This window comes from Barbus barbus, assembly GCF_936440315.1.
Source record: "Barbus barbus genome assembly, chromosome: 37".
Lineage (NCBI taxonomy): Eukaryota > Metazoa > Chordata > Actinopteri > Cypriniformes > Cyprinidae > Barbus > Barbus barbus.
Genome location: NC_136715.1, coordinates 7,504,788 through 7,648,966, shown reverse-complemented (window position 1 = coordinate 7,648,966; position 144,179 = coordinate 7,504,788). Strand labels below are relative to the sequence as shown.

Below are 144,179 nucleotides of genomic sequence, written 5' to 3'. Positions count from 1 at the left end.
AAGTCCTGATTTATTTAGCTCGTTTAACAAATCGTTATCCTTCATATTAAAAAGATGGATGGCCTGTAATAAAGGCATATATCACTATGCTCATTCTCTCTTTCAGACCCACTGTCGGCAGAATGCCAGCGGGCTCATGCGCTCTCTGAGAGCAGTGCAATGTGGGAAGCTATTAGTGCTTTCTTCAAAATGCTTTTGATAAAGACACGTGAACACAACAGAGAACAAAGAGCAAGTTTATTCACACACCAGCATCAGGTTGCAAAATAAATATTATATATATATATATATATATATATATATATATATATATATATACACTGCCACTCAAAAGTTTGGGATCAGTCATTTTTTCTTTCTTTTTTTTGAAGACATTAATACTTTTATTCAGCGGGGATGTGATAAATGAATAAATGTCATAGTAAAGACTTATATTGTTAGAAAAGATTTCTATTTTGAACAAATGCTGTTCTTTTTAACATTGTATTCATCAAAGAATCAAAGAAAAGAGTATCGCAGGTTCCAAAAAAACAATATGAAGCAGTAAAACAGCTTCAACACTCATAATAAATCAGCATATTAGAATGATTTCTGAAGGATCATGTGACGCTAAAGATGGGATTTAATGATGCTGAAAATTCAGCGCTGCATCACAAAAATTTAATTCTAGCTTAAAGTATATTAAAATAGAAAACCAATATTAGAAAGTGCAATAATATTTCACAATATTACTGCTTTTTATGTATTTTTGATTGAATAAATACAGCCTTGATGAGCAGACGATACTCCCTTAAAAAAAAACATAAAAAATCATATACTCATATACAGTAAGCACAAAGACTACAATACCTCTGCCTAGCAACTGAGAAGACAAACAAACCCTCTAGCCAATAGAGAGAGTCTGCTGGCATAATGAGAATGCAAAGAGTGTCTCTTGCACTAGACTTGCATCAGACTCAGCACCAGTCTTACTCTGAAAAGAAAAACAACTGTTGAACTGGCACGCCATTATAAACAAGTGATAGGTTTTGACATATGAATAATCCTGACAGCATACAGGTGTTGTGAACAGCACATCTTCACTGGTGTCAGACTCACGGTACTGCCAGGGGAGTTTCTCAAGGTTAATGTCATTTAGTCTGCCTCAAAATAAGAGCCGACAGAACTGAACTTCAGTGATGCTGTCTTACTGAGATGAGGGCTTTGAAAACTCTTAATCAAGATAGATTGTGCTATGAATATGTTAAAAAGATAAATAAACTATTATATAAAAATAATATATATATATTACATATAAAAAACTATATTGTATGTATTCATATGTGTATATATAGGCCTAGTATATAGTAAAAATTAATACTGAATACTATTATTACAGTTTTGAAATAACTGACTTCCATTACTTTTTTCAATTTATATGTATATATACAGTATATATACATATATATATATATATATATATATATATATTTTTTTTTTTTTTTTTTATCTTGACACAAGGATGAGTATCTAATTGCAGACTTTTTATTTATATATTTCTATAATTTATATATTTCTAGTAGAAACAGAACTCCAGAATCCGTCTGAATCATCACATTAAACGACATAAGTTAATAACTATAACTGATATCAGATCAGATAAAATTTAGATAAAACAAAGTTTAGATATCATGTGGTTTTCAATTATAAGATCTGTAAGATTGTGTCTTGGATTAAACAGATTCAGCTGGGTTTCTTTTCATACTTGGACAGTAATAGCCTTTCCTTTTAACAACTTTTAGCATAGTAGCTGCTTGTGAAGCACTGCACCCCTGTAAATAGCTTGGCGTTAATGCATTAATAACAACTCCTTGAATAGTTTACAAAGTACTGCACAAGTGTCAGTACAACTAAAATGCAATGGGACACCTTGTCCTTTGAGCAATTACAAAGGAGCACTTCTAAAAAGAGCACAGGAGTATTAAAGGACCTTTAAATAAAGCTGAACTCCGGCCACAGTTACTGGGTGAGACTGAAGGGTTTATTTATAGACAGCAGAGGAAGATCTAACTAACCGTAACAGGAAGAGTCCTCTCAGGAACTCCGGGTCAATGCCGCTATCAGCCAGTAATGCAATGTGCGGGTCTCCTGTTTTTTTTGTTGTTTTTTTAAAACAACAATCGCCCATGGTAAAAACAACATTAAAGTGTATTAAAAAAGAAATGGATGGATACTTAATGGATTTGTGAAAAGAGGCCATTTCAAATGTTTGACGCATGAAAACAGGTACAAAGCTTTTATGTGTTCTTTAGCCATAAAAGCAGACCAATTCAGGACAAATTCCATTAGGCATTCACATTTTTATGCAATTCTGCTGCTTGGTTTTTCTATTTGAATCTACATTTAAAAAAAAAAAACTTTTAAAAAACTATAAAAAAAAAAACAACTGGTGGAATAAAAACATTTTCTCACATTCTCACATTTACCTTTTACCTGTCTGATAGAAGGCAACAGAGGGTGTTTTCACACTAGTTGAAGCAAGTTTGGGCAAGTAGGATGAAAATTATTCATTGCATGAGAATAATCAACACTTATGCACAGTTGTAAAATCATGCTAGCTGTTCTTAAACCTTCAAACATACAAATGTATTTAACATGGATTATAAAACCGCTTCCAATTTATCAAAACAACGTCCCAACCTAAAATACACAATATAGTATGATATGATGCCAAACAAACACTAGCACTTGGGTACAACCCAAAAAGAGCAGCTTTTGCTTAGTTACTATAATTTGCATATTAATCAGGGATAAAAGAAAACGTTTAAACATGGAAAATAATCACCTTTAACTTAATTTAAACCTTAAAAAGGTCTCTAGATGATTACAGATCAGTGATTGGATTATACACATTTAGCCAGTCATGTTTTATTGCAAAGGTCTGTTACTTGCTTTGCTATTTCAGTAGAGTTTTTGAACAAATCTTAGTTAAAATAAGGAATAACAAAGACTGGTTAAATCATGCTATGCCATGCCTCTGTGTCTTTTATATGTAGTCCAGTCTTATGAAATATTGTAGCTAGTCCTGAGCTGTTAAGGCTAGCTAAGCCGGCTCTAGCTTGGTTATGTTGTCAGTATGTGTCTCCTGTTGATGTGTTAGATGGTGACAAACAGAGCAGGATGATCTTCTAATGTCAGACGCAAAGGTCTTGCCACACAAACATAAGAAAGCACTGGGAACACATTGCATTGCACTAATGGCCAACAGCAGAGCGGCTTAAAGACAAACACACACACACACACACACTGCCTCTACATGGATAATGTTGACTGTTCAATTAGGAAAAGCGAAGGATGTGTTGTCACATATGAAATGAAGTAATCTTGTCAAAAGAGTATAAAATGCTAGTCAAGTCAAGTCACATTATTTGTATAGCGCTGTTAACCATGCAAATTGTGTCAAAGCAGCTTTACATCAGCTTGATATAAAGCTGGGTGGCTTTACATCAGTTTTACAGTATTTAGACGGGGAAATAGTGTGTCGAAATAGTGTCATTCTCCTCTAGCCAGACAAAATCAGCAGTTTAAATCTAGGCTGCAGCAGAGTCAGATTGTGCAAAGGACTCATCTGGTTCCTACAAATAGAGTCATTCTATTGAAAAGTAGAATCTCACAGTCTAATACTCTCAATACAGCAGGAGTGCACTAATGAAAATGTTTTGGCACTTTTCTAATTAAACAGAACTCATTTGAATATAACTTGTATTTTCAGTATTATAAATAGAGTTGAACTGAAAAACATTGGAATATTATTATCATATGGAAATAATTGGAATATCATTTTAAGCAAAGAGTTTGTGTTCAATGCATTAATTAACTTGTAATAATTTGATTCATATTCTAACCTCAAAAATGGAAAATATAAATACCAAAAATTTCATAATATTCTATTTTATGTTTTGCTAAGTCTCTTTGATTGTGCATATTCTAATGGTGTCATTTGGAAATTACCATTCATGATTTAATTTCCTTGTGCCAGAGTGATTAGTCACATGGCTTTTATGGCACAGGCCATCAATGGGAATGTTAAGCTTGCATTTTTAATCCTAGCTTTTCTGTCAGAAGAATCAAAGCTCATTGGCTAGGACATGGTGTAAGTCTTAAACTCCAAAAAAAAAAAAAAGATGACGACTGTTACCTGGCTGTGATGATACAGCAATACCAAGACACCAAAGACACCTTGCTCACATGCTCTTGGCAGCACTCCCATGTAGCTCCTGTTTCTCAGGAACTGTGAACGTCTCCAAACTGGGGAGTTTCGTTGTTGGGCTACAGCCGTCTCTATGTCTGAAAACCTCCAGGACATAAGCTCCTCACACTCTCAACTTGAGCATGTGCCACTGAAAACAAAGAGTAGGTTGCCAAGGAAGTCAGACTTACAGACTTTAGGAGAGAGTGAGAGAGAGATAGACAAAATAGACATGATATAAATAGCAGACCTTGCTTGCTAAGGCGTATCTATTTGGATGACCAATGAGTGTTTTTAGAAAGAAGACAATGAGGTCCCTGGTTTGTGTGGAAAATCCTTGGAAAGGCTCCATCCAGTGAATGCTACTAATTTATGAACAAAAAGATGTTGCAACACGTGTTTATGTCATGTTATCACAATGGTTTGTACATTGTGATCTCTCTATTCAATGCACATCATGTACTGTATTTTTAAACGTTAAATTTTGCCTGCCACCAGAGGAAATTTCAACAGTAATTGCAAAGGCAAATAGACTTAAAGTGACAGTTCAGACAAAAATGAAGGTTCTGTAATTGTTTACTCAAATAAATAAATAAATAAAATACAGTATATACAGTACCATTCAAACATTTGGGGTTCGTAAGAAGTATGTTATTTGTGAATATTGCAAGGCTATTCGAATAGAAACTTTTGAGAAAAAAGAAGTCTGTTATGCTCACCAAGGCTGAATTTATTTGATCAAAAATACAGTAAAAACAGTATTGTAAAATAAAATATTTCAAAATGATATTATTTAAAATGACTATAATCGTGATACTTCAGAAATCATGCTAATATGCTGATTTGCTGCTCAATAAACATTTATTTTTATTATCACTGCTGAAAACAGTTGTGCTCTTTGAAGAATAGAAAGTTCAGACATTCCTGTCACGTCTGAAAAATTACATCCTTGCTGAATAAAAGTATTAATTTTTTTTTTTTAAATGCTGAATGGTATAGTGTGTATATTTTGTAAAAAACAGTTGAAACATTAAGAATGAAAGAAAGAATTAAGTCAGGTGACTGATGATGACCAAATAAAACATTTTTAGGTTGAGCTATTCCTTTAAATACAGCGCAGACCTATAAATGGTGAGGATAAACAGAACCAGAAAAATGGTTCTCAGCATGTCTCATTTTGACTTGTACAATAAAAGGTCCTCACCAGACTGGGCTTATAAGATATTCTACAGTCAATAAATAAAGTGGAGAGAGTATAGAGAGCCATCTGGAGGAAACAGGCTGAGGTGAAGGATAGACAACCAGGAGGTCAAAGGGTAATGGGCTCAAGGCCCTATAGTATTACAGTAAATCTCATTGTGTGAACTCACTAAGAGAATATAAGAAGATGTATATTGCTGCGAATATAAGTGTTCTTTTTGTGTTTGTAAAACCTAAGCTAATTCAGAGGACCAATTCTGTTGGTTATTTGTCCCTGTAGGCTGGATTCAAAAGGTTTTTATGTCCTTTTTGTTTACATGTTTGAGTAGAATTGAGCTGCATAACACCACAGTGTGCAAAAGGAACATCGTTATCTGATTCTTTCATTTTTTTAAGGGTCTGAGAGGAATTCCACTGAAGCAAAGTATCTTAATTAGTAGACCACCTCTGACCTGTCTCTGTTATTCTGAATAAAAGCAAACACAAGGGTTTCCTCTTTGCACAGCCCGACGCCTGACCTCAGAAAGACCCCTCAGAGAGTTTATTTGTTAATTCTGGAGCACTGGCTAATATGAGGTGCTTTGTTTATGAACATTAGGGGGTCTACTAAAAATGGCATGGTGTAGTTATGATGCATGATGGGAGTGGTGTCGTCTGAGGCCGCTGTTCTTGACTCAATACGGCCACATGTCTGCTCATGAGAACTGTATGCTGGTCTGCCACTACCTTAAAATAAAAGCACAGCCTCATATAAAGTTTCCTCAAGCAACTGGTCTGATGAACGACAAGCAATAAAGGGATACTTCACTCAGAAATTAAGTTTCATGTCAATTTCAAACCTGTATGGATTTCCTTATTCTTTGGCTTCCATTGTATGAAAAAAAAAGAAAAGATATTTCCCAAAATATCTTCCACATAAGAAAAAAGAAAGTAACATAGATAAAACAACATGAGATAAAAACGACTAATTGATGGTAGAATTTTCATTTTGGGGTGAACTATCCCTTTAAGAATCTGATGGTGAGGGTGTAATCATGTTAAACAATTGTTGTTGGAATAATATTACAAGCTAGCTACAGACACATTGTAATGGGGCATCAAAATATGAATTAGATGTACAGTACAGCAAAAGTTGCACAAGAGGTGTGCAATACATTGTCAGGGCAAACCAAAAGGAACTGTACAATTCAATAATCAGAGCTCAGCCTGTTACTGTTGAAGTTGGATTAATGCCAAAGACACCAACCTATCACAGCAGAGCTCTGCTTATCACTATAGGGATCAGCCTATAAAAACAGAGCTTGGCCTATAGCTATAAAATTCAGCCTATTACAGCATATCTTTGTCTATCACTACAGAGATCAACCAATCACAGCAGAGCTCTGTCTTTCGCTATAAAGATTAGAACAGACAGGTTAAATCAGGCTATACTGTATCTCTGTGCCTTTTATATTTATCCCAGGCTTGTGAGACATCTAGACCTGACCTGTCTAAGCTGGTTGAGCCGTGGATATGTTGTTGTCAGGTGTGTCTCCTCTTGGGGTGTTAGAACACTTGCAAACATAGCAGGATGATCTTCTGATTTTGGCTCAGACTTATACTAATAAAACAGTTTTATATAAAAATAAAAATTTACTAATACATTTTTCTGTTTCTATTGTATTTCCAGTACCACTGATTTCTCATGTTAGACCCCTTATCCTTTTTTATCTTTCCATCCATTAGAGTAACTCAAATGCAAAATTGAATCTTCAGATAAATTGTAATTCCCCTTGGCCTCATGGCAAGACACAGCGGCAATAAAAAAAACAAATAAGAAAAGAGTGTATTCTTTTTCACTTTAAGAAGATTCAAAAGGATCAGTTTCTGTTTCAAGCTACTCAGTTGTTGTAGAGCAAACCAAATGACTATATTAAAATGTATTTAATATAAATAAAATTATAAATATTTAATAAAAATATATTTAATATAAATAAAATGTATTTTAAAATTCAAGATTGTTTACCTCAAATTTTATAATTTCAATTGTTTTACTGAACTCAGCTAGTGAACATCAACAGATCAACAGAAATTTGATATCCTATTCCAAACAGCATCAATTATGTGGAAGTATGTTAATGGAGACTTTTCCCAGGCCAAAGAGGCTTTGCAGATTAAAAAAAAAAAATGATACTCAGAAAAGGAACTCAGTTTCATGCAATACCATGGATCTCTCCCATCTGTCTTTAGATGCTATTAATACTACATGCTTATATCCTTTTATTGCAAATATTACAGGATACACAACATCACTGACAAAACCTGAATCAGAAGATACTTTGCAAATCTGATCATCATCATAGTGTTTATTTGCAAAAGGCTGGATTTGTTTGTTTGATTTTGGCACATATATAACTCAAAATAAACTTAACATATCACTGGTAGTAAAAAGGTGAATGATACATATCTCAGAGAGCACTGGCTTTGCCTACAACTAAAACAGCGACACCTAGCTGTGAAAACTGAAAGTGCTTGTTTTGCTATGGCTGATCAGGTACAATGTTGTTTTAAACTTCTGATATTATTCATAAATTCTGATTATTAATCTGTTATACATTGGCTTTAAGTTAGATCAAGTTTTAAAACATGTTACTTGAATCTGTCTCACACAGTGACCTATTTGTCAATAAGAACGGAACAGACTGTGAAGAATGCTCCTTTGGCTCAAGTATTCTTTCTATTCATAAGATATTTCCTCATAAATATTTGATGAGTACACAGTACACCGCACCAGTCTGGGCTACATGAATCAGGGCAGGTACATATTTGCACAGATATATGCATTGCTAATACGTTGACATAGGTATGTTGGCTTACAATATACTGTACTCATTAATAATAAATAGTCATAAACTGTTCTTCCTCTGAAACCCAATGCATAATTAGCCACATAATAAAACCGTGTCATAATTCCAATCTGAACAGTTTTCAGTGTCAAACGTGCACATTCAAGCAAAAAGCAGGTCAATCTACAACAGCATGTACTGATCATTAAGAGGGAAAATGGATCGATACACTCATCTTTCTAAGGAATTCAAAACATTCACAAAGTATGTGAAAGCATACTCTCGTGTGACAGTGTGTGTGTGTGTGTGTGTGGGGTGGGGGGGTTGACCAGAATGGCCTTTAGGCTTTTGAATGATGAAATGTTCTGGTTCTGAATTGTTTAAAATTGTTAAATTAAAATTCCAAAAAGGTTTAGAAGTCTGTATCACTGAGCAATGGGGAGATTACTCAGCTTTCAGAAGAAACAAGCAGAGTTCACATGATGCATGACTCAACGCTCTCTTTGTATAATTCAGGCAGAGTAATGCCTGCTCTCAAGAGTGTGAGAAACAGCATGCCTCCAGCTTCCAAAGCTGTTTTAGTTTTTGTTTTAGCCGCTTGAAATGTGCCACTGTAACAGCAGCAGGCTGTATTCATTGAAAGCTTTTTTCAAATGGTTCCTCTTGTTTGTCTGCCATTCTCACTGCGCTCTTCATTGCATCTTATCAAAAGCAAATGACACAATCCATTCTGCCTGAGAATGAAAGGCTTTCTGTTTAGAGGTAAGACAGTGAGGGGAAATGTCTTCTTTCTGCTAGTAAACGCTTGTGTAGCAGGTCTTCGTGCCCATTCTTTTTCTTTAGCAATTGTTGGTTTAGAACAGACAAAAAAAAGTCTCTGTGTGACAATGTGTGTTCACACCAGTAGGCCTGTTTTATGCGTGACAAACATCAACAATAAAATATGCTTTTTCAAAAACAAATACATGTTCTTACAAATCCACGCATGCTGCCTAGCCTGTTATTTTTAATATTAATTGCACGTTACACTAAAACTACTATAATTCATAACAAACATGTTTTATGTAGGATTTTATTTCAAATAAATAGATTTCCTTTTAGCTTTATTTTCATCAAATAATCCCATATTGTTTCACAAAATGATTAAGCAGCAAACTGTTTTCAATAAGAAATGTTTGAACTTCGGTTCAGCATAATAGAATGATTTCTTAATGATCATACGACACTGAAAACTGAAGTAATGGCTGCTTAAAATTCAGCTTTTCCATGAATAAATGACATTTAAAATATATTTAAATAGAAAACTGCTCTTTCAAATTGTAATATTTCACATTACGGTTTTTATGGTATTTTTGATCAAACAAATGCAGCCTTGGCGAGCATTTTCTGCTCTACTTAGATGCTGTTACCATATTTACGATCATGCATACTGCATACATAATCTGCAAAAAAAATAAAATAATACATTTTAGACCTTTACAATTCTTAATAAAAAATGTCACCATAAGAACCTCATTAATTCTATCACAGATCATTATCGATACCAAACTACCATAACTACTTGTATAGCTAGCCAAGTAGGCCAGTAAGGTAACTAACTGTGACTTGTGAAGATGGAAGGTAGGCGTTCACAACCAAACTGAACTGACGTCAACAGCAAGCCACTCTTGTGGATAGTTTATGGCTGTGTTATTCACGTCTTTCGGCCAATGACAGTATTGTTTACACAGTGTGTCTTCTGAGCTCCTTCTAATGTAATCTCAGAGGCTTAAAGCGAAGTGGGAGGTAAGTTAATAAATGCTTTGTGAGAGTGTGTATGAAGAACAAAAGTTCACAACAGGGCAAACTGAGGACAAATAACCAACACACCCTCGGTTCACCTGTTGCCAGCGTTATGACTGTCTGTACATGATACATAACGTGTAATCTACACAGTATAAATGGTGAACAGAATGGTGCGTCTGTACATTTATCCCATCCCGGAGATCAGCTTCAAACCATTGCATTTTCTTCCCAACAGGTTGGATTTATCAGCACTAAGCTCTGAGTTTATAAGGCCACAGGGAAAAGCATATCCATCAGTTTACTGCTGTGATTTAACATGTTTTACTTTAGAAGTTTTTTTTTACAAATTATTCCTATTGATTATTCGTATTACATTCTCATTACAGTATTACAGTACAAATGACTCTATTAAAATGTTTTGTTTTATTTAGTTCAGTACAACATATGTGTGTGTGAAACACACACACAAACTATATCATTTAAAATATTTTTTATTGCATTAAGCAAAAATTCCTTAAATAGTTCCTTTAGTGGGAAGTTAAAAAACATTATCTTAATGTCCTATTTTGTACCTGTGAATCGGGTTGAAATATGACCTGGATATATATTTTCTGAGCAGACCAACCCTCCTAATCCTTTCAAAGGCTCAGACAGGCAGCAAAATCCATTTATTTAGCCATCCATCCATCGATTGATTGTAGTCTGAATGGTCAGATTGGATTTCATGATGCAATATTTTTTTCCCCAAAGGTCAAAATCATCTAAAAAATATTAAATTACATTCAATTATATAATATCATAAAAAGTGTGCAATATTATCTTGAGTTCTGTCCAAATACACTCATACAATACAATTCATACAGTTTTGTTTACTCCTTCCTCATATACTGAACTATGTGACATTCGCTATGTTGTGAATGGTGAAGGACTGACTGAGTCAGCAGTTTTGGACACAGCACAATATGTGCATGAATGCATAAAATATCGTCATCGCTCTCATGACAGACACAAGGAAAAGCTAAATTTCTACACTTTCACTATGCAAAGTGACAGTGCAGACAGTGCAGATCAGATTTGTATGTTGTGTGAAAAGAGCCACAATGCAACTTTTGTTTACCATTGATATTTTTCTTTTCCAAAATGATTAAATTTAGGCCTCCTAATCCAGTTAATCTGGTAAATCCAGTTGGTTTGGAGATGAGACCACTTTGCATGATTGGTGAGAACTGAGCCTTGGGTGTAATCCCACTGTCAGAAAAGAGCTAAAGAGAGCGAGATGAAGCGAGAGACAGCGTTTGACAGGCTATGCTACAGTCCATCTGATTCAAGCAGATGCACCATTTTCCATCCACCATCGACAGTTAAGAAAACCTGCTTCTTCTGCATTTGTACGCTGTGATGTTTCTGTTTTAACAGGCAGAGCAGAGATTTAAGTGGGATTAGGCACATCCTGATGTCCTCAAGTATAGATAAACTGTCAGTCATAGTAGCACCAAAGCTCATTGAAATTCCCATTGTACAGTGTTACGACTATCTGCACATGTATCGTACTTGTGCTTTGTTCTCAAAGTCTCAGTGCAATGCTCAGCTATGCAAACTAATTCAAGCCACAATAAAGCAAAACTCTTTCCAAGAGGTGTCACAGCAGCAATGCTAACTTGTCATTCAGTGTAACTGATAATACAGAAATGTATACAAGCCACTTTGGGATTTTAGTTTGAGGGTGAGGAGAGGCAGAAACAACTGACAGCTTTGGAAAACATCCAAGGCCGTGATAAATTTCCACCTCGTCTGAAGAGCTTCAGGGAGGCAGAAATATATTAAATGGCAGCGTAGAGAGACGCCTCTGGGAAAGGGCAGTCAGTGTGGGAGGTAGGAAGGGATATTTCACCACACCGGAGAGCAGATCAGCATGACTGTCACGTCTCCTGGAGAGCTTCGGTATCTTCTCACGCTGCTTTCTTAAGTCACTGCAACCGTATACAGCACACATACAGCGGCTCAGCCCAGAGGAGCACACAAATGGCACACCGGCTAATAAACAGCACAATACAGATTAGCCTAAAGCATAATGCCAGACAAAACACAATATAAAGCACCACATCAATCCATAACTGATGGATTCGTGATAAGATCAGAGATGAAATATTAAATATGCATGCATTTTATATAGTCAAAGAAACTTTCAGCATCTGAGAAAATGTCAGTTACTGCTAAAACTGCTTAACATCTTTTCAGTCTAGTTTTTATCTTTATTTTTTGTAGAATATTTCAAGGATAGTTCACCCAAAAATTTAAATTTGATCAACATTCAAATAAAAACTGAGTTGTAAAAACATTTCAATAGACCCTTCGCAAAGACCCACCCCCCTTAGTTACTGTTACAGTCACTGACAAGCCATGGTGCTCTCACACAGTGAAAAAAAACATCAAGAGGACACTGACAACACGCTGACAGTCTTAGCTTTCAAATTTTGTCACCTTTCTTAACTTTCAAATTTTACAACCAAGCTCTTTAATGTGTTTTGACAGATCACTGTATCGCCTAAGTTCAAACCTAAGTTCAAACACGTGTTTGAGCCGATCATCTCTTCCTCTTTACTAGTTATAGCATGAAATAAACATCAATGAACATCAGAAGGTATCTTGTTTCAACCGCAGAGAGTACACTACAATACACACCATTTTTCAAGTTCAAGTCCACTAACGTCAATACTATCCTGTCTGGTTTATTTGACGGACAAAATGGCAGTTTCGGTGTTGTGATTAGTCAGATCGCCTGTCAATCAAAATTCCTGTTTCTACTCCAATTTGTTGTTGAAACCATGAAACTGTGGCTGTAATAAAAATTCATGACACACATACACATCTTGAGTAAGAAATATGTAATACAGTGCATATATTTACCAAAATGCTCTTCTCTAGAATTACTTTTTTCTATTTAACTAACACTGAACTGCTTTCCTGAGGTAAATGTAACAATAAGTGACATTGTTTGCAAGCTGTTTTACTGATGTCTTTCCACAGTTGAAGTAGCATGAGACATAATACAGTTCAGTAAAATGTATCGATTAAAATCGGCAAGTCAGTATTGTTAATCCAGTTCTAGCACCCACAAGCTAACATGTTTACCTGTTGTATAGTTTAACCAAGTTATGTGCATAAATAGACACTGACAGTCAAAATGCATCATTGGAGAATTGCTAATTTAATGTCACTGTTTTGGATTTCAGATTTAATATTTAAATAAATAAATAAATAGGCTGCCAAAAATTCAGTGTATCACTAGATTGAGAATGTAAATATGCAAATAAGAACGTTAACCCAAGGTGTGAAACATAGAACTAGATTACATTAACTCAAGATTTTCAGGGTTTCATAGAATTTTGTCAGTAGCCTATCTGGTGTTGTTGTATATACTGTAATAGGGCAAACAAAACCAAAAAAAAGCTTGAGGATAAAGGCTTGCTGTTTGTCTGAAGACACAGAGCCACTAGGCTGAACTCACCATGAAGGTCTTCCATTATGCTCATTCACAAAAACACGAAGGTATGTCGACGTCTCAAACGTGACCGTAATGACATTACATCCACAGTTCACCAGGAAAAGGTCTTTCCTTAGATTGGCCGCACACTAGACGATTTTAAGGCCAATTTTAAGCCATTGTTGATTGTCCTCTATTTGTTTTTCTTGTCAAGTCACATTTGATCTCACAAGTGTCCGTGAGTGTTTCGCATTCAGAGGATTATAAGGCTAAAAGTCTTCATGTCTGTGGTCTCCCATGGTTTTAAAATCGTTTAACATTTGAAAATCGTCTAGTGTGTGGCCAGCCTTAACCTACTTTTTCATCTGCCTTTGTATTTTAAAACCTTTAGATAGTGCAAGTAAGCACACACCTGGGTCTCACATCATTCTGAAAGCCTGATGGGATGATTCAAGATATAGCCCTTTGAAGCTGCACTGAAACTGTAATTTTGACCTTCAACCGTTTGGGGTCCATTGAAACTAACTATATGGAGAAAATTCCTGGAATGTTTTCGTCAAAAACCTTGATTTCTTTTTGACTGAAGAAAGAAAGAAATAAACATCTTGGATGACATGGGGGTGAGTAAATTATCAGGAAATTTTGATTTGAAAGTGAACTAATCCTTTAAAAATCTTAGCTCATATGTAGTCATGTTTAAAGCTATTGATTCTAAAATGTATTTATATTGCATATTATCTGTTTATATTAATAAAAAAAGCTTAATAATTATTATTAAACTAAGCTGGGTTGTGTAATGGATTAAGGGTATAATAATTCTATAAATAATATAAAATCATTATAAAAATAATCATCTCTAAAAATCAGATGATTTTATCTTTAAAAATGTTTTACTATGTAGCGTCCTTTAGAGTCTTGTAGAGTAAAAGAAACTGGGGGAGTGGCTTAATTGCATCAGAGATGTGTCACTTTGCTTGAAGCTGATTGGTCAAATTTTGGTTTGAGATCTCTAAACCAGAACATAGCCTGCCCCAGAACAGGTTAGCTGTGCCTGTGGAGCATAAGTTACTATGGCGATGAACGCAGCTAAAAGCCAAACCACTTTCATGGTACCTAAAACCCAGAGTTGGTGCAAACTAAACTCAAACTTACCTGGCTAGCCAGCTAAACCGGCTTCATGGTACAGGCCCCAGGATAAGGATAACACAGGGCTTAAATGATGGGAGACCAACGAGAAAATGAACCAAATACAGGTGAACAGGATAACATAATCAGGCAACACAGGAAAACTAGGTCAAGGGAAGAAAGCAATAAAGACACAACTCAAAACACAATGAACACGTGACCGATATAACAAATCAAAGACATGAACCTTTCTCAGAAAACATGTCATAATTAACACATGCTAGTAGGTAAAAAAAAAAAATCTAACCTTAAAGGGGTCACAGTTAATCACCTATGTATTATGTATATGCTAAAAATACTCCTTGCAATACTTATTAATTACATTGCAACATAATGAATATTCAGTGCAAATCAATCAGAAAGCGTCATCTGATTACAGACAAATAACTCTTATGACTCATCATGGATGGAGTCAGGGTGAATTCATTTTCAGCAAATTTTCATTTTTGGTCAACTATTCTTTTTTCTTTTTTTTTGTGGCCAAAAACAGCATATATTACTTTTACATGACCATTTTCTATAAATTCAATCATTAGTTCATGTCAGTTTCTGAGGTTCAGTTTCTTATTTCAACAGATGGACTTTTTAGACATAAAGAGAAGGTCTTTGAGCTTTTGTAATAGAACATCAACTCTTTAATATCAAAATATTAAGAAAATTTGATTCTTTTTCGATAAGACTCCTGTAGGACATGCTAAAATTATCTCCACCAGATACACAAAACGATGATTTCCCTTGACACCAGTTATCAGAGAATATGCTGTTCAGCATTTAAATTGGAATGACACACCATTTATGAACTTTAGAGAATAACATTATGTCCAATAAGGCCTATCAAGGTTTCAGGCTGTAGAGTAGGACGGTCTGTTCAAAATGATTTCTGGAATCCTGGGGTTTCAAATCTGCCTGATGGATCTGATCTGTTTGAGCAGCAATTTCCTGCTTCTCTGATCAGAGATGCACGCTGCAGAAATTCAGAGCATTGGGGAATTACTAAAACACATGAGTGAGGACATATCTGGTACGATTTTTCTAGCAAGTACAGCTTACATACTAATAAATTCAACTGCCATAAAACTTCAGGTACACAGCTCTTGGGGCAACTGGACTCAAAATTTGTCATTATTTACTCTCTCTCATATCATTTTAAACCTGCATGAATGTTTTTGTGGACTGGGGCTCATATGTTTATGTAATTTTAGACATATTTTTGTGATGAACAGACCAGAGCACAACCAGAGGCCCTATGACTTATGACCAAAGACCAGAATTTAGTATAAAATCAAATCTAATGTCACTTAATGTTCATTCATTTATGATTTCAAATCAAGAAGAAGAAAACAACACGAATGAAGCACATTTTGCCTTTGAAAAATTATAATATCAAAATTAAAGTTTTGAAAATATAATTACCTGCTAACATTATCAACATCTCGAAATGTGTTTAAATGTTTCATGACTCTTTAAGATAAGCTAATGACTGCTTAAACATTTTCCTTGCCAATTTGGACAATCTGTGAAATGAACATGAATTACATTTCTAAAATAAATAAATCAATAAAAATAATCCTATATTGTCACAACTTGACTCGCAGCTACATTTACAGACTAACACTTCTTTTTTATATATATATTGTTAGTAGAACTGTATCAAAAATGTGCATACCAGTGGTTCTAAACCATTTTGAAAGTCCAGCTTTCCAACACAAAATATTAAAAAAACAATATTAACAGTACTATAATATAAACATTAACAATTTTATCGACACAAACTCTGTCTCCCCTATAGTTGAGAATCACTGGCTCATGCTAACACTTTGTGGCTTCATTTTGGCTTCCTGCGAAATTCATCACAAACAAAACATATGAACTTATTTGTGTATTATGCCTTTAGCAGGAATGCAACTGTTAGAGCATGAACTAAATATAAATGTAAAGCTATAAATATGCATTTGAACAATGGCAGTGGGCCAAAACAAACTACCGGAGTCAGAAAGGTTTAAGACTCGCGCTTTCAACACACACAGCACAGCCAGATGATAATGGGGTTATTGCACCAAGATAACCTACAAATGCCATTGTTGCACTAGAGTTCAAGAGGCTGGCTTGAATTATGGAATGTAATGGAGCTTATTGAGGCTTCACACACTTCAGTACCAACAGCACCGACCTGACTGTATATGCATTCTCAAGTATCTTGAACTAATGTTGCCAGCCAATATATCTAGACCATCCTGTTATGTTAGCTAATTAATAATTATGTAATAAGTCTTCATCTTGCTTATAGTTTATATATAAATTATCATTCCACATTTTTACATCAGATATTTTTCCGTATTAAATAATAAATAATCCAGACGGAGTGTGTGGTAGGCCTTTGAGATGTCAAAAGTAAAATGTCAACAAATTAACATGAAACCAGAATTGGAAAAATAATGTAAAAATCAGATAAGTAGGTTTGATTTCATGATCAGCAAGTCTGACTCACCTCATTAACAGACTCTGTCAGACATAATTCAAAATTTAGCACATCAATGTTTCACATAAACTAGTCTCAGCCTCAGACGTCACGCCCACAGAATGTTGGCTTCAGCCGTCAGTCTAGGTACGCGAGACTACACATAAACTGACTTCATACAGCAATTTTGGAATTCAATACCATGAATTATGAGCAAGAAAAGTTAATGTATTAATGTCCCAATCAAACTTCATATCAGTGCATATAGTGTATGTGCTTTGTAAGGCTGAATATGCAAAACAAGGCAATAATTTGCCAATATTGATGTGCATCATGTATTAATGTATTCTGAGTCTGTCTCTGACACAATCTAATATGAAAATATTCATTCACATTTTAAATATTAAAGTAATAAATTCATATCGCCTTATATCTTAAATTGAAAGTGAATGCATTATAATAATTGTGGATATTATTTATCAGAAGTCCTTCTAATGCATTCAAGTGTTACTGTTTATCCCTCTATCATTCAGTCTCACGCACAGTTATTCATCCTATAGAGTTTCATTAAATAAAGCATGAATAAGAGCATCATGTATTTACAGAGTCACTCAGCTAGAGAAGCCACAGCGCAGACAAAAACACACATACAAGCACACAGTTGAGTGAGTCTTTGACTGTTCCTGAGACTGTATTGATCTGACCGCTGCAGAGTAATCAACTGTCTGTGGAAACATCGATGCAGGCATCAGGCCTAATGCATTTTAAATAAAGTTCTAATGTTGCCAGCTCCACCAGGATGAATACAAATAGGCCATTACGAACTACAAAAAGTGCACAGTTTAAGAAATGACATCAAAACTGTCAACATAAATCTATGAAAATGTCCAAAGTATGAGACAAAAAGGCATAAATGCTTTAATTTTCACTGACATTTTTAACAGGATTTGACATCTACGCAATAAACTCAAGGCTGCAGGAACCAGTTATAAATGGCTAAATCTAATGAACTCCATGAGATTAATCATGACACTACATTAGTTTTTAAACTCATTAAACATTTTATACAATCACAAAGCCCTATAGTGAAAAAGTTAGGCCTTTACTTTTCAGATCACATGAGAACAAGATTCTCAGTAGAAAAACCCTTGTCCAGATAGATGGTGCATGGGATTCTGCATGACAGAGCAGGCAGTGTTATCATGGTGTGATATCCTTGAGAGGTTAGAGCTCTAATTCTCAGCAGGTACTATCACTTGGATTTCAGGAAGAGCTTATGATGAAATATCGACCCCTGCCATAAAGGGGGAAAAAATCCTATGCAAAAATCCTATGCCATAATTTATTTAAAATACATTAAGTATAATACTTCAAAGCCATTAACATATCTATTGACATATCACTTAAGATGCAAGGTCTCTGCACACCGAGTCTGAAATTTTCATCCGAGATTTTCGCACGTTAAAAAATAAATACGACCTCACGTTGTGTCAATCACGTTTGCACACTGTCTCCGAAACTTTCGTCCATCAAAAAAATTCGGATCAGGTTCGATTTTCTGCGTTTTCGCATCCATAGCATGCATTTTGATAGGAAAGGAAGGAGAATATGAAAAAAAAAAAAATGGAAAAACGCATACGAAAATTTCTGACTCAGTGTGCAATGACTTTTACTTATATGAAATTATAATTAAAATTTATTTGGGAGTATTGGAGCACAGTGCACATTTCTTAATATTATGCCTAAAATGTGTTTTAATATCACTGTTAATAAGGATTTTATGATCTCTGAATAATATAAGTCTTAAATACAAGATATCTATTTTTTAAGAGTACTTGAAGTATGCTTGCAATAGTTCTACTGGAGCACAATCAAATATACTTTTAGTTGGACCTCAGCACTACTTCTACACAATTAAAGTACATTAAGCACAAAATTAGATATTCCATTGACTAAGTATACCAGCTAATACAATCACAGGGTATTTTAATTAAGCACTTTTGTAAATGTATTTTTAGTATACTTATCACAAAATAAATACAGAGTTCTGGCATGAAAATCTAGATGGCGCAGTCCAATAGGTCTAATTCAGTCTGACCTATTGACATCATTACATGGCCCAGATGATTGGTTCTCTCCTGTATCGGTAGCCAATGAGCTCTCTGCTCAACATTCAAATGACTAGTGCTTACTGTAGCAGTTTGCAGGATGCTTCAGAAACCCTCCACCTTCCCCAGCTCCACCTGTATAGATCTGCTACAAGGTGATTCATGTATGTTATTTGCAGCAGCAGTATTTCTTACATGCTCACAGCAGCATGTTGTGGATCTATTGGCAGTAGCAAGTTTCGGTACTTACTGCAGTGTAGCAGATCTATTCCGACCAAGACCAAATACATTAACATTGTCATGTACATTACCATGCCAATCCCTCCAAGAGTTGTCATGACAGAAATGTATTTCAAATAAATTTTAGTATATTTTTTTCACTAGGGAATACCTTACAATCACCTAACAATGATATTACAGGATTTCCTAACCATTTGACCAAGAAATAGGGGTGTGCAATATGACGATTTTTGATCGTGAACGATAAAAATGTCTCCACAATCTGCTTTTGGAGAAATATTGTAGTATCGTGATACAGCGCATATTCTATCAGTTACAGTTCTGGCTCCTCTGTCATATGCTGTACAACGGCACATGCATTCACTTCAGTGTTAACTCACCTGTAGAGTTACTCTCACAGGAGTTACTCTCTCATTATTTGTATGTGCTTTTAAATGTTTTGTTCGCGCGCTGGTCTGACGTGTGCTTTTTCTTCGCTGCATACACCTTAAATGCGCGCGCTAAAGCCTGTCAAACAGCGCCTGATTACTGAACTAAGTTATCTTTTGCGCTAATACTGTCAAAACACACAAGGTTTACATATAGACTCAGTTTGTTATGTCTACAATGAAAGTAAACAGTTGAGAGAAAAACGTATAGGTGCCTGTATATTAGATGTGTGCAGGTCTTAAAGGGACAGTAGGCCTATTAAACATGCAACCGACTGTCATTAAAGGGACAGATCACCCTAAAATGTCATTTCTGTCATTATTTACTCACTGTCACGTTGTCCCAATCCTGTATTAATTTCTTTCTTGTGCTGAACACAAATGAAAATATTTTGAAGAATGTGGGTAACCAAACAGTTGCTGGTCCACATTGACTTTAATAGTAGGAAAAAAAATACTATGGTAGTCACTGCAGGCCAGCAACTGTTTGGTTTTCCATGTTCCTCAAAATAGCATTTATGTTCAGCAGAAGAAAGCAACTCATTCAGGTTTAAAACAACTTTTGAGTGAGTAAATGGTGGTATAAAAATGGCATGACAGAATTTTTATTTTTGAATGAACTATTCCTTTAATGTTAATAAAACAACAAAACACAAAGAGAAAAATCACTCACTGCTCTTGACTGAAGAACTTTGCTTTAGGAATCAGTCTATATAGTGTTTTATTTTTATATTTGTTCATTCAATTTTCTGTTACCTTGAAAGGCTTTGTCTTTATAATGGGGAAATTAGTTTGGCTGTAATGCTCAGACAACTTGCAAAATAGTAAAACCAACATGACAAAAAAACCTGTGATAAAACCGTGAATCGTGACATTTCAAAAAAAAAAAAAAAAAATCGTGATATGATATTTTTTCCATATCGCCCACCCCTACCAAGAAATATGGAGAGAAAAAAAACACACATAACCAATAGAAAGTTGGCAGGCAGACAAACCGACAGATAGATTGACAGATACGTAGAATGTTAGATATATGAGCACTAAATAGAATGAGAAATCGACAGACAGACAGATAGACAGATAGATAGATAGATAGATGAACAAAAGATAGAACGTACAAACAAACAATGATAGATAGAATGAGTGATAAATAGAAGTATTACATTTAATCATGAACCAACTCATGCAAATTTTGTCTATGTGCACATATTAGCTCTCATCAGCACACAGCACTGACAAAATTTGGCAACAGGTGAGAAACAAGATGAGAATAAAACAGGTTACGTAAGTGTTCTGCTGCATTTTGATGGACCAAAACAAAACATAATGAGTACACTGGGTTTTATGACAGGATGTGTAGACACTACTACTGCGGCCAATCAGGCACCACGCATTAAACTCAATTTCCGTGAAGAGAGAACAGAACACCAGCCAGCTTCATTAGTGCTGGTGCCATCCAGTAGAAACCAGCCAATGTGTCTCTCTACATCCCTCTCCAGATGAGGTTCTGGACAGCAGATGGCTTCCCTCTTAAGGCTAAATAAGTTGAGTAAAACGCTGGACTTTATATATTCCATATGGTCATATTTACATCACACTGGATGCATTAAGACATGAGAATGATGCTCTTGACACATAGAGTGCCTGAGTCACCCGAATGAGGCCAATGCTGACATTTTACATGGATGTTACAGAATTGCAAGAGAAAATACCAAGGTTCAGGTTTGCATCACAGGAATAAATTACATTTGAAAATATATTTGATTTGAATAATACTACTGTTGTATATAACAATATTACATTTTTACAATATTTTTGATCAAACAAATGCAGCCTTGGTGAGCAAAAGAGACTTCATTTTTGAAAAGTAGCGCATGTAAACAATAATACACTAAATATAAATGAAATAATTGCTTATTGCTTTTTTATGATTTAATAATTTAGTACAACATGTAATATGAATAACCAGCTAGAATTGGTAAATTCTCAAAGTTAAATTCTCTGATTTTGAATTTATTTAGACAGGCAGACAGACAGATATATAGATGAACAAACTAAGAACGATCACTAGATAGAACAAACAAGTGAAGGACAATTTGATAGACGTAAGTGAAGTGTAAGCTCTTGCTTGGTCTGTATCAAATTAATTAGACGACATCTGCTTGTGCTATTTTTGTAAATCTGATGCCGTCCCCTGACTCTACAGTCTCAAACGTTTCCATATTGCACAGATTTTGTAATGCTCTGATTACCCGACACAATAGCTTCTATATAAAGAACCATTAAGAGAAAAAGAAAAAAACACTGCATTTACAGGTAAATTTAAAGAACAGAGTGAAGCTCAAATTCTCCTGATCTATTGTCCATGTTCACGGTTCTGTTTGCAAACATGTGGCACGTGATGATGTACATGTGATGATAGCCACTACACGTGTCTGCTCTGGGGCTCAGAGCACATTTACGGACGTGACTATCCCAGTGCAGCTCTTGAATGGGAGGAGAAGAACATCACTTTACCATTTAAAGAAATCAAATTCGGAGTTTTAGCTTTTAGTCCATGGATGTTGGCTGCTATTTGGTAGTGTAAAAATAACTTTGGAGAAGTACTTTTAAAATGTACAGCATTTCTCTTTCCTGCGAAAATGTGCCTAAATATTGATGACTGATCCTATTGATATCAAACTGATGTCCAATCAAATGCTCTCTAGAATGACAATACAGTTCCCTTCCAAGTATTGGAACAGTAAAGACAAAATTGCTCTGTTGGCTGTGGAGTCAAGACATTTGCAAATATGATTAAAAGATGAATATGAGACAAAACTACAGAATGTAGCTGTTTCAACACATATATGTTTTACCAAATAAAAAGAACAGCACTTTTAGAGTTCATCCCACTCATTGATGTGAGCATAAGTATTGGGACAGTTGAACATAAGGCAGATATAAAAGATTAAAAGCTATTATTTAGTTGCAGATCCCTTGCACACAATCACAGCAGTGAGTCTGTGACCCATAGACATCACCAGACTGTGTAGCCTCTGCTATTCTATGTCAAAGTTGTTCTATGTATTCTATGTTTACTGTTCCAATACTTTTGGAGGGCACTGTATCTCTCCCACCAGTGCATCCCACAAGTAAATCACAAGTCTTACCGGATTCATTCACTTAAATGTGTTGAGAGTTGCTGAAATCGCGTTTGGTCTCGTATTGTATCGCATATCTTGTCAGTGTCTGCACTTGCTTGGCCATTTTTAGTGATAAACAGGAAAGTGGGTCCAAGCGCCAGCTGAAGACAGTGTAAAGAAATAATCTTTAAGAGAAGCAGTCTATCAGCGGAAGTTAAAAACAGTTCGTAAGTGTATTTACTTGTCTTAGTGTATAGCGCATTTGCCGTTGCTAGGAAACGCTTTGTTTACTGTGTTGAGAGTTGCTGAAATCGCGTTTGGTCTCGTATTGTATCGCATATCTTGTCAGTGTCTGCACTTGCTTGGCCATTTTTAGTGATAAACAGGAAAGTGGGTCCAAGCGCCAGCTGAAGACAGTGTAAAGAAATAATCTTTAAGAGAAGCAGTCTATCAGCGGAAGTTAAAAACAGTTCGTAAGTGTATTTACTTGTCTTAGTGTATAGCGCATTTGCCGTTGCTAGGAAACGCTTTGTTTACTGTGTTGAGAGTTGCTGAAATCGCGTTTGGTCTCGTATTGTATCGCATATCTTGTCAGTGTCTGCACTTGCTTGGCCATTTTTAGTGATAAACAGGAAAGTGGGTCCAAGCGCCAGCTGAAGACAGTGTAAAGAAATAATCTTTAAGAGAAGCAGTCTATCAGCGGAAGTTAAAAACAGTTCGTAAGTGTATTTACTTGTCTTAGTGTATAGCGCATTTGCCGTTGCTAGGAAACGCTTTGTTTACTGTGTTGAGAGTTGCTGAAATCGCGTTTGGTCTCGTATTGTATCGCATATCTTGTCAGTGTCTGCACTTGCTTGGCCATTTTTAGTGATAAACAGGAAAGTGGGTCCAAGCGCCAGCTGAAGACAGTGTAAAGAAATAATCTTTAAGAGAAGCAGTCTATCAGCGGAAGTTAAAAACAGTTCGTAAGTGTATTTACTTGTCTTAGTGTATAGCGCATTTGCCGTTGCTAGGAAACGCTTTGTTTACTGTGTTGAGAGTTGCTGAAATCGCGTTTGGTCTCGTATTGTATCGCATATCTTGTCAGTGTCTGCACTTGCTTGGCCATTTTTAGTGATAAACAGGAAAGTGGGTCCAAGCGCCAGCTGAAGACAGTGTAAAGAAATAATCTTTAAGAGAAGCAGTCTATCAGCGGAAGTTAAAAACAGTTCGTAAGTGTATTTACTTGTCTTAGTGTATAGCGCATTTGCCGTTGCTAGGAAACGCTTTGTTTACTGTGTTGAGAGTTGCTGAAATCGCGTTTGGTCTCGTATTGTATCGCATATCTTGTCAGTGTCTGCACTTGCTTGGCCATTTTTAGTGATAAACAGGAAAGTGGGTCCAGCTGAATTGTAATAGTGATTTGTTTGACGGGTATAAAAAAAAAGGTTATTATACCGCGGCAGCGGTCGCGGCAGCCCTCGTGTAAAGCCCTCCTCGTGTGAAGACCGAAGAGTGTAAAGACCATCGACTCTACCGTGCGACTCCACCGGACAGGGACATCGGAAGAGGACATAAGTATCGATTTTTAATTATCATCATTCCTACTACTTGTTTCACTTCTGTTTCAGTTTATATAGCCTATTCTTACTATGTGTTTCCAGATCACTACCATCACTACCACTCGCAAACCACGCATCACACACTGTAGACGGCGCAATCCTATCAACCTGCGCACTTTGCCTATGTCTGCTAATACATTATTTTCTTTTTCTATTGGTCTCTGGAATTGTCAGTCTGCTGTCAACAAAGCTGATTTCATTACTTCCATTACTAGTCATTCAACGTTAAACCTCTTGGCCCTGACAGAGACCTGGATCAAACCAGAGGACAATGTTACACCTGCAGCACTCTCCAATAATTTCTCCTTTTCCCACACCCCCCGTTTGACTGGAAGAGGTGGAGGTACTGGTCTGCTCATCTCTAATAATTGGACATTTACTCCTTTACCATCTCTGAGTATCAACAACTCTTTTGAATCACATTCGGTTACTATTACCTACCCTCTAAAAATCCATTTTGTAGTTGTTTATCGTCCTCCAGGATCACTAGGTAATTTTGTGGAAGAATTAGATTTATTGCTCTCAACCTTTCCTCAGGATGGTACTCCCTTTGTCTTACTTGGAGACTTCAACATCCACCTAGATAAACCTCAGGCTGCAGACTTCCACACTCTGCTTGCGTCTTTTGATCTCAAGAGAGTGCTAACTACGGCTACTCACAAATCAGGGAACCAACTGGACCTTATTTACACACGGCACTGCTCCACTGATAATGTGCTGGTTACTCCACTGCACACCTCAGATCACTTCCTCCTTACTCTTAACCTCAACATGATTCCTGACACATCACATATCCCTCCACATGTCAATTTTCGACGTAACTTGCGTTCACTCTCACCCTCCCGGCTATCTGCTATGGTTTCATCTTCGCTTCCTCCCCATAAACAGTTATCCTCTCTTGATGCTAACAGTGCTACTGATACTTTCTGTTCCACTCTGACGTCTTGTTTAGATACTTTCTGCCCCTTTTCATCCAAGCCAGCCCGTAGTACCCCTTCTGCCCCTTGGCTATCTGATGTTCTCCAAAAACATCGTTCTAAACTCAGGGCTGCAGAAAGGGTATGGCGCAAATCACAAAATCCTACTGACCTTAATTTATATCGATCACTCCTCTCTGACTTCTCTGCTAATGTTTCCACTGCTAAAAGGACATACTATCATGACAAAATTAACAACTCACCTAACTCTCGCATGCTATTTAAAACATTTTCCTCCCTCCTTTGTCCTCCTCCTCCCCCTCCTTCATCATCTCTAACAGCTGATGACTTTGCCACATTCTTCATTAATAAAATTACAAACCTCACTGCACAATTTTCCACACCACAATCTATCAAACATATCTTACCAGCAAACATACACTCGTTCACATCCTTCTCTCCACTCTCTGAGGCAGAAGTCTCTAAACTCATCCTTTCCAGTCATCCTACTACCTGTCCGCTTGATCCTATTCCATCTCATCTCCTTCAAGCCATTTCACCTGCAGTCGTACCTGCACTCACTCACATCGTTAACACATCCCTTCACACTGGAATTTTTCCCTCTGCATTTAAACAGGCTCGTATAACTCCACTTCTTAAAAAACCCACTCTTAACCCAACTCTTTTTGGGAACTATAGACCGGTTTCCCTTCTTCCTTTCATTGCAAAAACACTTGAACGAGTTGTGTTCAACCAAGTCTCTGTCTTTCTCACACAGAACAACCTCCTGGACAGTAACCAATCTGGCTTCAGAAGTGGACATTCGACCGAAACTGCCTTGCTTTCTGTTGTTGAAGCCCTAAGACTTGCAAGAGCGGCTGACAAATCTTCATTACTCATCTTGCTAGATTTGTCTGCTGCTTTTGATACAGTCAACCATCAGATCCTCTTGTCAACCCTATTGAGAAAGGGCTTCTCAGGAACCGCACTCCAGTGGTTTGAGTCTTACCTCTCTGATAGGTCCTTCAAAGTATCTTGGAGAGGTGAGGTATCCAAGTCGCAACATCTAGCTACTGGGGTGCCTCAGGGCTCAGTTCTTGGACCACTTCTCTTTTCTGTCTACATGGCATCACTAGGTTCTGTCATTCAGAAACATGGCTTTTCATATCACTGCTATGCTGATGACACTCAACTCTACCTCTCATTCCATCCTGATGATCCGACGATAGCTGCTCGCATCTCAGCGTGTCTATCAGACATTTCTTGCTGGATGATGGACCATCACCTTCAACTCAACCTAGCTAAGACAGAACTGCTTGTAATTTCAGCTAACCCATCGCTTCATCACAATCTCAGCTTCCAGTTAGGCTCATCTACCATAACTCCTTCAAAAACAGCCAGAAACCTTGGAGTTGTGATTGATGATAAGCTGAATTTCTCAGACCACATTGTTAAAACTGCCCGGTCCTGCAGATTTGCATTATATAATATTAAGAAGATCAGGCCCTTTCTCTCGGAACATGCAACGCAACTCCTTGTTCAGGCTCTTGTTCTGTCCAGACTTGACTATTGCAATGCTCTCTTGGCAGGTCTTCCAGCCAATTCTATTAAACCTCTACAATTAATCCAAAATGCCGCTGCAAGATTAATCTTTAATGAGCCGAAAAGAACGCACGTCACGCCTCTGTTCATCAATTTGCACTGGCTACCAATAGCTGCTCGCATTAAATTCAAGGCATTAATGTTTGCCTACAGAACCACCACTGGCTCTGCACCCCTTTACCTAAATTCTTTACTTCAGACTTATGTGCCCTCTAGAAGCTTGCGTTCTTCAAGTGAACAACGAATTATTGTACCATCCCAAAAACACAGAAAAACACTTTCAAGGACTTTTTCATTAACTGTTCCCATCTGGTGGAATGACCTGCCCAACTCGATCCGAGCAGCCGAATCCTTACCCATCTTCAAGAAACGGCTAAAAACTCATCTGTTCCATCTTTACTTGACCCTCTAACTCTAGCACTATCTATTCTAATTGTATTTTATCTATGTCTTTTTATTAAAAAATAACAACAATAATAATAATAATTATCTGTACTGCGTTAGGCTAACCAAGACTTGTAATAGCACTTGCACGTTGTTGCTCTTTTGTTGGTTTTGATTGCTTCTTATGTCCTCATTTGTAAGTCGCTTTGGATAAAAGCGTCTGCTAAATGACTAAATAAATAAATAAAATAAATAAAATAAAATGCTAAACATTTAAATGAGGAAAAACTGCATTAAACTGCAAAAAAAAATCCTAGATCGACAAACCTTTCCATTTCCTTTTTTCATGACCTATTTCTCCCTCGCCCAGTTCCTGTCTATTCAGAGCATATTGGTTTCCATCTTTTGTTGAAAAAATTATTATTTCTGCCTGGCTTGGATGTACTGAAAACAGAGGGCAAGGAATGAAAGGCCACTGATGTCATTGCGTGTGGAGGTCGCTCATTTCCCCGCAGACGTCAGGTGGACCATGGGACACGTGGCGTGTCTCCCATCCTTCTAATTGCTGCTTCTGTCGTCAACGGCTTGAGAAATCAAACAAGAGATACAGTCTAGCACCATGACACTTTTGTCAAAGTAGATGATGAATGGAAGATGGAAAAGCTTGAATGAAAAACACAATATGTTAAAATGGCGGATTGTTGTTGAAAGCAATTTGGGAAGTGATGTCATCTAATCTGCATCTGTTTCACCAAAATTTAAATCCAAATGAGTCCCAAAAAGAGCCCTGCATGAATAAAAGGAATAATTCATCCCATAAGTTCTCCTTTTTTCCATACAATTCAATGAATAAGCATTTCAAGCTATTCAAAATGTGGTCGATGCACATTTGTGTAGTATATTTCAACTCTTCTGAAATGACACAGAAATTCCCCCTGACTCAATCTAGCTCCTCATGGCTTCAGAACCAAAAGCACTAAGAACCATCATAAAAGTGGTCTATACCACTCATTCCAAGGATTCACTCATTCCAAGGATTCTCTCCTTGGCATGCATATAACAGAAGCAGCGATGTCAGATTTGTCATTTTTTTTCTAGTTTCTAAAAAGTTCTAGTTCCTAGAACTACTCAGTAGTTTTAGAACTACTCAGTGACTTGGTTCTTTATTCAAAACTACTGTTCGAAATGTCTTTAGAAGACTTGGATACTTTAGTTACTAAAACTTTATCTTATCTATATCAACTCAATTCTCAGTCTTAAAGATATCAGTGATAACAGTTTAATACAAGCATGAGAGGGATCATTTGGGGACTCTTACAAGGTACTCTGGGAGCTGGGTATCTAGTGGCTGTTACCAAGCATGGCTGAGAAGACAGCAGCATCTTTGCAGTGACCTTTTGCTAGGACACAATACAATTTCACTTTACTTTCAATACATGTCCCTTTTTGTCCACTTTATTAGGTTTCATCCACCTCTGGGGCTTTGCAAATAAAATACTGCAGATACTGCCATAAAGACCAGACAATGCACATATTTTAGACAGAGACTGATTTTCAGACTCTCTCAATAAAAATGTCAGTGGTAATTCTTTTTGTGCCTTCTTGGAGGTCATTAGGCTGTGACAATGGAAGGAAGAACAGAGGCAAATAAGAGGAACAAAAGAATAATAAGCAGCATTGATTTATCAACCTCAAAGTCACAGACATTCACATCTACTTTCAATGAGCTGCATCTGATGTCCACAATACTTCGAACCCAATATTCAATGTTTTTTAACCTACTAAAATGAAACGGCAACAAAAACACGAGTGGCTGTAAGAAGAAATTCAAGTTTTCTATTTAAAATAAATGAGAAATACTCATTCACAGTGGACACTGATTGGCTGGAAAGACTGATTTCAAGGAAAGTACTATAATAACACGCTTGAAATTGCTGGTAATTTACTGGTGCTTCATTGCTTTTATATCTGATGTTTGTTGACAACAACTTAGAGTCAGTAAAAATAGAGTCAGTTTTTATTTTGACCACAGGATATTATATGGAAAAAGCATGTTTGTCATAGCTCATAAATTATTATAGAAATACTACCAAACTTGATAACGGTCTTTCGTCATTCAATCGAAAATGATATGATCTTTTGCACATTGCAATATGCATAAAGTTGTGCATGTTTTTAAATGCAGGACATGCAAATCATACATGAGCACAGCCAGCCACACTTTAACAGACTCTTTCGATTTAGCCCCCTATACAGAACTGTACTGTACAGAACAAAAACAAGTGTACTATATGTTCATCCCTTTTGAACGAACTGTGTCAAATGTCACCATGGACCTGAATAAAATAACCTGTGAGTGGTTAGTGTGGAGATCCCTGCATCCTCCTCTGTACAGAATGGCTGTTCTAAGAAACGGCTGCCACACTGAGGAAAATTACAGGGCCAAAGTGCATTGGCCCGGCCCTTCAAATTAGCTGGCATTCTGCAGAGCTCTCGTCTGCCTGAGTGCTAATTAACATCGACAGGGGGATGGTGAGCAGAGGTTTGATAGCAGACTACATCATACAGCTCCTCAAAAGCAGATTATTTGATTTTTTGTGGTAGAAACTGATTTCAAGACAATGCCATTATATATATATATATATATATATATATACACACTCACCTAAAGGATTATTAGGAACACCATACTAATACTGTGTTTGACCCCCTTTCGCCTTCAGAACTGCCTTAATTCTACGTGGCATTGATTCAACAAGGTGCTGAAAGCATTCTTTAGAAATGTTGGCCCATATTGATAGTATAGCATCTTGCAGTTGATGGAGATTTGTGGGATGCACATCCAGGGCACGAAGCTCCCGTTCCACCACATCCCAAAGATGCTCTATTGGGTTGAGATCTGGTGACTGTGGGGGCCATTTTAGTACAGTGAACTCATTGTCATGTTCAAGAAACCAATTTGAAATGAATCGAGCTTTGTGACATGGTGCATTATCCTGCTGGAAGTAGCCATCAGAGGATGGGTACATGGTGGTCATAAAGGGATGGACATGGTCAGAAACAATGCTCAGGTAGGCCGTGGCATTTAAACGATGCCCAATTGGCACTAAGGGGCCTAAAGTGTACCAAGAAAACATCCCCCACACCATTACACCACCACCACCAGCCTGCACAGTGGTAACAAGGCATGATGGATCCATGTTCTCATTCTGTTTACGCCAAATTCTGACTCTACCATCTGAATGTCTCAACAGAAATAGAGACTCATCAGACCAGGCAACATTTTTCCAGTCTTCAACCGTCCAATTTTGGTGAGCTTGTGCAAATTGTAGCCTCTTTTTCCTATTTGTAGTGGAGATGAGTGGTACCCGGTGGGGTCTTCTGCTGTTGTAGCCCATCCGCCTCAAGGTTGTGCGTGTTGTGGCTTCACAAATGCTTTGCTGCATACCTCGGTTGTAACGAGTGGTTATTTCAGTCAAAGTTGCTCTTCTATCAGCTTGAATCAGTCGGCCCATTCTCCTCTGACCTCTAGCATCAACAAGGCATTTTCGCCCACAGGACTGCCGCATACTGGATGTTTTTCCCTTTTCACACCATTCTTTGTAAACCCTAGAAATGGTTGTGTGTGAAAATCCCAGTAACTGAGCAGATTGTGAAATACTCAGACTGGCCCGTCTGGCACCAACAACCATGCCACGCTCAAAATTGCTTAAATCACCTTTCTTTCCCATTCTGACATTCAGTTTGGAGTTCAGGAGATTGTCTTGACCAGGACCACACCCCTAAATGCATTGAAGCAACTGCCATGTGATTGGTTGATTAGATAATTGCATTAATGAGAAATTGAACAGGTGTTCCTAATAATCCTTTAGGTGAGTGTATATATACACATACATACATACATACATATACATATGCATACACACACACACTCACATACTGCAAAGGTCAATGTTTTTAAATTAAATTGAATGAAAATTCAATTAAATTAATCAAATTGTAACCTATACAGTACTGAACCCAAATAGAATTAATTCAGGTTTCAGTTAGAATAAGGAAAAGATGCCAAACCCACGACCCAGTTTTCTCGCCTGAAGGCAGGGAATATTGATCCAGCATTCCAATGATTAGCAACACACACAAAGTTGACTACTCACAAACACAGTGTGTGTTCAGTGATTTGAACTAATCTAGAAACCTATAGGACAACCATGTATGGGGCAGTCGAGGTCAAGACTGTGCCCTAATGGAAACAATGTTAAGAAGAAAGAGAGTGAATTAGCACTACGTTTCATGGATGTGGACAGCAGAAGTTCATCATCTCACCTATTTATATATAGTAAGATCTAATTCAACACACACTGCTAAAAATACAATCAATCACTTGCAAGGCAATGAAAAGATACAATGAAAGCTAATTTATATATTATAAATAAATAAACAGACTGCAAAAACATTCTTCATTAGATACCATAAGCGTCTCTTCTACTAAGGGTGCTAATATGTGATTAATAAAGGGGTTAATATAATTTGTTTAGGCTACAGTGGGAAAAAAAAAAAGATATTTTATTTGTCTTTCCTGTGTCTATATTCCCTAGTCTGTCAAATATTTTGTAGAAAATTGTTCCAAAAAGTTGTTTCAACTTCAAATAATTTGTTACCTCGCTGACTTAAATTTTTAGTTTAGTCAATTTTAAGTTACTCAATGTTACTTTAAGGGACAACTGGAATATTTTAGTTGACTAAACTAAAAATTTTAAGTCAGCGGGGGTAACAAATTATTTTAAGTTGAAACTACTTTTTGGAACAATTTTCTACAAGATTTTTTATAATCTATTTCTTTTACAGTGTAGTATAATTTGTGTTTAGTCGTGTTTAGTACAAGTGACTTCAAGTGACGTACTTTTCTCCAAAAAGGGAAATAATAGGAGCCCCTTTAGCAGAAGCATTTGTTACATTAACAGTCCAATTATTAATGTTTTAAGTGCAACAGTCTTTATGATTATAGCTCCATGCACAGCAAAGAAGAATAGTGGGCAAAATTTGGACAGGGACTGCTGAACATTGAGAATGATTGTTTCCAAACAACAGAATTACTGCAGCAGAAGTGACAGCAAAGACCCTGAAGACCTTGAAGACCCTGTTTTCACAAAATTAGAGCTTCACAAAGCTAACATCCATTAAAGAGATGCTAAAACTTAGGGGTGGAGATGGGTAGGTTTAGGGGTGGGGATGGGTGGGTTTAGGGATTAGGGGGTGGAGACGGGTAGGTTCAGGTATATGTAAGGTGGGAGGAGTTGGATCTAGATCCAACCACACCCCCTGGATCTTGTGTTCTGCAGTGAGGACCATCTCGAAACAGGGCGCATGTTTAAAAAAAACAAACAAACAAAAAAAAAACACCCACCTGTGTTGGTGAAAGGAAAAATATCTTTGTAGCTGATCCCACCGTTCAACTTTGACTACCTGATCAATCTCTGTGCTTAGATGTCAGAGTTGACTGCTTTTATTACTATTAAATGAGTGAAACTGAAGCTTTGCTGGAGCTCTCTTTTATCCACAACCCTACGCTTCTGTTTGAATCATCTAACCCACTTTTGCATGAAAAGCTCATTTTATTCCCGTCTTTGCTTTGTTAAAGTATGATGAGTACTTCAAAGCGAGCGTGTCAGTATTTTTTAAAACCTTTTTTGCCTTCATTACAGACTGCTCGATTTGAACAAAAGCACAGGTGACTTTTATAGTTCTTCTCTCTGTGGGTTGGGGGCATCTGGGTTCACTGTGTCTACCAAGCGTATACCTGATAAAACTGACCTCAAGAAGTGTGAAGGATTGTGTTTCCAAGGCTTCAGATCTCTACGCTAAATTATTCAGCTGTGTAATTCAGTTTCTCCAGAACCTCTGTTCACCCACATCCTACACAAATGAATAGCCATTTAAATCAAATGAATAACATAAAGAGACATCAAATGCATTTTCATGATGCCAATGTAGAATAAATGCATGTTTATGGGTAATCAGTAACTTGCACCATGTAAAATCCCTATTCTGTGTAATCACTGACAAGACGTTGCTTTCCATGTCCTCCAAACTTTATTCGATCTGACAATAATCAGGTCACACAAAGAATACAATGACTGATGCTTCACACTGGTAATCTTTGGTGGTGTGGTGCAATCACAATATTGTTTGGCTGCACAATATGCTGTTTCAATTTATCTATTCGGGCTATTATTAGGGCAAAATGATGCGTCAAACAAGCACACGTGAAAACTGAGTCATCAGAAGAGCCTTAGACAACAAAAACATCTAACAAACAGCTCTTTACTCAAATATAATTTAAAAGAAATTGGTCACGTTTTTGCTGTAGAAAATCAATAAATGTTCACACGCTGATATAAATGAAACTTCTTTTTTTTTTTTTTTTACAACTACAGATTTTTTACCTTTAATGTCTTTATAAGGCTACATTTCTAAGTGAAAAAGGCCACATATTATGCCCCTTTTTTTACAAGATGTAATATGAGTCTCAGGTGTCCCTACAATGCGTCTGTGAAGTTTCAACTCAAAATACCCCACAGATTATTTCCTATATCATTTTTAAAATGCCTATTTTTAGTGGAAACAGAAATACAGTTTTCATGAATGTATTTTTAAATGCCAATGATCTGCTGGTCTCCACCCCCTTTTCCAGAACAGGGCTGTGCCTTTACAGCTCGTTCCTCAGATACTCTGCTATAAAACATATGTTTGGTTTTGATTATCATGCATATTGCGCTAAAATCATGCGTTTTAAAGCCATATCAGTTTAAACTTCTAATATATGGTTTTCTGAGCACACACATCCGAAGCACGCGCACAAAAAGCACTTTAACATGGCATATGAGTACTAATCTAAGTTCCTTAACTAAGTTCTTCCATGTCTTATTGTGCTTAAACTGTAAAACACACACAAGTTTATGTTAAAAAGACACATGAGTTACAAAAACATAGTTTGTTTTGTCTGTGAAGGTATAAACAATAAAAAATTGCATGTTTATATTACAACCGTGTATTAAGTAACAGCAGCATACAGTACCTATGCTGCTGCCTACGCTGTTAATATGACTCAAACAATAAAATAAAAACAGAAAATCTTTGTCAGAAGAAAAGTGTCTGTCAGCAGTCGTGGATGAGGCTTGTAAAATGTGGTGTCACATTTTACGGATTCTGCAAGCAGATTGTTCTAAGACACTGCTTATGATTTATGGGGATTAAAAAAAGGAGCGGGTGGATTTTTAACATTATATGGTGGTTGTGTGCACACAATTCCAACATATTTATATTCAAACATGTAAAAGTGAATTTAGCATAATACGTGCCCTTTAAAGTTGCAATACTTGCACATTAATTTCTTACATTGCGAAATAAACTAAACTCAAACAACCTAATTTTACTGATTAAAAAAAATAAATATATATATATACACACTGTATATATTTTCACCACTGAGATAAGAAATAAGCACTATATATGATTTATATTTTACTGATTTACTAAAAAGTGGGTAATTAAATATAAAACATGACCTACTCACATCAATCAGAATGGAATGGGCATCAGGGTATGTACCAGTTATTAATATAAGGCCATGCAGTGTAATTATTATGTGCCTTCTCAAAAGTATTTACAGACTCGTTAATGGAATAATGAGGGAATCAGAATGATTAAACAATTCCCTTTGCTGTTCACCAGCACCTGATTTTCTCAGATCTGAGTTGGAATGGAATAAGAGAATCACTTGGACAGAGAGAAAGGAAAGCAGGATATCTGGGGAGGAGGTCCTGAACATAACATGAGAATTTATGTAGGTCATCGATTCAGAAATGTGTGTCAGTGGACGAGACGATAGTGGATGTATAGCCCTGATGACTTCAGAGCGGAGGAAAGGAATGAGAGAGGAAGAAAGAGATGTGGAGTCTCTTTATTTAGTATCTAATATCTATCAACAAGGACAGGATTAAGATGCACTTATCGACTTGAATTTTCAAATATATTTCTCGTTTTAATATGACATAAGATTAATAAATTGTGAAATGGCTTAAGAGGAATTATTACTGTTATTACTGAATAGAAATTAAACAACAACAACAAAAAAACACCGCAAAAATCAGTTGAGTTCAATCAAGTCCAGTTGGTAAGTTCCTTTCCAAAGTAATAAACAACTTAGACTATATGTGACCCTGGAGCACAAAACCAGTCTTAAGTCGCTGGGGTATATTTGTAGCAATAGCCAAAAATACACTGTATGGGTCAAAATTATCGATTTTCCTTTTATACCAAAAATCATTGGGATATTAAGTAAAGAGCATGTTCCATGAAGATATTTTGTCAATTTCTTACCGTAAATATATAAAAACCTCATTTTTGATTAGTAATATGCATTGCTAAGAACTTAATTTGGAACTTTAAAGACGATTTTCTCAATATATTTTTTTTTTTGCACCCTCAGATTCCAGATTTTCAAATAGTTGTATCTCGGCCAAATATTGTCCTAACAAACCATACATCAATGGAAAGCTTATTTATTCAGCTTTCAGATGTACAATTGAAAAATTGACACTTAAGACTGGTTTTGTGGTCCATGGTCACATATAGAAAGCAACTGCTATATTCAAAATCACAGTTACCTCACCTCAGTGAACCTTCTCCTCTGACACTTAAGGGGAGAGAACGAGAGCTCAGGGTCAATCTCAGCAGCATAAATCCAGTTATTTGAAAGCTCCCCAGACACCACATACAGTACAGGCTCTCATATCTGAGCCACCTCAACTTTGCTTTATTAAGGGTAATATATGTGTCATCCAGAAACAACAAGCATCGCTAAAACCCAAAAGCACCTCAGGGGAAAGTGAAGTCCAGACAGTCCATATAGGCCATTCTTTCTAGTGACCCTGTTTACAAGTGAGACAGACTGAATCTCTCATTTTCCAAGCTGTCTGTAAAGCCGTGGCCGCCAAGCAGATGGAAAAATCATTGTTCTGCTCACAAGACAGATGAACATACCACTGTCACAAAGTGAGGAGATATGACGAACAGAATAACACCAAGGAATCTAGGCTGACAGCGCATACACACATTCAGGCTTGTCAGGCCTTTTATTTAGGTCCATTGGCAACATCTTCCCACTCTCAGAGCCGTTTGTGATGTTGTCTGGTTTAGACTAGCAAATTTCCCCAGGAGTCACAAAAAGTCAGAGTAGATTCAATTATAAAATCACTTTAGAAAGATTTATCTTCTGCATTATGGCAGTCAGAGGAAGCAAAGAGCCATTCTGAGGAATTTTAGGAAGCTCAGATGAAAAAAAAAAAAATGCTGTAGAATTTTCTGAAACTATTTTTACTATCAAGCTTCTTTAAAACTATTTTGACTCGGAAACTGCTTGTAAATTTCACAATTACGAAGAAATAAGTACATAACATATTGAATTAAACATGAACTAAAATAATCCGTTTTGTCTGTCTATGAAGCTACTTTGAAATGATTTTTATTCAGAAACTGCAAGTAAATTTTACAAACAATTACAAAGAAATAGCAAGTAACAGGCAAATGTGCAATTAAACATGAATGTGAATTAGAACATCTGAAATATTATTCCAATACAATTTGAAAAAAAAGTCAATTTTACAGTATTGGAAAACTTTGAAACCCAGTGAATCCTAATATTGCTATTCACAAAAAAGAATCAGTATCATTGAGGGATGAACGTGGGAGCGATTTACACAAGGATACTTACACGTGCCATCGCTTTTGAAACAATAGCAAGTGTGTTTTGGGGTTGTCTGTATTTTGGGCTTTTAGCAATACAGCCTGGACTACTAAGCTTCCAATAACCCACACTGCTCACCAATTGAACCTAATGAACTCAATGAATCACACTGCAGACAATCTAACTGGAACACCATCTATAGTAAACAATAAATGAGATTTATAAAAAAAAATTATCATATGTTATCTACCCCTGAAAATGCCTCTCTTTGTATCTGCGTATTGATGTCAGAAGAACAGGTATGAGTCATTACTCACATGCTGGTTCAATAAAGACTAATAATCAGGTTGCACACGTGATGAGACAACATTCAAGTCATGAATGATTTCTATGAATAATTACTGAATATAAATGCTGTGAAAGCTACATAACTAGTTACGGTGCATAATAACAGTGACAAAAATGATACAGCGTGGGTAATGTGAGATGGGCTTTCGTTCTGTATGGTGAAGCAGATGGGTCTTGTTCTATCCGATTCCTGAAGGAGACTGTGTGTAGTAGAGTATGTGCTGAGAGATTGTACAGGAGCTTCTAGTGTAATCATTGTGACCGCTCCACACTGTCTGATGCATTTACAAGAATTGAAGGACTTTTGCAGAACTAACAGACAGAAAAATACATGCCAAACTATCATTCTATCTGTCTATCCACATCTATCTACCTATCAATCAACATTATGTTTTTTTTAAACCCATTTCAAAATAAGGCAACACATTTCAAGGAATGAGTGATAAAATATACAATATGAAACGCGTACAATTCTAAACATCAATAATAAATACCGAAGCAAGGAATTTCCAATTACATCTTGTTTTTGAATAGTGGAGACTAGTCGTTACACAGGAAAATGTTTGCCTACAGTAAGTAACAAGAAGGTTTTAAATTTCAAAGTCAAATTGTGCAAATGCTTGTTTTTGTCCAAGCAGTGGTTTTGTATGCTTCCTCTTTGCATAATTCAAAACATTTGAAAACAAGACTTTTTGTGAATTATTTCCTTCAAATTCAATTCTAATTTCAATAGTTGGAGTGGAAAAAAGTGAAAAGAAAACCAAGTTCATGATTATTTCCCCCATAAATGTCTTACCATTTAAATTTTGCTGAAAAGCCTATAATCCATCCATCCATCTTCTTCCGCTTATCCGGGGCCGGGTCGCGGGGGCAGCAGTCTAAGCAGAGATGCCCAGACTTCCCTCTCCCTAGACACTTCCTCCAGCTCTTCCGGGGGGACACCGAGGCGTTCCCAGGCCAGCCGGGAGACATAGTCTCTCCAGCATGTCCTAGGTCTTCCCCGGGATCTCCTCCCAGTGGGACGCGCCCGGAACACCTTCCCGGGAAGGCGTCCAGGAGGCATCCGGAACAGATGCCCGAGCCACCTCAGCTGACCCCTCTCAATGTGAAGGCTCTACTCTGAGCTCCTCCCGAGTGACTGAGCTTCTCACCCTATCTCTAAGGGATCGCCCAGCCACCCTGCGGAGAAAGCTCATTTCAGCCGCCTGTATCCGGGATCTTGTCCTTTCGGTCATGACCCAAAGCTCATGACCATAGGTGAGAGTAGGAACGTAGATTGACCGGTAAATCGAGAGCTTCGCCTTGCGGCTCAGCTCTTTCTTCACCACGACAGACCGGTACATCGACCGCATTACTGCAGAAGATGCACCGATCCGTCTGTCAATCTCCCGTTCCATCCTTCCCTCACTCGTGAACAAAACCCCAAGATACGTAAACTCCTCCACTTGAGGCAGGAACTCTCCAAGCCTATAATATGCAGTTTAATACACTCTCAGAAATAAAGGTACAAAAGCTGTCACTGGGGCACCACCTTTTCAAAAGGTACACTTTTGTACCTATTAGGTTCAAACATGTACACTTTAAGTACTAATATGTACCTTTAAGGTACCAAAATGGACCCTTTAGGTATCACTTTTTTAACATTTCAAGTTGACTAAACTTAACATTTTAAGGCAGCCGGGTAACAAATTATTTTAAGTTGACGCAACTTTTTTTTTTCAAAAAGTGTTCAAACATGTACCTTTTGAAAAGGTACTGCCCCAGTGACAGCTTTTGTACCTTTATTTCTGAGAGTGTAGCAGGTTCCTATCGTGATAACTGATGTTACGATTTGCATCAATACAGAAACTAAGTTTTATAAACATGAAAAATATTCACTTAAATAAAAGAGATAAAGAAAAAGTAAAAATAAAGTGTGAAAACTACCATTGTGGTCTTCTCTTTTGCCAAGACGTGGAAGAATCTCTCTCTCACTTATTTTATTTCTGTTCTTGCACCAAACATTTCTGGCTTCAATTTTCACCATCCATATTTTTTCACTGTGTTGTTTCTGGCAATAAGGAGCTACATAAACTTTACTTGTATGATGGGTATCTGACACATTCACCCAGATTTACATTTATGATTATTTCATAAATACTCCAATAAAAAAAGCTTAAGTATATTAATCTTTAAACAAATAGTATTTTTCCTCTGTATTCGCACCCTTGTTTTTGTTCTCCTACAGTATATCAATTTTTTTGTTGAAATTTAAAGTACTTTTTTCACATTTAATGTACAAATTTGCATCAAATATACAATCAAATGAACTGTAAGAGAGATAAATACACTGATAGATGATCAGTGCACAATCGATGGGGTTTGATTAATGTTCATAATGTGACGGCTGATGTGGTGATTTCTGCCAAAGTGTCTGGGACGGGACGAGCTTACGGCCGCTACGGGAACAAACTCTGGATGTGTCCTTCTCTCAACTCACAGATGGAGCTAGACAAGCTTTCATGTGAAATCGGGCCATCTATCGATTCTGTGACAGTGCCTGCCATTGACTTTTTAAACGTGCGTTTGTGAAAGGTAAACTGTAGAAAAACAGACAGAAAGAAAGAGAAACCAAAGAAAGAAAGAGAGCATAAAATGATTACAGAGAAAAAATGTAATTCAGAGTACAAAGTATAAAACATTCATTTTTTCGAAGATTTTTCTAGATGTTCAACATTCATGGAAAGACTTTGCACACAATGCAGCTGTCAGCAGTTTTGAGATCAGCTTTTGATCGTCTCTGAGGGGAGAGAGCAGCATTATAAAGAACAAGTCCTTGCACTTTTCTGCTCAGATACACAAAAACTCTCCAGAGACTGTGGCCTGGAAAGAGTGGTCGGAGGTTTCAGAAAAGAGAAAGAAAACCTGCTGTGAGGGAAGTAAAAGCAGTGAGGGCCGATAAGAACTGTGCCACTGAATACTAATACTGAAGTTACCGAGAAAGCCTTCATTTGATTCATAAAAACTTTTCACAACTTGCTGTTTACAATCTGAACACTATTATACCATTCGAATACATTATATTAACGTCAATTATATAAACAGAAATGTAGGTGTTTAATAAAGAACTTCTTCCTGATGAGTTTGGTGCCTTTTTGCCCTGTTACAATTCACAGCAAATTACAGTACAGAAACCTGTTTATTTTTGGATCCCGACACCAATGAGGGTGAAGACTTAACATATCCATCTGGATCTCTACATGATCCATCTGAAAGGTGGATTAAAGAGGTGGATCTGACAGAAGATTAATGAAAAGGTGCGGTGTCGATGGAAGAGTGTATTATTTGCGATGTCTGACTATGTCAGCAGGGATTCTCTATTGATACCCATTATATCTGCCTCAAGCAGATCTGATTTCCCAGCTATCATGTCTGCAAGAGCCACGAGGGAGCAAGAATGGTTTATCCCAGACTGTCACACTGACCTACATTTTGTGACACATTTCTGATGTTCAACCACATGCAACAGATTCTTGTAACTCCATGAGTCATCATAGAGATCCTACAGAGACTGAAATAAGCATCAGTACTGATCCAGCTGACCAACAGTGTCATCCACGATGCCAAATTCACACAATAAAGCAATCAAATTAACACTGGCCAGGACAGCAGGGTCAGTGATGTTGTTACAGCGAGTCATTTTAAAGTGCGTGATGGGATAATTGACGTGAACAAAAGAGGAGTACATGACTAATCCTATAACAGATCAATGAGAAGAAATATGTTATTGTATACAGTTCGACTTTGTATGATAGCTCAACACGCAAACTGATGTTCAATGAAAAACCTGGTGAGAGAATCTGGGAAACTTATCCAACCACAATTGTAACCAGCTTGGTTTTAAAATCTACAGTTCTTACAGCCCATCATGCACTCAGAAGCGACTTTGCCCCATTTACTAATAACCGCATCTGCTTCAGGGAACATTTCCCATTTCCATTACCAACCTGCACGTGTCTCTCATCCATCAGATCCGCAGCACGCCAAAGGACAAAACAGTTCATTTATATAAGTTGTGCTTGCTGCAGTTGCCAACGATGCTCTCATCGCATCAGTTCATGCATAAATCAGGCCGTGTCACTGTGCTGAAGAGCGTTTCGTTAGAGTAAAAAGAAAGATTTCAACTCCCAGAGAAGATCAATTGCAGACATCAATATTTCATCTCATATTGCGATCACTCTACTCAAGCCTACAGTGCAATATTAGATAATTATTTAAAGATTGCTGCAGTTTTTTTTTTAGAAAGCCGTGTGTTGTTACACCTTATGAGACCTGCAGTTCCGGAAGCGTATCTCAGTGATGGAAAGATTATGAAACCTATAACAGAAACACCTCAATTTGTTGACCTTTAAAGGTCAGTGAAACGGAGATAGCTGTAGCTGAAATATGGCTTCTACATGAGAAAATCAAGGACACTCAAACACCCTATAAATGCTAAATGGTCACAGTCCGGGCTGAGATCCATCTGAGGGAATAAGAGTGTAGATGTGATACTTCTGTCACCATGTCCCTATTTCCTCCTACATACTGACATGGCAACAGACCGTCAGCGTTCAGTCATTATGGTGAGCAGTGACTCAACGAGCTAAAAGCACATGTGTGAGAACAGCAGGCTATTGATAACACACACATTCATCAGATCAAATCAAAAAAGTCAACCTTATTTACGCTGCTGCTCAAAAGTTTGGGGACAGAACCGTTTTTAATGCTGTTGTCCTTATGCTCATCAAGGCAGTGTTTATTCAATTCAAAATATAATAAATCAGTAATATTAAGAAATATTAAAATTTTAAATAACTTTTCTATTTGAATATATTATCAAATATCATTTTTTTCTGATGGCAAAGCTGAATTTTCAGCTTCATTAGCCTACTCCAGTCTTCAATGTCTTATGATCCTTCAGAAATCATTCTAATATGCCGATTTTATGCACAAGAATTTTTTTTTTTTTTCCAGGATTCTTTGAAGAATAAAAAGTACAAAAAGAAAAAAGGCAGCAGCATTTATTTAAAAAAATCATTAGAAATGTATTTACTGTCATTTTGGTAATTTTAATAGGTCTTTGCTGAAGTATTACTTTCTTATTAAAAATATCTTGGGAAAAGAGGAAAAAAAAAACAAACGTCTCCTTCAATCATCAGGATCTATTTTAGAATGTAAGGTCCACTTTTACAATCCATTTAACTCCAGATGGATAAAATTATGTCTGTCCTTCATTTTTTCTTTAAATGTCACATTATGAAAAAAGGTTTCAGACATAATTTCATCTTGATTTTACTAGTATATATCCAAAAACCTTATTTTAATGATTGACAATAGTAAGAAAAATTGGGCCATGTCTAAAGATGGCACAGAATGATTTCAACCAGTGGCTGGGCATAAAGTTCATGGAAGCGTATTGCACCTGGGTAATTTAACCTTATTATCCCAGACCATCATTTTTGAAATTCAATTTTAGGCACAATGCACAGCTTTCATTTCATCTGGCAGGAATCCAATGATATCCATCACTAACTGATGCTAACTTACTTTCCAAAAAACAAAAGACTGCTGAATTCGCTGAGAGATCACTCTCAGTTGAAAATACATACCATACATGTAGAAGGCAATATTTTCCACTAGACAAACACCCTAAGAAATGTTGTTACTTAAACTGAAACAGCCAAAACATGCATGAGACATGTATCATGCATTATAAATTAGATTTGAAAATGTTGTCTAGTGTGGTCTCTAAATATGTTCAATAGAGCACACCTGAACATTCATTCAATATAAATCTTTATGTTTTTTGCCTATTTTATAATCTATCCAGAGTCAGATCACTAAGAAGAACAATAGCACGCAATTTGAGGTCTCATATCTTATATATTATCCAACTTTACACTTTTCAGCTGAATCAATTCTGAAAGGGACGCATCCTCTCTTTTCTTACCTCCCCTTGATGTTAGGTAGAGCTGCAATTCAATGAGATTTCATCATTTCATAATTTCTGATGAAATCCTACCCTACAGCACTTCTGCCAACACACAAATCTCTAATGAGAAAAAAAAAAGAAAGATGTGAAATGTTTATTTGGGTGCATTTCAATTTCAAAGATCCCAATGTTCAGAACAGTGAGTCACATCACCAGTCTGAATATGTGCCATCAAATAATAGAACAAAAGTAAATTGGATGTCCTGTGTTCTGCCAATGCATCTGTATGATAATCACATTATGTGAAAATCATCATTTAAAGGGATAGTTCCTCCAAAAATAAAAATTCCGCCATCACTTATTTACCATCTTGTCGTTACTAACCTGTACAGCTTGCTTTCTTATTCTGTGGAACATTTTAAGACATTTGATTTTTTTTTCTTTCAATAAATGAAAGTCACTGGGGTTTAAAACAACACTGGACACCATTGACTTTCATTATAATGAAAAAAAAGGTCTTACAGGTTTGGAACAACATGAGGATGAGTAATTAATGAGAGAATTTTCATTTTGGGGTGAACGATCCCTTTAAAAACAAATTAATGGATATTAAGTTCTAAAGAATCACATTGAAACTTTCTTTTATTTTATAATAATTCACCTGCACTAATAAAATGATATAGCCTAACTAGGTTTAGAAAAAAGAAGATACCCAGTGGGGTCTAAAACTAAATTGAACCCCACTGGCTTTCATTGAACCAAGATATGCACAATCAAAACATGCATGCAATGGACATTGTTGAATAAGTAACGTAAAAAAAAGAAAATGTAATGAAAACAACTGGAATTGGACATTTAGTTCTAAAGTATCACACAAACACTTTCAGAATCATTCATTTTATAATAATGCACCTGCACAAAATTTTATATAACTCATTTCCAGATTTATAGGACAAACCATCAACGGATGCACCTGGTGATTCCATGACAATAAACAAGCAAAAACATCACGATACAATTTTAGGAATGGAAAAATAGGTTGGTGTGCTACAGTAATGTAGGTCAGTGCTCACCTCACCTGCAGCTTTCTGAGTGTGAGCAAAGCCCAAATGACCGACATCTTACTGACAATCGAGGGCCTCAGGAGATGGGGACAAAAAACATTATTTCATCCGGCTGAAAAGGAAGGCTCGGGTCTGTTCTGGCCCCCTCACGGGCTCTACAAATGTCATGCGTGACGTGATTCAGCTTACTGAGTTACACAGAGCAGTCAATGAACATCTCGGCCAACATATAAGCTTGGAATTATGGGAAATTAATGATATATTGAATGGAACGACTGCAGCTCGGAGCTACACAAGTCTGACCCACATTTAGAGTCCCGGCTACAGTTTACTCAAAGTGAATGTATTTACAAAAAGAGCTCTCATCCATCTAGATAAGGGTTTACACTGCAGATGCCTCTGTACTGAAATTATTTATATGACAGAAGTGCTTAGTTTAATAAAGACGAATCCGTGTTGATCTTTTACATGAGGAATAAAAGACTCTATGGCAACTAATAACCAGTAATATAATCATGTGAACTAAAGCATGCATCACTGTGACTACTGCTAGGGATTTAAACAAACCCCTAATTGGGTGTTCACACGGACGATTTGCAATGTTAAAGTGAAAGGATGTTATTAAATTTCAATAAATTAGGGATGCACCGATAAAAAATGTGGTCAATACAGATATGTAGTTTCATGTTAAAACCGATAATTAATTAACGCCCATTATTAAAGACCTATAAAAAAAATTCTGGATGAATTAAAATCTATAGCCTGTATAGAAAATGAAGGCTTTACAACAATGTAATATACAGCACAAAAACTAGACAGTGATTTTGAGATTTGGCAATTATAATACTGTTCAAAAGTGTTGGATCAATAAGAGTTTTTGAATTTGTTTTTTATCCTTTTTAGTAACATGCTTACCAAGGCTGAATGTCTTCAATTTAAAACCATTCAGAACACAATAGCAAAAACTGGCGACTAGGTAAGCAGAGACAAGCAAACCTCAGCATTGTCTTCAGAAAATGCAAAAATCTAGTTGTCACTATACTAGGGAAAATGTGACAAGCGCCTTACAGTTGAGGATTGAAGAACAATTTAATACAAAGTAGGGATTAATCAGAAAAGAGTTATATGAATTGCAATCTTTTGGGGAGGTTGGAGGATTAGCCCCCAATTCTGCTGATCATTTTAATCAAGTTGATATTAACTGCCACTCTGAGATGCTTTATACATACATAAGACACAGAGCAGGGGGATCAAAGAAGACTCTCAGAAGCAGCTGACAAACCTTGAAAATCATGACGATTGTGTTGTGAGGTGACAGAATTTAGGTCACATCGCCGCTTTGATTCCTTCTACACTCATGCTGCAAAACACTGCCAGCTCAGACAATGCTGTGAAACTGGGATAAAGGACACAGGCCTCCGCACAACACATAAGGATGCTTGATCAAATAAGCGAAACCCATCCTGGATATTCAACTGAAGAGTAATCTAGCAACTGTAAGAGCTCCACCTCAAAATGAAACTGATATAGCAATACTACAACATGCAAACACATGTAGACTAATGCTACATGTAGAATACTAACACATGAAAGAGGAATGTAATAGGATTATATAAAGACATTTTATTCGGACCACCAATACATTTGCATGGAGAGAAAGATATATTAGATATATTACAAATTTGATGCTCCTTCACTTTTGGAATTTTGTTAATACATTCAATTTCTATGACACAACATTTTAGTAGCATTCAAGTGTGTATTGCATTCAATACTCAAAATTGAAGGACAAACAGGTTGTTATGTAAAAAGAATAACCCGTACTACGTAGTCATGTAGTTTGTGGAGGTCTTATTAAATTTTCCTTATACTAAGATCTAGTTTTGTTCCATCAATCTTCCCTGAGAGATTCCTTTGGGGAAAAAATGCTCATGGAAAACAAGGTAAAGAGTAAGAGTCTTTATGAGTCTATCGTTCAAAAGTTTGGGGTTGGTAAGATTTAAGAAAAAAAAAAAAAATTGTTTTGTTCAGCAAGGATGCATTAAACCGATCAAGCGTAATCAAACAATCTTTTCCAAATAAATGCTTTAAACACTGATTAAAATAAATGTTTTTCTTTTTACATTTTACAATATATTCAAAGAGAAAACCGTTGTAATAATGTTTTACAATATTACCGTTTTATTGAATTTTTCATCAAATAAATGTGGCAGTATCAAATTTTTATGTTGTGGTAATCATACTGAATTAACACAATATTGAAATAAGATGCAAAAATGTTGCCATAATACAGTAAAACTGGTTTAATACCTTTTTTCCTAATAACAAAAAGAACTGAACATTTAAATACAATGACGCAGTACACAAAAATGTATAAATCAAACAACTTTTTCAAGCAGATTAAAGTGCAAAGGAATTATAAGAACAATAGGTTACACTTTAAAATAAGATCTCATTCGTTAACCTTAGTTTATCCATTAACATTAAAGGGTTACTCCACCCCAAAATGAACATTTTGTCATTCATTTCTTACCCCCATGTCGTTCCAAACCCATAAAAGCTTTGTTCGACTTCGGAACACAATTGAAGATATTTTAGATGAGAAACCGGGAGGCTTGTGACTGTCCCATTGACTGCCAAACAATTAACACTGTCAAGGTCCAGAAAAGTATGAAAGACATCATCAAAATAGTCCATCTGCCATCTGTGGTTCAGCCGTATTTTTACGAAGCTACGAGAATACTTTTTGTACGCAAAGAAAACAAAAATAACGACTTTATTCAACAATTCGTCTCCTCTGCGTCAGCGTAGTGCCATTTTGGAGAGTATACTTTTCAAAAACAGTAGTGCAGCTGCTTTGTTTATGGGGTTTCCAGGGTAACGGCTGCATTTCTGCTGTTCCATCAGCGCCATCTGCTGTCAGAGCAATAGTGCATTTTCATTCAGCGAATTTACTTCACTCGTTCCACCATGCGCTTCTCATCCGTGTATGGCTTGTTTACATCAGAGTGCGCATGCCTCTTTGACGGAGCATACAGCTGTGTTGTGCATATTCTTAAAATGCATTCCATAAAAAGAATAATCTGTAATAAATAATTATTCACGGTATTTTGAAGTGCACATGATAATGCTTTATCGTACATATGCTTTATCGTTATATATTGTATTAGCGAACACCGGCACATGAATCTTTCCTATCCGCAGATTTTGAACGATAACATACAAATTAAGATTTACACTGAAATATGCTCTGCTCATCTTTCAGTATGAGACCCAATGAAAATGAATACACAAAGAAAACACTTCATGTGATTGGACTAGCAGATTAAAGGTTAATTAGTTAAACACTTTGCTTTTAACTTGACATCGGCTTTTAAAAGCTGGTCTAAAACAGCTAGAAAAAACATGACCGCACTCCCAACAAAACAAAAGACAAATTCACTGACAATCCTGAAGACATGCAGTCCTTAACCTCACCATACTGGACACAGAAAAACTTGAAGTGGGATCTCACGGCTGCCTACCAAAGCATGTGAGGCCTGATTACGAAGTTCTTTCTCTTTGGCCTGTTGATTTGACATTGCGCAGGTTATTACGAGCAATTCACACAACAGCCAACAGCAACATCGCTCAATAAATGCCAGCCAACCACAACAGCTAGTGCTCTGCCCTCGAATCTAGCACATATCTCCCTCAAGGCAGGGGCTGTTCCCTTTAGAATATTCCAGTAAATCCCACTTCAACATTTCTCAGGCGGATCAGACCACCTCGGCAAGAATGAGACCTCCGATCTGAGATGTTATCTTGGCTATTCTAAGGCTATTCAGTTGCACATAACAGAGAAACGGCTTTCCAAAATCAGCGCATAAAAACTCAGGAAAATGGGTCAACACCCTTTCCCCCTCGTTTTTCATCATCACTGCATAAAAACATTTGAGATTGAGTGGGAAATGTGGCTTAAAGTGGGAATGCGTTTCACAGAATTGAAGATAAGAGAGGTTAAAACAGTAAAAATATATGCAGCAATTCTCTTCACATTTTAAAGTGAAGATAAGTGGTACCTTAATGTGCCTGCAAGAGTGCAACTGCACCTGTACACAATACAGAGAGAAATTAAAAGGAGAAAAAGGCTGTCTGATTGGCTCTTTCACAACCTGCCATCTAAGAGTGATTTGATGAGACACCTGCATGAGGAAAGTCAAAGGCGCACTGCATTATTTAAATAAAGAAAAAACAACTGATATTTAAGCCAGAGTTTCTTTCAGTAACTTTGGAAAGGCACCAACAGCCTCAGCGGTGTTAAATCAATGATTAATGTGGTAATAGCTGGAGTATATTGTGTAAATGTGATTAGTCATGGGAATGCTGCACTATTAGCACCTCTAACAACGAGCCCCTTCAGCCTTGGTCCACTTGATTTAAAGTTGTTCAAGATGTGCAAACAAAATGAGTTTAATCTAAAAGTTGGCATTCAAAGGCGCACTTTGAACCTCAATCATCTGGGTATGGGAGTGTTGCAATTGCCGTGGTAGATGTGCACTGGCCCATCGCAGCGATAGTACAGCTGGAAGACGTCACCATACCCATGTTCCCTCCACCATGTGCAAAGCTGTCGGTTCCAGCCGCAGGACAGTGGGTAAAATAGTTCCCTGTGCTCCATCCCGATCATCGTGAAGAAATCCTGATCACCCAGGTGGCCCCGGAAGTGGTATTTCTCTGCAAGGCGAGCCACCCGCTCGGGCTCCAGAAGCTGGTTGTATAAGGTAGAGTGACGCATGGCGTCGAGGTTCAGAAGCATTACGCCGCTGTTGAAGCCCGGCAGACCATCTGGTGGAGGGTCACCCACACGGGACTTGGGATTCTCTTTGCGGTACTGCCAGAAAGTGTGCCTACGACACATAGGGAAGAAAATGCAAAGAAGAATTTAAGCAAAGAATCATAGCTTTACTATACCTAAATTTACAGATGTGAAAAAACCCATAACATCACCACATAACCTCCACTGCAGCTGGTTGAAGAGAGGTGCAACCGCATAGCATTATTTTTGTAACAATTCTGGGCAAAAATATGATTCTATAAATATGCTTTTGTTCTCAACCTGAAGCATTTTTGCAAATAAAGCAGTTTCTAGCTTAAGTATTAATAACCGGAGTGAAAACAGTGCTGTTTCAGGGAGAAGAGACTTCATTGAAGAATAGAGAAGTTAACAAAAAATAAGTACACAAAATAAATAAAAAAATACAGTAGAACAACAATTGTTGTTGCATAAATCACAAAAATTAAAAAAGAAAAGCATAAAGGCCTAAAAACTAATTTTTTCTAAGCTGTTCTACAACAGACAAACAAAACCCTCAGTTATGCGTGAACAACGCTAAAATAGTTAAAAACTGAATAAACAAAATGTGTATTCATAAAAATACCTCTGAAATACATAGACAGTCAAGCTGGAAACTGAAATATTAAATCTTGAGACTTCAACATGGATGTAAGCTTGAGGTGAACTCAACTTGTGGCAAATCCTGAAAATGTCTAGCATGTTTTTTGAGTGAAATGAGATCTAGTGGAGATGCAGCATGCGGGCAGGTGAAGTCCAAGACCACGCACTGCTCTTAATGAAAACCGTGGAGTGCTGAAACCAAGCTTATTCAAAGTAGCTTTGATCCATCAAGTCAATGCCCCCCGCAGGCGATTCCTCAGTGGTTCTCCTGAAGTTCATAGATGCTCTCTTGCTTTTAAAAAGCCCAAGCTGGGTTGGAAACAACAAAGAGATTTCTGAAGCTGCTGCTCCTGGACCATTCATTTGACAGCAGGAGAACAGAACCAGACAGGATGACACAAACTTGAAGCTTTTATCTTTCTCCCCGAGACTCCAATTTAGTGCAACTCCAGTCCATAGGAGCATTTCAGAGAGAACGCTGGCTCAAAACAACACGAGCACAGGTAAACAAGATCATGACGACAATAACTCAGAGGGTGATGGTGCTGCTCAAAGAGATTCCTGTTCCCCTAAAGAAGTCTTTCCATAATGTTAAGGTATACAATCATTAGCTTAATATTTTGTATAAAGGCTTATCCTGCACATTTAATTTTTTTTAAATGCAGATAACAAATTTGCACATGCAGTACTAAGGTGTAAAAGAAAAGAGACACCGAGGGACACTCTGAAGTGACAGTTCATTAAATGAAAATTTAGTCAACGTTTGCTCACCCTCATGTCCTTTCAAACCTGTATGACTTACTTTCTTATGTGGAACACACAATATGAAATTGGAGGAGTCCAAAAGTTTCAAAATAGACAAAAAAGCAACACAAGAGTAAGTCTGCAACAAACAATTATTCTGGGAAGCGATTCATTTATTATTTAATTAATAATAATAATAATATCTAATAATAAAAAAAAACATTAAATACAGAAAATAAAAATGCAATTATTAAAGTTATTCTACATCCTGGCCAATATTCCGCTGCAAACATTGCAAAATTTATATATATATATATATATATATATATATATATATATATATATATATATATATATATATATATATATATATATATATATATATATATATATATATATATATATATATACACACACACACTTCTGTGTATCTCTTTGCCTTCAATTCCAGCACCTGCGGATCTGAGGTGGCATGACACGGAATATTTAGGCCACCCTCTGAGAGTCTTCTTCTAATTAAATATTCATGAGGAGAGACAGCACTCTGAAAAAAGCTGCATGTCAGATGTAAGGGCATGGCTGAGGCGCTTTGGATCAGGAGGCGCGCGTGCCTGGGCCATCCCTAATGAACGAAGCTTCAGAAAGATCCCAATTATAGCTGCGTTATTCAGTCTTTAAATGGAATCTGTGAAGTCAGAGTAGAAAACAGAGGGTGTCACCACGCAAACGCGCATCGACAGGGTGGGTTGAGACAGCAGAGTGGCAGCTTCCTGTGTCGTCTCTTCAGCTCAGCATCGGTACTTTAACACAAACAACTTTTCCTTGCTGTTTAACGGCCTCCTCCATAAACTCCAGAGGAATGGCAGATGGCACTTCCACATTTCATGCCTAATTTTAGTGTCTTTTTTTACAAGTGGCAAGACCTATTTGTCTGTTTGAGAGGATGTACGTGCTCTGCAGTGCATATCTAGAAATATTCGTCACCATTAACAACTGGACGGTGTTTTGCTGTACATAATGACTCAGGAAAGGAAATGCGTTTATAATGGCATTGTGCAAACAAGTAAAGTATTATTAAATACAATGGTGTTTTCCCAATAAAAAAAAAATCTGAAAATATTATTTAACACTATACTTTAAGCCTAATGTGTAATGCATTATAAAATAGCTTTAAACTAATTACTTATGCCTTGTAATGCACCTTATAATGCATTGTACAGCTTTTACAGTACGATGCAAATACAGCTTTTTTTACACTTTTAAAATGCTAGGCATTCGCAAGGGTGTTCTGGGTGGTTGTATAGCAAGATACAAATCAAAGTTTAATATTGAGAGTTGGCATTTTGTTCAAATCCCTAACTGAAAGTACGCACAACAGTGAAGCTACCCTTAGGAAACACCACTAACATGGCAATACTTTACACTGCATCTTAGCGCCTAATAGGTCCAGTGAGCTTTTACACATGAAATAAACATTTCCTTTAAATTGTTTCATTTTGGAAGGAGCCTAGAACATGACAGCATTATGTGCTTATAAACAATCCATTTTTCAAGTCAAAAGCCAGAAGTAAAAATTGTGTTTTAAAAATTAATCTAGTATGAGAGCTACTACAGAGAAAACACCACGTGGCTTGTGTGCAAAAGAGCTATTCACCTGACACAACAGCACACAGCAATCAGCTGTATTTCAAAGCTTTCTCCTTTATTAAAAATAAATTTAATGCCAGTGGATTTGGTTTTTAGTACCAGTGTGAAAACCACAGGCACCCACTGTGACAGAAAGGAGGTCGTTTTAGTTACCAGAACAGTTTAAGATGTCCTGTCATCATTTCTGACAATACATATGCAAATTATAAGATTTTTTTTTTTTTTAAATGCAATGTTGCTGGTTTGACAACTTCACTTTAAGTACAAACTGCTGCTTAGCACTCACCCTGTTACTTTACATTGCTAACTCAAAGTTTTAAAGGTGCCATATCACCTTTCCCGTGTTTAAGTATGACTTTTTCCGTGTTTAAATGCTATAATTGGGTTGCTGGTACATCTACCAACCCAGTAAACATGAATAAAAACCCAGTAAATTTTTTTGGTTAGCCTTTCCCTGCAAGCTTGTGAAGAGCTGCTAGGATTTCGCTCCCCCCATGACTAAAAAGGGATCTCATCATAATATTATCGGCCTTTAATCTCCATGTTTCCACCATTTCGCCATGTTTTTTGAAAAATATCGAAAGTTCGAGCAAAGCATGCTAACTATTCTGTCTTTGGCTGCACTGACGAGCACAGAACACTATGAGTCCCAGCCTCAGAGGAGACAAGTCAGTGATTTATTGATTTATTTACTGTATATTACGCTGCTGCCACACAGATCTGATATAAACATGTGATTTCTTTCCCAGCTGTTTACCTTCACAGACAACCAACTGTTTATGTAACTCATGTGTAAAACAAACTTGTATGTACTTGACAGTTTAAGCACAATAAGAAATGAAAGAGAACTTAGTTTAGTACTCACAGCTGCTTTCTGTGTGCGTGCTTCGGATGAGAGCCCTTAGAAAACCATATATCCGAAGTTTAAACTAAATATAGTTCAAAATCCATGATTTCAGCACCATAGACATGACAATCAAAACCAAACAAATGTTGTTGTTGTTTTTTTGCAGAGTATCCTGAGGAACAGCTGTAAAGGCACAGCACTATTCTGGAAAAGGAGGCTGGGAGAGAGCATATTTGCATTTAAAGAAACATGCGTGTTTCTGCTTCCACTCAAGATCTGCATGCTCAGAATGTTATAACAAATTATCTGTGTGGTATTGATCTCAAACTTCACAGATGCATTCTGGGGACACTTGAGACTTATATTACAAATGTCAGATTCCTGGCTGCATGTGAGCATCCATGGACCACTGGATATTTGGTAAGATGTAAAGAACACTATATCGAGTCCAACAACCTTTAGTTTAAACTGATAATCATTTGTTTAACTCACGTTTTCGCAGTTTCCCCTATTAAATCCACTCTTACACTCTTTTGCCACTCAGTCCGGCTGAGGGTGCATGTTCCAGCAGGAAATTGACGTCAATGCATACCCTCTACAGGTCTCCCTTTAACAAAATGGAGATGTTTTCAAATATTCCAATCTGATTGTCTGCGACTTTAGGGGTGGTTTACAGTCAGAGCAGCCTGTAAGGCAATGTCTGAGGCAGCTTTCTTTCATCTTTTCATCTTTTTCTGACCATTTGTCCCCAGTCAAATTGAGGATGTCTGTGCCTCACCAGTCTGGAGTTTCCGCATGCACCTGCCACTGAGCAATGATCTGCTATTGGCCTCAAGCAAAGGAAGTCAAGTACCTATTTGAAATATGTCAAAAAGCAGCTGTTTTACATTCACAGAAAGTGCCAAAAAAACAGGTTCAGAAACGAAAACATGCTATCGTCTCCAATGCCCTCTCATAATGGCTATGAGCACTGTAGAGTAAAAGTCTGAAGAAAAACGGAAAAGGTCATTTTCTGCCAAGACATTTATCTGTTAAAGGACACCTATTATGCAAAATCCACTTTTACATGGTGTTTGGACATAAATGTGTGTTGGCAGTGTATGAACACAAGCACCCTACAATGATACAAATCCACCCAGTCCTCATTTTTTTAATCCTCTTTAAACCAAATCAGTCTCACAAGGCAAGCCATTTGGATTCTCTATGCAACGTGACGTCACATTGCATAGGGCCGGGGCAGGGGGGTTGATTGACAGCCCTGTAGTACCATAGTTTCAGCCCTCAGCTGTTGTACGCTATCCTCCATTTTCTCCACTCTCGAGCAGCTGTAACGTCAACAATGTCTCGTAAGCAATCACTGTGTTCTGTTTGGATGTAAGACTGAACATAAGAGTCTTCATTTTCTCCCAACTTCTGAACTGCTGAGGATGCAGTGGATTGCTTTCATTTTTCAAGGTAACGTGCCTCAAAATATACCTAAATACTCTTATCACTCCAGACTCCTTTGTGAAAGTCATGTCGTTATAGTGCTTAGCATTTTAACCGTGTTTGTGTGTGTACATTATCAAAGTATTTTAAATGTACTTTACTTACATTTACAAAAAGTGCACAAACACACAATGTGTATTTATACACAGTGTATATATACATACACACACATACACATACACACACATATATACATATACATATCCACATATATACTTGTACACATATACACTCACTGACCACTTTATTAGGTACACCTTGCTAGTACCAGGTTGGACCCCCTTTTGCCTTCAGAACTGCCTTAATTCTTCGTGGCATAGATTCAACAAGGTGTTGGAAACATTCCTCAGAGATTTTGGTTCATATTGACATGATCGCATCACGCAGTTGTTGCAGATTTGTCGGCTGCACATCCATGATGCGAATCTCCCGTTCCACGACATCCCAAAGGTGCTCTATTGGATTGAGATCTGGTGACTGTGGAGGCCATTTCACACAACTGCATTTTCACACAACTGCCGCTCACTGGATATTTTCTCTTTTTCGGACCATTCTCTGTAAACCCTACAGATGGTTGTGTGTGAAGCAGTTTTTGAAATACTCAGACCAGCCCGTCTGGCACCAACAACCATTCCATGATCAAAGTCACTTAAATCCCCTTTCTTCCCCATTCTGATGCTCGGTTTGAATATAATTAATATCAGTAATACGCAGCATGTACGGTACAAGGAAATGATCAGTAACATCATCACTTTGAGGTACGATATCTATATCGTTAAGTTCAATTCCATGCGATATAATTAAATCTAGCGTATGATTAAAACGATGAGTGGGCCCGGTGACGTTTTGCTTGACTCCAAAAGAGTTTATTAGGTCAGTAAACGCAAGTCCTAACGCATCATTTGTATTATCAACGTGAATGTTAAAATCTCCGACAATTAGCACTTTATCAACATTAACCAATAGATCTGAGAGGAAATCTGCAAATTCTTTTAGGAAATCTGTATATGGCCCTGGTGGTCTATACACAGTAGCCAGAGCAAGAGATGTGAGAGATTTATTTTGCATATCTAACAGTGTAACATTAAGCAGAAGTATTTTGAATGAGTTAAACCTCCTGTATCCTGTTTTTTGAGTAACATTGAGAATATCACTATATGTTGTTGCCACACCGCTGCCACGACCAGTCTGACGGGGCTCATGTTTATAACAGTAGCTTGGTGGAGTAGACTCATTTAGACCAAAATATTCATTTGGTTTCAGCCAGGTTTCAGTCAGGCAGAGTACATCAAAATTATTATCTGTGATCATTTCATTTACAATAACTGCTTTGAGTGCGAGTAATCTAATATTTAGGAGCCCAAGCTTTAAAAATTGTTTTTGTTCATTTATTTTGCGTTTTTCTGGTTTAATCACGATCAGATTTTTTCTAGATCCTGCATTAAATTTATATTTTGACCTCGCTATTCAGGGAACAGACAGTCTGTATAGATTGGACAACGCAAGTACTTCTATCTTTTAAGTGGGTAGAACAAAAGTCATCATAGCAGTTATTTGAGAATTGGCTTACTAGTCATATGGAGCGTAGCGTCCTGGAGATGTTGTCCGACAAGAGTTCCGCTCCGACTCTGCTGGGGTGCAGGCATCAGCACGGAAAAGCCTAGGACGCTCCCAGAAAAGATTCCAATTTTCTATGCTTGGAGTGTTGCCGCATCAAACTTTATGTGGCCACTTTCACATTTTCTTGACCATTACGATGCTGCCTTATAAGTAACTCAATAGCTTTTTTAAAAAGAGATGGACATCAGATGGACACTCCGAAAGATACAAATTCCAACAACAGTACCAAAAAGCTGATGATAATGATAACCTCTGGGAACAGGAACCAAAGTTTAAAAGTTTACTGCCTGCTGACAACTTGTAATCTTGACAAAGCCTTTGGCTAAAGTTCAAAGCTGAATACTGTTATCTGATCTGCTATGATCTATGCTATAGAGAAAAGAAGCTGATATTCTAGCAGCGTCATCGTGAGCATGATAATGATTATGCACTCAAATACTATTTTGTACTATTGCTTAAAAAACATAATGCTTGTACTTACCCTTTTAATCTCAGGGTACCAAAAAACAACAACAACAAAATATCAAACACAAGATGCTTTTACTATTAAATCAGTCTGGTAAGCAAAGATCAGAGTGGCTGGAATTCCCTGCAAAGTATGTGAACAGAATCAGGAAGAGGGATCTTATGCAATGCGTTTGTGAAATATTATACATGGCACTCAGAGAAGCCAGCTGAATTTTAATGCGTCATCAAAGATGAGCATTTCATTGCTGTTGGCAACTGCTGAACGAGGCCACGGGAAGCCCTATCCATCAACACTCAGCTCTAGATGTCAGGAACTAAGTGGGACGGAAGAAAAGAATGATTGGAGGGGAAGAGAACGAGGGAGACACAGACAGGAAAGACACGAGCCTGATGGAGGAAAAACAGGGGAAATGAATACTCGTGAAAACCTGCAGTTCTGGCATAAAGTCTGATTAATTCAAGGCAAGAAACAAACAATGAGAGATTTCTTATAGGTGTCAGATGGTATTTCCATAATAACACTCCTTGAATGCACATGGATCATAGCTAAACAGCAGTACCCCCAAAAAATTCATAAATGTTCATAAATTTCTTGTTGAGTGGAGTCAAAAAAATAAAAAGAATGTACTGAATAACAGGAAATTTGCCAAATTTGGATGAAATTGCACTGAACTCAGCCTACATCCAAACACAATTCATCAAAAGTTCTGATATGTTTTTGTCAGGATAACTGGTTCAGAGACCAAGAGTACCTTCCAAGCAATGTTAAAGCTCAAAGTAGAGAAAGTACAGAGAGAGAAAGGTCACTAGGGAAAAAAACAGCAGTAATGACGTGGTGCCAAATACAGTAAGTGAGAGCAGGATGTGAACAGATGCAGTAAGTGACGTCGATCTGGAGCCAGACTGTTTACGGACTGGACACGGGTCTTAATTTGCAGACCCTGAGGCTGGACAAAGCCCTCTGGTTACATGTGAGTCCTGATAGAAATCTGTTTGTATAGACTGGAGTCCCGTCAGCACTACAACAAGGCCTGGCTGTTTCTGCAATCACTTCCTGTCCTAAAAGAAAAATGCCTGGCATGCGCTCACAACTCCTGAGAAGAAAAACTGGAACATTTTAACCACTGGTATGGTTCCTATGAATGTTCTTACGTTATCACAACACTGATACTGGAAAAATAACGCTTCTGATCTCTTCATATTTCATGTAGAAATAGGTTTGACAGACTGCCTGGAATCTGAATAAGACCACAACAGAAAAACAACAAAACACAGAGCCCAGTTCAGTGAATATTAGCATGCAAATTTAGCCTACATATAAAATATATGGGTGATGTTTTACCTATGCACAGTTTGTTCAATTATGCAACTGTGCACAGACTTTCAACACTCATTTGGCTAAAAGGTTTTACTCCGGATTCCCTTCTTAAGCTTTTAACATTCTCTCTAGTTTAATTTGTCCACTATGTTCAACAGCAGTATGGACTATGGAGGCCCGTTTCCACCACTGAATAAAAAAATTATTCGCGGGACCCACGGGACCCAACGCAACAGGGAGCGGCACGGGACAACTCTTGATGGGCGAGTGCGGGCAGGCGGGATGAGACTTGTGTGTGTGCGGGACGCGGGAGAATAAAATTATTCGCGGGACTCCCGCAAAATAGAAATGATCTAAACATAAAATGTATAAAACAAATAAATTGTTATTTATCTGTTGCACAAAAGCAAAAAGAACAACTAATATTAACAAAAAAATTATTAACATGCACAAGCTAGGCAGAGTTTCTATTTATAAGACGTGTTTAAAGGGTTCCGCAATGTAGCCAATCACAGACTCAGCTGTTGATTTCTGGAACGCAATGGCCAATCAGAGGTGATTAAGTTAGAATCCACTCACCGCAATGCTAAAATTACGTGCTCACAAATCTAAAAAAATGCTCACAAATCTAAATTTGGTAATTCACTCTCTCTTTAGATTTTCATAGCTTAATAGTAATAATTTATTGTAATGATTTTGACCATAAAAACAACAACATCAATAAAAAAAAAAAAATCCCTTCAGGGAAACCTTCATCAGACAAGCAGGAATTCCAGTTATCCCGGACAGTCGGACTGGACTGCCAAATCTGCACATGCTGAGATTAATGACAAAGCATGTCCAGCTGGAGCAGATTTGTTTTGTGTTTGAGCAAACATTGCAAAATTCTTCAGTCTGATGCTTCCATTCTTTAGTCATGGTGGTTGGGAAAACACCTCTCTATGAAGCTGAGAGAGGTCTAAGTATGTTTGACTGAACATGTGTAAAGTAACAGACTGACAGCACCTTCAATGGTAGTCTGAAGACAGGACACGCTGCTGCTGTAATTAATGCAGACAGCAACAGCGGACAGGCCCTTCACAGCTCACAGCAGAGAAAATGACACAAGAACACTGCTTAAACGATAGATGCTGGACAAGTGCTCATCAACAAAACATCAGGGGCTTCTCCCAGACAAGCATGCACACACAGTAAAAGAACATCAATAGCAGTGGTAAGATCAGAACGGAGAATACTGGCACAAAAGCATCGGTGACAGTGAAAACTGTTCAAAAAGAACACCAGCAGACAAGACCGAACGCACTGGACATCCCAAAGCATTTCTGACAGGACATGTGGCCACCTCTCTTAGAAATTCTGCCTGGCAACAGTGTAAAAAATGCTAGCCTTGTTTTATTAAAAAATTAATTTTACAAAAATTAGAATGCCAAAGTTAAGAGGCCATCTTAAATAAAAATAATTCAATATGATGTGTTATATAATGCATAATTTAATGAATTTGTTTAATTTCTAAAGACTATCGGAAAAGTTGGAAATCATGGGATCAGTTGCAATTATTTTATTCTATTGAGAGCTCTCGATAGAAAAAAAGAGAGAAAGAGAGAGAGTGAGAGATGATAATTACACAAATGTAATTATTAATATCACGCCTCTTCAACACTACCCTTCAAAGGTTTGGGGACCGTTTATTTCTTTTAAAAAATCTTATTTTAATTTAGCAAGGATGCATTAAATTAACCAAAACTGACTTCAAAGTAATCTATAATTTAATTTTTATTTTTATCAAAGAATTTGGGAAGAAAAGTATGACAATTTCCAGAACAACTGTTTTTAACTACCTGGTCTCATGGCATAAAAGTACCTGCGTGCACTTTTTAGCGAGACGCAAAATACGTACCAATATCACCGCAGTTTCCAAAACAAATGAACACTAGAGGCAGTAAAATTCCAACACCTTTTATTCCCTTTCACACAAATTTGCAGTGTTTCGATTAATAAAGTGTCATTTTCACACAACTACTTGAAGAATATCATGTTATGACTTCAAAACAATATTAATATGCTGGGAAATTTGAAAACCGATGCTTTTGAACGTTAGCATCACACATATCCAGCTTCATATCTGTGGGTTTTCATAGATGGTAGGTTTGTTCGGTAGCTCACGGAGTACGGAGATGTAATTGAGAGGTGAGGAGCTCCGGTTCGAATCCCGTATAACTACGATTTGACAAAACCGCAACGTAATAAAAACACAGCAATACGGTGTTTACACAGCAATACAACACCGCAGCCTTGGTGAGAACAAGAGGCTTCTTTATAAAAAACTTTTTTTTTTTTTTTTGTAGAATACAGTCAGAATACGTGCTTTATAAGTACTAATAAACAGCCAATGCATTGATAATAAGCATGCTAATAGGCAACTACAGTCAACATTTGAAGTGGATCAAAAAAGTTCATCAAACTTGTCCTGAGCAAGAATGCATTTTGGTTTTAGGTTTTGATCCACTTCAAATGTTGACTAGTGTAGGTAGTGAGAACTGGTCCCTATACTTAAATTGTTACCAGAAATCCTTTAGCCGTGACTATAAAATGCAAAAAACTAAATCAAGAGCTCAAAGCCAACTGTCTTTAAGTCTGGGTTCACGTTCTGTCACATATGCATGAATTCCAGCACAGCAGAGCTGTCTTTGTTTGCATGCGGCTCTTCTGGGCTCACACTGTGTTGTCAAACATTCTTGTGCACGTTTAGCACGAGGCATCCTGCTTCCCCTGAGATGCTTGCTTACAAACAGCCTTTAGGTCCTGACCTACCATGTTTGTGTTTTGAATAGGATGTGCGCACAATGGGAGTAGAAAAAAATGCCTTCTGTCAGACAAAGGACTTCAATATGTTAGAACTCAATTTGAGTATCCTGAACATCTAGTACTATTTAAATATCTAAAAATCACTGATTTAACTAAAACTTCTAGCCAAAATTACTTGAAATGGAACGTATGATTAATTGCATTTCATCAAAAACAAACAAAAAAATAATGGCTGTGCTGAACAATTAATCAGGAAAAGTATGAAAACTTATGAAAAATAGCACAATTATGCAGCCCTTAAATACATACACAATGATAACTGGCAAAAGCCATTACCGCTTTTCTTCCTCTGCTAAATGGTGAAATTATGGTGCACCAACACAGATCTGAATAGGCTTGTTTGCAGTCCTCTACACTCCATTTATTTGTCCTTTAACCTCAGTTTCTCTCTCGGGATTTTAATATTCTACTATTACACTTAGCAGATTAGGGGATTTTCATTTCAAGAGCAAATGGTGCAATTTAATATGCAGCCATAGCGTGAAATCTGTGTGTGCAGAATGTGCAGTAAAACCACCACACGCATCTGGAGGAAGACCTTTGGTTATTGAAACAGATGTCTACAGACCTCATCCGTTGGTCGAAAGACGCCACATATTGACAACATCAAAACATGATCTTGCAATGTTGCACACTTGCACCAAATCAAGGCAGTCTCAAAACTGCAAGGTCTTCACGGTTTGTTTATAAAGGCTTCTCTGCTCAGAACAACTAATCTTCATGCAGACCTTATGAAAACTACTCATCAGGCCAAGCAATAAATACACACGAACAAATCACCATTTATGTTTATATTCCACAGGGAGGTAAAGGGTGTGTGTAACTGTTGACATATTGAAGCTCTCAATCCGATTAGACAATTCCCAGCTCGGTGCTTGCACTCATTTGGAGCCGTGCGCTCAGTGAAGATTCCAGATCGCTGGCACATTGCCATGCACCATTTTGTGCCCTGGTCGGGACAGAGGCCGGTGGAAGGGAGAGGCTCAATGCCGAGATATGAGGGCTCTAGTGAGCCTGAGATCTGGCACCTCTTTAGATTCCACTCAGCTTTTTCTGTCCTGCTTCATACATTCCATACAGGCATTCAAAATGTGAGTTAAATATGATAAATCTCCCCAAAAAGTAGCATTAAGTTTCAGAAGACTCTAGGGTGGCGTGGCATAGTAACTACTACCTGACTCAATTTTAATGATCCCATGGATGTAAGTTCTGGTTTCTCTAACTGAATATCTTGTATACCAAATTACGCAAGAAAAATACATAAGTAAATAACGTCTCATGCTGACTTTAAAAGTCTGGAACGGTAAGCAAAAGGTTGTAGGTTCAATCCAATTGGAAGTATGAATCCAGGAATGGCTTTTACACCGCAAATAAAGACACAAATAAAAAAGAATCTGTAAATTAATTTAACAAAATTATTTCTGTTTTTATAAGCAATAAATATACATTTAGTAACTACAACCAACAACAACAATATATTGTTAAATAGTAACTAATATTAATGATACAATACCTAAAAATTGTAAATAAAATGTATTTTGCATAAAATAATATAAACATGGACTTAATCTTAGATGCATTCTACAAGTAAATGTATCTGTGTTTATATAGGCTATATAAAAACAGAAATTACGTCATGTCAAACCTTGACGTAATGTAGTGTTTATTGCCCTTCATGAATGGAATATATTTTCTTATTCTTTGTATTTTTATATCAATATGGTACAAGATTACCCTATTTATAAAAGTAATCACAAAGTAGTTTGATTATATATGATGTAATGGATTAAGTTACTGACTGCAATTTGTTAGTAATATATTGTTAGTATATATTACCCATAAACAAGAAAAATACTAATCACTGATGTTTTGGAAAGCTTCATCAAGTTCCTCTGGATAAATGACAACCAACTTGCGTCAAGTGGAAAATCAAAAAGACAACAAGCAAAACAATTGAACCAATGAGCAAGACTTTCTGAAAGGAGCCTCAAAATAGTTACACCCACCACAGCTAAAAAGTCCGCCTTATCTTTTTTTTTTTCCCTAAAGTCTCACTTCATTAGCTAAAAGGCACATTAGCTCTTCACCAGCTAATGAAGTGTTCAGGAGAGAAACAGCAGTATCTATCTTCAGCCCTGCTATGTGTTCTTTCTGCCTCAGCTGCATAATGCAAAAACACTGAAAGAACTACGCACCTCAGAGCCAGGAGGCGTCTAAGCAGGCTGCATCAGTGGAAAAGAGAGATCTCTGGGAGCCTAGGGAGCATCGCAAACAAAGCGTAAGGCCTGTGCCAGCCAGGCAGAAGGCTTGGAAAAGAGTTAAAAGTTAATTACAGCGGTCTAGTGGGTCATTGTGCTGGCACAGGTGTTAGATGTTATCAACAAACCCCAGCGCTGCTGCTGCTGATGTACCACAGATACCCCACAATTGCCGATAACGCTTTTATCTCCTTCTCAATTATTTACGTGGTTTTGTGTGAGTGTTGTCAGAGAACTGTTGTGGAAAACCTGCACTCTGTTGTGGAGGAAACGATCTCTCACAGGGACTATTTTTCCATCAGCTTATTTCTTTTATCCAGAAATTATACTAGCTCCTCACACAGCTGAAATGACTTTCCTGAGACTCTTCAAACTTCAAAACGGTGAACAGAAATGAACTGAAAAAAAAAATATGATTAAATGTTTGTTTGTTTGGCGAATTAAGACAATAGAGAAGTTATGACACTAGGTAAGCAATCAAATCAATTAAACTGACACTCTACAATTGACACGGCTCTCTGAAATACTTGATGCCTGGCTGATTGCAAAATTATGAATTACAATTTACTATAATGACACTAAACTATATATAATCATTCGAGGCAACTGACTACAGTGCTTACCAAACTCAGTTTAACACCAAGTTTGGTGTTGGTAAGCCTCTTATGCTCAATCAGGCTGCATTTATTTAATAAAAAATACTGTAAAAGCAGTAATACTAAGATTCTTTTTTCTTTTCTTGTTTTACAATATCACTTTTGGTCAATTGAATGCACCCTTGCTGAATAAAATTTATTTCAAAAAATGAAAAAATAAATAAAATCTTACTGAACCTAAACTTTTAAATGACAGTGTAGTAGCTAGTTTCTTGCATACCTTTACACATTCCCTTTCTTCTTATATAATAGAGATATCTTATCTAAATTACAATGTAACAAGCTTCTCATTTGTTTACCGATCATGCTGTCAGAGTTTAATGACCAGCTAACTGTATAGTATTTTTTAATTACTTAAAAGAAACAGTTCATGAAAGCTTTGCAAAGCTGCCGTACTGCTTCAAGAGTAATAATTGCATTACCATCCAATTATGTTAGTCGTTCTCAAGAAAGAAGAAAAAAACTTGTGCTGAAATGACAAATGAGAGTAAAATATGGCAAAGTTTTAGGTTTTGGGTAAAGTATTCTTTTAATATAGAGATGCACTTGCTATGATTTGCTAGTTTCTTATACAAGGACTTGACCTGCTGATCTGACTGAGGTGAGGCAGGTCTGATGGGAATACAGGACAAACTAAAAAGGAAGCAACAGTCAACAAGAGAATAGCGGTGAATTTACAGTGCCATCTAGTGTTAACCCTTAAAGTACTATGGTAATTGCTCATCAACAACAACTGTAATCTGATAAATCATGCTTGTATAATCAATCGTGTCAGTTTTGATACTTTTTGGTTAAAGATCCTGGTAATCAAAGCTGTTTGAGCATATTTGTGCCTGCATGTTTAAGTAAGATGAATGATGTACCAACTAGGAAAGTCTTGCTTCAAGAGAGGCACAACATAAATGTAGAGTTTGTGTTTTTTTTTTAAGGCCACAAGCCCCTATAGTCTTACCTTCTCCCGTGCATAGACACAGAAAAATCACACAAACACACTCACAGAAAGCAAAAAAAACTGCCTCCTTTGTGAATTCCTATCACCAATCTGAGCTTCCTCCTCGTGTTTCGGAGGCTAAACACTGGAGCTATTAGAAACGCTTTCCTGAAAGCTCTAGTCACATGATGGCTCTTGGAGAACATTGTGAAAAGGCTTCCATCTCTGTTCGGCTCCAAATGCATCCTAGTTTCATGCCCAGCTTGCCTTTGGCAGGCCACAAGACTGACGGCATTTACCATTTCCACATTCTGTTCGGAGGACAGGCTGTCCAGAGTCTCTTTCGGACTTTGAAAAAGCTGTTTTGATCAAATTGTACAGTAGGACTTTGCCATTTTGTCAGCCTTTTTCTAAACTTAGATGCCAATCAATGTGCACCACTATTTTTTTTACAGGTTTGATATATACAGTACAGAGAATGCTATAGTACTTGCCTAAAAGACACAAAACAGTACTGCCATAATAAACCGGTAGTGTATCAGATGGTAATTTCAGAACATTTAGAAATATGCCATGGTGCTAAATGAAAATCTACCATCATATTTACTTTCAAAGAATACCATTGTATAACCATGGTGAACATACAAACTATCATGGTATTACCATGTAAAACACACAAAAAAGGTGGTATTACAGTACTTTTTATTAGAAATGTACCATTCTTGTTATTGCTAACTGAAACTATTAAAATTGTTTTGGATAACAAATAAAGCTGAAATAAATATAAATATGAAATAAAAAAAGATTGAAATGTTGCCTTGGCAGCTAACTTTTAAGCTTAATGTTTAAGATGAAGTACTAATAAATATTTAAAAAAGCTAACTAATAAAAATGAAAGCACAAAATTACTAAAACTAGTATTAAAATTAAAATTCAAAATATTTATAAATAATAATAGTATATAAATAATACTAAAATAACACTGAAATGCATCATAAAAAATATTTTCAAGTTATAGCTGATAACTAATAAATTGCAGGTATTTTCTTAAAATTCTATCTTATAAAATAAACACTAAAATTAACATTTTAATATACAGCACAAAAAAAAACAATATTCATTTAGAGATTTTATTAACATTTAACTATAAAAATATAAATTTTTAAAGATTTTACTTTAAGCTAACGTTAGATGATGGCAAAGGTAATCTAAAATGTATAAATTGGGGAAATATACAATTAAACATCCGATTTTGACCAATATCTACAAATTAAACAAACACTAACCGATAGTGCACCGATATATCGGGAAGTGCTTCTTTTCATACTTTTGGGTATAAATCCACCAGATTTATCGGCAAAGAGCATACAAATGTGAGAACAGTGAACATAGTTACGTTACGGTACACAGAGCTGAGTCAGATACCTGTAAACTGGCTGCATTTCACGTGCAATTCCAATAACTGCCTCAGCAGGGAAATGGTTAAACTCTTTGAAGAGGTCTCTGATGTTGCTTCTGAATTTAAGGTCCAGGTCCAACTGAACAATGCGCTTCAGTTCTAGGGGGCAAAAGAAAGAGAAAGTAAAGCAAATTTTTATTAAACACCAAAAGAAATCACACCCTATGGCTTGTGAGCAGTGTTGCATGCAATAAATCAAAAATATAATATTGTTTCTTTGCATGCTCTTTTTGAATGCAGAAACCCCGTAATTTAGTGGAATTAACAAATGATGGAACATCATCATCCAAAGGGGTTTTCTCACATCGGATGCCCTCGCGGTTTTCGTGTGAGCCCACTGGACAACAAAGCCCTCAAGACAACATTCTGGACGCACCATTGTGGAGCAGAGGCCACGAACACAATGACACACATTCGGAAAGCAAAACATACGGGGCCCAAACTATGCTTGTTGTAATTAGAACAATGAAAATAGAGCGGCCAGCCGGAGCTGTTTAGTCGGTCAGGCATTTCACACCGACGTCTCTCCAAACAAGCACCGGAAACTGAACAAATCAATATCAACGATCTCAGCGCTCCCTTCCAAACACACAGGCTGACTACAAAACACTTCATGAGCAATGATAAAAGGAGGACAAGTGCTGAATTTGTATGAAACAGGAAGCAAATCTACAGTGTATGGAGATCAAAAACAAAACCTAGAGATGTAATTTGTTTTTTTTAAACAATGTTAAAATAATTTATCCTCTCCCAGTTCAATAAGCTGTAATAACCAGCTGGAGTAGATAATAGCACACTCTACACTAGAAGAGCTAAAATTATTTTAAGTAGTATTTAATTCATATTTATTAATACTTCTATTCAGTGACAGTAAAGACATTTATAATGTTACAAAATACTTCTATTTTAAATAAATGCTGTTCTTTTGAACTTTCTATTCATCAAAGGGTCTTGAAAAACAGTGCATCACAGTTTTCACAAAAATATTAAGCTGCACAACTGTTTCCAACACTGATATAAAAACTAATTCTTGATCAGCAAATCAGCATATTAGAATAATTTCTGAAGTATAATGTGACGCTGAAATCTGGAATAATGGCTGCTAAAAAGCTTTGCCAGCACAGAAATAAACTACATTTTACAATATATTAAAATAGAAAACTGATATTTTCAAATATTGCTCTTTTTACTGTAAAAATAAAACTGTATTTTGTTCAAACAAATGCAGCCTTAATGAGTAAGTTGACGCTAACTAACATTAGCCAAGATTAATAAATGCTGTTAAAAGTTAGTTCAGTATTTTTAATGCATTCATATTAACAAATAAGAAATGTTACCAAAACAATCTTTTCTACAGTACAGCACTATTCAAACCAATGTTTATTTATAACATCGACCATGATACTGCTTATTTGCCATTACAAAAATAATTATCTGCTACAGCGATCAGCATCATTTTTATAGTCTTGCAGTTGTAAATGGTTAGTATTTTATGATTCAGTTTGGTTCCACTATTGGTCCTGAAACTTCTGAAAATGAAAAAGCTCGGAAATGCTCAATCCCAAAGACCAACCTTGACTCCCCAGTTTTAAGGATCATTTTTACCCTCCAAAACTGAGTCGCTTCAAACCTCCAAAAAAAAAAAAAAAACCCAAGCGTCACAGTTCACCAGATCAAAAGAGGAACAATCGCTTTGGGCAGGATGAACTACAGAGGCTTGGTGTGCACCTGAGGGCATGTCAGCAAGCACGTTAAAATGTGCCTTTGAAGCATTAACCACTGAACTAATTCATTTTATTGGGCCTCTGCAGCCTGAAGCGATAAAGACTTTCAAGAAAGAGGACCACGTGAAGTTCACAAGCTCCATCGTGGCCTGAGGTGCTGGAGACATGCCTACGGAGCTTTATAAACAAAATTTCTAGTTTTAGCTGAGTACATACACATCTAGGACATTCCCAGCATGTTTACAGCCAAGGCAACACACAGTTGAACATGCTCAAAAATAGCCTGGTCATCTAAAATGACTAGGGGCGCTGAAGCTTGACATACTTTTAGAGTGGCTGTTGCACTAGCTTTTAACAGCATTATCTTGGGAAATATCTGACTCTTTTAGGTTTTCCCTTGTTTTGAGAAATACAGTAATCCTCCTGCAAATGTATTATGTATTCACAATTTGAAACCCTATTAAGGAGAATAACAATACAAAGTAATCCAAGTAATCTACTTTATCACTAAAAGTATGGAGCAGGTGGAATTCCATCTGTTCTCTGTGGATTATGGCTTTGTTGCCTTCCTCAGTGAAAATAACAGCAAGTGATATAGGCTGATATAGGTCAGCTTCATTATGAGATTAAAACCTGATCTTATCTGACCATTCTTCATCAGCAAGAAAAATATCTCAAGTGGTAAATGGTTAAATGCAATGGGGTGGGTTAAAATCTGGTATGAAAGATCACACCCTAAAAATATGGAAACCTCTTTCTTGGAAGAACATTTTCATGATCAGGTGGACTGTCCACATAATCATGTAAACGCTCTTCCAAGAAAAAGGTTTCCATTTTTATAGGGTGTGACCTTTGCATGCAGACATATGGAGTCACATGATTGATCATTGACTACGGTTTAAAAAAAAAAAGGTTATCAATGATCCTAGAGTCAAATATAAATAGCATTGCATAAAGTTTCAAAATGATGAAATTTCCAGAAACATGCGTTTACATTGACAGTAACTCCTTAGAATAGTCATATGACACACGAGTTTGGTGCCTTGCTCAAGGGCACCTCAGTCGTGGTATTGAGGGTGGAGAGAGCGCTGGACATTCACTCCCCCCACCTACAATCCCTGCCGGCCGGAGACTCGAACCCGCAACCTTTGGATCACGAGTCCAACTCTCTAACCATTAGGCCACGACTTCCCCACATCTTTGTGGTGTCGTGCCAGACAGCCTTGTCAACACTGTCTTATGCATATTAAAAATCAGCCATCAAAATGTTATAGTTGATCAATCAAGAAAAAAGTCAGATGTAAACTCAATGTATGTGTTTTTAATTGTATGCTCTTCAGCTGCAGTCCTAGCAATGTTTGCTTTAGTTCACAAACAGGCAGAACAGTTCTGATAGGTGGATCTGTTTCTTGATTGATTGCCATTCTTGTCACTTCTTGTCTGCTTAGCACACAGTGTAAACCAGAATAGCAAGTTGTGTTGAAACCTCCAGTAAGATCAATGAAATCAAAAACAATACTGGGAATTAACATCTAAATATGTACCTTTAGATGTTCTTGTTGATCTGTTTTCCAGCAGACATAAAAAAACTGCAACAGAAAGTCTTTGTTCACAAACACATTGCTCTTAAGGCAGCCAAAGAGTCTTACAACATAGGCTTTCTGTTCCCTCACGAGCTGCAAACACATGGCACTGCTTCACAATAAGAGAAGATTCATAGCCACTTGAAACAAGGGCCAATTATTTTCACAGCTCCTATTGTCACTTGGGCTAAGCAGTTAATATAGCAGCCCACCTCCAGGTTCAGTGTTCCTTTAATGAACAGCCAAATCCCTCAAAGCAATATGACAGAACATAAAACTAGAGCAAGTATTTTTAAAAATCACTGGGCTTGTGATTCTTTTCCCCCCTGGTCATTTTACAGAAGAACAAATCCCCCCCAAAAAACCTAATTTTAGCTCAGTGGTCTTCCAGGGATCACACTCTAAAGTGAGACGGATGGTGTCAGTCTCTTCCTCAGGGCTCATTTATTCAGCCTCTCAGTGGGCTGGTATTGACCGCTCCTGTTGGTAAAGAGTCGATGACCGGAATAAGCCTGGCGGGAGAGACGGGGAGAGTCATGCAAGCAGACAAACCTCCTCCTGACATACCGAGAAATCAGGAAGAAATTCCTTGAGGTGGGTTTGAGTAGTGAAGTGAAAAAAGTGAAGTGACATACTGCCAAGTATGGTGACCCATACTCGGAATTCGTGCTCTGCATTTAACCCATCCAACGTGCACACACACAGCAGTGAACACACACACACCGTGAACACACACCCGGAGCAGTGGGCAGCCATTTATGCTGCGGCGCCCGGGGAGCAGTTGGGGGTTTGGTGCCTTGCTCAAGGGCACCTCAGTCGTGGTATTGAGGGTGGAGAGAGCACTGGACATTCACTCCCCCCACCTACAATCCCTGCCGGCCCGAGACTCGAACCCGCAACCTTCGGATTACAAGTCTGACTCTCTAACCATTAGGCCACGACTTCCCAAAAAGTAGCCAGTCAGTAGCCAGTCAGTGGGGACAAAAGGGAATTAAAGACCACTGTTAAAGGAATAGTTTGCCCAAAAATGAAAATTCACACTCATATTGTTCCAAACATGAACAATGTTATTTTGTCTGTGGAACACACAAGCATGTGAAAATGTTTGCAAGATGCTAGATGTAAATTTGCCTGATTGAATCCACTCTTATTGGGTCACAGTAACAGAAGGGAACAAAAAGAGAGAGTGCTGACGAACTGCACATAAATGTCTAAATTTTCTGAATGAGCATTACTTATACAGTGCACAAAAAACAAATGGATTCAGTTATAGTCAGTATAGAGAGTCAAAATGACTCGATAGAGAGTAGCTATTCATACACACCTGGATAATTCCTATTTCAATGACCTGAGGGAGAAAAATAAAGTGAGCTGACCTACTTCCTGTCAACCTGCAAACTGTGTCTCCTGCAAAATTCAACAACTCAATTGTAAAAAATTATAAGACTCAGTCTCCCCACAGGCCACGCTCTCAACTCAACCTTTCTTAGCCTTCCACACACAAACAAACACACGTCACTTCGACAGTGTGCTTTGGCACCCCTGCAGATATAAATGGCCCAATTGTGAAATGACAGGCTCTACACAACCCAGTGAATCAAGCTAGAAAATGAACAACTCGGGAGGGAGTTTCTGGCCGAATAAGGTGCACATATTAAACTCGGACACTACAAGCGACACATTCAGCAATAAAAGCATACTGACTTTCAAAGGAACAAAACGTATAAACAAAAACACTATTGAGCAACAAACTATCGATTTCCGAATCTTCAGCTTCCAAAGCATTTCATTTCAGATATGAATTATGTCTCCTCAGTGAGAATTGACTAAATCACCAGAGAGAAATGTCGAACTGAACATCCCTGCAGGCCTGAGGTGCATGCAGCGCTTTTCAGCGAATCTCAGTTCGTAGAATGCGCATTCATTCTAAACTTTCCATTTCCCAGGGTCCACTAGGTTCTCAGTGTTCTTGTTGCTACTTCAGACGTTTTGTTTTCCACAAGTGCCATCTGACATCTTTAGGGCATTCTGGTGCAGTGTTGACTGAGGTGAGTGAACTCATGCGTAGTGTCTTTAAAAGGTCACTGGCCAAAGAAAGCAATTCCTGCGCAACAAGGTGAACAATACGGGAGAGGCTGTAGGATATAATAATGTTGCAACTAATGTTTTTCACACTTAAAATGGTTTTGATTTCCATTTAATAACTGCTAACACTTTTAGACCTTTCAGTACAAAACTATAGCTTTTAAATAAATAAAATAAATTAATTAATTAATAAAAATAATATTTAACCAAGATGCAAAGCACTTTGCATTAATTTTGGGTGTGCATTAATTTTAATTTGTCTGTTAATTAATCAGAATCAGGAATGCTGTATAATAAATAATGAACATTTATTTTTAAATATTTGCAAATATTAACATTTTTCAATATGAATTTATTTAAATTGCTTACAATCAGCATAAATCTGTTAATTGTAAAAATCAAAACTGAATATGGCCAGCTGTGGAGCAATTAAAATTTATTTAGTTAGAATGTATGAGACTGAAATAAACTGAATTTATTGATGCCTAAACAATATACACATTTATAAACCAGGTTTAAAATATAATTATTGCATATTAAAAGTTACTGCATATTTAAAAACACATTCAGTTTATTGGTACTATTACATAAATCTCATTCTCGACTGTCAAATGTGCATCACATTAAGTTTATTAGTTAAATTAATGTTAAAACAATGTAATCCAAATGAATGGATTGTTTTAAATATCTTAAGTGTATAAATGCTCAACAGATCACCAGTTAATGTAATATGAAAATATATTAAATGAAACGTCAATAAGATTTCAAACTTCTTAAATGTACATTAACAATGAAGTTATATTAAGAATAAGAAGAATTGTATAAATGTCATTTAAGGGATTCAAAATCAAATTTTAACCTTGAACCAAACATTGTTATTTTAAATTATTTAACCAAATAATGTTAAGACAAAAAGAAGATTTTTTTTAAATTTTTTTCCACACTATTTCTAGGTCACCAATCAAATAAACAAATTAGTGACGTCGAGCATTTAAATTTAATTTAATTCTCAAATCATCATAAAAATAATAATTTTGTGGGTCTCAGTCCTTTGACCCAATCTGACACTAAATACCAATTTGATCTTAAAATATTTTATGATCAATAAAGAAAAGAGACCGTGACATTAAACTAGCACAGTTATGTAGGAAATATGCCAAATATACACTTTAATGGTCATTATGTAAAAATCTCACTGCAGAATTCAGAAAATCGGTCTGAATGAAATATTCCAGAATGTCCTAGTGTTAGCTAATATTTTTCCTATAGATTATTAGTGTTTCCTAATTTGATATACTGTCTGAAGTTCCAAGAAAGCAAAGTAATGCCATGTCACAGCCACAAGCCTATAAGCTTTATCAAAAACTCATAGGTATTTTCCCTCTCACGAAATCATGTTTTTTTTCCCAGGGATTTGCATTTAATTTAGCAGTAAACCTATCTGAGCATTCAGCTGGCACAAGCAAACGATGCTTGGACAGCCATTTGTTTTAATGTGAGAGTGACTGAGTGGCCGATGACTCTGTGTGTGTGAAGCAGCAGTGTCACAGAGGACGATCGGCCGCCCCGGCCCGCCCCCTCCCAGCACTGTGCCATGTGCCAATTCAGCACCTGTGAACGAGTCGGCACATCTAACACCATCAGCGGCCTCGTGTCCAAATCCATTCATGGCAGGACTGATTGAGGGCTGCTTTCAGGATGGCCGAATGTACTGACCTTTAGAAAACACAGTTAGATTGTGCAGCAGGAAGTGTGAAGGGGAAGTTTATACGAACACTGCAGCTGCCACTTTTGAGATGGAAAAGTTGAATCACAATATGGTTAAGAAAAAGTGGGTTAGCCCTAATTTAATCAGGATAATAATTATGACTTACAAAACAGACATATAAACATAAATCAAAAGTGCTAAAGGTGACATATTTTATGTGACACTAGCTTCACATAAAATTGTTAGCTTTTTTTAAACAAACAGTATTAGAAGCCAACAGAGGCCACAGTAGTCCTGCGTTCACTTAAAAAGGTATGATTTATAACAGATTAATATACACATAATTAGAACGAGCACTTAGAAATGTACAAGAGTTACATACTAAATACTAAACATACCAAAATAATAACAACAATAATAATAAATGTTATTATTGAATATTTGAATATATTTTTCAATTTTTTTTGTTTTTAGATTTATTTAACCCGTTTTCTCAAGTTTTTAAAATAGAGACAGCACAATTACTATTATCAATAATAACAACAACAACAACGTAATATAATATAATAATATTTTTTATTACATGTTATTATTAAATAATATTTGAATACTTTTTCTATTTTTGTTTAGATGTTTTAGCCTGTTTTATCAAGGTTTTAAAACAGATACAACAACAATAATTACTATTATAATCAATAATAACAATAGCAATAACTAATATAGCTGCAAGCAGCAATGACGGGCCAAGCACATCGGCGGCAAAATGACGAGCTAAGGGAAAGGGAAGTGGTGTGTGGCCAAGTATGGTGACCCATACTCGGAATTTGTGCTCTGCATTCATTTAACCCATCCAAGTGTACACTCAGTAGTGAACATACACCCGGAGCAGTGGGCAGCCATTTATGCTGCGGTGCCCGGGTAGCAGTTGGGGGTTCGGTGTCTTGCTCAAGGGTCTCACCTCAGTCGTGGTATTGAGGGTGGAGAGTGTTGGTTATTCACTCCCCCCACCTACAATCCCTGCCGGACCTGAGACTCGAACCCACGACCTTTGGCTTACAAGTCCAACTCTCTATCCATTAGGCCACGACTATATGATTGAATGACTTTTCACTTTTGACCAACAGGTGGCACCGTTATCAAATCGATGTGGTGTGTTCTGTGTGAGGTGACAATGGCACACACAAAGTTTGGTGTCAATATGCCAAAGCATTACAGAGATACGGCCTCAAGTGTCACTTTGGCATCATGTCTCAAATTCGTTGTATTATGTGAAAACGGTTTTGTCTATCAAGACAAAATCCATAACTTTTTGTCAGCATGGTCTGAAGATATGATATGATTCGATTTTGGTGAAAATCGGACCAACGGTCTAGGAGGAGTTCGAAAAAGTAGGTTTTCAACATTAATCAAAATGGCGGACAGGAAGTTCATCCAATTATGGCAAAATTGGTATCGATGTTCTCGGCATGAACCAAGGAATCTATCAACATGAGTTTCATTACAATAGACTAATGTAAGCAAAAGTTATTAGCATTTTTAGAAATTTCATAAAAAATTTCCCAAACCTTTTGAGTATCATCAGGGCATGGTGCTGAAGAAGCATACCGAGTTTCGTAAAGATATGTCAATGCGTTCGTAAAATATAGCATTTTATGACAAAATTCAACATGGCCGACGCCCAAAATGGCTGATATGGGAAAATTGGATATGGTTGGATTCGGCATGATGCACCGAATCTAAAGAGACCATTTTTATGATTTTTATATCTCTTGACCACTACGTGGCACAGCGCTGAAACACTGCAGGTTGCCTCAAGTCATGCTTGTTAGAAGCCACACCAAGTTTCGTCTCAATCCGTCAAACCCTTGCGGAGATATAGCCTCAGATCCATTTTTGCGTGCTTTTCGGCGAATTCCTTAGTGTGGTATTCGAGAATGCTTGCACGAATCGACTTGAATTCCATAACTTTTTGCCACCATGATCTGTAGATGATCTGAACCAATTTTGGTGAGAATCGAACAAGCCGTCTAGGACGAGTTCAACAAAGTAGGTTTAACGAACAATTGAAGATAGCGAAAAAAAAAAACCTTAAGGACTTCATTCGACTCGGCTTAAGCCAATGATTCAGAGGAAAAAAAAATTTCATTTTGTGGCTTACAGTTCAAAAGTTATTAGCATTTCAAATTTGAATTTTTGGACAAGTGGTGGCGCTAGAGATTTTGAGTTAGAGACTCCAAATTTGCTGTGGTTACTATTGACACTATCATCTATCAGTGTGCCAAATTTTACAACTTTCCCCCAATCGGTTCTATGGGCTGCCATTCATTTTCGGCGGAAGAAGAAGGTTTCAATGGGTGCCTATGCACCTTTCGGTGCTTGGCCCCTAATAATAATGCATAATTTCGTTTTTTTTATGTTTTATTGAATAAAATGTTTTTTAAGGGTTAAAAAAAAAAAAGCAATAATTATAATTTTATTTAATGACTTGTTTTCGTAATAATTTTTTTTTTTTTAAATAGACAATACAAAAATCATGGCCTTTATGCAGTTCCATGTTTGGAACCAGTCATTATTCTTGTTTGGAAATGCTAGTATTTTGAACCTTTAAGTTTACTTTAGTTTTATTGGCTAAAATATTTTTAAGTGAAAATTTGTCATGACTTCACTATGCAATACAAACACAACATAAAAGGCCAAACCAAAAGTTGCAATTGCTTTTTTTTTATGCCTATCAACAACATCCACATCGAGTCACATCTCACCTGTAGGCATGATGCGATGCATGGCCACAGACAGGAAGAAGATGGCGTCGCTATAGTACGTGCCGGAACCTGCACTGAAGTGTTTCTGCATAGCCTCGACGATGGGGAATAATTTCTCCGTAAGGGCACCTACATCGTGAAACACCACCTGGAACAGACAATAGACTATATCTGTTAAACAAGGGCATTTTTGTGACCCTAGTGACACTCACACTACATATTTGCAGATTTGTGCACGGGTGGACAGGAGTGAGCTGTATTTCTACCCTTCGCTTGGGTTTAGCCACCGTGATTTTATCCTCAGGTGTTCACTGTTTGGCTCACTGAACCTTGACAGTCGTCTTTTACTGTTCCTTCCATTGAAAACACACAATACCCGTGTTTGTCCGCAGTGCAATCGGCCCCTTAATCCTGCTCTGCAATGCAAGGTTTTGGCATTGACTCAACTCATGCAATCAGATAATGTGCATCTCTTGCTAGGTTGCACAAAGAGGATTGATGTGTGTGTGTGGGGAGGGGGATGTTCAATCATCACAGATTTCCCATTAAGGTTTTGATTCCAGGGGTAATACTGTATATGTTTCTGCCATAGGATTAGAATTCCACCTTCAGTCTAGCGAAACAAAGGCACTAATTCAGCACAGACTCAAGAAACACAGTTGACATTGTAACAAAGTTTTGTCTCATTTTTGTGGAGTGCAAAAGTACAGTTAGACAAGTATTTGTTGGATGTAGAGGCAGATTTCCTTCAAAACACAAGTTTCTTTTATCCTTTATCTTTGGGCTCAGGAAATACAGAAAAAGTACAACTGAAACTTTAAGTGACACACAGAATGTGCTTCTCTTTTCACCTTAAATAGGTATGACCAAATGTAATAAAATATAATATATTTTTACTGTCCTGAAAACTCGAAAATTCCACATGGAAATTCCACAATTCCACAATTGGAATCTGACTGAAAATTGCCAAGTGAAGTGAATTTTGCAATGTCAAAGTCATGGGTTTGATTCCCAAGGAATGCATGAATTATTAACAAGAAATATATTAAGAAATAATATATTGGGTATTATCCCAAGGTTTTTTCTCCATTCTGTCACCGATGGAGTTTTGGTTCCTTGCCGCTGTCGCCTCTGGCTTGCTTAGTTGGGGACGCTTCATTTCCAGCGATATCGCCGACCTTATTGCAAAGACACTATTCAAACTTATTGACACTTTATTTTCCTTTTTTTGATATTGTGCAGTGCTTTGACACAATTTGCATTGTAAAAAGCGCTATATAAGTAAAGGTGACTTGACTTAAGAAATAAATACTGTTACTCGGCAAAAGACGTGAAATTGATCAAAAATGGCAGTAACATTTATAATATTACAAAATATTTCTGGTTCAAATAAATTATGATCCTTTGAACTATATTAAATCACAGAATCCTGGAAAAAATGCATTAGTGCCCACAAAACATTAAGTTAAGTTAACATTGATGATTTTTGAAGAACCACGAAGACAGGAGTAAAGATGCTGAAAATCCAGCTTTGCCGTCACAAAAATAAATTACATTTTAAAATGTATTTAAGTACAAAACAGTTATTTTAAATTAAAATAATATTTCGCAACACCACTGTATTTTTGATCAAATAAATACAGCCTATGCGAGTATAAAACTCTTTAAAAAAACTTTGAACTTTTAAAAAGGAAGTTTAACTCAAAATGCAATGCAAAATGGCCTCGCTCTGGTCCTTGGTACAGGACTTATTGTCAGATCTTCTGAAGACTCAGATGCAAAAGGACCCATTGCTTTTTATTTTGCTGGATGATTCGTCGCTATAGTTGTCTGACAAGCAAAAAAGGATTCTGTCTGCTGCTCTTACTGCTGCCAAAACAGTTATTTTAAAACTGTGGTTGGATCCATCTACCCCAGTTAGATTGACGTGGATGTCATACTTGCTGGACATTGCCCGTTTGGAGTGTACCACTGCCAAAAATACATGGTGCCACCAGAAAGACGATACAATCTTGGTTGGACCTTATTGACAATTTATCAGACCTCTTGAAATCCTGAGATGAGATATATTTATGTATTTTTATTTATTTATACATTTTTCTATTTTTATTTTTAATATGGGCAGATCTCGGGCTCTGCAGTAAAAAGTTATAAATCAAAAATCTGTAATAAATAAAGAATAAAAAAAAAAATGCAATGCAAAATGATGATAAAAAGTGTCTGCTGATGGCGAAATGTAAATACATTCTTCGCTTAATGTGTTCCCACTCATCAAAAATAGTCAAGCATCAAAAAAAAAAAAAATCTGCTGCAAAAATATCAAGTTTGGGAGCAGTCCATTGAATAGCTCATTTCATCACAGTTTGTGACATCGCCCTGAATTTTTTATAAGCGAAGTGCTTTAAAGCCACTAATAAATAATGCAGAAGCAGTTAGAAATAACATAGGAAACAAAACTCTATTTTGCTCATAAGAACTTAAAAGAGAACAGAATTACTCATTTGAGTTACAACGAAACAGTCATTTCACTTCAAAAGAACTAATAAATAGGAACTAAAACTACACCAGTAAGCAGTAGGTTCATTTTTATAGATGGAGTAACTGCCAGGGACCAGCTAACTCTTCCAGGAATTCACTCAGTGTAATCTCTATTATGAGCACATGAAGTGCTGTGCAATATTAAATTAAAGGATTCTGACAGTGTTAATGCCCATGGGGACTCGGAGCAGAGCCTGCTGGTCATTTTATGCTCTTCTGACTTTCCAAATAGTTCTGGAGGTGTTTAATAAAGTGAGAGTGTGCTTCATTATACGAGTCTGGATGCTTGCCTAGTTTTACTGACAATCTGAATATTCTGTGTGGGAATTATAACAACATAGTCATTGAGAATATGATCGCCTTACTTTAAACTAAAATGCACCAAGAAATAAATACTGTGGTAATTGTTTTTATATATCATTGTACTAAAATGATCAGTATATTCATGGTACTTCAATATACTTCACAGAATACTATGATACTATGATACATGTCCAAAAAACATAGATTTTTGACAGAAACGGGCTCTTTCAAAGTAGTTTAGTGTGGCCACGTCATATGCAATACGTGACCATCATCTGCCAGTGCAGTCAATCTGCAACACACAGATGTCAAAGACTGAAACGCTCAACTCATCAACCTTTCACACGCTTCATTCAGTTCCTCAAAGAATGACACATGACCCCCAGCAGCAGCTGAAGGAGCCGTCATCCTTTCCCTGAGAACTCATGTCTGATAAGCTCACACTGGTTTCATCTCATGTCATGAGACTGTGTGGGAGTCTGTGAGCCCAGAGTATAGTGGAACTTTCCACACGCTCTATGTCTGTGTGCTTCTTTTGGAGAGCGAGACTATATCCAGACTATAGCTCAGTCTGTAGCCCACATACAAAGACAGTCTCCCGTAATAACCACACGGCAAACCAACTACATGATAACAATACTACTACCATGATTAAAATATATAATTATAATATAATACATAACTTGTACTACTCCGAATCCAAATAACAATAAATTATAATTTTCAAAACATCAATGATTATTAAAAACATCATAGCCTTTTAAGTAGCACATATGTTTTCTACAAGTACTAAAATGACTCCAAAATAACAAATCATTATCATCAAAATGTATTATTCACCTGAAACAGGCTGCTGTTGTGTGTGCGCGTGTGTGTGTGAAACTGCTTTAATCAAAATGTTACAGCACATGTTGGGGTGGGTAGATTATCGGATGTTGCATTAAGCCAAATACCCTACTCATTATCTTATTCTGTGTGTGTGTGTGTGTGTTGAAGAGTCAGGATTAAAGGAAGGCAATCTGAACCTCAGTCTCACAGCATCCCTGCTACACTGAGCCTCTATCCATCCATCAGTCCAGGACAGAGGATCACCCTCCACTAATGCTGCTGCTAGGCAGGAAACACTGCTGTCTGCTCAGTACAGAGACATTGTGCTGCATTTACATGAGATACAGAAAAAAAATCTGAAACTCAAAAGTCAGGTGACAACCTGACCACCTGTCTATCTGAACTAGGCCAAGTTTACTCAATGGTACTAAAGACAAATCCTCTACAGCAGATCAGGCCAAAGATCCTGAAGCTCAAAGAGAAATTACAAAAACCTATTGTGACAGAGTAACATTGCCCCCATGTGACCGACACACAGCCAATGACAGCCTTCAATGTAAATACTTTATATTTTACCACTTGGGTCAGTAAATGATCACAGAATTTTCATTTTTGGGTTAACTCTATTTAAATGTTCCCTAAGTTTGTGAAGAGTAAACAAAGTTCTTCTTTTAGAGCATAAATAACATTTAAAATGACATTTAATCGGCAAATTATGCTTATCTCAAGTTTCTATCCACACAAATAAAGACATGATCTTGACGTTATAATTTTTGTGTGTGAGCCTAGTTGTTTTGATGAACTAAAAAAATCTGGTATACAGTGTTTGAGCAGTCCTGAGGGAGATCTGCGTGTTGTTATTCTGTGAGCTGATGTAAAGGAAACGTCTGCTGCGTGACCTCTAATCCTGTAGATGATGTGTACAAAGCAACTGTCTGATTTCAGCTTTCTTGCACTGCCACCTGCTGTGCTTTCAAAAAGCAGAAAATGCCTTCATGCATTAAACAAGAAAACCCTCAAGAAATTCTAATTAAATGTTACTGGCAACTTAAGCTACAAGATCCTATATAATAAATATAATATAATATAATAATACTTTATATTACATTATACAATATTATATTATTATAATAACATTATAATATAAATAGCCATTGTAGTAAATAATAATAATAATAGTAATGTCTATTCATGTCATTTAAATTTATTTAGAAAAATTATTTTATATGTAGATTTTAGATATTTTATATAAATAAAAATAACAACAATGACCGTACATTAAAGGGATTGTTCTCCCAAAAATGAAAATTAGCCCATGATTTACTCTAGGAGTTTACGTCATCCATATTTTTCTTACAAAAATGCATCGATTTGCATCAGGGCTTTATTGGACTTCTTTTAGACTAATGAAAAATAACAGCCATTCACTGCCATTATAAAGCTTGGAAGTGCCAGGACAATTTTTAATATAACTCTGATTGCATTCGTCTGAAAGAAGAAAGTCATATACACCTAGGATGCCTTGAGGGAGAGTAAATCATGAGGTAATTTTTGGGTGAACTGTCCCTTTAATTGCATAATTATTGTGTTTGTTTTCTATTCATTTTTTAGTTAATATTATTTAGAATTTGCGGAATGCTTTATATATTATAATAATAAATGTATCAGAAGGTGATTATTGTAAGTATTACTAAAATTTAATTATCGTCATCATCAAAATCTATTGTAAAGACATCAAAACATGACAAAGCCAATGCTGCATCATCCAGCATCAGCACACAATGCAATACATGAAGGTTTGCTGAACATACCTCGTACTGGAAGGTTGCATCCAGCAGAAGTCCAGGAAGCATCTTTTCCCCCAGCTCCCGGCTTCCAGCATCAGAGACGTAATGGAGAACCAGCACCTCCTCCTCCAGGAACCGTCCATGCTTGGCCACGGAGCGCATGGCCACCTGAAACTTCTGCTGCAAGTTCAAGCTCTTGTCAACTTTGGTGAACATCATGAGAGCGTGAAAGCGTGATGGCTTTCCCTCCAGCTCATCTCCAGCTCCCGTTCTGCTTTCTGGATGTCCAGACCGGATGTCTATGGAGAGATCTGCATCATCACGGTTGGCGTTGTGGCTCGCCTGTGTTTCCTTGATCCGTTTTGTGGTGCTGGAGAAGTTCTGCTTTTCAGAGCCAAAGTAGTAGAAGGCCACCACGGCCAGAGCTGCAGCAAAGAGCAGCATGATCTGATAAGACCTAAAAGTGCTGATCCTTCCCATGGTGACCGACAGCACCCGCAGGACACCCATGGATCCTCTTCTACATGCACAAAATAGGGCAGGACGCCCTTTCTTCTGTCTTGTTGACACTACTTAATCTCCAATCACATCCTGAGGGCAAAAAAACAAGAATCACTGACATTTTACAAAGATCAATCTAACAGCATTATGTTTGCTTTGAGAGGACAATAAGGACTGTTGATTACACAAATCTTTCGTATGACTTATAATATATTGCAATATGTTTTATAGAGCAAATTTAATGGTGTGTTTTCGTCAGTCCGAAAGAACGACATTATTTTTGGTGAACCGTCCCTTTAAAATCATTCAGGTCAAATGATAACTTCAAACAATAAACATTCAAAGGTGTCAGCTTTAATGCATGTCAGCAGCGGAGGATATGCATATCCATGCATGCATATTTATCTTGCTTCATATTTATGGCATGTTGCTGCACATGATGTACTTACCGCCGTCACATGACACACTTCAGACGCCTTCACTTCTGCGGACATCAAACTATAGCAGCGAATCACTAAAGAATAAAGCGGAAAATATGAATTTGCCAAGACAGAGGACATGAGCAGGCAAGACACATCTAAACACTTGCGGCTCGCGCGTCGTACCTCACCGGAAGTTCAATAGTTCATAATAAAAGACTCGCAATCACGTGGTACGTCAAACATTTTTATTTCTGTTTTAAAGTTCGCCATAGATAAAATAAGAAAGCTTTTTTCAAACAGAGAATAGACAAGTTTTTTTTTTATGTTGATTTGTTCATCAGATTTATTTAATTTCCATTTCATTATGACATTTTGATGAAAAAGTGAAATACATAAACAGATTATTTTCCATATAATTTAACTAAATAATTTTTACCGTCATTTTTTTAAACAAAAATATTACACACACACACAGAGAGAGAGATTAGTTAGTTAGTCCGAGACCACTTTGGAAAATCAAGGATTTACAATCTAATTTCAATATTCTCAATTTATTTTTAGATATATAACATATCACTATATATAAAAGATTCTTAATACAAATCTCTATGCGACTAATCAGTTACTTATAAGTTAAATGTGTGACAGATCAAGCAAAATCTTTGTCTGGCCTGTTCTTTCACTGTCACCATCAGCTTTTTTACTTCTAGGCAAGGATTTGTCAAGTTTACATCAAGCTTGTCTCAAACTTTCCTAATCTAGTTACTACATGAGTGGAAGCAGTCGATGTCAAGTCATTCACATACATGAACATGAATATAATTAGTCAGATTCATGAAAAGTTTCTTGAAATACGTTTATTTGCACAGTCACATAACACTCAAAATATTGAAGACAGACTGGATACAAAGCTACTTTTTAACTGAGGTGCACAATGAAATTGAATAGAAATGAAGACGAGGCTTTGCAACTGATGGCAGTTTATAGATGGTTTCTGATGAGTGCAGTCATAGGCCAAAAAATCCCTTACATTTACCCCCCCCCAAAAAAAAAAAAAAACCTTCCAACTTTTCTCTTTTTTCCTTTTTTTTTTAATCTCATGCATGGAAGTAAAGAGGTAAAGAAAGCATTTGGCCCACTATATATAATTTTATAATAGTAATAATAAAGAAAATTATATCTTTATGACATTAGAATTCAACACATGAATGAGTAAAATGCAACAGCATTACAGAGAGAGAAATATAACCACTCAAAGCATATAAAAAAAAAATAAAAAAAATGCTTTGACCTTCTATTAAATAGATTTTTTTTATATCCTCCATCTTTTAAACTTCACATAATAGCAAACAGATTTATACTTTATTTTTCTTTGAATTTAAATGGTTGTTTTTCTCTCTTTCTATAGGTGTAGTAGAGTTTCTAACTGTTTCTAAACCATTGAAACATTCACAATCGGTATGAAATTGCCTATGCAAGTAAACCTTCAGTGCCATGTAACATTGACGGCTTTGTAGTCGACACACAAAGACGGTTCCGAGCGATGATTTTCAAGTACAACAACTGAAACTTATTAAACATTGTTTCGTTTAACTCCTTTTTTTCTCATTTTCCTTTGTCATACAAAAGACTCCAGAATTTCGGCATCTCGATAGTTTGTTTGCAAGTCATTAAAATGATTAAAAAGTAAATTAGAAAGCTACTGATTACATTAGACATTTGTGAATGGGCTTTTTAGCGGGTCCAGCCCAAGTAGATCTGTAACCTGTACAGACGAAAACACATGTCGTGAACAGAACCATGCATTAAATGGCTTTAAGAGAGCCATAACATAAGGCTGCTTGCCATGACTAAGCTCTAACATAGCTGATCTCAGTTTCAGGCAGTAAATGAGCACGTAGGGTTAAAAATACATGCAGGAGACTAAAGCGTCCCTCAGGACCGAAGGCAAAGAGAGAAAGAACAAAGTACGGAGGAATACAAAGTGCAAGAACCACCTGCATACATCAGTCTGACACCAAGTGTATATCTGTTCATTTGTTTACTGCATATAAGAGTTACAACGTTTACAAAAAAAAAAAAAAAGAACGAAATGCATAAATGTGGAATACTACAATAGTAAGTACTCAGGACACCATTTTAAACTTAAAAACAGTAGAAAAACAAACTGTCGTTCATTATGATTTGCATTGTTAGATGTTGCCAAGTATTTAAGCTGAATTTAAGCTCAGCAAAGACCTCGTCAAATGGAAATGAGCATGTGTTGTTTCCTTCAGTTTTTCCTATATAGATCAATCGGATTTTCATCTGATCGTTAATATCTCAGGTGGTTATGCAAGTATGATCAATGACTTTCCTTTTGAGGAAAACACAACGTACATAAAACGGTGAGAAAAATAGTACTCAGGGGTATCCTGCCAGTAGCCATATATTCATTTAAATAGCACGATTGCACCTCATAAGTAAATGTAAATTTTCACAGCTTTAAAGTAATGCAGAAACACGACAGGGGCTTGGATTAACCGACAAAAGCCGAGGAGGGATAGAAAGAGAAAATCTGGATCTGTGCCCAATGAGAGAGTTCACCCTAAAAATAAAATTGTCACCACTCATGTTGCTCCAAACATGAAATGTGTTTTGAAAAATGTCTCTGTTTTTCAATACAAGTCAATCGGGCTCTTCGAAATATCTTCTTTAGTCAGAAAAAAGAAAGACGGGTTTGGAACGACATGAGGGTGAGTAAATGCTTTTTGGTTGAACTATCCCTTTAAATGTGTGATTATTTGTTTGGATTCGACCTGCTAAAGTGATCCAGAAAGCTGGTAAACCAACAGGCGAAGGGAGCAGCTCAAACGTAACACTGCCATTACAGCCCCAAACAAGGCACTTAACCTAACTCGAAAGGGCGCTCATTAGTTAGTTCATTTGAAATGTCAAATTAAAATATAACTACCTTTATTTTCTTTTTCTCTAGTTTGCTCAGCCCTGTAACGCCACATTCGAGACATCCTCCACCATGAAACATTCACTGTACATTGTCTGCTCTAATGAAAAAAAAGAGAATGAGGGGGAAAAGAATGCATATATATATATATATATATATATATATGTATGTATATAAATGTATCTAGTTATTATAATGCACTGCACTGTAGTGTCATTGGTAAATGATATTTCATCCATTTGAAGCATCGAAAAGCCATTTCACCGTCTCAAACATCCATTTCGTCTACAGAATCTTTCAATGTTTAACTACATAGCACCATCTTTCTTAAAGAGACAGTCCACCCCAAAATGACCCTTATGTTGTTCAAAACCTGTATGACTGACTTTCTTCACACAAAAGAAGATATTTTGCACAATGCTGATAATCAGTCCGTTTCAGTTTCCATTGTATTTTTTGCTCGTTCTATGAAAATCAATAGGAACTGAAAATTATCAACATTTACAACAAATAACGAAAGAACTGTAATTTTTGGGTGGACTATCCCTTTAATGCTTCTCACACAAACTAGGAGTTGTATCTGTAAAAAAAACTAAAAAACAAAGTCAGGCTAACAGGAAAGGTCTTGCCAGCTTTAGCAATAAAATAAAGTACCCAGAGAAATATCGACTCAACTGAAGGGGAGAAAAAGCTATTTTGTTCTATCGTAAATGCTCAGCGTCAAAGCACCGACAAGCATTTGCTTTCCTGTGGCATGCAAGGGCACATGGAGTAGAATATCAATTCATACTATGCGAGTATATTAAGGCTTCATATCTGCACGCTGCCAGGGCATCTGTTCAGACAATCGTTACTCTGCGCTGCTCAATCGCACCGGAAAACCAAGAAAACACAGAGAGCCGATAACCTGGATTCCTGTGATGTTTTGCACACTGGAACTGGAAAAACATCATTGATCTGTAAGGAATAAAAATTTTAATATATGTCCTGATTAGTGATAAACTGATATATATCGGGCAGGCCATTAATTTTTAACCCATCAGTACTGACAGCCTTGTCGAAAACAAACATTGCTTGTATGCTTTAAACTCAAAATTCCTTGTAAATATTGTGTAAAATAGGGGAAATCAGCACTCATTTACTTACTTATCACCGTCAGTACTGGCCATCAAAAAACCCATATCGTAGTCCTAAAAATGAATATTTCTTTCTATCATGAAATCTGTGCTGTTATTGTGTAGTGCATTACGTGCATATTGAGAACACAAACCATGTCGTTACCGATGTCTCTGAAAAGTCTGTATAAGGAGTATGAGACTCATGTAGTGCTACTGTGAGGCCAAAATGCGAGTTCGTAATAAAAAGGAAATAAAAATATTCACGTCCAGTGCATAATAAGGTATTCAGGCTATCATTTTAGCTCGCTGTGCATATAAGGAAGAAAAGAGAACGAAACCTTATCATTCACCTATTATAAACCAACTGAACTCAAAGGACAGGGGCGCAATTCGAAAATCAGCACCATCAGATTCCTACTGCTACGCCTCGGGCTGCCTTTCGCAGGGTTAGTGTTGGTTTTGAGAGGAAAGGCCAGGTAGCAGACCAGAAAGTTTCATACCCTGTTTTTCTAGTGTTCTCAGAGGTTCCGTGCATATTAGAAGGCATTTGTAGTTTTAAACAGGAAGACATGAACATCCCCACAAAAGCTCCTGAAGAGTGCAGAACTTTTTTTTTTGTCTTCAATGGTTTGTTTTCCGCAGAAAAAAAATTATGTATATTAATAAGAAGATTTGACTCTCCAGGAAAAGAGCAGCACGATGTGGAGAGAAAAAAAAACTGGGACAAAACTACAGCTATAACGTACAACCACTCCGGACGACAATGGGCAAGAGATGCCTCACAGGGGAAAATAAAAATAAACAAGAGGACACAAAAAGATGTCCTTCCAGATTGTTTTAGTGCTCTGAAGGTCATTTGTACATGAGGTTTGAGTGCTATGGTTCTCCATGGCATAAATCAAGCAGTGCATCCTACAAAAAGGGTCTTGTTTCTGCCTGTTATCCGGCCCCAAATTCTGCCAGTGGGCTAGGATCTGTGTCGGCTCAGTTTTGGGCATGGTGTCGGATGGTGTGAAAGATCCAGTCCATCTTTGTGGTCCATCCGCCATGGTGAGCGTCATTCATTTGCTTCATGAAATAGTCCAGGGCCTCCTGCTCGGTTTTATCCAGCGCCAGGGTCTTTCGGATGTAAGCGATGTCATCAAAGGACTGCAGCTCTGGCATGCCTGAGCCCAGCATCATGGAGAAGAGATTTATGAAAAGGTTGGCATGCTGTCTGATAGCCAAGTACGCCTTGTAGCACATCTCCTGGAACCTGTAGGGGGAGACAGCGAGACGTTCAGCTTCCCTGCTGCATCTATAGAAAGCCCCAAACACTGAAAGGAGTAATGTTTTTTTTAAATAGGTTTTTGGTTAAATGTATGAAATAAGGTCTGTGATTAACACAAGCTCAATACTCGATAGCTCAAAATACTTTCACATTTTATTCGACAACTTAAAATACATCAGCAATCCTGAATTTGTGATTTCTTAAAAGATTTCTTGGAAAAACCAGTGGCTAAAATGGAAATGCTCTTGTAAACGATTCTAACTCGAGCTTTGCAACTTGAAGATTTGAAATAAAAACTGAAAGCTTAGCTTTTCATTTTTGGTGATTATAAAAAGTGTTCATTTGTAAAGATTATCTTGATTAACCAAACATTTAAGAATCATAAACTTTTGTTTGTCACAGAGCTATTTTCCTGCAATAATCAATAAGTTAATTTAAAAACAAAATCCTATTGGGTTTTTGTAGGGGGAGCGATGCTAACTTCTGTGTTGGCCTACAAAACTGTCACTCCTGCAGTGCTCTATAGATAAAGCTACTAAATTTAAGATGGACAAATTCTAAAAACGTTAAAATATAACTTGATTATATGCTTTATAAAACAGCATTTGGATTTTTGAAGCTGTACTCTAATCCTGTCCTTCCACCAGAGACCATTTCATCATTGGTTTAGTTGTTTGCAAGTGGAAACATGGACGTCTACTCCTCTGACACACAGTGATAGAGAACAATCCTGCTTTTTTTGAAGCCTCCTTTTAGTCCCAACTGAAATGGAGATTTGTTAGAAAGCGGAAGTCTGGAGAAGATGCAGGAAACTTGGCAGGCGGCAGGCTGTCAGAGTATTGTTGGAGGAGGAAAGGCTGCTGGGATGGAGGCCCGAGAGGCCCATTTTGAAAGCCTTTATTGTTCAAATCAATCTGTAATTGTCTCGGATAGTTAGCTGCCTGCCAATTACTATGTTAATGTTGAAACACAAAGGAATTGTTTCTGTTAAGCTCACACTGGAAAATAATTGGCAATGCTTCCAACATGCACATACGCACCTCTCAAACTCTCTGGTTTTAGTGGACTCTTGGGTTCCTCCTTTGCTGATCACAATTAAGAAGTCTTGAGTTAAGACGAACGGCACTCGCTCTCGCTTGTAGCCAAACTTCTTCTTCTTGTGGTCCAAAAAGTGACCAAAATCTATATGAAATAGCTGTAGGGACATAAGCGAAAGGTCAATATGAGAATATTGATAATGACTGAATGTTTCAATGGCATTAAGGCATCTAAAAATCAGGTCCATACCTGCCCATCATCCTTCACCATGATATTACTGTTGTGTCTGTCACCGATGCCCAGAATGAAAGTGGCCACACAATAGCCAGCGCAGGATCGCGTAAACAAGTCGATGGCCATGTCATACCTATAAACACAGATTATTTTATTGTACATTTGAATTGCGCATTGTACATCTATTTTGAATTTAAATTAAGTAATAATTTTTTTTAATTATAATAAGAAATCGCCACTCACATCTCGCCCTTGTTCTTGTCCTTTAGCCACTGATGCAGTGTTGAACTGTTAAACTGCAGTGCCCCTTTTAGACCTCCTTTACACTGAATCTGCATGATGGTGTGGGAACTTCTCACTACCTCGATGAGACCCACGCAGTCTCCAATAGACAAGCAGCCATAGGGGAGCATTCTGGGATAGCAAAAATTTGAGAGTTAATACAAAATTCTACTTCTTGGCTGCAGGAAACTAAGAACAACTTAACATTAACATCTGGTTAACTACTATTTATTTGGCTGAACAATGCATGTATGCATTTACCACTACGCCCACATACCTCAGGTCCAGCCCCTGATTTTGCCAAATGTTCTCCATTATTCTGATGATCTGAAGTGTCAACATGTCTTGCCGCAGGTCTAAGGAAAGGAAAAGGTTTTGTTTTTTACCATACAAAATAGAGACAATTCATACCAAAAGTGAAGAAGAAGAAAAAAGAAAAAAAAAAGAGAAGAAAAATCTTACCATCCCCGTTTTTGAAGATGATCTCATTGTTTTGGAAGAGAAGCTCGGACATGATGTCATGATTTTCCCAGTTCAGCCAGAGCGGTCTCTTGGCAGAGGACATGATTCTGCAGTCTTCAAGTCTACCATGCAAACAGAAAAACAATGTTAGAAATTAAACAGATTATCATTTGAAAGAGTGGGGTAAGTATAGCCCTATTCGGACGGAACTAGTTTTCTAAACTACGTACGAGTTTCGATTCTTATCACCTGACGTCTGCGATTTTCATGTACCAATTCGGACGGGACTAACATCTCCGTGTTTATTACAGAGGTGGGAGGGTCTGTTTTGGACACCTGGGCCACGCGCTCTGTATGCGTGCATTGCGTATAGTCATTCGGATTGATTACCATAAATCCCACAAATGCTATGGTGAAGCTAAATGGCTAGTATAGCAAAACCATGTTAATGTGTGGTTACTTTACTTTTAATTTAGTTCATTAGTTGTAGTAAACCCGTGTTTAATTTTCACAAAGGTACATATGTAATTAGTAGACCAGACGACATCTCACAACACAGACAGGACTTAAATACTCAGGTAAATCAGACAATTAAACAAACATGGCTAGACAAGAATTAACCAATATTCACACTAGACGAGGACAGGAAACAAACCAAATATGGGCATGGAAACACAGGGAGCACGTGGAAACACAAGACACACACAACAGAGGTCTGACAACCGACATGTGCTATCCCTGCTAAGTGAAAATACATTCTCTGTGCTGTAAATGCTACGCACGTTGGTACTCACCGTAGGTTACCCAGCTGGTGGGCAGGGTTGAGTGGAGAGGTGAAATTTTGGAGTGCATCCATGTAGTCCGGTCGCCTCATCTGCTCCACCAGGAACTTCATTTGCACCTGAAAAACCGAAACAACACTTTCAGATAAAAGTCAGTACTTAAAAATATTTGTCTAAGGTCAACATCAGATTTTAATTTCATTAAATGTTTTTATTATTATTCTATCATCTACTGCCGTATTATTGATTTCCTAATACACCAGGAGCCAGGTGCAATAAAATTAAATGAAAAATAAAAATGCATTTATCCATCATTTTATCATATATTAAAAATGACTTTTCATTTTGATATTTTTTTCCATGTTAATTACTACTAAATTTTAAGTTGTATTTTCAGTGATGTTGTTTACTTTCTCTGTAAACTCTTTTCTCTTTCTCTGCTTATTAGATTTTTTCATTAATTAATTTCAATCGATTGATTTTTTCCAATTTGCTTATAAATTTCTAAAGTGATTTACTGATTCCTCAAATGATTTTTCAATCATCAAATAATGAGCATCACATCTGAGCCCCCATAATGAGGAGCTTCTCACACTGATGCACAGAAAAGCCATTGGCCTCTTCAAACCTGATCCAAGTTTATCCTCAGCAAACGCAAAACAACTTAATTGATTCAAGCTCAAGTTCATTCCGTTAACAACATTGAGTGGGATGTTTAAAGTAATGCCTGAGTGCTTTTTAAGGATCACCTCACAGAGTGGATGTTGTATCCTCTGTAAATGTAATCTAACAGCTAGGGTTTCATTTGCAGTGTACGTAAATACTCTCCTAATATAACCTCACGTGCCCATCCACATACCTACTTATAGGTGAGACGAGAAGATCAAAGGCTGAGTTTACCTTCTGAGTTTCATCCTTCTTTTCCTGTTTGAGAATGTCTGTGAGGTTGATGAGCTTCTCCATGGCTTCCACCTGTCTGCTCAGGTGCTTCAAGTACATGCCACATGCCCGACAGTACGACTCCAGCAGCAGACCAAACCGCTGACTCACAGTTTTATTGTGCATTTCTGACCTGCAACCCAACAAGATAGGTTACAATTTAACTTCATTTGGAGCTTCAAAAACATCAGGATATGTACGTCACTGTGCGTAAAAGCCTGACAGAAAAGAGTACAAAGAGAGGAAACTGCTTACTTCAAATGCCAAAAGAAGAAGTGCCCAATCCTCTGGTTGGTAAGAGCTTTTTTCAGCAGAAATTGCACCAGTGGGTTATCAAGATACTGCTCATACTTCAAAACCTTCAACAAATGAAATGTGAAACATTGAAAAATCAACAAGTAAACACAATAAGGACATTTATCATCAATAACTGAATACATCAGTCTTACCTGAACCAGCTGAATGAGGTACTGTGAGAGTTTGTCATCAGTCAGATACTTCTCAAGGCACCGAACTGCAAAGTCTCGGATCATTGGATCAGGATAGTTACAGTCAAGCAACTCCATGGCTTGTTCAGGCTTTATTGCAGGCCAGTCTTTAAGAAGACAATACATCTGTGCAACTTCATCCCTGGAATTCCATTTCACTGCCAGGAGAATCTTTGGCAGGATTTCTGGAATATTTACACAATACTGCCTAGAGTAGAAAACACAATCACAATTTTAAATCACTTCATAATGTAAATTAAAAATATAAATAAATTAACTTTTGTGCCAACGGACACCAAAATGAGGAGAGCTTATGGCGGCATTGGACTACCTGTGTCTCCATAAGAAGTCTTTTTCCTGCTCGGTGATCTCAGAAAGCGCGTCCCTGTTGCTCAGCTGACGAAGTTGCTCTATATCTGTCTCCGTCATGGCATGGTCTCGGGCCAGTCTGCTGCTCTGTTAGTCAGATGAGAAACTCAATTAATAAATAGAGAACGAATTTCATAAAGAAAACTGCCCTTGGAAAGGAACCTAAATTCATATTTTATTAATGTTTAACAATTACAAATTAATATTTAAAATATCGCAATATTTACAAATGTTTGACTTTTTATTTTTTCCCATTTTATTTTATATACACATTTCCATTCAAAAGTTTGAGGTCAGGAAGACTTTAACGACACTTCATTATTCCACAAAAAATATTAAGTAGGGAACAGCATTGATAATAATAATAAATGTTTCTTGAGTAGCAAATCAGCATATCTGAATGATTTCTTAAGGATCATGTGAACGTAATTATTTGAGAGTGGAAAAAAAAAGGACCAATATTTCAAAATAAAAAAAAAGTGGATGGTCACTGCTGAGCTATATTACAAAATCAAATAAATGAACATAATAATTAATAATTGAAATAATGACTCTAGACCGTAGAGAACGACAGAGATGTTTCTCATGCTCCACAGGCTTGTAAAGAGTATTAATAGCAGCAGGAAGTGTGTCACTATAATTAATTAATTAGGATGTGTGTCTGTAGGCTCACCTGTCCAGACTGGCAGTAATTGTATCCCATCTCCCTTGATATTATCCAGTTAGCGTGATCCTCAATCGTGGCCATGTCAGGGAACTTAACAGGTGAGCTGAAGTGGTCAAACTCCAGCTCTAGACATGGGGTTTCCTAGAGCAAAAATAAATAAATACATAAATGAAAAGTACAGCCTAATGCTGGTAACTAAATAACACTTTACTAAGAACTAAAACAGTTTTAGCATCTATGCCGTTGCACTCCTGAATTCTGTATTAATTCTGTATTCTGTATGTAAGGCCATTAGTCTAAGATTTTTCTCATAAATAAAAAAAAATAACCAATTAAAATTATAAACACAACACTGAATAAACAGATTTAGACCATACGCTCTTGATTAACCATGTCACCTCAGATTATACAACACAGAGGAATCAAATTAGAGCTTATTAAAGTGGTTTAGTGCTCAAAGAGGTTATGCAAGAGAGGAAACCTTATTAGGGTTGGAGCCCGTGACCCCAATGGGGTTGAGGAGGTCTTCTAGGCCGTGTGGTACTGGCCACAGGTTCAGTGCCATCTTTCCTGAGACCAGAGTGTGTGTGTAGTCAAACAGGTTGACATTTCCCCAGGCCAGTGGACAGTGCTCCTGTAGAAGATCATTTAAATGTTCATTTCTGAAGCAACACTGTAAATAACCATTCTGAACTGCATTCTCACAAGGGTGAGGTAAGAGTAGTCTTAAATACATTGTTATTTTAGTGTAATTTATTTATACTATTAATATTCTGACTTGGCTTTTATTTTTAGACTTATTTTATATATAGACTATTTTTATATATATATATTAATTTCAGTAGTTATTTTATAGGCTTTTTGTCATTTCTATTTAGCTTTAACTTATTTTTGTATATATACTTCTCTTCCATGTCATTCTTCGACGCCCATTCAATGCGTGTGCATTCGTCTACTTGCAAACAAGCCGCAGTGCATCTGGGTTCTACGTCAGCGGCACCACACGCATGTATCACGATACTCTCTTGAACACGCGTCAAAGACTGACACAGCAGAGAAGAAATTGTTGAATAAAGCTGTTATTTTTGTTTTCTTTGTGCACAAAAAGTATTGACCTTGAACGTGTCAGTTGTGTTGCTGTCTATGGAGGGTGAAAAAGCTCTCAGATTTCATCAAAATTATCTTAATTTTTTGTTCCAAAGATGAGGGTGACATGAGGGTGAGTAATTAATGACAGAATTTACATTTTTGAGTGAACTATCCTTTTAAATTTATTTTATTTCAGTTAGTTGCCAAGTCAACATTTGGTAGTTTTTCGTTTAAATGTTTTCATATGAATATTTATATTTTAAGTTTTATTTCAATAAAAAAACCCTATTTTTAAATAGTTTTACTCTACAATAACAACACTACAGAAAAGCAAGTCATTACCTCTTTTGCCCCCTTCCTTCCTTTCACAGAGCAGATGGAGAGACAGAGGCGAGCCGCCCGGGGGATGTCGGGAATGTACATGTCATAGGTCAGCCACTCGTTCCACCTGGAAACAGAGAGCGATAATGTCAGCATTCTATCAGTTTTTAAAATGTGTCATTTAGCATTTCCAGCCACCACTGGCACACTGAGGGCAATTACTGACATATGGGAGAAATGAATATGACTAATTATCATATGGCCAGTGTCTACTAGACTGAAGTACATGTATTTACCCACTGACAGCATGGACCTATTGGTTTCAATTAGTGGTACAAAGCCACTCACACACTCTGCAGTGAATTTAGCATAAATGAGGGGGGTATTTTGAAATAAGACGAGGTGGGGTGTTTATGTGTCACAGTGATTACCAAGAAAAATGACACTTCTTCTCAGAAAGACTGCAGACTCAAGCACTCGTTTGACATTTAAAGCCAGCATAGCACATCTGCATACTTCAGTTCACTTTGGTTTTTACTACATTACAAATAAATATGGAAGTTTGTTTCTGCTATAGAATAAAAAAAATAAAGATAATTGCAATTTTCTTATTTTGTAGTTTATCTCTCAATTATGAGATAACATCTTGCACTTTTTCCACAGAATTGCGAGTTGCGATCTCATAAGTGCACTTCATGAACTTAATATGTGATTCTGTGCATTAATATAAATACGAACCAAAACCAAAAAACATTTTTGAACAAAATATGCATTTTGTAATACAGACAGACCCTTTCATCCATGTATTTAGGCTCCTGTTAAAAAAGATATCAAATCAGAATTCGGTTCAAAAAAAAAAAAATAAGTTCAAAATTGCATTTGCAAGATATATTCATAATTGCGAGAAAGAATTGTGTGATAAAAAGTAAAAAAAACAAATCCATGGTGGAAACAGACACTTTCTCTCAGTAATGAATCAACTGTAGTATCAGATAAGACAAGTGATCACATGGTACCTTGGGTTTGAACACGGCACACGCTGTGTGTTGACATTATCACACAGCTGTTCTCCACCATGGTAGATCCCTGTCCGCACATAAATCTGAAACAAAAGGTAAAAACCTATGAGCAAACAGCCTCAAGAAAACGCTAGTGCAGAAAGGTCACACAATTATTAAAAGAAACACACCAACAGCTTCCTGTTCTTTCACAATGTTGAACTTCTGCTATCTCCCCAAACACTTCCCATGCACTTTGTATAATAAAAGACTTTCAGAATACAAAAAGACATCAGCTAAACACCTTGTCAATGTCCCGAATATTCACATTAACGTATGTGGCACAGAGGACCCGTATCCTTAGAGTACTGTTAATGGTCCAGAGGGATTTGGTGGAGGCCTCTCCGTTCATGTAAGGTGTGGCGGTGGAGATCCGGCGGGCGTAGGAGGGCATGGTGAAGTTGTCCATAGGCAGCTGAGAGTAAAGACTGTCCTTGGACATAAGCATGAGGTTTGGCAACCGACCCAGCATGATGCAACTCCGTACATACTGACAGAACAAGAGAAAGAGACAAACAGAGAGAGATTTCATTCATAAAGCCACATAATCAGCACATCTCATGGACCGTAAAGTCATCCAAAATGTCCAGAGCTATTTTTAGTGTTCTAAACACTACTTCTGGCAGTACTTTTTGTTGGCACGATATAAAACTTCAAATGCATCCAGATACTGAGACTACTCATTTGCATTCTGTGTACTGGCTGGTTTTGAGATAATGAAAGCCTGAAACAAACACATGACCAGTGCCAAAATCCTGAAAAATCTGAGACGACTAGACCTTTCATATAGCTAATTAATCAGTGCCCAAACCATAAATATGTACTGGATAAAAGCAGCATGAGGACTAAAAAAAATGAACACAGAAAATGCATTCATACACAGAATAACAGATGATTATTCAAGAACATGTACGCAATTGTTTGCATTTGAGGTAGTTTAGTGAGGCCAAAAATCGGCTGAATACCTTGTACTGACTGATGGGGTACTTTTCCAGCAGATACTCGTCACAGCCGCAGACTTTCAGGATGTATTTGCCCTGATATTCTTGCACGCACATCTTTAGCTGCTCGGCTGACAACAGCATGCTCCTTGTCTTCTTCCTGATGGCTTCGGCGATCACCTGCTCAGGTACGCAGTCGTGATTGATCTTAAGTGTGTACTTTTGCTTGTCGTTGTTGGGTGAGACGATCACCCAGATAACCACAATGATTTGACCTAGCACACAAATAAGAAAATCGGAGCGTTAACAGGAACAGCATTATTGAATTGATTCCTTCAGGCATCAAGCATGTGAGAACAAACAATTAATCCCACATGGCAACTGAGTGCGTTAAAAAGAAAGGCTGAATGTTGAATACATCCCAATGAAGTTGTCAGGAAATTCCTCCAGGCTAAGAGGAAACTGAGGGTAAAAGCAAAAACAAGCATCACATGCTTCATGACTACTACTACTACTACAACACCCATTCACATAAGAAAGAAAACAGAATTGCTGCAATAAAAAAACTTCCAGGAAAGACTCAACACTTCAAAGATTACTATTGGCAGCAACCCATAAAGAAACATTCCACATTATTTTCAACCTCAGAATCAATGTGCAGCATTTATGGCATGCTATCAATTACAACAGCCAGTAGTGTCGACTGGTCTGTTAGTGTGTATTAACAAAAAGACAATCGAAGCCTAGCAGGCAGTTGGGCAGCACACTTAATGTACATGCAACATGCAAAAATATCACACTATTTTGAAAGTACCTCTTCAATAATGTGCTGGCATAAGACTACCATGTTAAATCAATTTATATCAAATATAAAATCATTGATTATATTTCAAATATTTGAATTAATCTATATTTTCCTCAAAATTTCCTTTAATATTTTTAAAAATGATATATAATTATTTTATTTTAATACATTTTCATTCGCTGTAAAATAAAGATAAAAATTATTTACTAAGACATTTTAAAGCATGGGAATTAGGGATATATCTGAGGAATGGTGCAAAACAAATTGTTAAATCGATATATCGATATACAAGTGTACATTAGGCAGTATTTTAAAATATCTCAGATTTTTGATGCTCACATACAAGTCATGACACAAACAGGACACAATACTGGTCTAAAAAAAAAAAAAAAAAAAGGTAAACCGCTGATTAATGTATACATTTCATGTTGTATGTAAATATTTAACAGGAATGGGACTAGGCTTTCTGCGATGTTAAGCCACACCCCCTGTATGTCACTTGCTCGACCCACTCAGCTCGATTCACTCTCCTCACGTGAATGAAATCTAATATAAGATGCGACTGTCGTTCAGCACGCTGTATTGAGCTGCCGTGTTCAGTTTTTAATTGTAGAGTCACTGTCGTTTCGATTTTTATAGTAGGCTAATAAAAATAATTTCATTCAGTTAGAGAACAGACACTACATTTAAGGTAATTTTGAAAGGTTTTTTTTTTTTTTACATTTGTTTCTTATTTAAAAGGCTCCACAGTGTTTGCTGATTTTCAGTTTTGCATAGGCCTACCAAGGCTATTTAAACTTTGTGTAAGTTATTTGTTATTTTATATTAGGCATAGCCTATAGGATGGTGTATTTTGATTTGTTTCGTTAAAAGTTCTATGATTTATATATAGGCTAAGTTGAGTTTTGTTGATGCTTGAATGGACGGGGAATTGCCGCTAGTTCGAAAGTGAAAGTAAAATCGCTTTTAAGCAGTTTAGAAGCGAAGGAAAGTGAGGAAAAGAGGCAAAACTCAAACGAACTAACAATGAACAAGTGCTTTACACCAAATTGGCACTAAGTTGGAAGTGAGAGTAAAATGCGCAACCCGCTTTTACAAGCTATTTAAAAGCGAAAGAAAGCGTGAAAAAGAGGTGAACTACAGTTATATTGTTAAATAAAAGATTGGATGATGCATATTATATACCAACAAGCAGATGCGACCAGAATATGAACCCAATAAGTTAAATTGCATAAGTATTTTCCCATAAAGAACATACACACAGATAAGGAGTGCCCAGCTGCCGCTAGCCAATACTGTTTACGCACAGACACACGCGCACACAAATTTTTTTTTAAATGTATTTAAATGTAACACTTTAGTTATTAACTAGTTGCTTGCATATTACTATATTAGCTGTTTATTAGTACTCATAAAGCACATACTAATGCCTTATTATTAGTGATCGACCGATATTGATTTTTTAGAACCGATACCGATACCAATTATTTGCATGTCTATGTGCCCGATAACCGATATGCAGAACCGATATTTATTTACTGTTATAAAGTAAATAAATGACTGCGTGAAGTAAGTCCATACTTCACTTTGGTTTTTCCTCCTTTCAGTCATCTTAACAAATTTTTTTTGGAGAATTAGCAGTCTTTCACGCAGGGCTCTAGACTCATTCTTCCCACTGATCTCACTTTTGCGCACGAGCACATAATTTGGTTGCAATTTGTTTTTTGTTTTTGCTACAACATTTGCATGCTGATGAACTTTTATCATAGTTTATAGTTATATGGTAACGAAAGTTTTCAACATTCAACTTGTTCTTTTTCATCTGTATTATTTGTGATTTAAATTTTGTGAACAGGAATTCCTTTTTTCGTGCGCTTTTTACTTTCAAATTTGCGATCTTGGTGTCACATTTTACAAGAAAAGATCATTGTCTGTTTTGCTTATATCTATACACCTTTAACTTTTTAAGACTAAAACAAAAGATGGATTCATTGTTATTCTTAATTAAAAAGCGCAACAACAATAAAACAGTACGTTGACAATGACAAACTCTTACATAACATTTATCAACAAAAACGAATAAGACGAGGCATGGCATAGGACACACCACATGCTGTACTATATACCTAGTATATTACAGAATGTTTAGCAAACTCTGAGGAAGCAAATAAATATTAATATATATATTTTTTTAATTAAGGAAAGCCTCCATAGCATAACCTGAGGTAAACAGCAAAGATAACAAGCTTCTCAAAACGAAAACAAAAAGAAAAGTAAAACTAAACTGGCTGTAGCTGACAGGAGTTTTTTCTACAAGAATACCACCACATTCACCTTCTCTGGTTTAAGAAGCGGTCTTTTACTTTAGTTTGAAAACAAATCCATCCGTTGCGCTCCATCCGCGACGCGCACCTTCACGCTCGTGCTGACGCGGCGAGTATGAACCAGGCTCTACCCACTAAGCGCTCGTGCTGATAGCACCTCTCTTCACGTGATCAGTGAAATCTGACTCCTGCTATAATGTGCTGCGGCTGGCAGCGCGCGCTGTATGAAGCAGACGCTTTGGAGTAGCGCAGACCTGGCACTCGTACAAATGCGACCACGTCAAATTTTAACTCGCAAACAATTACCATTTTGGTCGCAGTCTAGAGCCCTGTCATGTTCAATTTAATCTTCGTATTACAACAATAAAAAACATTTTATTTATAAAAAGCTTTAGCAGCAACACTAATATTAGCAGTAAGCAAAATGAACATAGAAAGTCTAATGTTTTCAAATGGAGAAAATAAAGGAAAGGAGTCATATCAACTTCATTTTTAACTACAGTTTTAGTAGGTTTATAAGCTGTTTAATAGGATAAAGAGTGAAGAATAATTCACTGGATAATGTTAATTCACGGAATAATATTCTCTGGAATATTGGAGTATAACAAGCATTGTATTTTATTGCATTTCTCAACTGGCATGCTCTAAATTATGCTGCTGACAGCGCGGTTTATATGCCTTTACACAGAACTATAGGCTACTCAAACTGCGATCGATCGCGGAGATAATAAATTATTAATTTCCATAGAGTTGTATTAATTTAGATGTTTATAAACGAAATAATGGTTATATAGTAAGTGTTAATACAATTTAGGGTGCTTCAAAAAAGTGAATCTTGTTAAAAGTTACATGCGGTGGCCGTGCTGAGCATTTCTTGAGCATCAACCCGCTGAGTGAACTGCAATATGAAAGCGGCTTCACGAGACTAATGATGAGCATATAGACAACAGAGAGAGAATTACATTCAATGCTTTTCTTTCCAACATGCAATCATTCATGGCTGTATTATTTAATTCATGCAAAGTTACGTCTTTATTGGGAGAGGACTCGACGGATTATCTATGTGACTCCGACTTCACGAGACTAATAGACCACAGAGAGAATTAAATTCAGCGCTTTTATTTCCACCATGTGCTAATTCATGGCTGTGTTATTTCAGGCAAAGTTATAGCCTATCTTTAAAGGGACAGGGCTTGACAGAGTATCTTATTTATCATATTTCTTAGAGCCAAGTTGCATTTAAACTATATATCAGGCATTTATGTAATACATCTAATTTGTGCATTAATGCCTGTAATATTAAATAGTTTACTAACTACAGCAAATCAAGTACCTGCACGCCGTTGCTGTCTCGTCTCCCCTCAGATGCGCTGCAATTGCGATCCTGCGCGCAATTCTGAAAACGTCCACAAGATGGCGGTGTTTATCGGGGAATCCGATATTACAAAACCGATATTCGATTATGGAAAAATGCTTAAATATCGGGAAAAATATCGGTAAATCGATATATCGGTCGATCTCTACTTATTATGCGTGAGCATATTCTACATCTTACCTTATACCTTTATAGTAAGGAGTTTATTGAGGCAAAAGTCAATAGTAAGGTAATAGTGAGAATTGGACCCAAAACTAAAGCGTATGTATGTATATATACACACACACACACACACATATATACATACACGAAGCCGGAGGATGCAGAAAGTGCAAGACGGACTCATATAGAAGTAATAACTTACAATTTACCAGGAAATCTCTAATATGGACAAAAGCGTCCAGCTATCACTGTGTTATCTGAATAAAAGGCAGAAACCTTTGGAAATGTGAAGACACTATTGCGACAATATATGGTTTATTTGTGCTTTTTTCAATCATCTACAGGTAATAAATAAATTATATGAACAATTCAGTGCTACTTGACACATCATTTATAACAGTACAGAAACTATTCTGCCTTATATGTGATAAAAATGAAAAAAAGTGTTTGTAGTACATTAACAAATCATTTATTGGTTATTATAAACATTAACAAATCATTTATTGGTTATTTATTGTGTGCTTCTAATTTTATAGCAACAGTTTGGACAGGACCCTTTTCTATTCTACCATGACAGAGCGTTGCTCAGTGATTGATTGCTTCAGTCTGTTCCTGTCTGTTGTACTGCTGAGAGATTTGAACTACATTCCAACCATATTTCTGGTATTATCTATCAAACTAATCGAACTAATTTGATCGTTCGCTTTTAAAACTGCGAGAGCAGCGCGTTAGCATTCGTTAGCCGGCTAGCTTGTTACTCGTGGTTCCATTCACACCTATTATTGTTTCATTTCTCTCTCGCTCCGTTTTTCACGAGTTCATCAAACAACAGTGGTAAGTGGTAAGTTAAGTTGGTATCATTCATCAATGAGTAATGGCTTCTTCTCCTGCTTCTCCTGGTGATGGCGCAGTGGATAAGAAACATGCCTTTGGTGTGAGAGACCCGGGTTCGAATCCACTGTGAGACACCAATGTGTCCCTGAGCAAGACACTTAACCCCTAGTTGCTCCAGAGGCGTGCGACCTCTGACATATATAGCAATTGTAAGTCGCTAAATCGTCAGCTAAATGAATAAATGTAAATGTAAATGTATTGTTGTTTGCACTGATTGCCACATGTACAGTTTATCTCTCTCTGTCGGTGATGAGGGAAATAGATTCACATGTGATAAATGCAGGGAAATAGAGAAGGTTTCAGAATTAGAGACACGCGTCCAAACTTCAGTTGAGGAAAGTAAAAATGTGAGGGCTGTAGATACGGCCATGGACGCGACTAGTTCAGGGAGTCCTGTACATTGTTCGGTTCCGGCATTAGAGCCCATGCAGCAGGGCAACTGGGCGACTGTAAGGCGGCCTAGTCGTGGGTCAAAACACCGCTCTTCCGTTCCAATCAAAACATCAAACAGGTTCTCCCCCCTCAGTGACGCACCCACTGAGAAACCTGATGAAAGTGCTCTAGTTATTGTCGATTCTATTGTACGGAATGTGAAAATAGAGACACCAGCCACCATAGTCCAATGTTTCCCGGGAGCCAGAGCGCCTGACATCTTGGCAAATTTAAAAGTGCTGGCTAATGCTAAACGTAAATTCAGTAAGATTGTTATCCACATCGGCGCTAATGATGTTCGACTTCGCCAGTTGGAGATCACTAAAAATAATGTTAAAGAGGTGTGTGAACTTGCAAGTACGATGTCAGACACTGTAATATGCTCTGGCCCCTTCCCTGTTTACCGGGGTGACGAGATTCACAGCAGACTGCTGTCACTCAATAGCTGGATGTCTAAGTGGTGCCCACAGAATAAAATAAGGCGTGTTTCCATTACCCTTCAAATTGCACAAATTGAAATTGCGTATTGAAAATACGCCTAATGGAAACGTGTCAATTTCGCAAAAACGCCCATATATTGCAAAAAAAAATTTTACGCTCGCATGAGGTGGTTTTTCAGGCAATGTGAAAAAGGATTAATTCGCAAAAGTGCAATGGAAACATTTTTTTTGGCATTTACAGGTCACATGGTGTACGTAAATTGTCATATGATCATTCTTCAATGTACTATAACCTCCAAGAAACACTTAATACGTGGTATAATATCTCAAGTATATTATACTTAATATCTCAAGTATAAGGGGCTTTGCCTACCATTCATGCTTAGACAGTTCACACTGCACACATCTGCGGCGCAGTGTGGCTCTGATACGGCCAATTTAGCTTTTTTCAATTTAGCTTATTCGGTTCATATTCTGGTCGCATCATCAAATCTTTTATTTAAAAATAAAACTGTAGTTTACAGCAGAAACGGCAACAAACGATCGTGACTCCTGGCATGAACTCTGGCAGCTGATACATAAAAATGTATAATAATAATAATAATAATAAATAACACACCTGTGGGAACTTTTCCTTAATATTTTAAAACACCATCAATCACCACTGAGAACAGCGTAGTTTTTAACGGAGCAAACAGAAGAAACGGCTACAAAAACCATGGCAGCTGCCACAAGAAATCTGACAGCTGCCGTGGCATCAGGGAATGCTACAGGAAGTGGCGCTGCGACCTGCCACTGCCAGGGAGAGCACCAGCCCCTGCAGGAAATCACGCTGGTAATGCATAGGCAGAAGTGACTAGAAAAGTTGTCTCACTTCGAAAGAACTAAAATCGTCATAGCTCATACTTTTTTTTTTTTTCTCTTGAAGAAAATTTGAATTTAGATGGTCAAGCCTCACTCAATATTCTGGAACTGACAACATGCCACAACTTGAAATATCCCAAAACATTCCTATAAAAGTACAAGCCTACCTTTGTCTAATTTGCCATATATATGCTTTGGAAGCTCTGCTGAAGACTCCACGTTAGGAGGATAAACGTATAGTGCTCGACTGTGTGGCCCACTGGCATCTCGTAGCTCTACTGAGTCTTTGCAGACATTAAGAATATTTCTCCTAAAATCCTGCACCTCAGGATCCTTCACTAGATCAAACTCGCATACGGGCATTCCGATGGCAAAACCTGAAACACACACAAAAAACAACATTATATTATTGTGAATAGCATTATAAACAACTAATAACAGTTTTTTTATACATTTGAAAAAGTAATTTATTGCAAAGCTGAATATTCAGCATCATTACTCCAGTCTTCAGTGTCACATGATCCTTCAGAAATCATTCTAATATGCTGACGCAAAAAACATTTCACTATCACTATCACTTTTGCAAACAGCTGTGCTGCTTAATATTTTTCCGGAAACTATGATATTTTTTGTACTGTTTAATGAAAGGGCAGTTCAAAAGAACAGCATTAGTTTTAAATGTGCAAAATTATAATTGTCTTTGTCAATTTGATCAATTTAATAAAAATTTAGCTAACTCTAAACTTTTGAATGGTAGCACACATTTTTCAGAAATAGGGATTTAGGAAAATTTGTAAAATCTGTCATAACTGATTTGAAATGCTTTGAAGTTGTTTCAAGTGCTACATATGCATACAGTAAATAATAGAAAAAACAGCCCATGTGTAGTCTTACCGATTTCTCTGTTGAGGATTTTTTCCTCTCTGTTCCCTACAGGTTCTATGACTTTTAGGAAGGGCTGGAATAGCCGAAGGTCGCAAAGTCTTCTCGTCTCATCGTAGAACTCCTCACGTTCTGCCTCTTGCGTTACACTGACGAAAATATAGGAGGTCTCCTCCTGCAGCAGATGGTGGAGGGGGTACTTCCTAGCCTCCTTAAACAGTTCATGCTTGATTGTGATGAGAGTGGCCTCCCGGAGGCACTCTAGTGTCAGGATCATGCCATTGGGCAGTAGACAGTCCACCAGAATCCTGGGGGGCATCAAATGGATGCCCCATAGTTCTCCCGAGGAGGGTCTTGGAGGCATGATGTGAAGTCCTCACAATCTTCAAAAGGAATGAAAATAAAAAATCTCCAACCTCTGTTTCTCCTAAAGGGGAACAGGACAAATAAAGTTTGTTTTGTCAACACGCCTGACATTATGCACTGTTTTTAATAAACTCAACAGATAAGCCAAAATGTTCAGCGCTGCAAACTACACCTCAGATAAACAAGTCAGCATGTCCAACAAACAAATTAGGTCTTGAGAGACAAAACAGGAACATAGATCGCAAACAAGCATAATAAACTTGGATATAACAATGGCGATGCTACTCATTAACCCGTGTTATATATACTCTACCAGTTTGGGGTCTGTAAGATGTTTCCACAAACATATTTAGCAGCACAACTGTTTTCAACATTGAAAATAAATTTGAGCAGTAAATCAGCGCATTAGAATGATTTCTGAAGGATCATGTGAAACTGAAGACTGGAGCAATGATGCTGACAATTCAGCTTTGTATCACAGGAATAAATTACATTTCAAAATATATTTCAACAAAAAAAAAAATCTGTAACAATATTTTTACAATATTACTGTTTTTACAATTTTTTTTATCAAGTAAAAACAGCTTTGGTGAGCATAAGAGACTTACCAACTTACCAACCCCAAACTTTTGAATGGTACCTAAAAGACACACACACAAATATACACACTAGTACTAAACCATGAAAACAACAGTCATTTAACGCGGTCACATTGCTTACATCTGTCTTACAAAAAAGCATGCTTACAGGAAGTTCAGTACAACCCAACATCACTGAGCAATGACAGAAATGTATTACTCTGTGAGAGAGAAGCGATATTTCCACACAACATAGAGCCAAAAACATTTGGCACTTCATTCCGAAGTGGATGACTTGTTTTTCCTTGCAAACATGTGCCAACAAAAAGACACGCATCTGTAATGCTGCTGAAAGCGATTCACTCGTCTGACAAACAGCATGTTAATATGTGATCTGAAATGATTGGATTTAAAAACTAGGCCATGTGAGATGAACACGTCAGATCTTTTGTCCTGACTATGCTCCTATGCAGTTCTTCCAGTTTATTCATGTAAAACACCATGCAAATGTTTATTACAGAGCTTTGTGAATCTTGGTACAGCCACGGTTTTAACCACTTCATGTTTTCACACTTTTTATTGCTTATTTTTCATCTCTTCACAGTAAAAAAAAAAACAGATGAATCAATATTTTCATAAGGTTTAGTATTCTTGCTTACCTTAGTGTGATGTTAGGGCCACTTGTAAAAGTAAATGTCCATCATAGTTCAGATCTCCATCTGATCTGCTTGCTTTATAACTTCTCTTCAGATCCACTTAATATACTGTGACAACAGCAAGAAGGACAAACATTTAGTATCTAGTGGAAAGTGGACCAGCGTGCTCAGTTTAGCCAAAACAACTCAACAGATACCCATGCCAACACTACCAACCACAACAAACCTCCACAGCAGTGTTTAGAGTGACAGAGATGGGAAGATAATAAGATTAAGAGGTTTATCATTCTTGCATATGACTAGACTAAGCCACAATGATAGAGAACCGCTTGCTAAAATTAACTATTTATAGATACATAAGTCAAGTTTATTACAATAACTTAATGTTATATTCAGGTTTATTTATTTAAACCACTAGTCAAAACAAACACACCTGAATCATGACAGAGCAGAAACAAACACTAATATAATATGACCATTACACGCCAGCTTAATACTACACCGTTTGTTTTCATAAACAAACTGAAATTTATAAGAACTTGTTGAACTATTTTAAACCATTAAAACACATGTTATAAACGTAATATATCTTATTAAAGCAGAAACACATTTGAAAAGCTCACATACATAATTAGCCACCTAGCAATCCCAGACAAAACAAAAGAACACTGCCATTTATATTTGTCAAGAGTTTCAAAACTCCAAAATAAAAAGAAATCTCAGTTGGCGTGTAACTAAATCATTACAGACGGATTATTTCTTTAAACAATAAAATATTGATTCCTTTAGCCACCTAGCCGCTAGGCTAATCCGCTATAGCTAACCCGATAACTTTGAGATAAAATATGATGAAATATCTCGCCAATGACGCATCATTAGATTATATTCTGAAACGACAAATAATTGTTGGGTTTTTTGTTTAGTTTTTTACTACGTTTATGCGTATATATGGGTATGTACCGAGGAGTTGTTGTGAGGTAATCCGCTATTGGTGTTCAGTCGCTCGGTCAGGGCTGTAAATCCAGCGCGGGGCTTTGCTGGGCCTCTAGCCGCCCCGCTCTGACACACACCGCCTCTCCATCATCACAGCAGCAGCGGCGGCAGCGGATCGCGAGCAGTGTTTTCACACAAATCATTCATCACTGAGAGAGAAAGACGAAATACATGCTGTCCAGTTTCCGATGGATTGGATAAAAATCGCCAGGAACGCTGTCACGATGGAATAAGCGAGGATCCTGAGAATAAATAAGAACCAAAGTGTCCGGATAGGTAAGAGGGAGGGTGACTTGCTGCTCAAGAGGGAGAGGGACTATGGCAAGCCGTCTTAGCATTTAATCTATAAACCGTACTAGTATCTATTTTCATGCCACTAGTACTTATTTTTTAGATACTAGTATCTTTTCCATTAAGTACTAGTGCTCATCCATTAGGTACTAGTGTTTATTCATTAGGTACTAGTACTTATTCATTAGGTACTAGTGTTTATTCATTAGGTACTAGTGTTTATTCATTAGGTACTAGTGCTTATTCATTAGGTACTAGTGTTTATTCATTAGGTACTAGTACTTATTCATTAGGTACTAGTACTTATTCATTAGGTACTAGTGTTTATTCATTAAGTACTAGTGCTTATTCATTAGGTACTAGTACTTATTCATTAGGTACTAGTGTTTATTCATTAGGTACTAGTACTTATTCATTAGGTACTAGTACTTTTTCATTAGGTACTAGTGTTTATTATTTAGGTACTAGTGTTTATTCTTTAGGTACTAGTGTTTATTCTTTAGTTACTAGTGTCTTTTGTAAAGTTACTAGTACTTGTTCATTAGATACTAGTTCTTATTTATTAGATACTAGTACTTATTCCAATAGTGACTAGTATTTAATTATACTTTTCTTGTTAAGAAAAAATATAACTAGTTCTTGTTTATTAGTTATTAGTAATTATTGCTATAGTGACTAGTATCTATTTAAATATTATTAGTAAGCATTCATTAGATACTAGTACTTATTTTTTAGATACTGGTACTTATTCATTAGATACTAGTACCTATTTAATAGATACTAGTAGTCATTCATTAGGTACTAGTACTTATTTATTAGACACTAGTATCTTTTGTAATTACTACTAGTAACAATTATTATCTTACTAGTCAGATCTGCTTTTTTACTCGTCTTATGTTATGACTAGTCCAAATGGCTAGAGTAGAGTTCAATAAAAAAATGTACTAGTAAAATAAAAAACATTACTAGTAATATTTCGAATAAGTACTATCTAATAAATGTGTACTAGCATCCATTGAATAAGTACTAGTACCTAATAAATAAGCACTTGTACCTAATGAATAGGTACTAGTATCTAATAAATAAGTACTAATGTCTAAAAAAAAGTACTAGTATCTAATGGATAAGTACTAGTATCTAGTACTAGTATCTAATGAATAAGTACTAGTGTCTATTTAATAGGTACTAGTATCTAATGAATTAGTACTAGTATCTAAAAAATATGTACTAGTACCTAATGAATAACTACTAGTACATAAAAATTAAGTACTAGTCACTAGTGGAATACTTACTAGTCAAAACTGAATAGTTGATATCTCAATGACGGATCCCCATAGAAGTCAATGGCAAAAATGTCAAATTTGTTACTAGTAACAATATAATAGTTACTAGTCACTATTGAAATAAGTACTGGTATCTAATGAATAAGTACTAGCATCTAATGAATAAATGCTAGTATCTAATAAATAAGTACTAGTATCTAATAAATAATTACTAGGATTTAATAAGTACTAGTACTGTATCTAATGAATAAGTACTATTACCTAATACATAAAGTAAAGTAAAGTAAAGTAAAGAGACTTTATTGTCATTGTAGTTATACAACGAAATTTGTTTGGTAGCTCACAGAGGCCAGCAGCAGTAAAACAAGAAAGCAGCACACAGAACATAGTAAATGTAGTAAAAGTATAAAATTACTGTATAAAATAAAATAAGAAGGCACTTAGTATAATAATAGACAAGATAAATTTAAGGATAGAAATGTAACAGTATTTACAGTATAGTAGTTGAGTGCAGACATGAATGTCCCATAGAGTGTCTAGATAATAAAATATAACACTATTTACAATGTGGTAATTTAGTGCAAACAATGTCCAATAAGTGTCTTTGTGCATTAGCAGCAAACATGAGGAAGGGAGAAGAGAGGAAGGGTTAACTATTTGTGTGTTGGGGGGGGGGGGGGGGGGGGTGGCACAGGCTACAGCTCTGGGGAAAAAGCTGTTCTTTAGTCTGTTTGTGCTGGTTCTGATTGTCCTATATCTTTTCCCTGATGGGAGGGGTACAAAAAGTCTGTGTCCTGGATGAGTTGGGTCCTTGGTGATGTTGCTAGCTCGCTTCTGTAGACGGCTAGCATAGATCATGTCAAGGTTCGGGAGTTTGATTCCTATGATCCTCTGAGCAGTTTTGACGGTCCGGGTCAAAGCTCGGCGGTTTTCTGCAGTGCAGCTGGAGTACCACACTGTGATGCAGTGACAGAGGATGCTCTCTATTGTGCTCCTGTAAAAGTTTACTAAGAGCTGGGTTGGCACTTTTGTTTTTTTGAGTTTTCTTAGGAAGAAAAGTCTCTGTTGAGCTTTCTTCACTAAGTGGGATAAGTATTATTACATTATTAATTAATATTATTAATATTATATTACATAAGTACTATTATCTAATAAATAAGCACTAGTATCTAATGAAAACATACTAGTATCTACTGATTAAGTACTACTATCTAATAAATAAGTACTAGTAACTTTACAAAAGACACTAGTACCTAAAAAATAAGCACTAGTAGTTAATGAATAAGTACTAGTACTTAATGGAAAAGATACTAGTATTTAAAAAATAAGTACCAGTAACGTTAAATTATGGTGCTTTTCCACTGCGTGGTACTACTCGACTCGACACGGTTCAGAACGGCACGACACGGCTCAGTTCGGCTCGGTTTGTGTTTCCACAGCAGTTTAGTACCGCTTTAGAGTGGGCGGGATTATTCACGTGTCGTTATAGTTGCGCCGCCTCTACTGCCGTGACTCCTGAAAAAGTTTTCATTCCGCGTTGCTCCATCACGCTCTCGCTGGATCCGCTTCTCGGCTATCAATTAGAGGATCATCCGTACTTCCTTAACAGACAACTACACAGCCATTTTTTGGTTGTTTTAAAAAGGTGCGCTCATTCAAAACAGTTGCATTCGATTCTTTGCTGGAGTGCTGATTTAAATCTGGCGGGTCTGTTGTATCTCGTTCCGAAAGTTCAATGACGCAGGCAGTGACGATTTTCTCCGGCCAATCAGTGATCAGCAGAGTTTACACATCATGTTTTGGTAACGGTATGGCTCGCTAGGAACCTCGGCAGAGGTGGTACTAAAAAAAGGACCAGGTACTGTTCCCAGTGGAAAACCCCCCAAAAGTGAGCTGTACTGAGCCGTACTGTGCTGTACCATGCAGTGGAAAAGCGCCATTAGATACTAGTGCGGTTTATAGATTACATGTTAACCCGGCTTGCCATAGAGGGACAGAGATAGAGAGGATGACAAACCCATTGAACTCCTTTTTTTCCCAATCGATCATCCCACTGTGGTATAGGATAGCCATATGTTAAACAAACACGTGCTAAACTAGCGAAATAAAGTGTGAATCTTGTCAGGAACCCCTAGAAATCATAAATATGATCTTTCATGCCATCTTCAGACTGCATATACACGAAAATATGCCTTTAAACAGACTGCTTGATGCTACAGGCACTCAAGAATTGCAATTGCATAAATAATAATGAATGTTGAATGTATTAAAGAATGGGAATTAATATTTAAAAAATGTTTAAAATATTAAATGATTAATAAATTAGGCCACATAAGCAAATTACTTCATCGTTGTCCTTATAGACATACAGTTTGTTTGTTTGTTTTTATTTAATCCGTACTAATTTAGATCTGGATAGTTGCATATTTAATAATAGATTTATAATTACAATGGATAGTTTGTTTATTGACAGTACTATGCTTTTATTTCTTTCCATGAGTGTAAAAATACAGAGAAATCATAGACTACTCTGTATATTTTAAGTATTATTATGAATGACTGACAAACATTTACTCAGTTAAAAATCATGGTCAAGGACCTTGCTGAAACATACTTGAATAAAATTGTCACATACTTGAATAAGTTTTCCCAATTAGTTGTAAAATATGTCATCTCAATTTATTGTTGATTATTTCAATAAATATTTACTTTGTAGTTTGAACGTCTAAATTGAATTTAAGGTGCATAAAGTAGCCTTGGAAATGAAGCTGAGTAAAATACAAGTATTCATATTCAGTACTTAATTTTAAACTATACAGATATTAGTAATGAAGTACACTACCTCAAGTAGACTACTTCACACATCGAGTCACAGGCTCGCGCATCCTCTCTTTGCGCGTGCTGCTGAATCGTACAGATTCTCACTTCGATTGGAGTTGGACTGTACCAACTAGGCTGAGGGAGACGTAAATGCAATTGCACTATATTTCCGACAACTGGAATTGTGATTACGAATACGATTTTCCAATGCATGTATTATAGCAACTCAAATCTCCCTCTGTCTCAATTGTACAATATTTCCCACGTATTTCTTGTGTTTTTGAAACCATATGCGATTGAAAACACCACCCTGCTGGACGTTTGAAGCATACGGCGCACGTCTAACTGGAAGAAGTTGAGCAGCAGAGAGAGCTTGGAAGGATGCGGGGAAGATGGCGATGAATGTAAAGAACAGGGATGCTTTTTATCCAAGTGTTGACTATTGCGATATCTACACCTCTCAGCCTGTGAACTATGGAGACTGCAGCCATTATTTCCCTCGGCTCACAGGTAAGATAAGACCATGTTTTCGAAATGATTTTCTGTGCATTGCGTTATAACTGATGCTCTGCATCAAATTTGCTTTGCACTGCAATGGTTTGCAATAGGAGTTTATTAGGGACCGATCTTTATTTTTAAATAATGGAAATAGTTATGAGAAGAAGGCCCTTGATGTCAGACTAACCACTGACAGATTGAGAATGAAAATCCCTATCTGCATTGCCAAAGGACCATGGCACATCAAATGTTAATGGAACACTACATTACTAATATATTTCAAATCTCACTGAAATTCTTCAGGTACACATTTTATGCCACTCTGTTTCTATTATATGATGATATGTTGCTAAGCACTGCATGGATGTTATGTGTTTGCATTAGATCAAGTAAAAAAAAAAAAATGCATACAAGCTTTTTCAGTATGCTTTTTCACAGAGAATGGACTAAAAATATGTTTTTTTTATTAAATGGAAAATTATGCAGAATAGAGTATGAGGCAAGTTGAGTGAGGTATCTAGTAGGTTCTGCCAATGTTCATTGCCACACTTTAGTCTAGATTACATATGAAACCTGTAAATATATGAAGGGACATTTAAGTGATGATTTTTGGCAAAACATCCCAGTAAGAGTCCATAACGTAGCAATTTGCTTTCCATGTTTTCAGAAAACAAGGTTACTACTGTGGCTTTCATTTAAGAGGACTCATTGGCAGATGATTCATGTGACATGCTCAATTTTTATTTATTTTACATGATAGCACTGTTTCTGCAAATCATGGATGAAGTAGACAGTGAGACACCGTACAGCTCTGATAAAAGTACTGAAATGCATCTGTCAGAAGGATGAAATGCATGATAATTGTAATAAACATTACAAATGTTCCTTAAGCCCAGAGAGCAATCGTGCATGTAATGCATTTATTCTGCTCTCAATAATTGATGCTGTCAAAGAACAACTGTACAATGCACGAACAGCTTAGAAGTGTTTTGCAGCAGTGAGTGGTGTAAAACAACCTGGAGCATCAAGTGATAGTACTGCTTTACCTTCTCATGTGCCCTGCATACCTTGCATTATAGATGCCCAACGAGAACAATCCTCACTAAATCTAAAAATCTTTGTTCTCAGTCCTGATGAAAGAGCAGATATTTCTTTTCATGCTCCAACTAAACTTTGCATTGCTTACAAAAAACAGTGGATTTAATCCGAATGGAGAAAGCAGGTATTTGTCCCTGACCTTGAGTTGGGACTTTAGGTTCTACTTAGACCTATTTCTGGGCTTGAATTCTCTGATGACCAAGAGATATCAGGTTTGTTTTCAGGTCAAAATAAGAGGAATATAAAATGGTAGGTCACTGATTTTTTTTTTTTTAAATAGTGCAGAGACAACTACAAGTAAGACTACAAGTTAGTATGCATAGGTTATTCGTTCATAGCCAGACCAATGCATGTCCAATGAAAAGCAACCACAGTCCAGTTTTCTAATGGAATAGTTCACCCAAAAATGAAAATGTTCTCTAAATTAACTTAAACTCATCTTCATCTTTGATGGTCTGAAAGTGTTACTTCATTTGGAGAAATTTAGTATTATATCACTTGCTCACCAACGGATTCGCTGCAGCGAATAGGGAGTTGTCTTGTATAAATCAGAAGAGAAATATGCACAGATAAAGCGCGTTTATAACCCAAAACAGTTCTAAACAAATATGTGGGTGGATTTTCATGTGAAAGGACAAGAGTGGATGGACTTTTTCATTGGAGCATCATAATGGATTAGGACTGGAATTTTGGCCTCACTCTCAGAACTAAAGGTACAAAAGCTGTCACTGGGGTGGTACCTTTTCAAAAGGGACACTTTTGTACCTATTAGGTTCAAATATGCACACTTTAAGTACTAATATGTACCTTTAACATACCAAAATGGACCCTTTAGGTACAAGCATGTACCTTTTGAAAAGGCACCGCCCCACTGACAACTTTTGTACCTTTATTTCTGAGAGTGCAGAAGCTTGAAATTTTAACATTAAAACATTTTACTGCTGAATTTGTTTGTTTACAAACATGCAGCTTTTCACTTCACAAGACTTTTGTGAAGTCCAATGCTTCCCATGCTTTGGGGGCAGTCGTGGTCTAATGGTTAGAGGGTCTGACTTGTAACCTGAAGGTTGCAGCAGGGATTGTAGGTGTGGGGAGTGAATGTCCAATGCTCTCCCCACCCTCAATACCACGAACCGAACTGAACCCGCTCCCCAGGCGCCGCAGCATTGGCTGCCCACTGCTCCAGGTGTGTGTGTTTGTTCACTTCTCACTGCTGTGTGTGTGGACTTGGATGGGTTAAATGCAGAGCACAAATTCCAAGTATGGGACACCATACTTGGCCACACGTCACGTCCTTTCCTCCTCCTTTCCTTTCTTTTTATTGATGGACTGGAGTGGTGTGAATTATTGTGATGCATTTATCAGCTGTTTGGACTCTGATTCTTACGGCACCCATTCACTGCAGAGGATCATTTGGTGAGCAAGTGATGTAATGCTAAATTTTTCCAAAACTGTTACTTTGATGAAACAAATATACATAATCTACATATACATCTTGAGTGGCCAGAGAATGAGTAAAATACTTCATAGCACGTTAGAACACCTGAAAAAAATTATTAATATAATTGCACAGTTTTTCTGTTTGACATTGACTAAACCAACAATTGTGACAATTTGGGGATAGGACTAGCTTGACCAAACAACTGGGGATAAGGAGAGCATTTGAGACCCGATAGAAACTATTTTTATTGAAAATAAAACATTTAAATTGGAAATACATTAACAGCTCCATTTATGGATATAAACATTGGGGTGTTCAAGAATTCCAAGAAGGGCCTTCCAATGCTGACACCGTCCAAGCAACCGGAAACAGAACCATTTGGCGCATTCTTATGTCTATTTTAGTTGGCTGAATCGTTGTCATGATCCTGTCAGAACTGATACACTGGAAATATCACACAGCCACAAAACAGCTGACTCTCCAACCCCCACTCGCTCAGCCTCAGATCTGCCGAAGCACCAAACATGCGCTAAATTCAGGAGGCAGGAGTCAGCCCTAATCACATCTGCAAGAGGCTATATGGCAAAGATTCACTCTTTCACTTATATAGCTGCTCTATAATTAAAATTGATAATTTGCAGTACTAATATGTGGCTTTTACATCTTTGTTTATGTAGCAAATTTCACTTAAATATTTAGGAATATAGATGCAAAAAAATACAGTGTAGACAGCTCTGAACATTTGGTTTCGAAGGAATGTTTTGGAAATTGCTTGAGTTCATTGAAATGTCTGACTTTTGATTTCAGACTTTGGTATCTTGAAAACATTTAGATCTCATCTGAAACACCAGAAGAGACATGTGAGAGTACTGGAGTCTTTTTCTCTGAATAATCACCTAAGAAGCAGGAGACAAAAGCCTTTTGTTTTCTCTACATTTAATCTCACTGCTGTGAGAACAAATTGAGATATTAGCAAGATCTCATCCTTCATTCTTCACAAAAACAACATTTCTCTATTGGCCTCTGTGGCTCCATAAAGAAACTTTTACTTCCATATAAACTTTCCACTGCACAGAAGGAATAAAAAAAATGGTTCTTCAATGGCACAGTTCCCTTTTGAATCTATATTGTTAAAGGGGACCTTTATGCCCTTTTTTACAATATGTAATGTAAGTCTCAGGTGTCCCCAGAATGTGTCTAACATTTCAGCTCGAAATAACCCACAGATAATTTATTAAATCATTTTATACATGCCTATTTTGAGTGGAAGCAGAAACACGCTGTGTTCAAGCATGTTTCGCTGTGAGTACTAAACTAAGTTATCTTTCATGTCTTATTGCGCTAAAAAGGTCAAATACACACAAGTTTATGTGAAAAACACACCTGAGGTACAAAAGCAGTTATGTCTGTGAAGGTAAACAGCTGGGAAAGAAACTGCATGTTTATATCAGATCTGTGTGGCAGCAGCGTAATATACAGTAAATAAATGAATAAATTCAGTGCAGCCAAAGACAGAACAGTTAGCATGCTTTGCTCGAACTTTTGCCATGGTGTTAGAACTGGTACACCGTTGTCGCTTGCGGAAACACAATGATTAAGATTTTAAGGAACAGATTAAGAGGCACTCATATTTTAATAAGATCCCCTTTTTACGTCACGGTGGGAGCAAAATCTGATGTGCTTCTTTTTTCACACGCTTGCAGAGAAAGGATTACCAAAAAAAATCCTGGGTTGTTCTTTTTCTGTTTTTTTCTGTATGTTTTCTGGGTTGGTAGATGCACCATGGACCCGATTATAGTATTATAGTACTTAACACGGAAAAAGTCAGATGATATGTCAGCTATAAGATGCATTTTGGTATTTAAGAACATAAGAGACAGGGCTTTGGAACAAAAAATGCTAGAACACAGTTTGTGTGAAAGGCCCTTAAAAGTGTATTTACTCACTCTGACACCTAAATTCTGTCATTTGGCTTTCCAGGTCCAGACCCTGTTCTAAAACCACCTCTTAGTTTGATATGTCAGCAGCCACTTCAGCCCTTCCAGGCCATGACCCCGACCCAGAACCTCAGTCCTCCGCCGGTGATGATGTCGCCAGACCCCTTGCGGTTCCCACATTGCACTCCTCTAGCCATAAAGCCGCCCCCTCACCTGCAGTTGCCACCCAACCCACCCATCCCAGCGCCCCCTGTCCTCAGTCCCAAGCCCCCCGAAGAAGACGGTCTGGCAGTGGGTGCTGACCAGGAAGCCACTCTGGAAGAGCTTTGCAAGCCTCTGTACTGTAAGCTTTGTAACGTCACTCTCAACTCTGCCCAGCAGGCTCAGGCGCATTATCAGGTAATCTAAAACTCATGTTATGGTCTATGAGGTATGTAAATATGATAAGAGAATAGTGAATGATTTCACATTCTGTGTTTATGTCAACAAAGTGGTTTTGGACTGCACAATGCCTGATGACACCAAAATAATAGTTTGTCTCGATTGATACTGTATGTTTTGGAGATTTTACTTTCAGTTTTGGTTTGTTTCAGTTAGTCGTTTTTCTTGAAAGACTGAGTACTGGTTTAAAACTTTGTTGCAACGCAGAAGAAAGCATGCAATCAATCATTTGTTTTGTCTATAGGGGAAAAACCACAGTAAGAAGCTGCGCAATTTTTATGCTGGTAGCCAGCAGCCACCTCCAATTAGAATACCAGAGGTAGTAGAGCCTGTTTCCCAGCAACCCTCAGCCACTCCACCCACAGATTCTGCAAATGTGACTGCCAACCAGGTACTTATGACTCTTATCTGGTGCATTTCTGTCCGAGCAAGTGTGGGTTTGTTTTTTACAGGCTGTCTGCAAATAGGGCTGGACGATATACATTTAACTATTTAAAATGTATTTTAAATTGATTTAAAATAAATTTTTAACAGTGATTTCTCTAGATATAAAATTAAGCAATGTTGTGAACGCATGTCAATAGACTAGTTTAGCAATATTTCTTTGTCTGGTGTTATTTATGTGCCACTTGTGGCATCAAACATAATCGCAAACTATTGGAGTGTCAAACTAGCCTAAACTTCCCCTCAGGGGAATCCCAGTCGCCAAGTGCGTTCCGCTTTGTGAAGTGGACTAGTGAAGTTTATATGGACAGACACTTGAACCCTCGATTTTGACCAAGGGAACGAGTCTACTTCTTATGTACACCTCAGGCTGTTCCATAGACCACAATGCAACGCGATTGTGACATCATCGCATATCGTTTAATTTACCCCCACCCCAAACAACTCTATGATATATATTTTTATTTTAATATTTGAAGCAACCCAAACACACCTACAGTGCCCTCCATAAGTACTGGAACAGTAAAGACAAAATTTCTCTGTTGGCTGTGGAGTCAAGACATGTACAAATATGATTAAAAGATGAATATGAGACAAAACTACAAAATGTCACATTTTGTTATTGGGTGATTCAACACAGATGTTTTGCTAGCTAAGAAGTTCAGCACTCTTAGAGTTTCATCCCTCTATCTGATTTGAGCATAAGTATTGGAACAGTTGTCTCTCAGGTCTTTCTAAGTGATCAGCTGTGTAGGATATCAGAGACTAAATCAGACAATTTTAAGATGCGTCAGGACACTGAAACATGAGAAGCTGAGATTCCAGAAAGAGAGGCTCCAAGAAACAGGACGTCATAAATCTAGTTTGGGGCAAGCAACTCCCAACTAGCAAGCCTTTTTCACCAAACAACTTACAACACTGAGTACAAAGAAACACTTATTGATAATTCCAATTCAAGAAGGAGACTGTCAAATTTGTTGCAAATAATCAAGACTGAGGGTCAAAGAGATGGCCATCACGGGTTCCACGATTGTATTCACAAGCTTCCTTAGACTGACTTCTCCCCCACATAGAAGACAAACCAACATTCCTGTCTAAAGAACATTCCTTCGTTCTCCTTAGAACTATACAAAGACTTTATTTTCCATATGCACATAAAATCATCCTAAAAGGACATTTTTATGTTGTACCCACATATCATGTTTTAATCAAATAATATGTATGTCTTTTTAATCATTATTGAATAGCTCGAGCCTTAAAGATAAATATTGCATATTTAGTATGTATGAGCTCGAAAATCCATGATATGAATGTTTCTTCCAATCAATTCTTTGTCAAAGGCATCATAGTCTTATTATGAAATCATGTTCAAAAAGGTATACTTGGCCAAAGCTTGTAAAATTCGGACCATGTGACTGATAACAGGCTGATTTATGAGGTGAAGAACACACCCTAGCTAAGCAAGGACAATACCTAATTGGTCAATACGTGCAGATGGGACGGTCCAGAAGCTGAGTTTAAAACCTCAGGACATCCCATTCTTTCTCTCTCTCTTACATCTCTCTTGTCTCTGACTCTCGGACCCTTGTCCCTCTCACCGCGTGCGTGCTGCTCTTTGAGCATGCTCTGGCCCACGTGCCATAATGAGAAGGAAAACAACTTAGTCTCATTACATCATTTTATTCTTTTACTTTAGTTTATTTTCTTTCCGTGGAGTTTCGTGTTAATGTAAGTTGATACAAGTCCAGCGTCGACTGCACTTCTTCAAACGTCCAGCAAGCCAACGCCCAAGAGACATCACTTCAAAGACTACTGAACTTCCAGCTAATCAGACACTTCGGGGAACCCCCCCTGTCTGCAACGAGGACACAACCCGTTACACAGGCAAAACCAGCAACACACCTCCAGATTCTAACAGGTTCTAATTGGTGTATTTAATATAAATTTTAGCCTCATTGAGAAACTCAAAGCGAGGGTTAAATAAGTGATTGATGGTTGTTCAGGTCTATTGCTGTAAACTTGGGATTTCACGTTTCATTCTCTTAAACTCATCCTTTCCTCACTCTTTCTCTTTCTGCAACGTGTGAATGTGTGAATGCTTGTGTTCATGTGTTAGATTAGTTTATGTCTTAGGTTTATATAAATAAAATCTGATTTATATTTTAAAAGAGAAGTATCTTGTGTTTTCTGCTCACAAGTTAATGCCTTAATCTGTCGATTTCGTTACTGTGCTATTTAATAGTGTTTTCACTATATTTGGGATTTTAATATCCAGTGCAGAGTTTGTTATACGGCTCGTTCAGTGAATCGCCGTAACACTGATTCTGTTCGAATCCCTATAAAATCATAAATGATTCCCTTTGAGCTAAATTAAACTATTTGTTTAAATTACGTATTAATATTATAATGTAATTAACCCTACATTTTTTATTGGTGGAGGTTAATATTATATGTAATAACCTTACATATTGGTGGAGAATGCTTGGGCAGATTAATCTAAATTGTGAGCATAAACCAAGTATTTAATATTTTTCTATTGCCGCGGATGAGAGACGAGACTTGTGTGTGTGCGCGTGCGTGTGAGTGACGTCAGCTGCGCGCGCCCCGCTTGAATGAATGAGAGACGCGTCTGAGCAGAGACTAGTGTGTGTGTGTGTGTGCGTCAGCTGCGCGCGCCCCTCTTGAACAACACAGAGAAGGCTGTAACTGAGCAAAAGTGCTTCTCAAACTGCAGTAAGTGAACTTAAAGTTAACATCTGAGATCGTACAATAAGGTCGAAATTGAGCGTGTTCCTCTCTTTCTGTAATGCCTTTTATTTATAGTTGAAGTGATGTCCTGCGGGTTCCAGGTCAGTCAGTATTCTCCTGAATCTCAGTCTGTTAGCAGAACGAAGCTAAACTGCAGTGATTAAACGGGAAATAAATCAGTGTATAAAGAATAGTTTTGAGCGTGTTCCTCAATCCTATTTATCAGAGCCATTATTATTCATAGTTTGATTAGCAGTGCGTGTTCCATTGTTAAATCATCTAGCTATGACTCCCTCAGTACAATAACGCTTGTCTGTTTGTGTAACTGTTCACTAAGTGAAGTTAATCTCGCTCAACACCGCGTGTGTCCGGGAGATTTTAATGGGAGTTTTAAAAGCTTTATCAAGTAAAGTTTAACTTTGAACCAACAGCGAAGAAAACCTGTTGTGTTTATGCACGGCTTCTGACTGTTTCCCCTGCAGCACCAAGCTGCTATTTTAATAAGTTTAACTCTGAACGAACTGAGAGTTTAAGCGCCACATCGCAGAACAACTAAAAGCGGTGTTGTTTATTTGTACAGTGTTGAAATGCGCTGACATTTCATGTAACATGCTTAACTGTACTGGCAAAGCAACGTTTGTTTTGGTTTCCACAGTTACGATCGTGACACGGAAGTCTTAACCTACTTCCGGAGCAACTTTGTACTGCGCACGCGCAGCACATTGATGCTGATGTAAACAAACTCGATGCTGTTGCTAAGCTAACGAAACGGTTGTTTACATTGAAGTCTATGCTAAAGATTAGCCTCAAAGGTTAGCAGTTAGCATTAACCTCCAGTGGTTTAATACAGTGTGTGTTTGGAAAGCTAAAGTGATTTAACCCTTTAAACACCTCTCAACTTATAGACTTGTTGGTCTTTCTCTTTCTTATGTCTCTAAATTCTCACTTCTTACCACTTATTTGCATTTTACTAGAAAGGGAAATACTAGTTCACAATTATTAATTGTGCCAAATTAAAAAATTTAATTAAAACATTAAATTTATTTTGAATCATTCAAATTTCCCTCAGATCATTTCATATGATCAATACTTCTATTATTCTCTTCTTGGCCTAATCATTTTAGATACAAATAAGTCTTGAACTTGGAAAGTTTAAGTAAACTTATTCTATCTAATTGATTTATTACCCATATTAATAGATTCTATTCAGACTTATACTCACTCATTAATTTATTGCGTTTTATTCCCTCGTTCTTCCTGTTGTGGCTATACACTTAGCCACTATTTTCTATTTTTATTTACTGATTTTCTCCTTTATTTAATTTCAATTTCACTTTGTCTCACCTGAGCCTTAATAGGAGACAGTGTTATCCCTCACTACGAGTTCAAATAAATTTAAGAGACAAATCTCTTGCACCCAAAATTTTATTTTTGTTGATTGGTTGTGGAGCAACTGACAACAACTCGTAGTCGGCATAACTGCTTGCTAGTGGACACCATCCACTCGATTTATTGTCTCTTTCTCTTCTCTCCTGTTCTCTCCTGCTTTCTTTCATCTTCACTTTTCACATTTGTGGGGACCTGTAAGAACCATCAATCAATTCTAAGTGAATGAGATACACAAGCTTGTCAAAAGACTAATCATCTTTACGAATTTGATTGTAATCGTTCTTCCTAACCTCCCTACATTAAAAACGCAATCAAAATTTTAACATCTCATACAACGCTGAGATCAATTTTAATAGAGAAGTTTTGAGCAACCGTTGCCTTCGCAGCCTCCCTGGTGAGCGATCCAACTGTAAGGTGTACGTTGTCAATCCTGTCAGACTAAAAGAGATATCAGAATTATTATTATATTCATCTGTCGAGAACAGAGATTTAATAATATTGTTTGCCTCTTGATAACATTTAATTGAAAGAAAAAAAATTAATAAATAATTTCTCATTTGAAAAAAAAAAGGGAATTGTTTATTTTAATTGAATTTGCTTTTCACCTGTTTTCTCTCTTTCCCCTCTTCCTCATTAGAGTGACGAAGTCTTCACATCTTTAGTCTACCACCTAGACACTGCGACCAACACAGTCATCATCACCACACTACATTAGTGGTTCAAAATCACTGACACAACACTTAGTTGCCTCACCTACACATAGGCTTTTACTCCACACAGATCTGTGTCAGTCTCTCTTCTCCCTAGCGTGCCAACATGCCGCAGACTGCAAACCCCTTTGCACAAGGGGAAGATGGGAACACTTGGCTGAGAGGCACGACAGACAGCCTCACCCCCAAGACCCTTGAACTGTTATTATTTTTAATAATAATCCTAATCCTGAGAAGATTCCTGACACAAGATTCAAGCCAGAACAACAACCACGAGGAGCTAGTCAAAATCTCCAGCTCTCTAAGCTATGCCTTCACGACCCAGCTGAAACTGAGCGACAAGCACGTCACTCACCTTCAAGAGGAGCTGACATGTGTTCAACGCCGCATAGACAAGCTGGAAGTGAAAGTTCAAGATCAACACAAAGCACCCAACGAAAGGGAGCAGGAATCAACGGAACGAGTTAAGGAGCTCCAAGCAGCCCTGACAGCAGCTCAGCTCGACCAACAACATGCAAAGGCTGCCCAGAAAGACCTGGTAAACAGACTCCAGTATGCTGAACAGCTCCTAGAGAAAGCCAAGCATGACATCAGCGACAAGAATGCTGAAATCAGTGCCTTGAAAGACCACCTTGAAAGGTACATTTCTAAAATAGACAATCTGACCCAACAAATAGACGATGCCAACGATCAGCTCTACATGGTCAGAAAAGAACTTAAACATGCTAATAAGCAGAAACAAGAGCCAAGGCGAGAGAAACAGCTCTCAGCCTCACCTCTGCTGAGCAGAGCAGAGTCCCACACCCAAGAACTGGTATACAGCGAAAGAAGCGAAGAGCCACAACCCAAAACCTCACCTGCCTTCGCCACAGAACTCTTTCCTGTCAACGAAAGTAAACCTCCCATCCAAGCAGACCTCGGAGCTGCACATGGGATGACCATCAAAGACCTCGTCAAGCTGTCTAAAAACATCAGCAAGTTCGACCCGAACTCCACAGAGGGCCACACCATCCAGGCCCATCTTCAAGATATCGACTTCTATCTGGAAATGAGACCTAATGTGACTGACAGAGACAGGTTATACCTCCTTAGAGCCACGTCCAGTTCCGAGAAACCAAACAAGGTCGACAAGAGGCTCCACAAGCTTACTACAACCGACTCCGACAAGCCTACTTCGGTGCACACAACGAACCTGACCTTGAAGAGGATGTGAACTTCAAAAGCCTCTTCCTAAGAAATCTGCACCCTGGAGTCAGCCACCATCTAGGCGTCATGGCCTGTCCAGGCTCCATGACCATCCAACAGTTGCGTGACCTAACACAGAAGGCCCACAACAAGCAGAAGATGGCCTCAAAGAAAGGTAACACAACCTCCACACTCTTGAACTCTGTCAACAAAGACTCAAGCTTTGCACTGGACGACACCCAGTTGCATCACGACACCAGAGTCCTCCATCAAGAGCACAGAGAACGTGACCACCATGTCCACGACAGCTATCAGCCCAACCGCTGGAAAAATCCATGGGACCAGCCACGCTTCTCAAGAAACCACAACAACTGGAAACCTAACCAGACATCCAAAGGTAATCGCCGGACTCATCCAAGAGCGACTCGTGTGGGTAAGCAACAACGAAACCCACCTCAGCACCACTCAGACATGCACAGCGCTGAGTATGCACAAGAACAAGACAGCTTACCATCAGAAGACATGGAACAAGTCATGAAACAACTGAAAGAGTTCCTTCAAGATAAGCTGAACATGGATGACTACAAAATTGAGTCATGCTCGCTGTGACCAGCGACAGAACGGAAGGCCGGTGATCACATGGTACAACACCATATCAGAGATGACAAGCACCTGTTCAACAACCACCCAGAATGAACAAGTCTCTCACGGCCAACCACTGATGAAAACTGAGGTACCAGAGAACATCACCTCAGTCACCCATCACTCACTAGCAAACTGCTAAATGAACTAAAACTTCAAGAACCACATTCACGTCTGTGCAACAGCAACCACCAAAGCACAGAAGGTCAGAACGTCTGCCACATCCAGAAGGCAGCACAAGAGGAATGCAACATAGGAGACGAAGTTTGCATCCCAGCTTCACACAGCCATGCCAAACTACCTCTGACTGTCTGCTTAAGAACTTCCTGCCTTGCTGGACTGACCCCCATTAGATCATGGACACGCCCTCATCCACGCCAAGGATGCAGAGAGCCAGTCTTCACTGACATACCAGAAAAGGGGGAAGACAACACAGACTGAAACAGATCTGACCACACCTACACTACACCACTAACACACATAACATTACCTATACCCAGAGGTAACCACATCTACTGATAACACATTCCACAAACATATTCTTCTCACAAGTAGAATATACCAATTGGAGCATAACAAAGTTACATACACCACCATGAAGAAACATGCAGCTATCCTCACAATAGGTAGAACACCTGACACTAAGTTAAGGTACATTACTTCCTAGCTGCACATGACATCCTAGCTCAACATAAGTTGCAAACCACTCTAGGAAAACCCACAGCAGCTTTGTTTTGTTTTGTTTTTCTTTCACCTATACTTTTCCTTCCCCTCTTTCTTTAGTAGGTGAAAAACCTAGACACCCTGCAAGTGTCAAAGGTCTGATATTAGGATTGACTCGTCACACCTAATATCCGCAAGCCACTCTAAACTGAATGGAAGCCAGAGAGCTCCATGCACGATAGGTCAATTCATTTTACCACAAATGATGCCACCAGAAACTAAAGGTGAACATTCTTAAGTTAAGACAACTTAGAAGGAACAAACAAATTTAATCACAAAACTTGATCGAAGAATCAAAGTATTGAACCGAATTAGAACAACAATTTCCAAATTGAACTGTTCAAATTACTAAACTACATTGACTAATTGAATATAACCGTCTGTACCTCAAATAACCTGAGGACCTGCACCAATACAGTAACTGTCATGGAGGTGTTGTCTTGTTGTTTGCTGTGTTCTTGTCTGCTTCTTCTGCCTTTGTGTTTCCAGCGCTCGACGACGTCTTCAACTAAACACCTCGCCGATCGAAAGGGGGAGATGTAGGATATCAGAGACTAAATCAGACAATTTTAAGATGCGTCAGGACACTGAAACATGAGAAGCTGAGATTCCAGAAAGAGAGGCTCCAAGAAACAGGACGTCATAAATCTAGTTTGGGGCAAGCAACTCCCAACTAGCAAGCCTTTTTCACCAAACAACTTACAACACTGAGTACAAAGAAACACTTATTGATAATTCCAATTCAAGAAGGAGACTGTCAAATTTGTTGCAAATAATCAAGACTGAGGGTCAAAGAGATGGCCATCACGGGTTCCACGATTGTATTCACAAGCTTCCTTAGACTGACTTCTCCCCCACATAGAAGACAAACCAACATTCCTGTCTAAAGAACATTCCTTCGTTCTCCTTAGAACTATACAAAGACTTTATTTTCCATATGCACATAAAATCATCCTAAAAGGACATTTTTATGTTGTACCCACATATCATGTTTTAATCAAATAATATGTATGTCTTTTTAATCATTATTGAATAGCTCGAGCCTTAAAGATAAATATTGCATATTTAGTATGTATGAGCTCGAAAATCCATGATATGAATGTTTCTTCCAATCAATTCTTTGTCAAAGGCATCATAGTCTTATTATGAAATCATGTTCAAAAAGGTATACTTGGCCAAAGCTTGTAAAATTCGGACCATGTGACTGATAACAGGCTGATTTATGAGGTGAAGAACACACCCTAGCTAAGCAAGGACAATACCTAATTGGTCAATACGTGCAGATGGGACGGTCCAGAAGCTGAGTTTAAAACCTCAGGACATCCCATTCTTTCTCTCTCTCTTACATCTCTCTTGTCTCTGACTCTCGGACCCTTGTCCCTCTCACCGCGTGCGTGCTGCTCTTTGAGCATGCTCTGGCCCACGTGCCATAATGAGAAGGAAAACAACTTAGTCTCATTACATCATTTTATTCTTTTACTTTAGTTTATTTTCTTTCCGTGGAGTTTCGTGTTAATGTAAGTTGATACAAGTCCAGCGTCGACTGCACTTCTTCAAACGTCCAGCAAGCCAACGCCCAAGAGACATCACTTCAAAGACTACTGAACTTCCAGCTAATCAGACACTTCGGGGAACCCCCCCTGTCTGCAACGAGGACACAACCCGTTACACAGGCAAAACCAGCAACACACCTCCAGATTCTAACAGGTTCTAATTGGTGTATTTAATATAAATTTTAGCCTCATTGAGAAACTCAAAGCGAGGGTTAAATAAGTGATTGATGGTTGTTCAGGTCTATTGCTGTAAACTTGGGATTTCACGTTTCATTCTCTTAAACTCATCCTTTCCTCACTCTTTCTCTTTCTGCAACGTGTGAATGTGTGAATGCTTGTGTTCATGTGTTAGATTAGTTTATGTCTTAGGTTTATATAAATAAAATCTGATTTATATTTTAAAAGAGAAGTATCTTGTGTTTTCTGCTCACAAGTTAATGCCTTAATCTGTCGATTTCGTTACTGTGCTATTTAATAGTGTTTTCACTATATTTGGGATTTTAATATCCAGTGCAGAGTTTGTTATACGGCTCGTTCAGTGAATCGCCGTAACACTGATTCTGTTCGAATCCCTATAAAATCATAAATGATTCCCTTTGAGCTAAATTAAACTATTTGTTTAAATTACGTATTAATATTATAATGTAATTAACCCTACATTTTTTATTGGTGGAGGTTAATATTATATGTAATAACCTTACAGCTGTGTCCTGTTGCATTAATTCTCCAGATATTAAATGCAGGGAATGTGTCGTATCAGTTATATCCATTGCTTCTGCATTCTGAATCTTGCATTCGATGATGACACACACAATACAGGATGAAGACGAGGGAGCTGACTTTGAGAGAAAAGCAAGCAATTTGGATGCTAAAATAAAAGAGGTATCCAAGTCGCAACATCTAGCTACTGGGGTGCCTCAGGGCTCAGTTCTTGGACCACTTCTCTTTTCTGTCTACATGGCATCACTAGGTTCTGTCATTCAGAAACATGTCTTTTTATATCACTGCTATGCTGATGACACTCAACTCTACCTCTCATTCCATCCTGATGATCCGTCGATAGCTGCTCGCATCTCAGCGTGTCTAACAGACATTTCTTGCTGGATTATGGACCATCACCTTCAACTCAACCTAGCTAAGACAGAACTGCTTGTAGTTTCAGCTAACCCATCGCTTCATCACAATGTCACCTTCCAGTTAGGCTCATCTACCATAACTCCTTCAAAAACAGCCAGAAACCTTAAAGTTGTGATTGATGATAAGCTGAATTTCTCAGACCACATTGCTAAAACTGCCCGGTCTTGCAGATTTGCATTACACAATATTAAGAAGATCAGGCCCTTTCTCTCAGAACATGCAACACAACTCATTGTTCAGGCTCTTGTTCTGTCCAGACTTGACTATTGCAATGCTCTCTTGGCAGGTCTTCCAGCCAATTCTATTAAACCTCTACAATTAATCCAAAATGCCGCTGCAAGATTAATCTTTAATGAGCCGGAAAGAACGCACGTCACGCCTCTGTTCATCAATTTGCACTGGCTACCAATAGCTGCTCGCATTAAATTCAAGGCATTACTGTTTGCCTACAGAACCACCACTGGCTCTGCACCCCTTTACCTAAATTCATTACTTCAGACTTATGTACCCTCTAGAAGCTTGCGTTCTTCAAGTGAACGACGCATTATTGTACCATCCCAAAGACGCACAAAAACACTTTCACAGACTTTTTAATTAACTGTTCCCATCTGGTGGAATGACCTGCCCAACTCAATCCGAGCAGCCGAATCCTTACCCATCTTCAAGATACGGCTAAAAACTCATCTGTTACATCTTTACTTGACCCTCTAACTCTAGCACTCTCTATTCTAATTTTATTTGATCTATATGTCTTTTTATTTAAATAATAATAATAATTATCTGTACTGCATTAGGCTAACCAAGACTTGTAATAGCACTTTTGCACGTTGTTGCTCTTTTGTTGGTTTTGATTGCTTCTTATGTCCTCATTTGTAAGTCGCTTTGGATAAAAGCGTCTGCTAAATGACTAAATAAATAAATAAAAATAAATAAAAGAGGAAGTCAGTTAGAGCTTTAGCAAAAACAAAGGGCATGGAAAAATCAAGAGTTTGGAAACCACCAGCAACCAACAACGACCTGATCGGCTGAGAAAACAATAGTAGTTGATGACAGACAAATCATAAAATCTGTGAAAATGAATCCTAAAACCACGTGTCTGTAAAATCACCAACAACTTCCAGAAAGCTGGGCTGATGCTCTGACAATTTACTGTCCTCAGGGGACTTTGACACGGAATTACAGATGCTACACAGCAAGATGCAAACCTCTGACCATCACCAAAAACAGAAAGGCAAGATTTGAGTTTGCAAAAAAGCACAAACATGAGCCAGAAGAGTTTTGGAACTCTGTTTATGGACCGATGAGACAAAGATGAACCTTTATCTAAGTGATGGGAAACCAAACATGTGGAGAAAAAAAGGGAACTGCAATGATTCCAAGCATACAGCCTCATCTGTAAAGCATGGTGGAGGTGGTGTCATGGCATGGGCATGCATGGCTGCCTCTGGAAAAGGCCCTCTCAACTTTACTGATGACTTAATGTATGATGACAGTAGCAGAATGAATTTGAAAGGGTACAAAACCATCTTGCCTACCAATATTCAAGAAAAAGCCACCAGATTAATTGGGAAGTGCTTCATATTGCATCAGGACAATGACCCAAAACACCCTGCCAGTTCAGTCAAGGAATTTATAAGGGCAAAGAAATGGAAAGTCTTAGATTGCCCAAGTCAATCTCCAGATTTAAATCCGATTGAACATGAATTTCACCAGCTGGAGAGGAGGTAAAGGCAATTGGAATTGGCTGCATTAAAGGCTGGGAAAAGTATTTCAAAGGATGAGACCAAGAGTCTGGTGATGTCTATGGGTCACAGACTCACTGCTGTGATTGTGTGCAAGGGATCTGCAACTAAATAATAGCTTTTAATCTTTTATATCTGCCTTATGTTCATCTGTCATGAACTCTAAAAGTACTGTTCTTTTTATTTGGTAAAACATATATGTGTTGAAACGGCTAATAATAAAATGTGACATTCAGTAGTTTTGTCTCATATTCATCTTTTAATCATATTTGCAAATGTCTTGACTCCACAGCAAACAGAGCAATTTTGTCTTTACTGTTCCAATACTTTTGGAGGGCACTGTATGTATTGAATAAGGGAAAAAATGTAAATACTAAATCAGCTCCACAGCGGATTCCAAGAGATCAAGGGCTAAATTCAGCCTATTGCAAGGGTTTCACCAGCAGTGGGCACTTGTGCAACGTAAGCAATGATGTACATCCGAGTCAACCATTGTTTTTGTAGTTTTGTCGTAGTAACATCTCTAAAATAAACACCACAAAAATGACGGCAGATTGTAAATGAATTTTTTTCCATGAATTTCAAACTGGCTATTTTGATGAACTCATTAAAGGAACACTCCACTTTTTTTGGAAATAGGCTCATTTTACAACTCTCCTAGAGATAAACAGTTGAGTTTTACCATTTTTGAATCCATTAGCATTTTACCATTTACCATCCGTTTTACCATTAGCATTTGGTCATCAAAAATGACTAAAGAGTTTAGATAATTTTCCTATTTAAAACTTGGCTCTTCTGTAGTTACATTGTGCACTAAGACCGACGGAAAATGAAAAGTTGCGATTTTCTAGGCTGATATGGCTAGGAACTATACTCTCATTCCAGAGTAATAATCAAGGAAATTTGCTGCCGTACCATGGATGCAACAGGCGCAGTGATATTACACAGCACCTGAAAGCAGTCCCCGGCTATATCATAACTAGTTACCTAGCTGGGGACTACTTTCAGGCGATGCGTCATATCACTGCGCCTGCTGCACCAATGGTACCGCAGCAAAGTTCCTAACTTTGTAACTACAGAAGGGTCAAGTTTTAAATAGGAAAATTATCGAAACTCTTTTTTGAGTCATTTTTTAGCGACATGCTAATGGTTTAATCCGATTCAATGATCTATGCTAAGCTAAGATAAAAGTGTTACCCCCAGACCCGGAGATCGGCTGAATGGATTCAAAAACGGTAAAACTCAACTGTTTATCCCTTGGGGATTTCCAAAAAAAGAGTGTTCCTTTAAGCAATCATGACTAAAAAAAAATGTAAGGTCTGTATACTTTTGAATGTTTTAGAAGGAAGTCTCTAATGCTAACCAAGGTTGCATGTATTTGATTAAAAATGAAATATTATTACAATTAAAAAATTAAATTAAAATAAATATATTTTAAAATTTAATTATTCCTCTGATGCAACAGTTTTCAGCGTCATTAACGTTACTCTTCACTACTCTCATCCTTCAAAAATCATTCTAAAATGCTGATTTGGTGCTCAAGAAACATTTATTAATATCAATGCTCAAATTGGTAATGTCTTTCAACTGAGCCCAATCTTTTGACTGGTTGTTTATATAGACTGTACATATAATATATTACATATCATCAAAAAGCTTAAAATGATCAAAATATTTTAGATATTGGTTGCTTTGTCATCCAGCTTTATCTGGGAATATCTTTAAGTGCAGTTTGATCATGCGGTGACACTCTGCAAGCATCCATTCACTGCATGTGTGACAGTAATCAGAGACGTCCCTGTAGAAGCACACCTTTCATCGCCCTACTCTTTCTAAAAGCTGTACTGTCATTGTCCCTTCCGCAGCCTCTCTCAAAGGGTGCTAGCAGAGTCATACTGGCCACGGAAAATGACTACTGCAAGCTGTGTGACGCTTCCTTCAGCTCCCCTGCTGTGGCCCAGGCACACTATCAGGGCAAGAACCACGCCAAAAGACTGCGGCTGGCTGAGGCACAGCAGAACGCCACGTCCTTGTGAGTCTGTCACACCCACGCGCTCCCAGATAAAACAGCCGTTAAACGTGGAAAATCCTTCCGTGTTTGTGGGAGGTGTCTTTTTTTATGATTTTTAATGAGACATCAGTTATGCAGTTTGCATAACTCATACAGTCATATGAATTTCAGCCTCAAATCTTGACAAAAAGGAAATCCACGTACACATTCTGCATCAACTAGTAGGACGTTTTGCATAGAGGAAGAAGTTTTTCCTGTTAGCTTTATCTTCAGGCTGTTTTTGTATTGATAAGTGGGGCACTCATTTTAATGCCACTGACTGGGCTGTCCTGGTAACAAACACAGAAAGATGCATCCTGTTGCACTCCAAACGTCTGATTGTATCTGGGCAAACATGCCTATGGCTAGTTAAGCTAGGTTTGAATCTCTCCTTGTAAGTAATTAAAAACAAATAAGCTTATTGATAAAAATAAGAAAAAAAAGTACCAATATCTTTGTTCTAGTTACTGCAGACTATAAGCAGTAGGGCTGGATGAAAATGTATGACATTCACAGTGATTTTGCTGGTGATATGTTTATTCTTGAATATCTTAGAGATGTAAAAGCTTGCATTTTATTTGACCACTAAAAATTATTTAAAATATGTTTATGCGAGTGTCATTAAATTAAAATATACATTAATTTAGATATATATTTGTCATTTTAATAATTTGGTGATCTGTTATTGTTTTGTTGCTTGCAAGCATGAGTGTTTTAATATTGAATTTAAATTTCAGTAGCAAAAATTCCCCTTGACTTTTTCTATAAATCATTTCTATAAATCAGTTCAAGCTGTACATTTGAATTATTCAAAACTATGATTCAACAGTTAATTTGCATCATCATTTAAATGTTCACAAAAGTCTTTGTATAGCATTTTTGTGATTTATTAATTTTTTTTAAATATTTAGAAAATATTTTTACAGGTAAATATTGCTATTTAGCAGCAATATTGTTATATTGCATTTGAGTGAATGAATTAATGAGGCATTTATTTGTGGATATACATGTAATTTGTCCATATATTCAAATATTTTAGTAAATATTTTTGGTTGGTTTTACAACAATATTTTGATGAATATACATGAAAACGATTCCTACAGTCATGGCCAAAAATATCGGCACCCTTGGTAAATATGATCAAAGAAGGCTGTGAAAATGAATCTGCATTGTTAATCCTTTTTATCTTTTATTTTAAAAAATCACAAAAGTCTAACCTGACATTGTATAATAAGAATTTAAAATGGGGGGAAATATCATTATGAAATAAATGTTTTTCTCTAATACACATTGGCCACAATTAACGGCACCCTTTTATTCAATAATTTTTGAAACCTCCATTTGCCAGTTTAACAGAAGCTTGGTTTTGTGCTCAGTGACCCATTTTTGTGTTGTTTTTGAGGTTTGTGTTTGGAATATTGTACGGTTGGAAGATCCAAACATGGCCCATTATAAGATTTTTTTTTTTTTTAAGATTAAGATTAAGATTTTCCATTGTACGATTTCTAACAGAGTCAGTCACTTGTTGATTTTTTATCTGTTGGTATTTGATAGAATCCATGTCATGTGTCTAAACAAGATGTCCAGGACCTCCAGCAGAAATATAGGCCCTCAACATCAAAAACACAGCAGTATATTTCATTGTACTTTTTATCCCTGTGTTCACCAAACCCATCTTGCTGCTAAAAAGCTAATTTTTTTAGTTTCATCTGACCATAGAAGCCAGTCCCATTTGAAGTTCCAGTTGTGTCTGATAACTGAATATGCTGGAGTTTGTTTTTGGATGAGCTAGGAGAATTTTTCTCGAAACCCTCCCAAACAACACCTGGTGATGTAGGTGCTGTTTGACAATTTTTTTTCTCATTGTGATGGATGATTAAGGGAATTTGGGCTTTGTTTTCCCTCCTATTTATATTTCTGTGAAACAGGAAATCATGGCTGGATAATGTCATGTTCATAATCACCCTAGAGTGCTCAAAATCGTGAGTATGAATGGGAATATACTTCAGAGATATTTTACTCATAAGAATTTCTAGGGGTGCCAATAATTGTGTCCAACGTGTATTTGAGAAAAACATTTATTTCATAATGATATTTCCCCCATTTTAAATTTTTATTATTCAGTGAAAGGTTAGATTCTTGTGATCAAAAGGATTAACAATGCAGATTAATTTTCACAGCCTTCTTTGATCATATTTACCAAGGGTGTCGATATTTTTGGCCATGACTGTAATTCTTCTTTGTGTCCCTTTAATAAAATATTCTGTAATATTCTGAAATATTTTTACAAATTAAAATAATTTTTTTTATTTGTGAATACTTGATTATTCTGGTTTAGATTATTTCACTTAAATATTTTGATTAATCTCAGAAACAACGGTTTACATAAGAAATTACATAATAGCAATTACATAAATATAAATGCATATAAAGTCATCAAAAGGCTGAAAAATATAAGATATATTGCTCAACTACTAAGTGGTAAATCATGTTGTCTTATCATGTATTTTCCAGAGACTTGTCCAACACTCAGAGACGGCCACGGAAAGAAGGATACGAGTACCGATTAATGAAGAACCGTAGGGCTCAAATCAATACTGCCATGCCAGGTAATCTGTCTACACAGATTGATCTCAACCGATAGTTGAAGAGGGACAGATTTTTGTCATCGTGTTGATCTTGCCCTGAGACTATGTTTTCTGCCCAGTGGTGCAAAACCTCCATTTGCGAGCAATGCTTTGCCAGCAGTGCGCTTGGCAGCTGCACGTGTTAGTTTGCCAGCCTGTGCTACTGTAGCTCAATGTGCTAGTCTCGCTAAATGCAGGCCAGATGCCAAGGCTTTGGTCTATGTAAGCCGATACTCCACCCCACGTCAGCCCAAGCTCACAAACGTCACCCACACGATGGCAGATCTCATTCACACACATGCCCCCATTGCCCCGCGCTCCTGTCCTCACATACGCACAAAAACACACACTATTGCATTCTATAAGTGAAACCGTTAGCTTTGCATGTGATATTATTTTATCAACTGGAAAAAGAACTAAATAAATGCTTTTTCAAAATAATATGTCTATTAGTTAAAAATGCTTTTTAGACTCTTACTGGCAAATGTGCATTTGCTAAACAAGTGTATCGCTCTACACTGAGATGCACTGGCAGAGGGTTGATGTTTCCCTCGGGTGAGAGTCATCTGCTTTTATAATGTGCAGCAGAATATACACATGATGAGCCACAAAGTGTGTGTGCCAGAGTTGAAAAAAATAAATGAGCTTAAATATATAAATGAAATAATATACATTTCTATAGGTGGTAATTGGAGTTACTTAAACTTCTTAAAACGTACTTAAATTTAAATTCTAATTCTAATTTGCGTCTTGCTTGCTTCAATTCGATTCAAATTCAGGAAGTGAACTGGAATTTAAAAAGCATTTTCTATGCATGTATTAATTAAATATGGGGATTTTCCAACATAACAGGTTTTGTATGATTGAAACATGCTTGTTTTTTTTGTTTTTTTAATTCTTGCAAAAAGCTTGCAATCCAAATTGGGGCTAAATTTGCAGAGTGAACCTGGTATAAATGCATCATTGCTGAATAAAAGTATTAACTTCTTCTAAAAAAAATAATAATAACAATAATACCCCAGTCTGCGTGACTTTGCATTTCAACATGTATTTCATCACCTTGTAATATCTGCTTAGTCATGTAGCCATTTTTTGAAGTTTCATTCATTCACACGAACAGACATGTTTCCTGTGCTGTTTCAGGCCCTTATTACAACCCACGGCCGAGGCAGCGTATCCCACGTGACCTTGCGATGTGTGTCACACCGAGCGGGCAGTTCTATTGCTCGATGTGTAACTCGGGTGCCAGTGAGGAAGCGGAGTTTCGCCTGCACCTGGAGAGCAAGCAGCATAAAAGCAGAGTGTCCGAGCAACGCTACCGTAGCGAAATGGAGAATCTGGGATACACTTAAGAAGCAGCCAAAGAGTGATTCCCAGATCCAGATCCTGAGGAAATAATCTTGCAATTCTTGAAGTAGCCACTTTTGTTTTAAAATGGAAAATGACGTTTGTAATTTTTTTATTCTAGAAGTAATTTACAAGCTAAAATTCGCACACTGAAAAAGTAGTTTTTTTGTGCCAGACAGACCATTAATTGCTGGCATGGACATTATTTAAGGGATATATAAGGGATATCTAACAGAAAGTTTCAAACGCTCATAAACACAGATTTAGGATCAACTGGCAAATAATTATAATTCATAATTAACATAAAAGTACTAAATTCTTATTCTAAATCATCTTATGAGCAAGTTCACAAATATTAGAATATACTGCACTGGATTATACTTTCAGTATAATACAAAACAATAATTTCAGTATTTATGTATATGTCTAGCATTTTTTAATAATTTATGTAATTCTAATGTCTAACCTGACCTCTAACGTGTTTTGGAGAGGTAATAAGTGTAAGTGTTTTTTCTCAGCTGTTTTTGTGTGAAGTTGATGCCTCAAAAAGGGACAAATCTAGCAGCAATCAGTTACCTAAACAAGCAGAAGTGGCAATCCTACTCACTCTGAGCCGTAGATTCACTGTGTTTCTTCAGGAGCTACAGAATCAGATTAGAGACAGCATTCCCAGGAGAATCTCCGACGTGTCTGCTGAATGTACTATGAAAGCGATGACAATAGATCTATGTCCGTCTGGCTTTGCACATGTTTACTAGATGTAGTGGGAGATTTGGTCTATTTCGGGGTGTACATCTGACATTGTTAACCAGCATGCTTCAGTGCAAATTTATTTGGGTGATTGTTGTTTATTTTCATCTTGGATTATCCCCAGGGAATCTCTCCCCACACTAAAGGGAGAAATGGAAAACATGGCTATTTTTAATAAGGTCCGTGCCGCCCATGCCCCCTACCTCAGTCACAACCCTCTGACACGTTGGCCTACCAAAGCTTATCTGGGGAACGCTTATCTATTTTCATATTTTATCTCCAATATTTACTGAGGAAACCATGACCTTTGAAGGAATAGTTCATCCAAGATTAAACTTTTCTGAAATTTAACTCAAATGTAGATGAATTTGTGTCTTCATCAGAACAGATTTGGAGAAATTTAGCATGACATCACTTGCTCACCAATAGATCCTCTGCAGTGAATGGGTGCCGTCAGAATGAGAGTCCAAACAGCTGATAAAAACACAATAATCCACAAGAAACCCACATGACTCCAGTCCATCAGTTAATATCTTGTGAAGTGAAAAGCTGCATGCTTGAAAGAAATAAACCATTAAGGAATTTTAACTTAAAACCATCCCCTCTGGTCAAAATATGAGTCCATAATCCACAATAACGTTTCCCACAATGAAAAAATCCATCCCCTGTTGCCCTCTCATATCAAAATCAAATTTTACATCTGTAATGTTCTCCGTTTTTGCTTGTAAACGGTGCTTGATCTGTGCATATTTCTCAGACAAGACAACTTTTTTCATTTGAGAAAGCAATATTATGGATAGAGACTCGTATGTTAGCTGTAAATTAAGTTTAAAATATCTTAATAATGGATTTGTTTATTACAAATGCACAGCTTTTCACTTCACAAAATGTTAATTGATGGACCAGAGTTGTATGGATTACTTGTGAATTATTGTGATGCTTTTATCAGCTGTTTGGACTCGCATTCTGACGGCACCCATTCACTGCAAAGGATCCATTGGGGAGCAAGTGATGAAATGCTACATTTCTCCAAATTTATTCAGAAGAAGAAACAAACTCATCTATATCTTACATGTCCTGAGAGTGAGTAAATTTTCAGCAAATTTTCTTTTTTAGGTGAACTGATTCTTTATGCAGTTACATTGGGACAAGTAGGAGCTGTTCAAATTTTAGATGCTTTATTTTGTTTGTTCATGGTTGCATGATTTTATGCATAAACATCACCCTTCCCCATTTTATCATTTAAAATGCTATAAATATTTTATAAAAGACATTTACAATATTATGAACAGAAGAAGTGACCCAGTTTTACTCTGCTTGCTTGTTTTGTGCTCTAAATAACTCCTTAAGCTATAAAACCACTCTCCTGAGTTGTAATCCATTGTCACTAAATGTTTGCAATTGTAATTCTTTTCTGATTTAGTATTATTTATAATAAAATTATTGCTGCTTGTACATATTAAGAGAAAAGGACCATTGCAGAACTGAATTGCACTTAAGAAATGGACAAGACAGTATTGTAATAAGTCAAGTCATGCTATATATTATTACACAGGCATCTATGTTCATTTAAATCAAATGTTTACAGTGGGAATCATCACAAGGGACTTATGGGAACGCTTGATGGACTAATGGACTCAGTGGAGCGGTGAAGTCATCTTAAATGTGCCTCTGAGCATAAAGCCTACTCAACTGTGAACTGTGAACATTTCATGTTCTGCTTTGCATATGTTTCCAGTAGGAGGGACTTGCAGTGGCGTAACGAGTTATGTTTTGCGTATTCAAATTCTGACCATTTATGTCAAGCTCTTTTTATATAAATGTGGTGAGATGTTTCATATGTATATATTGATAGAAATTTAAAAAGAAGACTTTGCATTTTAAACATGTTAAATGTTAATCTAACAGGTTCATAGTGCAGATTATTCCATAAAATGCACCACTGATCATCAGTTTGATGATTTGATGGTGTAAATAATTTGTGGACAAATGCAGCAGAAGGGCAAGAGGAATGGTTAGAGAGAGGGAATGGGATCAGAACATGTTGCAGGCCAGACTAGAACCTGCATTATCCCACATGAGCACTACAGCTATAAAAAACAAACTGTGGTGGTGTTTTCTACTGGTAGCCATTGCATTTGCTCCCAGAGATTCACCAGAGGCAAGCCATATCCTGTTTTGAGTTTTGTGCGGTCAGGACGTTGTGACCCTATCTGGAAACAGACCTTTCCAAAGGACGCCAGCAGGGACACTAGGATCTCCCCCAAGGGAGAATCCCAATAGTCTATTCCCTTCAAGCCAATCACGATTTTTTCCCATCAATAAATACCTCTGTTTTAATTTACACTGAGAGTCGTATTTCACAACTGTTTTCTAAAGGATTAGCAGAAGCATTTTATTTTGAGGTGCATCGAAATAAAATCTAGCTGTAGTGCCTTTTGAAGACATGTTCTTATATAATGGTTGCCTTTTCATGTCCATTAAAGGTCTGAGTGCAATACAGATGATGTGATATTTATCTGACCTCTTCCTTTTTTCCCTATTAAACAGTGTTTCAGTGTCTTGAATGTACAGTAGAGATGAAAGAAAATTTTAACTTTATTGTAAAGAGTCCTGGAACTCGAATATTGAATGCAATATAATGTATTAATAAATTTAATTAAAAAACGTTAAGTAATTTGTCAGCATTCTTGGTGTGTGTTTGTAATATATACTCTTGGGATCAATAAGTAGTAATTCAATTATTCTGTCTCTTTCTCATGGAAATTTTAATTCATTGCTCGATGTGCGACCATGAAACTTGCTTTATATTAGAGATGCACCGATTGCAATTTTCCTGGCTTAATTCTGATTTCCTATTATTTTCTACAACCCGAATTCTGGAAATGTTGGGACGTTTTTTAATTTTGAATAAAATGAAAACAAAGAATTTCAAATCACATGAGCCAATATTTTATTCACGATAGAACATAGATAACATAAATGTTTAAACTGAGAAATTTTACAATTTTTTTGCACAAAATGAGATCTTCAAATTTGATGGCTGCTACAGGTCTCAAAATAGTTGGGACGGGGGCATGTTTACCATGTTTACCATCTCCTCTTCTTTTCAAAATAGTTTGAAGATGTCTGGGCATCGAGGTTATGAGTTTCAGGAGTTTTGGTGTTGGAATTTGGTCCCATTCTTGCCTGATATAGGTTTCCAGGCTGCTGAAGAGTTCATGATCGTTTTTGAGGTATTTTTCATTTAATTGTGTGCCAAATGTTCTCTATAGGTGAAAGATCTGGACTGCAGGCAGACTAGACTCTTCTACTACGAAGTATGCTGTTGTAATAGCTGCAGTATGTGATTTTGCATTGTCCTGCTGAATTACCTGTCATCTGCAGGGAAGCATATGTTGCTCTAAAACCTTTATATACCTTTCAGCATTCATAGTGCCTTCCAAAACATGCAAGCTGCCCATACCGTATGCACTTATGCACCCCCATACCATCAGAGATGCTGGCTTTTGAACTGAATGCTGATAACACTGGAAGGTCTCCCTCCTCTTTATTCAGGAGGACACAGCGTATGTGATTTCCAATAAGAATGTCAAATTTGGGCTCGTCTGACCATAGAACACTTTTCCACTTTGAAACAATCCATTTTAAATGAGCCTTGGCTCGCAGGACATGACGGCGCTTTTGGACTATGTTCACATATGGCTTCCTTTTTGCATGATAGAGCTTTAGTTGGCATCTGCAAATGGCACGGCGGATTGTGTTTACCGACAATGGTTTCTGGAAGTATTCCTGGGCCCATTTAGTAATGTCAATGACAGAATCATGCCGATGAGTGATGCAGTGTTGTCTGAGGGCCCAAAGACCACGGGCATCCAACAAAGGTCTTCGGCCTTCTCCCTTACCAAAACTTTTTTTTGGAGGGCTATATACTCCTGGCCTGGATAGCCATAGTGATCGTGGGCAAGACCACTATGGTTCCTCGATCTAATCCCCAGAAAATATAGTCCCACCTGGGCTCCCTGTGCCCCCAGACTCACCATGGCCGTCCAAGCTCCCTGATCCGCCATGGCCTCCCGAGTCTCCAGTCCCGCCATGGCTCCCGGAGTCCCCTGATCCGCCCTGGAGGCTTCCCTTGTCTCCTCCCTGTCCTGGCCTTGCTCCAGCCTCCAGGGCGCCCACCCCTCCCCAATGTGACTGTTACGGTACGGGACGCACCTTCTGGGAGGGGCGCCATATCTGTCACGTGTCGGTTTCCATTTTAGCTCCGTTTTGTCCTTATTTGGCATTTCCTGTCCTAGTTTAGTTAATTATCATTCAGTTCACCTGTCTTGTGTTAATCCTCTTGTTTGCTCATTAGTTTGTGGTCTTTATAAGCCTTGAGTTCCAGAGTCTTTTTGTCCAGACTTGAAGTGACTTTCTGTTATTTGGAAACTTGTTTTACTGCTCGTTGTTATTAAATATCACTTTTGATATATTCCCTCGTCCTGTGTTCCCTGGAACAACGTACCGTTACAATTCATTAGATACTAGTACTTAATCAGTAGATACTAGTATGTTTTCATTAGATACTAGTGCTTATTTATTAGGTACTAGTACTTATTCATTAGATACTATTACTTATATATTAGATACTAGTACTTAATCAGTAGATACTAGTATGTTTTCATTAGATACTATTACTTATATATTAGGTACTAGTACTTATTCATTAGATACTAGTACTTATTGATTAAATACTAGTGCTTATTCATTAGGTACTAGTACTTATTCATTAGATACTATTACTTATATATTAGGTACTAGTACTTATTCATTAGATACTAGTACTTATTGATTAGATACTAGTACTAATACTTGATAAATACGGGCCCTGATGTCAATTAACTTAATTAGTTGCTAGATGTTCTCCCAGCTGCAATCTTCTCTATTTTATATATATTTGCATACTGAATTGTAATTAGCATTTTTCTCTTGTATCCTTTTAACTATATAGATTTTAAAACTTTTAAGAGAGTGTTATGATGTGTGGCATTTCATTTATGCAGAAATGCTCGACCCAAATCCAGACTTTTATACAACTATTTTATTTTACAGCTACTATATATGTACAGCTTAGCATTTAATATGCAAATCTAGTCATGACTCATATAAGCTCTTATGAGCCATCCTTCACTCCAGTGATTTGTTTTAGGAGAACACAACATGGTTTCTCACTTCGAATAATGACATTCTTAAGTGCTCTGCTGTTTGCTCACCCCACCCATAAGTCTGTGGGACTGCAGTCACGCTGAAATGAGTGGGATGCATTGTACAGGGCGAAGTCAACTGACAAACTTGTGTCCTGTTTTTATGGCTGCGGCCCATAAATAAGTGACAGCTGGAACAGGGAACAGTAAGGCTCTAATTCTAATAAAAGTGTTTTTCTTCCTGATCACGGTCCTGATCACAGTTAAAGCTGGTGTGGCTAAAATAATTTCTATTCAAACTTAATATAAAGAGACAACTATGTGTCTTGGTGACCATAAGAGACTTCTTTAAAAATATATATTTTTTATACTTATAGCGACATTTTGAATGGTAGTACATTTGTTGCTTTTAGTTCTGATTCCTTGTATCAGCCTGTCTGTTATGAGATACATGATTTCCTAACCAATAGGAAACTGTGTATTGTCTCTCGTGTTCTGTTAACAGTCCACATGGAAAGGAAATAGGTCTGTGTGTGCAGTCGACGACTAGGAGCTAAAAACACAAACAATTGTGGAGATGCTTATTGATTTCAGGAAGAAGAACGCCCATCTCCTTCCTGTGTTTCACCATCAGCACACAACGAACAGAAATATCACAATTATGCAAAAGGTATTGATGTGAAATGTGTCCTAATAACAAAGCATATTTAATTTCTACTTTATATCTAAAAATACAAAGTAGATCAAATGAATCTTAAATGACTGTTCCTTAAGATTAACCATGTTCCTAAAAGATTAAGACTGTATTAATGTTTAAAATATGATGATGATAAAAATAATAAAACATAAGCCAGGGGTTGTTCACCTTTTAGATGCCACAGACCCGCAAATATGCTCATCCTCATGCAAAGGCAGCTACATATTTTTAAATATACAAACCCAATTTATACTCTGAAAAGTAAATATTATAATAATATTATTTGGAATTTTTTACACTTACTATAGTACAGTAGTGTTAAATGTATCTTTTATTTATTTTTATTTTTATTTATTTTTAGCATGTATTTATTTAAATCTTATTTGTATTATTTATTTATTTTTATTTCAAACATTTTCACTCACCCTCAATTTTAGTTTCATGAATTTTTATTCAATATTATTGTTCAACATTTATTTTTACATCCTTTTCTTTAAACATTTCCAGGGATCACGTAGCACTCCCTTGTTCTTTCTTTATTTCGTTCTTTTATTTTTGTTTTTTTTATTATTTATTTGAATACATTTTTATTATTTATTCAGTTTATCCATTCGCTTATTTAAATCCTTTTTTTATTATTATTTGTTTTTTTTGTTTTTTAACCCTCTTTGTCTCTAGCACTGTGGCCCTCTTCCTCAATCTCAAACACACCGAAACAAACACACACCATGAGGCCAAAAGAGTCATTTACTGCGAACACATCTCTTATGACACCAGTTTTAATAAGAAAACATGCGGTCATACAGCAGCTTACAGGCAGTGCAGCCCAGCATCTGAGTCACTGAGAAACGACAGGAATGTATCTTTGCGAGAGGACAGATATTTCTGCTCAACACGGAGCCAAAACCATTTGGCACTTCATGAAGTGGATGACTTGTTTTTGTTCTGCTAACAGTCAACAACTCAACCAGAAAACTATATATATATATATTTATCTTGGGTGTAAAGTCTCGTTTGCTGGTTTAGTCAAATAAGAAGCTATCCAAATGACTGTTTTGAGTTTTTCAAACCATTTCAGCGCCTCTTAATTGTAGATTTATGAATTTTTAGACATAAATGTGCAACGGCATTTCTTAAAAACAGCAAAATAACAATCAGACATTTTGTAAAACAACTATTTTCACTCAGACACACACATGCTGGTTTTTGTGGTTTATGGGGACTCTCCATAGGCGTAATGGTTTTTATACTGAACAAACTGTGTGTGCTATTGCCCTACACCAACCCTACACCTACACTTAGCCCTCACAGGAGACTTTGTGCATTTTTACATGTTCAAAAAAACACCATTTAGTATGTTTTTTAAGCCTTTTGAATTATGGGGACATAGGCAGTGTCCTCATAAACCACCTTCATATTGTAATACCTCTGTCATACCCATGTCATTATACAAATTTGTGTCCTCATAAACCACATAAACATGCACACACACACACACACACACACACACACACACACTCTCACACACAAACACACACACACACACAGACTTTCCGAGCAATAGCGCCATCTTATGGTACTTTATCAGTAACGCTGGCCGAATATTTAATAGATTTTGCCATGGTGTTTTGCTGTGACTGCGACTATGTGAGGAATGAGAGGATTTTACCAGTATAATTAGGATACTAGAAGTAGGCTATACAAGGATAAAATATTGTTGGAAAAAATACTGCCTAAATGTTGTACTGCCTCTTTCCTGTGGAAACGTGGAACACACAACTCTATTATTGATTCACCACACTTGCTTACTTTATCAATTTTTTTCATTTCAAATTTGCACATATCAGACCTGTACACACATAATTGTCTATATTATATATTGTGTTTTTGCTGTTTGCCTATTTGTATATTATTCTTTTATTAACTGTGTCCTGTTGCACTGTCGAGCTTCTGTCACTGTAACAAATTCCTCTGTGTGTAAACATACTTGGCCAATAAAGAA

The 144,179-nt window shown here is 37.1% G+C and overlaps 3 protein-coding genes across 3 annotated transcripts; 1 reads left to right on the top strand and 2 right to left on the bottom strand.

The window, feature by feature from the left end:
• Nucleotides 1–46,285: 46,285 nt before the first annotated feature.
• LOC306856468 (xyloside xylosyltransferase 1-like) lies at nt 46,286–82,859 on the bottom strand. Its single transcript, XM_079395771.1, has 5 exons — nt 82,690–82,859; nt 81,764–82,330; nt 76,284–76,431; nt 66,388–66,520; nt 46,286–49,572 (listed from the first exon to the last, which is right to left on the bottom strand). The coding sequence occupies exons 2-5, from the start codon at nt 82,247–82,249 to the stop codon at nt 49,179–49,181; spliced, it is 1,161 nt and encodes a 386-aa protein (XP_079251897.1). The 5' UTR covers nt 82,250–82,330; nt 82,690–82,859; the 3' UTR covers nt 46,286–49,178.
• Nucleotides 82,860–87,341: 4,482 nt separating this feature from the next.
• LOC306856902 (phosphatidylinositol 4,5-bisphosphate 3-kinase catalytic subunit alpha isoform-like) lies at nt 87,342–107,746 on the bottom strand. The gene is made up of 21 exons (XM_079396445.1): nt 107,403–107,746; nt 106,446–106,550; nt 104,855–105,269; nt 104,128–104,337; nt 96,689–96,939; nt 95,968–96,213; nt 95,682–95,767; nt 94,687–94,792; nt 93,737–93,889; nt 93,262–93,396; nt 92,551–92,675; nt 92,181–92,427; nt 91,987–92,090; nt 91,693–91,864; nt 90,805–90,911; nt 90,011–90,132; nt 89,826–89,904; nt 89,510–89,680; nt 89,282–89,399; nt 89,035–89,189; nt 87,342–87,979 (listed from the first exon to the last, which is right to left on the bottom strand). Exons 3-21 carry the CDS (start codon nt 105,204–105,206, stop codon nt 87,709–87,711), a joined length of 3,210 nt encoding a protein of 1,069 aa, XP_079252571.1. The 5' UTR covers nt 105,207–105,269; nt 106,446–106,550; nt 107,403–107,746; the 3' UTR covers nt 87,342–87,708.
• Nucleotides 107,747–112,219: 4,473 nt separating this feature from the next.
• On the top strand, nt 112,220–136,738 carry LOC306856750 (zinc finger matrin-type protein 3-like). Its single transcript, XM_079396184.1, has 6 exons — nt 112,220–112,339; nt 116,847–117,202; nt 117,489–117,635; nt 131,383–131,549; nt 134,082–134,176; nt 135,338–136,738. The coding sequence occupies exons 1-6, from the start codon at nt 112,222–112,224 to the stop codon at nt 135,544–135,546; spliced, it is 1,092 nt and encodes a 363-aa protein (XP_079252310.1). The 5' UTR covers nt 112,220–112,221; the 3' UTR covers nt 135,547–136,738.
• The last annotated feature ends 7,441 nt before the right edge of the window (nt 136,739–144,179 follow it).

Excerpts from the sequence above, each read along its gene's own strand:
- LOC306856468 (XM_079395771.1), bottom strand. The coding sequence starts at position 82,249 with ATGGGTGTCCTGCGGGTGCTGTCGGTCACCATGGGAAGGATCAGCACT. Across the intron at positions 76,432-81,763 it reads ATGCAACCTTCCAGTACGAG|GTGGTGTTTCACGATGTAGG; the intron begins GTATGTTCAGCA and ends TGTCTGTTCCAG. Across the intron at positions 49,573-66,387 it reads GAAATGCAGCCAGTTTACAG|GCACACTTTCTGGCAGTACC; the intron begins GTATCTGACTCA and ends TATGTGTCGTAG.
- LOC306856750 (XM_079396184.1), top strand. The coding sequence starts at position 112,222 with ATGGCGATGAATGTAAAGAACAGGGATGCTTTTTATCCAAGTGTTGAC. Across the intron at positions 117,636-131,382 it reads CAAATGTGACTGCCAACCAG|CCTCTCTCAAAGGGTGCTAG; the intron begins GTACTTATGACT and ends TCCCTTCCGCAG. Across the intron at positions 134,177-135,337 it reads AATCAATACTGCCATGCCAG|GCCCTTATTACAACCCACGG; the intron begins GTAATCTGTCTA and ends GTGCTGTTTCAG.
- LOC306856902 (XM_079396445.1), bottom strand. The coding sequence starts at position 105,206 with ATGCCTCCAAGACCCTCCTCGGGAGAACTATGGGGCATCCATTTGATG. Across the intron at positions 92,428-92,550 it reads GACTTCTTATGGAGACACAG|GCAGTATTGTGTAAATATTC; the intron begins GTAGTCCAATGC and ends TTTCTACTCTAG. Across the intron at positions 89,681-89,825 it reads AATCAGGGGCTGGACCTGAG|AATGCTCCCCTATGGCTGCT; the intron begins GTATGTGGGCGT and ends TTGCTATCCCAG.